Raw genomic sequence first — 144,179 nt, forward strand, 5'->3', positions numbered from 1 at the left:
CTTTAAATCAGCTTACTCTACATTTTATTTTTATGGCCTTCGTGTTAGTTCTGCTAGCCTTCCCCAGCCCTACAATATTTCAGGTCTTCCCCTTCATCCTTTTAAATGTCTGCTTTGTCCTGTTTTTGCCACTTCTGTCAGCTTCTCCCTTTCTATACACTGTAGATAATTTCAATTCAAATTCAGTTTTTTTTTTTAATGGGACTATATATTTTATCAGCTCTAAATAGCAACTTCCACATTTTTACCGCACTGACAAACGTTTGTTTCAGATCTAATCATCATTTTCAACGGACACTTATGTAATCTGCAAAGCCTGTGGAATGTAAGGCTCACAATAAGATTTTTGTAGTTTTAGTTATTTATTTTGTAATGCAAGGGATATTTTATTAGAAGCCCAATTTTAGATTGCATGCTTGCATATTCTTATGATAAAACTATAATTAAAAAGGGAAAAGAAAGGAAAAAAAATACAAGAAATCCAAAATCAGGGGGGAGGGGTAAAAAAGAAAAATTATATCTAACAACAAAACCCCCCTAGAAGTTCTTGTAATGTACTAGCAACCTTAAAGTAAACCTCTCTGCCACCTAACTATTTGGTCTATGTATGAAGTGTAGGACTATACACATTTGGTATTACATACATTGCGTTATTGATTTTGCATGTCATTATTATATATCTGCCTTGGTTGTCAATTTTTGTCTTAAGCATTTCAAATGAGAGAGATCTATGGAAAAAATAGATACACCCCTTGCTTTAGATGTATGAGCAGAATGATATTGTATTGGGTAATCCCCATGCGCAAATGTTGGGACTTTGAGTTTTACAAAATGTGTTTCTTGGGCGCATCTGACATCGGCTTTAATTTGTTTAGCTTCAACCATGAGCATATTGCATTTATGAGGGGTATTTAACCCTCTAACACCATGTGAGTAAAATGTAATAATATAGATGCATAATAAATGTACATTCCCCCGTCCCCCGATTTTTGCTATAATCCACCAAACATGTATTAAAGTAATCAAGATACCAATTGACAAGCTCAGATTTCCATGTATGAATCATCCCTATTACATTCATCTTTCTGTATTGAAGAGCTAATTTTGAGTTTTTCTTAAAAAATTATGACCATATGGTTATATAATTATACTTTCTAGGGGAGAAAGGAAGCATAGATATATTCACTCTATCCTGAGGAAGGTCCCTGTGTGGACCGAAACGTTGATTTTGATACATGGAATAAAACCAATTTTTCAAATTTGAATCTAAAGAACGTGAGTGCAGCCTCTAATTCTCTACTATTGTGTGTGTATATATATATATATATATATTTAATTCCATTCTGTTTCAGGTCATCCAACCCACCTTATTTAATTTAATTAGTCCATTCTTCTCCTTGGTGGACCCTTTTTTATTCACAGGCCTACCCATACATCGGTTTCTGCACACCACAACCTACTTATTACCACCACTAATTGATACATACTACTTTAAAGTTTTCCAACCACAAATATATATATATTAACATCAAAATAAAAATTATTAATATCATTACAATTATATTTATTAATATACATGTACAAGTATTGTTTTTACATAATTATGGGATTTTAATAATTATGTATCAGGTCACCTGCCTGAAAACCCAGTCAAAAACTCCAGAGACTTTAATTTACAAACCCTATATTTAACCCTGTAACATTCCAAAACCCCATACCTGTACATGGGGGGGGGGAGGGGGGAGGGGGGAGGCGGGAGGCGGGAGGAGGGAAGAGGGTCACTGTTATACTCGTAAGACAATGTTGAACACAAATATGTGTATTTTTTTGCAGTAAAAGTGAACAGTATTATGAGATTCACAGTTAAAATTGCAATGCCATACCAAATAACAAGTGTGGGGGCACCTTATATGAAAGAGGTGAATTATGGTTGAACAGACATATTGCTCAAATTTCAGTTTTTGTTTTAGTTCATAACTTGTATGTGACAAAACCCTGTATTTCCTTGTCCCAGTTATTTTCTCTGCATTCGGTAGATTGATCTACCGAACACTGATCACCGCTCTGACTCATTTAACTTTAAAGAAAACCACAAGATTAAGTGCTTTCCCTGGGCAGCCACCATTTGTATAACTGAACAACGGTGCTGGAAAAAAGTGGCCATATTATCTCCCAAAAACAGGCAGCGGAACTTGGTCGTCGAGTGTCTGGAACTATAAGTCGAACACTCGACCTTGCGAACAACGGTGATTTTGGACGAACATCTCCTTCTATTTTTGAAAAGACAGGAGAGCGTTATTCGGTGAAAAGTTAAACACGAACTAGAGGAACAATCGCTACCTATGAGCCAGGGGAAACGTTCAGTATTTTGTTCATTGTGGGACTCCCGAAATTGACCGACCGCTACTACTTTTCTCATGAACTATTTTGGACAGACTCCACATGTGCAGTCAGTCAAAACCTTACCCCGGTGTCGATTTGTCTGTATTCCTGGGATCTGAACGTTATTTGGACACGTTAGGCGCTCAGATTCAGGCTATCCAGGGATATAAGATTTATGGGGGTCCCTATTAATATTATGTTTGTTTTAGGGTGTTTAATGATTTAGATTTTGTACCTCTAGAGATAATTCGGTTAAGCAAAGTACACACAGTTATCTCCCAAACACAGAGACGCCTGGGTGTGCTTTACTATGTTTGTGCTGGAGCACCATGACCTGCTATGATTTTGGGAGAGTACAAACTAGCGTACTATGCGAACGGGCTATAATCACTCAAGCCTCTAGCACTTCAGGAGTGTGCGAACGAACTTATCGTACAAAATTAAAGGGGTTTGTTACAGTGTACAATTGCCTCCATCCTTATAGAGTTAAATAGTTTTTTCAAAATAATTTTTTTTTTAGTTCTATTTTTCCTTGTTGTACCTTGTTCCTTGTTGCACCTACATAATTAAAAAAAAATACTTTCCTGTCTTTTGCCCAGCATTTGTTGTTTTCATATCAGTGGTTATCACAGCTAGGCAGAGCTTCCAAAGCTAGCAACAGATTTAACAAAGTGAAGCGCTGTCCAGAACTGATAGCCACTGTCGTATAGCTCCAAATTTTTTGCATTTCTTGCATTGTGAACTGCTTTTAATCGTGGACACATAGCTTGAACACACACGGGAACTAGGCAAGTAGGGTGCTCAGTCACAGGTGAGTAATGAATTCTACTAGAAGATCACATGACAGAATGACGTTCAGGGTAGGGAATAGTGAATACAATACGGTAGGTGATTTTATATATGAAGGGATTTATTACTAAAAAAACAACAAAGACTCTGCACACACAGATGTATTATAAAAGATTGTTACAGTTAATCTCAATTTTCCTTATGCTCTGCAAAACCTATTTCTTCAGTTCTAGACTTGATGTTCATTGCTTAAAGGAATACATTGTGCACCATAACAACTGCAGTGCCAGGAGTGTTCAGTACTTAAACAATTTGCAAACTTACCTCTGGTTCACCGAGAGCCAGCCATCTCCTCCAGAAGAGCTTGTGTGGGGCATCGCTTATTGGTTAATAGTTTCAAGGTGTCTCTGAGCTGAACTGGAGCTTTCGTCTCTCCTTGAGGTTATGTCCTGTATCTGGTGCATGCCAGGTAAGCTGTAAAACCATTTGCAAATATTTTGACTACGTACTTTGGGAGGATGCCCGGGCACTCCTGTTACCAAAACTGCCAGCTGTAGTGCTTATGGTGCTTAGAGAGTTCCTCTAAAGAGATATCTAAAGCATGTGTGAACAGTGTGTCCTCTTTTTTCATTTTCAAAAAGTGCAGATTTCAAAAGAAATAGAAAATGGTCACACCCCTTTGGCTTTCAAACAGACAAGAGATCCTGTTACTTCCTGGTTTAGTGAAACTAAACTCAAAAGGCAGCCATTGCTCAGAGCACCCACCTTGCAAATACTTCTCATTGAGCTGCATTGGGAAGTATGTGATTGGATAGCCACAGAAAGTCTGGGCGGGGTTATAAGTGGAGGAATTACAAAGGCAGAACTGCAACTTTTGCAAGCTGTTTTTCGATATATCTCAATGAAAAAAATGCATAATTAAATGTATGCAGGTTTTCATTTGGGATATATCTATAAAACAGTTATTTTTTATTATTTTTTATTTGCGCAAAGAAGTATTTGTATCATTATCTCTTGCACCCTCTTTTTCAAGTGCTACTGATAAACAAGCATTACATGGGGAGAACTGTCTGATAGAAATGTATCAACTAGTAGCTTTGCTTATGGATAAACTGGTGATCATAGAGTTTGAATTACTTATTTTAGTTGACAAAGCACACCGTTTTATGTCAGTGTTGTATTTGCTTGATATATATATATATATATAAACAAGAAAATAAAAGTAAATTATGATGGTTATTGGTAAACCATTCAAAATTAGTTTCATTTTTGCATTTAAATTCTTTATTTTTAACCGACTCAGAAGCACGAATGGGTTAGCAGAACCAAGAACATTTCAGAAATTTTTACGAGTTCAGTAATCTCGGTGTGAGAATTTCCATGCTGTCTGTCATCAGTGAGCAGTGCTTGAGAGTAGGGGTTTTAATGTTAGCGTAATGGTCTATGTCAGGGGTAGTGATGTCCCGGACGGTTCGATGGCGAATAGTTCCTGGCGAACATAGCGTGTTCGCGTCCGCAGCGGCGGGCGAACATATGCAATGTTCGGTCCGCCCCCTATTCGTCATCATTTAGTAAACTTTGACCCTGTGCCTCACAGTCAGCAGACACATTCCAGCCAATCAGCAGCAGACCCTCCCTTCCAGACCCTCCCACCTCCTGGACAGCATCCATTTAAGATTCATTTGGAAGCTGCATTCATTTTTTTTTCCAATTTATTATTATTATTTTTTCAGTGCATATAAATGTTACAAGCAGATACTCCCCCCAGACACCCTGTGTTACTGCAGATACTCCCTCCAGACACTCTGTGTTACTGCAGATAGTCCCCCAGACACTCTGTGTTACTGCAGATACTCCCTCCAGACACTCTGTGTTACTGCAGATACTCCCCCAGACACTCTGTGTTACTGCAGATACTCCCTCCAGACACTCTGTGTTACTGCAGATACTCCCTCCAGACACTCTGTGTTACTGCAGATACTCCCCCCAGACACTCTGTGTTACTGCAGATACTCCCTCCAGACACTCTGTGTTACTGCAGATACTCCCCCCAGACACTCTGTGCTACTGCAGATACTCCCCCCAGACACTCTGTGTTACTGCAGATACTCCCCCCAGAGACTCTGTGTTACAGCAGATACTCCCTCCAGACACTCTTTGTTACTGCAGATACTCCCCCCAGACACTCTGTGTTACTGCAGATACTCCCCCCAGACACTCTGTGTTACTGCAGATACTCCCCCCAGACACTCTGTGTTACAGCAGATACTCACCCCAGACACTCTGTGTTACTGCAGATACTCCCTCCAGACACTCTGTGTTACTGCAGATACTCCCTCCAGATACTCTGTGTTACTGCAGATACTCCCTCCAGACACTCTTTGTTACTGCAGATACTCCCTCCAGACACTCTGTGTTACTGAAGATACTCCCTCCATACAGTCTGTGTTACTGCAGATACTCCCTCCAGACACTCTGTGTTACTGCAGATACTCCCTCCAGACACCCTGTGTTACTGCAGATACTCCCTCCAGACACTCTGTGTTGCTGCAGATACTCCCTCCAGACACTCGGTGTTACTGCAGATACTCCCTCCAGACACTCTGTGTTACTGCAGATACTCCCTCCAGACACTCTGTGTTACAGCAGATACTCCCTCCAGACACTCTTTGTTACTGCAGATACTCCCCCCAGACACTCTGTGTTACTGCAGATACTCCCTCCAGACACCCTGTGTTACTGCAGATACTCCCTCCAGACACCCTGTGTTACTGCAGATACTCCCTTCAGACACTCTGTATTACTTCAGATACTCCCCCCAGACACTGACACAGAGCAGAATAGGGACTGTTCCTCCTACATAGGGTCACTTGGCAGATATGGATTGACACCTGTCCTCAGGGACCCTGATACACACTGGTGGGGAGACCTACTGTCCTCCCTCCCGCCCCCAACCCTGCGCGGTGGGTGGGGGCCATAAAAATAATGAGGGGGGGGCCTACTTTCCCCCCCCTGGCCCCAACCCCTGCGCGGTGGGTGGGGGACATAAATCACAATGGGGGGACCTACTGTCCTAGCCCTGCCAGGGTGGGGGCCACAAAAAAATTGAGGGAGGAGGACCTACTGTCCTCCCCCCCAGCCCCCACCCCTGCGCGGTGGGTGGGGGCCATAAAAATAATGAGGGGGGGACCTACTGTCCTCCCCCCGGCCCCCACCCCTGCGCGGTGGGTGGGGGTCATAAATCACAATGCGGGGACCTACTGTCCAACCCCCACCCCTGCGCGGTGGCTGGGGGCCATAAAAATAATGAGGGGGACCTACTGTCCTCCCCCACGGCCCCCACCCCTACGCGGTGGGTGGAGGCCATAAATCACAATGGGGGGGGACCTACTGTCCTACCCCTGCCCCCACCCCTGCACGGTGGGTGGGGGCCATAAAAATAATGAGGGGGCGGACCTACTGTCCTCCCCCTCGGCCCCCACCCCTGCGCGGTGGGTGGTGGCCATAAATCACAATGGGGGGGGACCTACTGTCCTCCCCCTGCCCCCACCCCTGCGCGGTGGGTGGGGGCCATAAAAATAATGAGGGGGCGGACCTACTGTCCTCCCCCCCGGCCCCCACCCCTGCGCGGTGGGTGGTGGCCATAAAAATAATGAGGCGGGACCTACTGTCCTTCCCCCCCGGCCCCCACCCCTGCGCGGTTGGTGGGGGCCATAAAAATAATGAGGGGTGGGGACCTACTGTCCTCCCCCCTGGCCCCCATCCCTGCGTGGTGGGTGGGGGCCATAAAAATAATGAGGGGGGGACCTACTGTCCTCCCCTCCCCTTCTAAAGAACTTTCCCACGCTGTGTAAAATAACACAGAGCACTCTGATTGGTTAGATTCCAAGCCCACCAATCAGAGTGCTCTTTGTCATTTTACACAGCGTGGGAAAATTCCAAAGAACTTTCCCATGCTGTGTAAAATGACACAGAGCACTCTGATTGGTTAGATTCCAAGCCCACCAATCACAGTGCTCTGTGTCATTTTACACAGCGTGGGAAAGTTCTTTGGAATTTTCCCACGCTGTGTAAAATGACAAAGAGCACTCTGATTGGTGGGCTTGGAATCTAACCAATCAGAGTGCTCTTTGTCATTTTACACAGCGTGGGAAAATAGAAGTCCAATACTTTTTTTAAGGCAAAAACAATTGCAGAATAAGAACTTTAGACATTCCTGCAGTATTTATTTTGTCCAATCAGATATTTTTATGGATTACTAGATAGTATAGGGGTTTGTGAATTCTGAATTAATTATATTTGTAAAGGATTTTATTTCTACAGTTTTATATTTGTATACTGCATTGTAACATATATTATTTTTGTTCTACTTCATCATTAGTCCATAAATTATTTTTTTTCTTTAATAATCTATTTTTAAGAACACTCTTAATTTCCTACAGATCATTATGTAGGAGATTTTATTGAATTATGTTTCTTTAGACATTTTTAGGTTATCATATATTTATTTTCTTCTCTGTATATAGTTTTTACTATGTTAATTTTCATTTTAGTTTTCATGATCCCCATTAATGGTGATCATCATTAAGAGACCTTTTGCGTCTCCACTAAGTATATTCTATATTTATATAGCTTATATAGGATTAACCTGTATAGTCCTATAATAATTAACATGGAAGGATTGTTATACATGAGTTGTTTTTTTATAGTTCATATGGGAATTATAGTAATGAGTCTTTACAAATGATCTATTTTTGCACTTGTTCTTATGTACTTAAATGTGTATCGGGAGACTAATTTTTTAGGATACACAGGTAACTATATCTTAATTATAAAATAGACTTTGCTTGAATAGTTAACTGTAAGTTAACTATTTTTAACACTATGGATATAGTAATTAATATCGGGATATCTCTTTGTTTAAGCAGACATTTTGTTATATTGTGCAATACTTGGAAGGTATATATATTTTTAATTGGTTATTATGTGAATGATTTATGTAGATGCAGAGTTTCGTATATAGCTGATTTTATCACCAACAACTTATACATTATTTTAGAAATTGCATTGCAATTGGATTGATACTTTTTGACTGGGTATTGTAAAAACTATGAGTGTATATCTTTAAGCATACAGGTTAACCATTCCTTTAAATATAGGAAAAGGTTTGAGGCCTATTCAGCTTGATAAAGCTCAAGTAATCAGGCGAAATGTGTTAAAGTGAGCGGCGGTGTGGTGTAAGCTCTGGACAAAGGGACTCGCCTTATTCATAGCTCTGATCCCTGGACACAGAGACTGGTGGACAGTGCTGTGCAGAGGAGAGCGGTAGCAGGCACTGAGCACTTACCACCTAAATTGCTATTTTGTGAGCTTAACAATAAGTCTCAGATTTATTTTGTTTGATATTTAAGGTAATGTGTTTCTGCCATTCACTGAAGTGGATACTGATTGATATTTACTTGGATACTAGGTTATATTTAAATTTATACTGACCGACATTTTGTTGGATAGTGGAAGTGAAAATATTAAAAGGACTAGTAAGACAAACTTTAAACAGTATTTCTGTTTTTACCTTTTTATAATAGTTTTCACCTTTTTAAAAGTATTGAACTTATATTGATATTTATTAGCACTATTGTATTCCTAGCACTATAGTTTTTCTTTAATGCAGTGGACAGTGCAGGGCTGCCAACAGAAATTTTGGGGCCCCTGACACAGCTCAAGGTCTGGGCCCCCTGGCGCCTGCACCCGAGTCCCCCCCCCCCCCCCCGAGTCCGCCCACAGGGATGCAGTGTCTGCAGGGCCGGTGCAAGGATTTTTGCCGCCCTAGGCAAAAGTAAAGTTTGCCGCCCCCCCATGTGACATCACAGTGCCCCACCCATATGATCTGCCATGTTAACTAACACAGTGCTGCAGTGCCGCCGTGTTTACAATAAAAGGCCTGCAGGGACAGGCTATAGACACCAGAACCACTACATTAAGCTGCAGTGGTTCTGGGGACTATAGTGTCCCTTTAATGTGAGGTAAATTAAAGATTAGTGCCACGAATAATATACTAGATTGCCTACTTACAACCAGATGAGGATAATGATGGGCTTCAGCTGCCGTCTGGCTCCACTGGTCTGGTGTAGAACAGGCTTTCTGGAGGCGGTTTGTAACTGTGGTCACAAAAATCAATGGTCAGAAGAAGCCTGTGGAGGCGGGCGAAACGCGTCACACGGACGTCATTGGAGGGCGGACCCGGAAGCGATCACGTGACCGGACTGCAACCAGGAAGCGTTCTGGAATATAATTGTTTTATGCTTTTATGTGGGTGACTCTGCGAGTTGATACCCACCACATCCCAAGTAAGGGTTTTTAACTTTTTTGTACAATAAATCATATCGTGATATTATTCAATTGGAGGTCCTGCCCTTTTTCTCTTACACACAGTATAACGGAATCATCAGTCGATATATCCTCTGGAAGATCCTGCAGTGTGGGGATACCCCCTCTTCTAAAGAGCCTTACAAACCCAGAGCCAGGGGTGATAGGGCTCTGGGACAAGTGAGTTTCTCTCCTATAACTCCTATTTTTTCATATTTTTTCACATTACCATAACCAGATGGTCTGCACTATTATTTGTTTTTTTTATGTTTACAGATTTATTTAGCGCGTTTTTTTGGTAACAAAAATCAATGTTCTGGGAGAACGGGAAGCAGCTCCATTTTTTGAGGGCCCTTTACACAGCTCAAGGTCTGGGTCCCAGGGTCCACCTTCATGTTCCACGAATGAGTTTGTTCACGGGGGTGTGTGTGTGGGGGGGGGGGGATGTCCTGATGTATGTAAGGAATGCATTGTGTGAATCTGTGTTTGTATGTGTAAGGGCTGCAAGGTGAGTTTGTGTATGTATGGGATGCAGTGTGTGTGTCTGTAAGGGATGCACTGAGTGTGTGGAAGGGGTGCATTGTGTGTTGCTGTGTGTAAGGGATGCATTGCTTGTGTATGTGTGTCTGTGTGTAATGCATTGTGTGTTTTTCTGTGTGCAAGGGGTGCATTGTGTGTGTGTGTGATGGATGTCAATCTTTCCCCCTACCCCCGTCAATTTCCTTCTTCTCCCCCCTCCAATTTCCTTCTTCTCCCCCTCCCTCTCATTGCCTTCTCCCCCTCCAATTTCCTTCCTTCTCCCCCCTCCAATTTCCTTCCTTCTCCCCCCTCCAATTTCCTTCCTTCTCCCCCTTCCAATTTCCTTCCTCTCCCCCCTCCAATTTCCTTCCTCTCCCCCCTCCAATTTCCTTCCTCCCTCCCCCCTCAAATTTCCTTCCTCCCTCCCCCCTCAAATTTCCTTCCTCTCCCCCTCCCTCAAATTTCCTTCCTCTCCCCCTCCCTCAAATTTCCTTCCTCTCCCCCTCCCTCAAATTTCCTTCCTCTCCCCCCTCCCTCAAATTTCCTTCCTCTCCCCCTCCCTCAAATTTCCTTCCTCTCCCCCTCCCTCAAATTTCCTTCCTCTCCCCCTCCCTCAAATTTCCTTCCTCTCCCCCCTCCCTCAAATTTCCTTCCTCCCCCCCTCAAATTTCCTCCCTTCCTCTCCCCCCTCAAATTTCCTTCCTCCCCCCCCTCAAATTTCCTCCCTTCCTCTCCCCCCCTCAAATGTCCTCCATTCCTCTCCCCCCTCCCTCAAATTTCCTCCCTTCCTCTCCCCCCTCAAATTTCCTCCCTTCCTCTCCCCCCTCAAATTCCTACCTCTCCCTCCCCTCCCTCAAATTTCCTTCCTCTCCCCCCCAAATTTCCTACCTTCCTCTCCCCCCCAATTTCCTTCCTCTCCCCCCCTCAAATGTCCTCCCTTCCTCTCCCCCCCTCAAATGTCCTCCCTTCCTCTCCCCCTCCCTCAAATTTCCTCCCTTCCTCTCCCCCCTCCCTCAAATTTCCTCCCTTCCTCTCCCCCCTCAAATTCCTACCTCTCCCTCCCCCCCAAATTTCCTTCCTCTCCCCCCCCATCAAATTTCCTCCCTTCCTCTCCCCCCCACTCCCTCAAATTTCCTCCCTCTCCCCCCCACTCATTCAAATTCCCCCCCCTTCCCCACTCCCTCAAATTTCCTCCCTTCCCTCCCTCTCCCCCCCACTCATTCATATTTCCTCCCTCCCCCCTCCCTCAAATTTCCTCCCTTCCCTCTCCCCCCCACTCATTCAAATCCCCCCCCACTCCCTCAAATTTCCTCCCTTCCCTCTCCCCCCCACTCATTCAAATCCCCCCCACTCCCTCAAATTTCCTCCCTTCCCTCTCCCCCCCACTCATTCAAATCCCTCCCCCCCTCCCTCAAATTTCCTCCCTTCCCTCTCACCCCCACCCCCACTCACTCAAATTTCCTGACACCCGGCGGGAGCGCGAGGGAGCACTCTCCCTGGCTGAGTGCTTCCTCTTCAGCTCCCTCGCGCGCCACGTACTGATGCCGGAGCCGGAAGATGACATCATCTTCCGGCTCCGGCATCAGTACGGTGCGCGAGGGAGCTGAAGAGGAAGCACTCAGAGGAGAGTGCTCCCTCGCGCGCTCGCCGGGTTGTCAGCAGGGCCAGCCTCTGGGCCTGCCCTGAGGTGACCGGCTGCTGGGCCCCCCAGGAGAAGAGGCTGGCCCAGTGGGAACATACCGGGTCGCAGGGCCCCCTGCGACCCGGTATGTTCCCACTGAATGTGGGGCCCGGACAACCTGAGCAGTCCGGGCCCCCCAGGACCGCCGGGCCCATGACAACCGTTGCGGTTGTCATGCCCTGATGGCGGCCCTGGGACAGTGTATCTGCTTTGTAGGTCATACACCATTTACCACTCCTCTATTTCAATCCTTATTATCAAAGCAAAGAACTACCAGCTTCAATAACATCACAGCATATACTTGTAATATGTAAAGCAATATTTCATGTTCTTTTGTTAAAAATGCGATCTCAACTTTTAGTTCAGAGTCTTTGCAGTTTATATAGTGCTATTAGGTAGACAGTAGAGAGGAAGAATAGTAAATTGTTATGCAAACTATATAATTAGTGGGATCAACATATATAGATACATAAAGATAGAATATCCATGCCAAGTCTAAATTACAATTGGATTGTAAATAAATAAATAAAAAAAGTATTAATATGTTCAGGAATTGTTAAAAGACCAAACTATTGGCTGCCCATATATTTAAAAAAAAGATATATCTCAATTTAGTGCAAAAAGAACAAGGAAGAAAAAAAAGAACACAAACAATCCTTGGCATGTATATTACAAGAAGAAAAATGAAGCAAATTAAATAGCAAAAAAAGAATATTGATATGCTGGTAGTTTAGACATGTAGGAATGTGATTCAGCATGATTAAAAATCAATGTTGTAAACTTGTTTTTGTATCCTGATGCTTAGGTGAAATTCAATTAAAAGCACAAAACATTGTGGTGTTATATTAGCACATTAGATAGTCCCAGATGAGCCAGAAAGGATTTGTTCAGTGGAGAGAATTAATGAATTTCCGTCAGTTTTTGATGGCTGTTGTCCCAAAAAATATAATCTAAACTCATTTTTTTTTTTTTGCAGTGTAAGCATTTTGTTTTTGGTTGTAATTAATGTTTGCTTTGTTCAAGATGTAAAACAAAATTAAACGTATGGGCATTTTTAAATATTCATTCTAGCTTTTGCTGGCCTTCACTATATAACGGGAATAAGTAACCAATCTTTATTTTCTTTGCTACAATCTTCCTTGAGATAACGATACTTTCCTTGAATAGATATTTTCATAACAAATGTCACATTACCTGTTGCAACTACATCACCCATCACCAGTGACATTATTATCTTGGTATCCTTGATACAGCCTGTTTTGATTGCCCTTGGCTTGTTTAAAAGGACACTCCAGACACATAAAGCACTTCAGTTTTCTAAAAAGCTTTATGTGCGAAGGGTGTTTCCTCGTTTTTTTAATTTGCAAAAAAGTGCTTTTTTTAAATAGAAAATTGCACTTTTATAAATTAATTTGCTTACACCCCTTTGACTTTCAAGCAGACAACAGGTCCTGTTACTTCCTGGTTTGTTTAGCTCAGTGAAACTAAACTCAAGAGGCAGCAATTGCTCAGAGCACCTGCCTTGCAAAGACTTTTCATTGAGCTGCATTGGAAAATCTGTGATTGGACAGCCACAGAAAGTCTGGGCGGAGTTAGAAGGGGAGGGCTTGCAAAGGCAGAGCTGCCACTTTTGCAAGCTGTTTTAGATATACCGCAATAAAAAAAAATGCATAATTAAATGCATGCAGGGTTTCATTTAGAGTATATATACTAAACAGTGACACACCTACTCATGTTTACAATGTGTGGTGTTTGTTCAGACCTCTCCATCTTGTCCCAATGGTTGTGTGGCAATAAGTATACACTTGAGGCTGCTAGACTTATTTAGTTATTTTACATCGGAATGTACTATGGTTGATGGGGTAGTTTATCTAATTTAGTGTTACTTCAGTATGTAAGTAAATATTATGTATTTTGGTGTTTTAGTATGCTGTATTTCCAAATATATGTTTAGTATAGTGGACTCTCTTGTGTTATTAATATCTCAATTGGTTACAACTAACCCAAAGAAGATATATAAGTGCATATACATATTAAGGCATTAAGGCTGTTTGTCTTAGCTTTTCTATTTTACAATTTGTTTCAACTTTGGCCTACACCTTGCTAGTTTGATCCTTTGTTTTTTTTGTTAATAACTGTATAAATAATGGTATCTCTGTGATAATATATTATGTCATATATGAAGGAATAAGAAGGGAGCTTGTGTAGGCAGACTTGCTGTTTTTATATCTGTCGGGGTGCTGTGTCTAGACAGATGAGGTAGTCCTAATTGAAGATATAAATGCTTGGAAATAATAAACTAATAAAAATAATAAAATTTCAGGAAAATGGAACCAGCCACAGCGTAGGCATTGTTAAAAATTACACTCTACTCATTAGCATCGTTATTCAATACATTTAGAACAGTCAAGAAGTCAGAGTGAATTTCAAATTTAATGTAAAAATTGCCAAAGTAGAAGCATGGCTAACTAATTTTTGAGTTTGGCTATTTTAGCCTTAAATTTGAAATTCTGGTTGAATTCCTAATAATTCTCACTTTAGTGAATAACCCTGTAGGTTTATTCAGCATATGCAGGATTGTTCACTAAAATGAAAATTGCAGGGAAATCATAGTAAATTTCAAATTTAAGATCAAAATAGTTGAACCATAAAAAATCTCCCACTCAGCTTCACTTCCAGTGTGACTACTTTGGCCTTCAATTTGAAATTCTTTTTGAATTCCATGAAATTCTCACTTTAGTAAGTAGCCCTGTCAATCTTTCTGTAAAGACTGCAGGCAGGTGCAGCAGGCTACTTGCACAACAGCACTTTGAGATTTAAATTAATTCAGTATGCAGGGAGCTATGGATTTTGCAATGCTTTGCTAGACCACATATTACAAGTAGTACATTGCTCCCTAGGAACACACCTACAGTAGTAGTCACTCAGACCGCTGCAAGAGGTGCTTACTGGGTTAGTGCTGCACAATGTGATTCAATACATCTCTATGAGGAGATGCTGAGTGGCCAGGGTGTGGTTTGGCTCCGCCCCTGCCTCCGCCTCCTTGGCTAAAATAATCAGAATTGACAATCTCAGACAATCCATTGCTTTCCTTTGTGAAATCATTAGATTGGCTGAGATCATCAATTCTGATTACGTCAGCCAAAGAGGCTGATTGGGGCCAGCGATGGAATAAAGGTTAGTTTTATTACCTTTTAAGTTTGACATTCACTCAATAGTGTAATTGTCTTAAAGAAACTTTGCACCATTTTTTAATAAAATATAGATGATACAGTTAAAACAGTACCAGACTTTATCCACAGAACACTTTTGGTATTCAACAGACATTGTAATAATAATCTTGCAGGCTAACTAAAGATAGGTTTTTGTCTGTTCTATCTTCTATATATCCAACTGCTAACTAGATAACATTGTGCACTTGGTTAATTTATTCATAATGAATTCTGGATATGCAATACAAATATACTGCAAATAGATGTCAATTAATATGTTTCTACTATTCCGCAAAACATATTTATTCAATATTCTAAATGTAACCACTTCATGTATGCTTTGCCCTCTTAATATTAATCTGATTTATAACGTCAAGTTAAAAAAAAACAAAAAAAAAAAAACATTGATATTTTCAGATTGGAACATTAAGTAAGGCATTTTCACAAAAAAATCCGCTTCTGGTTTCATTACTAATTAACAGCAAGAAAATGCTATTTTGAGAACATTTGAAGAAAAACCGTAAAGATACAACTTAATTTACTGCAGTGGAGTATAGTAAAAAAAAAAATAATTAACCTTTTTGATTTCCGCAGAGACTGTGCGAAATTGATTTTTTTTCTCACTAAAGAAATAATCATGTGACGTTGAAATTGCAGATGATGTGATCAATAGTGACCAATTAGTTTTTATATATGTATGTATTCTGCAATTTTCAGTGGTTTGTGTTTTAGAAATATGCCCTTTGCCCTCGTTCATTGCACCATTTAAGCTAATGTGTTATTAACTTAATGCACACTTAAAAGCACTTCAGAATGTATTCATATGTTTCTCAATATAAAGAAAATCCAAGAGACCTCATACTGAAAACATCCACTCCATAATTGATATCCTCAGCAACTGAATCAGTTTTAAAAGTAAAAGGTCAGGGAAAAATAACTCACAGCACAGGATAAAAAAATACCGTTATAGAATAAAGAACATATTCCATTGCAATGTGTGCCTTGCATTATAGTCTTTATAATTGGAGAAAAACATATATAATCAAATCGAAATACTTAAATACCCATTTTTCTTAACAACACAGCAAATAAACCAGAAACAAAATAATCAAAGCTGCTGGAATTTATTTTCTGCAATATTGACTTATTGATACATTATAGACAACTAAATGTATCCTTGGAAATGTATTCTGGGTTTAGATTATTATATCTCTGTTCAACAATTCTACACAACATGAGCTGTATCCGGAAACACAATTCAATAGATTCAGACATTTAAAAAAAAAATACATTACATTTTAATGGACAAGCATACCATTCTAGAATTAAGATTTTAAAATCACAAGAAATAGTCGTGGAATTATCAAATATACTCATTATTAATATATGTTAGAATTCCCTTTCAATTTGGTTTTATTTTTATTACATTTGTGTTCCAACTAAAGCACATCTCTTAAAGTGGATCATTAAAGGGATACTATAGGCACCCAGACCACTTCATGTCATTGAAGTGGTCTGAATACAGTGTCCATATCCCCTTAACCTTGTAATGTAAGTCATTGCAGTTTAAGAGAAAATGCAATGTTTATATTGCAGGGGTAAGACTGCCTCTAGTGGCTGTCAGTAGAGGCGCTTCCTTCTGTTTCACGGAATTTAACTCCAGCATCTTCTAAATCACGAATTGCATGAGGACTTCCAGCATCTTCTAAATCCCGATAGGATAGCATTGATTCAATTTCCCATGGGGAAGGCCTAATGCACGTTCCCCCATTGGCTGACGTCAGAAGAGCCTGATGGGAGTGGAATTAGGTAAGTTTAAAAATGGCTATTTAACTCTATAATGGCGGATAAGGGGAGAACTGGGGGAGGGAGGGCTCAAAGGTAGAGGGAGGCTGTAGCATTAGCGATAGAGTTTTGTATTCCTAGCACTATAATGTTTCTTTACCCAAGATTTCAAAAAAAATTTTTTTCCTTTGGTGATATACCTGTAAAGGAACACTCATTTTATTCTCTGAGGTATATCTAAAAATAGCGTGCAAAATCTGCAAATCTAATGCATGAAGCCTTTGCAAGCCCTTCTCTCTTAACTCTGCATGTATTGTTGCTCTAAGCAATTGCCTGGTGCTCTAAGCAACTGCCTGCCTCTTGAGTTTAGCTCCACTGAGCTAAACTACCAGGAGGCAACAGGACTGGATGTTTGATAGACACCCTATTGAAATCAATCCTTTCTGTAAAATTGAGAAAAAGAGGACACCCCTCCCTAGACTGTCACCACCCCCACACTGTCACCCCCCCACACAGTCAGCCTCTTCATGCATACACACTCACATTACCACCACCTCGAAACTCACCTGCCCTCACTCTACCACACTCACCCTGTCAAATTGAGCCCTCTAATTCTGTCACACTCTCCTTCTCTCGCCCCGTCATACTCTCCCCCAACCATGCCACACCTATCCTGTCACATTAATGCCTCTAATCCTGTCAACTCTGCCACACTCACCCTGTCACATTAACCCTTTAATTCTGTCACACTCGTCCCTCCTACCATGCCACAATTGCCCTGACACATCTCCTCTCGCTCTGTCACACTCCCTCATCAAAATATGTCATACTCCCTCTTCGTCATTCTATCTCACAAGCCCCCCAGCCTGTCCCATTTACCCTCTTCACCCGGTCACGCTCCCCTTGCCACTGGTACCACTTTACTCACCTTGTCACAGTCACCAGCTGAAGATATTCATCATACACACACAGTCAGGAAACATAGCTTTGCCATAAACACAATGCACAAAGGCCACAGGCAGAACCCCATACCCACAACACACTTCAAGCAGCTACCCCATACACACGGTCCCAGACAAAAATGCAAATATGCTCACAGAGACATACATTCACACACACAAGGATACTCTCTGTCAGACACACTCTCAGGCACATACACAGGTAGACAGTGCATCAATGTGTATATGTGTGCATGTATTTCAACTCGATTTTGTTCACTTTGGTGTTAGTGGGGCCTCATGTTTGAGCTTCACCTAAGGCCTCACTTCAGCTAGCTATAGGGGACTGGAGTGTTGTATTAAACATTGTGAGTGAACCTTGCAAGGATATTTAACCCAATGGAAGGTTATCATGCAAAAATCAATCAAAAAATCATATTAATGTCAACTGACATAATTGAAATGGCAACATATATTATACAGTTGAGTTAGTAGAATTTGATTTAATACCTGCTTTCTTTTGCAGTTAAAAAAAGAAAATATGGCGAAATTAATGCAAAACAAAATATCAAAAACAGAAACTGTGTGACTTTTTTATAAGGTAGTTGAGTGCCAATTAACTTAAGACATACACATTCAACGAGTGGAATAGATTTTCTTGACCCTAAATAAATGTCAACCAATGAACTTTATTCACACTAACCAGTCATTATTATCCTGCATTAGTAACAGGATTCATTATATTGGATTGTTGAATATTGTTTCAATATTAGCGCAGACACGACTGACTGTACCGTTCCGATTTCTCTTCTTTCACCGGAGTCTATTATACTAAGGACCTTTGAAGGTTGTTGGGAGAGCCTTTTCTTACGCAGGTACCCCCAGCAGGTAGCAACCCTAGAGCTAATTTTACCTATTATTATTTGTTTTATATTTTTCACCCACTACCTACTATCCTTTATTACTTCTCAGAACTAAATGCAATTTGCTAGTTCTACATTGCCGGCGTGATTTGCATTGTTTAGGTGATTTTGACCATTTCACTGATATAGCTGGTTCTATATCAGTGTATACATTTTTGTATTATCCACATTGTTTTGTTGCCATTAAGTGGTTAATTTGTATACAAGTATACTATATTTTGGTTATCCAATAAGGCGTACACTGAGTCGGCTTTATATATGTGCTATTTTATATGTATATATTGTATGTGACAATTGTTTCATATATATATTTATATATTATATTATTTCATGTTCGTTCCACATATGAGAATCACCCTAATTACATGGTTTAACCCCTTAAGGACACATGACATGTGTGACACGTCATGATTCCCTTTTATTCCAGAAGTTTGGTCCTTAAGGGGTTAAAAAAAAAAAAATTCTATTAAAGCTTACTCTTCTTGTTTTTTACGTGTATGTTAGATATATTTCTTGGCGCACCCATATTCTATTTTTTTTTTTATAGATTTTCATGATCCTAAATAAATGTCAACCAATGCACTTTATTCACACTAACCAGTCAATACTATCTTGCATTAGTAACAGGATTTATTTAAGCTTGCTTTTCATACACAAGCAAATTGTTGCAACGTTTTACAATCCCAGGCACAAACAGCTGGAAAACAACAGATTTTCTGAAATGAACAAATCATTAAGCTACACTGAATTGCAGTCATATATTCATGATCAGATTTTTTTTTTTTGTTAATATTTATCCTCTGGGTAGATATAACACTGTGGAATATTTGAGAATTATTAATGATTAATCTGCGACCTGTTATCATTTTTCAATGAAATGTTTATAAAGTGCAAAGGTATGTGTATACTGTACTTTTCATATATTGCTTTAACGTATGAAACTCTGAGGTTTGTATAGCTTACCTTCATTATTTTTATTACTTTTCTTGACGCATCCTGCTTGTTCAAAGTGTGCAATAATACTGTGTGAAATGTTGCTCCATACCTTAATAGCTATTTTGGTACAATGTTATCAGTTAGCATATTGAAGCTCACTTTACTCTTGCAATCATCTTTTTCTTGATACAGATCTTTGACAGTCAAATACATTTAACGTTTTTTTTATTTATTCATGAAACAATAAAACAATGAGTTATATTTCTATGTTGTGTGATGTATTGTATGCTCTATTTCCATGGTTAAAATGTATGGACAAAACACTATCTAGACCCATTTGGTTGGCTTTCTGATCACTGGATTGTGACCTTAAAGTGAACCTGTTATGAAAAAAATAGCTTACAAATTGCCCTCAAATAAATTGAATACATCCTACATACAGGGCTGGATGAAATTATTGTGCTGCCTGGGTCCAACGATGAAATGACGCCCACACACTCACCAAAACCACACCCACATCCACTATGTTATGCAGTGTGTGTAGTGGATGCAGTGTCTGTGTGTGTGGCAATGTATTGTGTGTGTATATTGGATGCAGTGTCTGTGTGTATTGTATGCAGTGTGGGTGTGTGTGGGTGTGCGTGGCAACACATTGTGTGTGTATAGTGGATGCAGTGTCTTCAGTGGATGCAGTGTATGTAATATGTGTAGTGAATGCATTGGGTGTATGTATAGTGGATGCAGTGTGTGTGTACAGTATATGTAGTGTGTGTATAGAGCATGTAATGTGTGTGTAGTGCATGCAGTATGTGCAGTGCATGCAGTGTGTGCAGTGCAGTTTTGCAAGCAAACAAATAGATTTGTAGAGAAACCTATTTAAAAATAGTTTTTTCTCCTACCTGTCACTTAATTCCTCAGCAGACACTCAATGACAAGGAATTCATAGCCAGGGAGAGCAGAGTAAACCTCCCACAGGAAGTCCCTGTGCTCTCCAACCATCCACGGTGGTTGCTATGGTATCTCCCTAGCTGGTGCTGATAGTGCTGGCTAGGGATTACAGGAACGGTGTAACGTGACGTGACTCCATTCAGACACCGGCATGCTGGCAACGAAACCAGAGTGTTGGTGTCATGTAGGAGGTTTTCTCTGTTTGGGTAAGTGTCCTGAAGCAGGACAAATCGATAAAGAGCAGAGGAGGAGCGCAAACCAACCCGAGGTGGGTGTTACAGAAGTGAAATACCTACCTCTTTAATGAGTTTGTGGCGTGGAAGCAGAGGGTGATAATAATAATTTCCCACTGACCTCTCTAGCATGTCCAAGCCAAATGCTGGAGACCATTTTCTTGCAATTGCAGAGCAAGAGCTTGGAGGGGGGGGTCTTCTGGAATTCCTTATTTTCAGGAATTCTAGCAATATATGACAAATAGCAGATGTGATGCACATTTTGTAACAAGGATCAAAACACGAGCTTGCATTGGATTTAATTATTCCAGTTTCCATGGCTTCATAGTATGTTTGTATTTCCATATTTCTATATACTTTTGAACATCTCTCATATATATTTTATTAAAGAGAAGAGATTTTTTTTTTTAGATGTCTTTATTTCAATTGCTATGTAATATATAATGGTCATAGCTTTATTCACATTCTATTGTTCTTGTGAGCTTGTTGGATTTTTGTTCTTTGCAAAATAAAAAAAATAAAAATTCAAATGCATTTTTTTGTGTGGTTATGTTTCATATATACAGAAAAAGAGATCAGGTGAGGGTCCTGTGTGATCTGTACAGAGAAGATGTTATCATGTGTGCAACAGCTTGCAAAACTAAAAACCTTGAGATCAGACTTATCAAGGTAGAGATTAAGTCTTTGTACAATTCACTGATCTTCAAGCACGATTTTTTTTGGCCATAAGGGATGCATAGAGTGGAAAAATTGTCAAAATTAATTCTAAGCTGTACATAGAAATATATTTAATTCATGGTATGCTTAGAATTCAAATATTTTTTTTCCCGTAATAATCTATAAGTTACATTTATGCTGATCAATACATCCATTAAACAGCCAGAGACTTAGTAACGATATTATTCGTTATCACTATACATTATCACTCTATTTGATTTAATTCTAGGTATCTACAATATATACATATGTTTATATATAGATATAAATGTACTTGCATTCTTGAATGGATATGTGTGAGAATATTAAAATCATTGGAAGGCACCAAATGGTTTACCGAAAGGCAATGCTTTTCTTATTCTGCCCAACAACTTCTTATGAATTTCTGAGGCTTCAATCAGCAAGCCTCAGACTGGATTCTGCTGATAGGCTGAGAGCATCATTGAATCACTAGCTCCCCATTTATAAAACCAAGTGAAAAGGGTACATATCTTTTGGTTCTGAAGTTGTTATGGTATCCAGAGTGGTCTTTTAACTCAACAATACTTTTATTCTTTATCTCAATGCTTATGTAGTTTGCGAGCTCAGATTTATAAATACATTCCTGATAATCAATAAATTCTCATATATAGCATTTCTTTTTAGATTTCTAAGGAATGTTTGTGCTTTGTCTATGTCTTAAATGATTGCTCATATAGAATTTTAAAAACATGAGTCTATATTGCAACATTTTTATTATGTTCAGTCAAAGTATAGATTTTTTTTTTTTTTTTATTCACAGTGTCCCTTACACCAGAATGTTTTTTTGATTTTGATCCTATATTATTGAAAGATTAAGAAAAAAAATAGGGTTGGGACTTTAACATAATTGTTAATTTCTTTTGATGTAGACATTGGTAGTAATTCTGTTAGCATAATGTGCAAATCATTTTAAAAGCTCTTTACCGCTTTTCTCCTAAATAGCTTTCAATGACTGCTTAACTTTCAGATTTTAATATAAATGCATGCCTTGAAAGAACATGCCAAACATTGCTGCTTGAATCAGTATTAATCAGAAGGTTGATTCAATGGCAACAGTATTTATCTTAAGTCTCAAGTTGTGATATGTGCAATTCAAAGTTTTATATCATGTTAGTACCCCAAGAGTTTTTTTTTATAATGGAGCAAAATTGGCCAAAAAGATTAAAGCAAAGACTCATGATAACATGACTACTACAAATGGCATTTCGTGATAATTCATGGGTGAATAGCGGTGATGTAGTACAGACACATTTCACCCAAAGAACGTTATCAGATTGATAAATTAGATAATTTTTCATATATATATTATACACTAATATTTAGGAACACTACAACAGGGTTAGAAATTTCCAATTGCATTCTCACTAATAGCAAGTGAAAATTCAGTCCCAGCAAGTAGGAATCAAATCCTGTTAATTGTGTCATGGCCCCTACCAGGGCCGCAATGGCATTACATTTTTGGTGTAGGACCTGTAATTATGAGCCCTGCTCTGTATTATAGTGTTTCTTTCTTAACATTATAAGTTAATAACTTCAGATCTTCAATGGCACTTAGAAACAAGGAATGGTACACAGGGGACAAAACTACAAAACAAAACTACATGTCTCTAAATCACATTGACCCTACGGTTCCATGATGAGCACATATTTTACAACAGCATACAATTTTTTAGTTATTGTTTTTAATACACTGTGCATTTTATCTTCTCATTTGTTCATTTCAGTTTTAGAGATTTACAGGGCTATTAACTAAAGTGAGAATTCAAACAGAATTTCAAATTTAAGGTCAAACTGCCTAATATTGTGTAGGTCCCCCTCGTGCTGCCAAAACTGCTCAGATGTGTCAAGACATGGACTCCACAAGACCTCTGAATGTGTTCTGTGGTATCTGGCACCAAGTTATTAGCTGCAGATCCCTTACGTTCGGCAAGTGTTGGAGCCTCCATGGATCGGATATGTTGTTCCAGCACATCCTACAGATCAATCGTATTGATATCTGTGGAATTTGGTAACCAAGGCAACACCTTAAACTCTCTGACATGTTCTTCAAACCATTCCTGAAAAGTTTTTGCAGTGTGGTAGGGTGCATTATCATGGTGAAATAGGCCGCAGCCAACAGAGAACACCATTGCTATGAATGGGTGTAAGTGGTCTGCAACAATTTCTATTAATATAAATTTATAATTAGTGGGATTTTGTCTTTTTATTTTCTTTAATTAAACAGTACTTGTTTATTAATTTAGCTTTGGCTATTTTTTTGTTCAGTGGTATAGTAGTTTTTAGTGTTATACTTGAGTTCAGGTGTATTTTTAAACTGTGTTTGCATGAGTTGGAATATCTCTGCTGTAAAAGATTCGGCTGTAGGCTCCTAAAAGAGAAATATAGAAATTCCTTAAACAGATTTTACATGGAGTAAAAATACAAAAGCCAGTATATGAAAACATGAAAAGTTGAGGCTGTTACGCTTAATTATGTCTATGTTATTTAGGGAAATTGTGGGGAGGGGTATGGGGAAGGGTACCTTATTTAGGCTAAAAAAACTTTTGGAACAAGAATTAGGGAGATTGTACCTTTATGAAGTCTAAAGTATTTATACAATATACCATATATTATTATATAACACAGAGCGCTCTATGTAAAGTCTTGTTCAAAAGAGAGTTCATGCTGACTGATATGCATTGATATAAATAAATGCATTAATATAATATTATCTTTACAATTATTGGTAACTTACATTTAATAAACAAACAAAAAAAATACAAAAGACAAAATACAAAAACTACTTTACAACACTGATTCAAGGACAGATTTGACTTAGGCTGAACTGGTAAAATGCAATTAATACATCACTTTCAATGCTTATCTATAGTTGATAGATTGAATTATGTATGGCTTGCACAAGTACATTGATCTGATTTTTAAACATAATAATGAGCACACACAAAAAAAAAACAGTGTGGTTTTCTAGATTTCTATTTAGTGTACTCAAAAGCACTCAATAATTGATATCAAAAGAAAAACTCCAGAAGCCATTCTACACAATATGTCCCACTCAATCTATAATTAATCAAAAGAATGCATGTAATCTGTCAAGAGTCAAGTAGAACTGTGTGTGTCTACTTTATTATTTAAAGGTAGACTCATTTATCTCAAAGTGCACCAACAGACAATGAATTATTATATTTTTACATTAATACATCTCTAAATTTTCCCATTTAATCCCTTCATTATGGAGCATTTAAAAGAGTACATAGTAAATTATCTGTTGTAGATATAGGGCATTAAAGGGACCAGCAAAACAACTTCAACTTGAAGAATCAGTCTTTGTGTATAGATCATACCTCTGAAGTTTCACTGCTCAATTCACTGCCATTTACGAGTAAATCACATTTCTGTTTATGCAGCCCTAGCCACATCTCACATGGCTGTGACTGACACAGCCTACATGGAAACAAAATGGTTTCCTTTTCAATCAGATGAAATTTTAATCAGATGAAAGTAAAGTAGTTCTAAATCAAACATAATTTGCCATAAACGAAGTATAAACATTAGATGACTCTTTACAGGAAGTGTTGAGGAAGGCTATGTAAGTCACATGCAGAGAGGTGTAGCAAGGGCTACAAAAACAAAGTGATTTAACTCTAAAATACCAGATAATTAAGCAATGAGACTGCAAGGGCATGATCTATACACCACAACTGCTTCAATAAGCTAAAGTTGTTTTGGTGAGTATACTGTCCCTTTAATGGAAATATGGTATAACTTGTCAAAACTTCAGTAAAAATTCTGATTATTAGCACAGTATATGTCCTCGTGTGTAGCCGTAAAAGTTTGCAAGACATTCACACCTATGTTTGTTAAATCACCTCTCCAAATTAGAAGTGGTGTGTGAGAAATACAGCTGTATGTGGCAGTAATATCACATACAGTTTATGTAAGAACAAAAACAATATAACAGAAAGCCCAAAGTTTGGAAATAAATCAGCTACTGTCATTTGTGCCTTGAACTACTAAAAACCAAAACGTGACAAACAAAATAATTATAACAGTTGCATGATATATTGAAGCTGAGGAAGTGAAGGAGAGCGAATAAAAATGAGAAAAAAACCTCGTGCTTTATGAGAATTACTATTGCACAGTCATAGTGTAGGAAAATAAGACTAAACTATTTTAAGATGTCTGATTCTAAAATGAAATAAAAATTCCATTTATAAAAAGATTTCAAAATAAATATTAGATTGTAAAATATGTGTGATGGAATCTCCCACCAATGGTAAAAAAAAGTGCAATAGAGTGATATGATTCTAAATTCTGCTGCTAGATGTACATATGTAAAATAAAACACAACGAGTAAAGGCATTTTGAGACAGATTTTTTCACAGCAATATATATTCAGCTGGCTGACGTGCTTTATATGTACACAGTGTGTTCTCTTATTTTTCATTTTATAAAAGTCCTGATTTTAATAGAATAAACCTGGCTACACTTCCTATCTGTCAATCAGGCAAGGTCCTGTTACTTCCTGGTTTGTTAAGCTCTACAGAGCAAAACTCAAGAGGCAGACAATTACTCAAAGGACTTGCCTTGCAAAGCCCAACAGGCAGGGCTAGATTTACATGTCAGATGCCTGTAGGAACACAATTCTAAGATACCCCCTGCTACCTAACCCCAAAATAAGGAAGATAAAGTAAGTATAATGAATTTATTAACTAGACATTGCAGGCCTATAAACATCTAAAACATAATCATATTTAACAACAGCATTTGTGTAAATGTATGTATGTGCATATTTCTGCTCAGCTTGTAATGTATTCTGTTTGAATCTGTGAGTACTGACCAAGGCTCCTTTTACTTATCTCTCCCCACCTGCCTTTTTAAGCTCACAAATGCACATTACAAGTGCCAAACACAGGAGCCCCCTGGTGGTCAGATGCTTGTAGGCAGATGCCTACTCTGCCTAATGCAAAATCCATCCCTGCCAACTGGGTTATTTACCAAAGTAAGCATTGTCAAGAATTCAAACTGAATTTTATATTTAAGGCATAATAGTTGTTTCCACATCGACTATTTTTCCCTTAAATTTGAAATTCACTTATAGCTCCTGACAATTTTAACTTTTTTTCAATAACCCTGTTAGCAACATAACCTGTTGAGAAGTCTGTGATTAGAAAGCGACAGAAAGCCTCTGCTGGGGAAGAAGGGGACGGCTTTCAGCTTCTTCAGAAGTTAAAGAGCAGCCATTGTGTGGATACTATTAGATTTCACATATCATGAATGGAACTGCAGCTGTGGGTTCTAAACTATATATAACATATCCCGGCAGGACTGAGCCTCGGCGGAGTGGCTCCTGATTTGTAAAACATTTTCCTGATCAACAAGGAGTCTGCCTGCTACAGGCTTGTGCAAGTGTTACAATTGTTATTTTAAAAAAAAAAGTTTTTTTTCCATCCATATATATTTTGTAATGTGTTTTAAGCAAGTATATAATTACAGAATAATTAAAATATCTATATAATTTATTAAACGGGAAGGGTTATATCTGCATTTACTGCGCTTTTGAAATGTCATCACAGTTATGACATCATTAGTTTCATTCAAATATATTTATCAAACTCTACAATATTGTTTGTTTGATGCTCTCACAGTGAATAAACTGGACGCTTATAAAATATAACATTAAACCTCTTTCACGCAGCCAGAGACAAATGTTCTTTATCATTTCTCATTGTCAAGTGAAACGTTTAATTGGGGTAGTTCTGCAAAATAAATTTAAACAATGCAAAATACACTAAGATCTATTATGCCAAAAGAACAAGCAAAAGTTAAAGACAATAGGTACTCAAGCATCAAATTCTCAAATAGGCTTATGAAACATATGGTTCTTGAGAATGTAGATTTTCTTATGCGATATGTATGTTTACGTGCATAATGAAGAACAGCATTACAATACAGATGACACTGGTTATATATGATTAATAGCAACTGCAGCAAGCGGAAGCATGGCAGGATGAATAAAAGGAAGTAAGTTGTATACCACATGTAGTGCAGTTTTTTTTTTCAGTAGGAGTTAAGATGTTTAGAAAAGATTTGCTATGTTTCCAGCTGTTTTGCAGGACGATAAAGTTACAGTTTGTTCATTGAAAGAAAAAAAAAATATTAAAACGTATCCTGTATTGTTTGCAAGTCTATGTACATTGTTGGAACTTAAATTAACCATTACAGGCACCTAGGACACTCCATTGCCTTACTTAAAATGACTAAATACATTAAAAAAATAATAATTAAAATGACTAAATACATAAAAACAGCACTGTTTAGTACATATACCCTCACAGAAAACACAAATGTATTTAATTATGTATTTTTTAATTGGAGTATATATTAAACAACTTACAGAAGCTGCAGTTCTTTTGTCCGCTGCCTTTGCTAGTCCTCGCCCTCTTTCCCAGCCTAGACTTTTTGTGGCTGTCCAACCACATTCCCATAAAGAAGTCTTTGCAAGTCACGTGCTCTAAGCAATTGCTGCCTCTTGAGTTTAGCTCCATTGAGCTAAACAACCAAGAAGTAACAGGAATGGTTGTCTGACAGCCGGGGGTGAGGATGGGGGGGGGGGGGGGGGAGGGGGAGGGAAGGAGGAAACAAGGTTAATTTATAAAGGTTTACATTTCAAATAGAATCAGCAGTTTTTGTAAAATGTAAAAAAAAGAGGACACATTCTTCACACAAAGTATTTAATCAAGCTAAAGTGCTTTATTGTTCAAGCGTGTCCCTTTGAGGCCTGTGACGGGAGAGGAGCGCTTTATTGCTGGTATATCTACTAATGGATTCCGTAACTAACTTTGATAGTAGTAATTTACCTTTTGAAAAAACTTCAATTACTTTGCAGAATAGAAAAGCAGACAGCAACCCAAAAGACAAGACTAAGACAGAAACCTGACAGTAAGCCACGCTCCAGAGCTTAAAAACAAATTCATGACACCCTTAGCGAGACACACCTCCGACCCAATAGACGTGCTAAACAGAATAGGGACTTAGACGTCGGCACAACGCTGATCCTCTAGAAAAGCACATGACGATTACACGCCAACCTCCACAGCACCAAGCCAAAATGGTTCCCAACCAAACCTAACAACTATCCGCTATATCTGCTTGACCACCCAAGATGTGTCAATAATCCAGCTGCACAATGTACAACAATGCATATTCTGTACTCTGTAACAAACCGTATTCTGACAACATTAACCCCTCCCTCTATTTTTCTGTACCCTAACCAACTTGCAAAAATCCAATAAATTAAGAATGTAAAAAAACAAAACAAAAGCAGACAGCAAAAAGTTAAAAGTTTATAATTTACTTCCACGTCCTACAGAGTTTAATTAAATCAATTTCAAATGGTAATTTATGTTAAAACACAGACACAAACAGAAAATAAACCCCATACACAACAGCAACAATACGATCATATATAGGAGAATGTTTTGAGTGTTAAAGAACATAAAAAATAAATATATAGGGGACATTAATCAAGGTTGAAATCGGTGCTATTCTGAAGAAGGAGCAATCTCCATGGAAACCAGTAGTCTGTCTCATGTTGCACAGTCAATAGAAAATTAACAGGGTGAGAATTCAAAGTCAATTTCAAATTTACGCTAGAGTAGAGGAGCTAAAAGAATAGCTGACTTAAAAAGTTTTTCCAATTCAGCTATTTTCACCTTACATTTTTAATTTGTTTTGAGACAAAGTAAAACCCAAGATAATTTCGAAATACTTTCGGTGACAAACACACGTTCTAGGTTTGTAATATTTTTTCTGAGACCAATTTTTTGTTTAATAAACCTGTAGACAATGGGCAATAAGGCTAACATAACGAGTAGGCCAGGGAGAGGAAATAAAAAACCCACATAGCATTTCCCGTTAAGTATTGCAAATCACTCAGAATAACGTTGTGAGTAATGTCACCTTTTTTTGTTAATGCAAAGTGAGCTCTCCTCATATACAAGATAAAAAGAAAACTAATTCACACACAAACACTAGACAGATGTGAGTTAAAGAAATTACTTTTATAATATAAAAATGTCACAGATGTCTTATTTTTAAATTTTTATTTATAATACTCCCTGGCATTCTCTTTTCATTCATTTTAGATATATATGTGTGAAATAGATCCCTTGAAATCTCTTTGAAGTACTATTTCCCACCAAAACCCATTATTGTACTTACTTTAATCGCAAAGTATCAACCAGCTTTTTAGTTAGCAGTAATTCACAATTGTACTTTATGACATCAACGTTCTAACAGTTTACAGATTCAAATTCGTCTCTATCTGGTTTAATTTCTCTTAGGATCGCAAGTACCTAATTGTATTGGAATGTCAAATGTAGAACTCTAAATGGGTGAATTTTCTCCTAACCACCTAAACACATCTGGCTACGTTAAATTCACAGCTGTAATATTTACATGACCCCTGAAAAGCTTTTAAAAAAAAAAATATATATATATATATAAAAATGAAGTGTGAAAATATAACCTAGTAGTAAAACATTGATGACGTTTTATGGTATAAAAAACTTAAAATCTAGACTACTAAGTCAGATAAGTAATTAGTCAATGTATTGAGCACATATTTTGCTCATTCCTACTTCAGTCCTAGTCTACAGCCCTGTACATGTGAAAATGGCCTAGTTACGATAATATCTAGCCACTAAAAAAGTAACAAAGCCTACTGCTGTGGATTGTAAGAGTGTTAAAATGTGCAATTTAAAGGATGTTAAATGCAAAACTCCTATACACCATAAGGGTTTTTCACTAAATTCCGAACAGTAGCGAATGAAATGCGAATTACAAAATTGACTTGAATTTGTCAAACTGCGATGAGAGAGATTTATTTCCAGATCAACAATTTTAACCTCAATTTTACCACTGGGATTTATTGGGTTAGTTCACTAAACTCCGATTTGCAGCTTGTTTAAATCCAAATAGCAAAATTAAGGATATAATAATTGGTGTGCATAGCTTGTTTGGCAATAGTAATAGGCAGGTTTATTTAGCCTTAACCCCTTAAGGACTGAGCCAAATGTACACGTTGTGATCAAACCAAAACGTAAACAAAACCTGGAATTTGACTGTCTGTTCAACCGTAATTCACCTCTTTCATATTAAGTGCACCCACACTTATTATATATCATTTTATTTAGGGGAAACAGGGCTTTAATTTAACATAAAGTATTTAGCTATGAAACATAATTTAATATGAATAAAATATAAAAAAATGGGAGAAAATAATAAATTTTGTTATTTCTTGAATGTCATTATACTGTTTGCTTTAATTGCAATAAAATACACATATTTTTTATTCAGCGATGTCTCACTTGTAAAACAGTATCCCCTATGTACAAGAAGTTACAGGGTCAAATATAGCATGTGACATTTTTCAGTTTATACACATTGCCTTTGAGACCAAATGGTAGCCCAGGAATGAGAATTACCCCCATGGTGGCATACCATTTGCAAAAGTAGCCATCCCAAGGTATTACAAATGTCCAGTTATGTCCAGTCTTTTCTAGTAGCCACTTAGTTACAAACACTGGCCAAATGATGTATTTATAATGTCATTCTAAATGTATTTTGAATTTAATATATATATATATTCATATATATTTATTATCAAAATACAGTTAGAACAAAACTGGTATATAATTTATTTTAAATTTATTTTATTATTATTTTTTTTAATTTATTTATTGATTATTTTTATTTTATATATATATATATATATATTTAATTATATATATATATATATATATATATATATATATATAATTAACATCATTCTATGTGTATTTTAATATTAATATATATTATTATTAATGGTTTATATATGTGCATGTGCAATGTGCATATTAAAGTACTTAGATCATATATATATATATATATATATATGTATATATATATGATCAAGAAATATATATATATATATATATATATATATATATATATGATCCATGTACTTTTATTTACTTTATTAATCTTTTTATTAGCTTTTATTAACTTTCTAAACTTTTTTACAGGCTATAGGGGGACTGCCTGAGAGCTCAGGCAGGCCCCCTACAGGCACTGCATAAGCCGGCTATTCCGGCCATGTGATTGCAAGGACTTCACGATCACATGGCTGGAGGCTCCCAGGCAGACCCCAGGATCGCAACCGCGTTTAGGACCGTTTAGAACGCCCGCTGTCCATAAAGGGTTAAAGGACTACTAATAGGCACCCAGACCACTTTATCTCAATGAAGTGGCCTGGTTCTTGTTTCCCTGTAGTTCTAGCTGTGCAATGTAAAATATTGATGTTTTGTAGATATGACAATGTTAACATTGCAGGGCTGAAGACACCTCTAGTGGCACAGTGTACCTTATATTGTTATATCTACTGAATATTTAGTGTTTAGAGTTGTTAAACCTATTAGGTTGCTGCTATCTATACATATTAATAGCACAATCTAATCACTTGTTGTTTTATTTTTAAAACTCTAGTCTTACTGACAGCCACTAAAGAATGCCTAAACCACTACAGGGAGTGCAGAATTATTAGGCAAATTAGTATTTTGACCACATCATCCTCATTATGCATGTTGTCTTACTCCAAGCTGTATAGGCTCGAAAGCCTACTACCAATTAAGCATATTAGGTGATGTGCATCTCTGTAATGAGAAGGGGTGTGGTCTAATGACATCAACACCCTATATCAGGTGTGCATAATTATTAGGCAACGTCCTTTCCTTTGGCAAAATGGGTCAAAAGAAGGACTTGACAGGCTCAGAAAAGTCAAAAATAGTGAGATATCTTGCAGAGGGATGCAGCACTCTTAAAATTGCAAAGCTTCTGAAGCGTGATCATCGAACAATCAAGCGTTTCATTCAAAATAGTCAACAGGGTCGCAAGAAGCGTGTGGAAAAACCAAGGCGCAAAATAACTGCCCATGAACTGAGAAAAGTCAAGCGTGCAGCTGCCAAGATCCCACTTGCCACCAGTTTGGCCATATTTCAGAGCTGCAACATCACTGGAGTGCCCAAAAGCACAAGGTGTGCAATACTCAGAGACATGGCCAAGGTAAGAAAGGCTGAAAGACGACCACCACTGAACAAGACACACAAGCTGAAACGTCAAGACTGGGCCAAGAAATATCTCAAGACTGATTTTTCTAAGGTTTTATGGACTGATGAAATGAGAGTGAGTCTTGATGGGCCAGATGGATGGGCCCGTGGCTGGATTGGTAAAGGGAGAGCTCCAGTCCGACTCAGACGCCAGCAAGGTGTAGGTTGAGTACTGGTTTGGGCTGGTATCCTCAAAGATGAGCTTGTGGGGCCTTTTCGGGTTGAGGATGGAGTCAAGCTCAACTCCCAGTCCTACTGCCAGTTTCTGGAAGACACCTTCTTCAAGCAGTGGTACAGGAAGAAGTCTGCATCCTTCAAGAAAAACATGATTTTCATGCAGGACAATGCTCCATCACACGCGTCCAAGTACTCCACAGCGTGGCTTGCAAGAAAGGGTATAAAAGAAGAAAATCTAATGACATGGCCTCCTTGTTCACCTGATCTGAACCCCATTGAGAACCTGTGGTCCATCATCAAATGTGAGATTTACAAGGAGGGAAAACAGTACACCTCTCTGAACAGTGTCTGGGAGGCTGTGGTTGCTTCTGCTATCCATGGATAGCAGGCTTTTGAGTGTCCTTGCAAAGAAAGGTGGCTATATTGGTCACTGATTTGTTTTTGTTTTGTTTTTGAATGTCAGAAATGTATATTTGTGAATGTTGAGATGTTATATTGGTTTCACTGGTAAAAATAAATAATTGAAATGGGTATATATTTGTTTTTTGTTAAGTTGCCTAATAATTATGCACAGTAATAGTCACCTACACACACAGATATCCCCCTAAAATAGCTAAAACTAAAAACAAACTAAAAACTACTTCCAAAAATATTCAGCTTTGATATTAATGAGTTTTTTGGGTTCAGTGAGAACATGGTTGTTGTTCAATAATAAAATTAATCCTCAAAAATACAACTTGCCTAATAATTCTGCACTCCCTGTATAACCGAGTCTGACTCTGTTCTTCAATCAATGGTTCTTATAGTGATCATTTGATTGGAGGAGAGGAATGGATCATTTTGCCGTGAATCTACATCTCATTGGACAATAAGACGGAAGACATCAGCATTCATTTTGGCGTTGGAAACGAAGAATAGAAGAATATTATTTTTCTGGATTATAGACTATCCAGAAATTAATAGACTAATATATAGACTAATAGACTAATATTAATTATGCCATTTGAATTTAATTTCACTATACTTATATTTTAATACACACTTTTACAATAACAATTTAAAACAGTGCATGAATGTCAGAGAGCTAAAATGGATCATTGTGCAATTCCAAAATCAAGCTTTCAAAATCTGTATTGAGAGAAGTTTTGACTTTATTTAATTTATTTTTCTTTTACATGAGGGGCGAGAGGAGAGCAACACAGCAAGGTTACTGTAACCAAAAGCAAAAGTTTTTTTTAGTTGGAGTAACTTTTAATGAATCACATAGAAAAATAAACAAATATATATATATATATATATATATATATATATATATATATATATATATATATATATATATATATATATATATATATATATATATATATATATATATCAACAATAAATAAGAGTAAATAAAAAAATAAAAGTAGATACTACCATTTATAGCTCCTGCAACTTTCTGGCAGAACAATGGCTGTGAAGTATTTAGAACATGCCCTCACCAAAACTAAAAAGTCACCGATGCACACACAACTTTCTATAGTGCTGTAGAGCATTTTCCATAAGTGGTGGTTAAAGGGCACATCAAGGGTCTCTGATAGATTAACTGTCAGTGTTCCAATGCAGAAATATAACACCTGAACTGTGACATATAGAAACCACAGTCTCATGGTTTAGGTGCAAAAATTAAAACCATGCATGAGGGGTGGGCAGAAATAGTAAGTTTACACAGAAAAAGAACAAAGAAAAAAAAACCAAAACAAACAAACAACACAACAACCATAAAAACCCAGACACCATTCATAACGAACTGTAAAAATAATTACATGTCATACCAAACATGCATGGGGGGGGGGGAGGGGTGGGGGGGGGGCTCTTAAAGTTAAATATTTTAAATATTTTTGGATAAGCTTTTCAAATTATTTAATATTTTTGATAAATGTTTGAAATGATTTTATATAATGAAATATCTTTCAGTTTTGTAATAGTTTGATATATTTCTATTCTTTTTTTAAAGATGATCTAAATAAAATATTTTAATATTTTGAAAGAAAATATTTAAAAGCTAATCCAAAAAATATTAAATTATTTGAAAAGTTTATCCAAAAGTATTAATTTGAGGTCTTTATTAGAAAAGCTTAAGCCTTGCTTCATACATAATAGATATATTTCCTTGTGTTCTATAAATATGTGACCTGTATACCTTTACAGTGCAATGTGCTGACAAAAATACAGAATTCATTTTGTCATCTACAGAGTCATTTTTAATCAACAACAATGAGTTTGATACTATTTTTGTACTTCTATGTTATTGTAAGTCTATTTAAAAAAAAAAAAAGAAAAAAGTTATTCAGTAGTTCCAGTTTTGCATAAATCAAATAGCAGGATACACATTTTCACAATACTAATGATTGTGTAAATAAAAAAAAAAAAATTAAAAGGTTTTACAGTGGTACATTGTTCTCGGTCCAAAAATAGCCTTTATAACAATTCGGAATGTGATTTCCTGCTGACAAAATGACTATTCTGAACTCAAGGCTTTAGCACTGCATTTTCCTCTGGGATAATAGTTTCAGTATTACACTATGTGTTTTGAAAACCAGTGATAAGTTAATGTTTAATGGATGGCGTAGAGCACTTCATAAATACACTTTCTTGATAAACTATACTTGTAAAAAAAATGTGTAAATTGGCACCAACATTTCTAATGTGGATAGCAAAATAAAAACAAGGGTAAAGCATCTGAAAAAGTTTTCTTGCATCACAATCTGAATTCTAGATATTATAGAACAATACTTATCAACATGTGCAAAGAGCAAAACACACATACAGGGTATAGATTGTATGGCTATGTACCTGTATGTCTGCACCTGTATGTCTTTGTTTTTTTTGTTTGTTTGTGTGCCTTTTATGACAGTGTGTCGGTATATCTTTGTGACTGTGTGCCTGAATAACTATGTCTGTGTGTCTGTATGATTGTATGTGTTCTGTGTGTTTGTGTTTTTGTGCATATATGTATTTTTGCCAGTATATCTATGTCTATATGGGAGGCAGACACGGAGAGGGGCTGGGGGAAAGAAAGAGACAGAAAGGGGCTAGGGGAAAGAAAGAGACACAGAAAGGGGCTGGTGGGGAAGTACGAAATACACAAGAGGGGTTATAAGAGACACACTGAAGGGGGGTGTAACACAGAAATGGGCAAGACTTTCAAGAGAGGAAATATGAAAAACTAAAGGGATAAGTAATTCAAAAGGGGGGCTATGAAACACAGGTGAAGATGCATTTTTTTGTAGCCAAATATCCCTGCACTGTCCCTGAGAGTATTCATAACTGTGGCAATTGTTATGAATTCAAAACCAAAATTGCTGAACTGTAAAAATAAAAAGTCGGCTATTCTTTTACTTTGGTCTAAAATTAGAAATTCACTTTGAAATCCTAATAATTCTTACTTTAGTTAATAACCCTGTTAGAAACTAGAATGTGTAATGAAAACTTTTCACGTACAACATTTTACATTTCAGCCCGATGCTTTATTTTGAGTCGTTCCCACGATGTGTATTTAACAGCCCTACTTATAGAAGCAGCAATAAATGGCTTAATTCTTCTCAGTATATGATTATTTATAAGTATAGCATTCTGCATTGCACAAAGGTTAAGCAAAACATACCAGCAAGTTTGACACCGACAAACAAGAAGCTAAATGATATCCATTTGTTGCCACACTTCTGTTTACTTGCAGTATACTTACAATAGCTTTGTATGGCTCTAGTATAAATGTTTATATGAGAAAACTTGACAGTGGGGATTATTCATTAAACTGTGAATTGTAGCAACTTAAAATCTGAATTGCAAAATTTAGGCTAAAAAAGCCTACTTGTGACTATAGCCAATATCGAGAATGTTTACAGTCTTCCATCTTAGCTTAAATAATTGTCATTTTTATTTCAATTTGGAATTAAATAATTCCCTTCCAGTGAAATATGAGACTCAAACAACTTCCAAAAGATTCATCTCACAATTTACAAAATATACACAGGTATATGAAATCAACATTTAGTGGCTGTCTCCAGACATTAGTTACCTCCCCCCCCCCCCTTCCCTCCCTATCAACCATCTCTTTGTTTGGCACCACATGCATCACATGTGCTAAATGCACATTGAATGTCAAATCTAACAAACATTCCCATTCTTTGCGAGCCATTTGTTTCATGATTATTGCTTTGCAAAAATCAGCCAATTTGCCCAAATTCAGACGAATTGCAGTTTGTACCGGAACAATTCCAAATCTAATGGTTAAAACCACAGGTGTATCCTCACACAGGGAACTTTGTCAGCACATATTTTATCAAGCATATGTATATCATGTTAATAATTACCTGATAAACAGACGGGTTAAAGGGCCCTTTAATCGTTTTACACATTTATGGGGATTGTAAAAAAAAAAATGAAAATAAAATACTGGACTATTTTTGTTTACCTGGAGTAGATACATTCAGAAACTCTCCTCCAAACCATATTGGCCTCAGCCAGTACACATAAAATAGGACTAGATTCTCACTTACTAGAAATGGGTAGACCTGCATTACCCAAAACATCTAGAAGCATGATCGGACTAAAATGTTACCAAGTTGAATTGTATTGAATTAAAATCCAAAAGGAAAAAAATGAATATAAAAAAAAAGCTGATTTGTAAATAGTCTCCAAATGAGCTATTGTAGCCACTTGGAGGAGGGGAGACACACACACTAATATTGCAATACCTTTTTATTGGACTAACGTAATATTTCAAAGACAAGCTTTCAAGAGTTTTCGAGTTTTCCTCTCAGGTCAGAAGCAAATACTGATCAATCTGATAGAGTTGAACACTTAAAACAACAGATGTTAGAGATGGGGAGGTAGGGGGTGAGTGGGGTGTCATAAATAGCAGAGGATGTCCCTGAAAGTAAAATATTCAGGTTGGCTGTGAATAGCCAGGAAAAGTAAATAAACAGAGAAGAGTCAATAAGTTAGTTAACCCCTTAAGGACAGAGCTTCGGAAGCTTGTCTTTCACTTAATGACAACAGTATTTTTTGCTGTTTACGTTCAACTGCAATTTGCATTTTACTAATTTATTGCAACGACACACATTATATACCGTTTTTTAAAGGACAGAAAGGGCTTTAATTTGATGTAACACACACACACACACACACATATATATATATATATAAATAAATGCTTATTTATTACAAAACAATACAGAAAAATGCAAAAAAAAAGGAAAGTTTTTTTTACAGTTTTTGCAATAATTATGTGTGCACAATAAGTGCAGGTTAAGGAAAGTAATTAAAAATAAATTAATTAAGTTGTTCTGATTTACAGAATATATAATGTGTCTGGGATTTTAAGTTTGTTTTGGTAGTTACAGGTCACAAAGCACAAGGAGTAAAATAAACTTTTAATGTGGAGCGATTTTAGAATTTGGTATGTTTGTCTTGTAAGCTTAATAGCTATAAAAGAAAACAAAATTGCCACACAAAAGTATATATTTATATAAAGTAGACACCACAGGCTATTTACCTAAGGTTGTTTTGACACGTTCTACAAAGCCATTTCACTGCCAATCTCTGCTAAATATTAGAGAAAAAATGTGTTTTTGGGGGGTTTTGGCACACATACTTATAACAAAGAAATTCTCTTGTGTATTTTGTAAAGTTGGTGTGTGCTATTCCTGTACAAAGTTGTATTTTGTGTTCAGTTACATCTGCTGAGTTAAATGACACCCCCATTGTATGTCTTTGGCACTATTTTGTGAAGCTACAGTGACATATAGGAGACCTGTCCTTTTCAGTATTCACAGTAGAATTTTGAGAAACTGATTTAATGAGCCTATGCTTCCATTTGGGGTATTATAACAGTTTGACTGTTCAAAAAAGCCCACAAAGGCCTACCATTTGTAAAAGTAGACACTCCAGGGTATCTCATAAGATGCATATTGTGCCTTAACATGCCCCCATTTTTTCACCAATATATGCCAAAGTATGTGGTAAAAAATAATTTTCTGCGTTTTTTACACATGGATTGCATTTTTGCTGGGCATTTTGTATATTTCACATGTGCCCCTAAGTTCAAACCCCCAAATTATGCTCAGCTAAGTCATCTGAGTAAAATGACACCCCCATTGTATGTCTTTGGCACTATTTCTTGAAGCTACAGTGCCATATAGGAGACCTGTCCTTTTCAGTATTCACAGTAGAATTTTGAGAGACGGATTTAATAAGCCTATGCTTCCATTTGGGGTATTATAACAGTTTGACTGTTCAAAAAAAAAACAAAAAAACACAAAGGCCTACCATTTGTAAAAGTAGACACTCCAGGGTATCACATGAGGTGCATATTGTGCCTTAACATGCCCCCATTTTTTCACCAATATATGCCAAAATATATGGTAAAAAAGAATTTTGTGCGTTTTTTACATATGGATTGCATTTTTGCTGGGCATTTTGTATATTTCACATGTGCCACTAAGTTCAACCCCCCCCCCCCATATTATGCTCAGCTAAGTTTTCTGAGTAACAATACACCCCCAATGAATGTCTTTAGCACTATTTTGTGAAGCTACAGTGCCATATAGTAGACCAAGCCATATCAGTTTTTACCGAACTTTTAATTTTGACGCTGGGCCTATGTGCAATTTTCAAGCATCTTAGCAGGGTTTAAATTCAAACTACCCCACAAAAGCCTACCATTTCTTAAAGTAGACACCCCAAGATATTTAAAAAGGTATATTTTGAACCTTAGCGTGGGATAATTTTTCCGCTAGCTTGTACCAGGTGTAGTGGTAATAAGCGTTTTTTCTGCCTTTTTGACACACAAAGTGAGATTGCACAGTATATTTTGCAAACCTTATGTGTGCTACCACTGTATAATACTTCATATGTTGCTCAGCTATGTTGGCGTAGTGCAGCAATACCACCGTATGTACCTTTGCCAGGTATATGTGGACATTGGAGGGGCACATTTGGGACACAGCCATTCCAGTTTTTTTCAAACTTTACATTTTTACGCTGTGCCCATGTCCCATTTTAGAGTATTTTACCAGGCTATATAATCCAAATACCCCACAAAGCCATACCATTTCTTAAAGAAGACATCCCAGGGTATTTCAAAAGGCATATTTTGAACCTTAGCGTGGGATCATTTTTCCGCTAGCTTGTACCAAGTGTAGTGGTAATGAGCATTTTTAAATGTATTTTTTTGACCTAGTTTTTAAACTTTTGCTTTGCTTATTAATTTTTTTTAAACTTTCCTAAAACTTTCTTTTACAAATTTAACATTTTTCTATGCTTTTTTTTTTTTACTGTTAACCTCTAACTAGCAGCAAGCAGCACTAACAGTAAATTCCCACTTTTCCACTCCCACCCACCCCAGCTAGCAAAATATATAATTATACAATATTTAAATTAATTAAGTAAATAAATTGAACCCCTGAGGGTTAAAAAATAAATAAAAGTTAATCCTCAGGGGTTACATTTTTTTAGATCACAGTATAATACTGTGATCTGTATTTTGATCACTGTAGGCAGTGATCGACTGGCAGGGAAGGGGTTCATTTTTATTTGGACTGGGTAAAGGAGGGTGATTTTTATTTTTTACTTAAATGTTATTAAAAAAAAATTAGCTTAATTTTTTACTTTCTAACCCCTTAACCCCTTAAGGACTGAGCCAAATGTACAAGTTGTGAACAGAACAAAACGTAAACAAAACCTGGCATTTGCGCTATATGTCTGTCCAACCGTAATTCACCTCTTTCATATTAAATGCACCCCTCCCCCCTTATTATATATCATTTTATTCAGGGGAAACAGGGCCTTCATTTAATATCAAATATTTAGCTATGAAACATAATTTAATATGAAAAAAAGGGAGAAAATAAGAAATGTTGTTATTTTCTTAATTCTACATGACATTTTAACGGTCAATGGCATAATACTGTTTGCTTTTACTGCAATAAAATACACATTTGTATTCAGCAAAGTCTCATGTGTAAAACAGTACCCCCTATGCACAGGTTTTATGGTGTTTTAGGAAGTTACAGGGTCAAATATAGCGTGTTACATTTGAAATTGAAATTCGCCAGATTGGTTACGTTGCCTTTGAGACTGTATAGTAGCCCAGAAAATACATTTACACCCATAATGGCATACCATTTGCAATAGTAGACAACCCAAGGTATTGCAAATGGGGTATGTCCAGTCTTTTTAGTAGCCATTTGGTCACAAACACTGGCCAAAGTTAGCGTTAGTATTTGTTTGTGTGTGAAAAAATGCAAAAAACGCCAGTGTTCTTTTTGGCCAGTGTTTGTGACTAAGTGGCTACTAAAAAAGACTGGACATACCCCATTTGCAATACCTTGGGTTGTCTACTATTGCAAATGGTATGCCATCATAGGGGTAATTTTCATTCTTGGGCAACCATAGGGTCACAAAGGCAACGTAAGCAATGTGGCGAATTTTAATGTGAAAAAAAATGAAACACAAGCCTTATATTTGACACTGTAACTTTTGAAAACACCATAACACCTGTACATGAGGGGTACTGTTGTACTCGGGAGAGTGTGTTTCAAAACAGTAAAAAGTATTGCAGCAATAATATCGTCCGTGTAAGTGCTGTTTGTGCGTGAAAAATGCAAAACTCTTCACTTTTACTGGCGATATCATCGTTGTAATACATTTTACTGTTTTGAAACACTAATATTTGTGTTCAGCGAAGTCTCCCGAGTAAAACAGTACCCCCCATGTACAGGTTTTTTGGTGTCTTGGAAAGTTATAGGGTTAAATATAGTGCTCGCAAATTAAATTCCCTATACTTTCGGCATGGGTTGTCAGGCAGGTCCCGGTAATTGGATACCTAATTATGTAAAAATTGGATACTTGGATACCTAATTATGTAAAAATATTACATAAATATATGTGTAGAATTAATATATGTATATATATAATTTTTTTAAATGTTTTTATTTATATATAGGTATATATATAGTGATATATACATATATATTTATGTATATAGATATATATATTATTTCGTTCTACGTGTATTTTGATATAATATATATATATTAATATCACAATACAGTTAGAACGAAATAAAACACATCTATATATTTTTGAATAATTTATTTTTAATTTTATTTTTTTACGTATTTACATTTTTTTATATTATATATAAATATATATATATAACAATAATTATATATATATATTTAATCAGTATCAGTCTACGTGTAATTTGATATTAATATATATATATATAATGGTGACAGAGTGAGGGAGGGGGTGACTAGTGAGGGAGGGGGTGACTAGTGGCAGAGTGAGGGAGGGGGTGACTAGTGAGGGAGGGGGTGACTAGTGAGGGAGGGGGTGACTAGTGGCAGAGTGAGGGAGGGGGTGACTAGTGGCAGAGTGAGGGAGTGACTGGTGACAGAGTGAGGGAGGGGGTGACTAGTGAGGGAGGGGCTGACTAGTGGCAGAGTGAGGGAGGGGTGACTAGTGACAGAGGGAGGGAGGGGGTGACTAGTGGCAGAGTGAGGGAAGGGTGACTAGTGGCAGAGTGAGGGAGTGACTGGTGACAGAGTGAGGGGGGGGTGACTAGTGGCAGAGTGAGGGAGGGGTGACTAGTGGCAGACTAAGGGAGGGGTGACTAGTGACAGAGTGAGGGAGTGACTGGTGACAGAGTAAGGGGGGGTGACTAGTGAGGGAGGGGGTGACTGGTGGCAGAGTTAAGGAGGGGGTGACTAGTGGCAGAGTGAGGGAGGGGGTGACTAGTGAGGGAGGGGGTAAGTGGTGGCAGAGTGAGGGAGGGGGTGACTACAGGGGTCAAGTCCTGGGGAAAAAAGTGTGGGAACTGACCCCCCCAAAAAAAAACACTCGTATGCATATATAAACGTGTGCACACAGTGGTGTATTTTAATTTTGTTCTGTCCTAGGCATGACTATACCTGAGCACCCCCTAATCTAAATTTACCACCCCTCCCTGTCAAGGGCACACCGCTTCCTGATTACGAACCCACCCCTTTCTCTTTGGACTCCACCTTTTCCTGCTCCTTTTAAAGAAATACTATAGTGCCAGGAAAACAAAGCTGTTTTCCTGGCACTATAATTCCCTATAGTCCTCCCCTCCCCCACTCAACACTGAAGGGGTTAAAATCCTATGGGTATTTAGCAGATTCTGGATGTCCTCATGCACAGGGTGAGGACGTCCAGCATCAGTTAGGCGACTTTTGGTCACTTAACCACCCGAAAGTCCCTCTAGTGGCTTTCTGGTAGACAGCCACTAGAGGTGGAGTTACCCTTCAAGGTAATTATTGCAGTTTCTGAGAAACCGCAATAATTACACTTGCAGGTTTAAGGGTACTGGGACACTGTACCCAGACCACTTCAATGAGCTGAAGTTGTCTGGGTGCCTATAGTGTCCCTTTAAACACACTCTCTGACAGACACCCACACTGGCAGATACACACTGGCAGTAACACACACACTCAATGACAAACACACAGACGTCACGGATTTGACACACACACATTCACTGACACACACTCATTCATTGACAGAGAGACACACACAAACACACTGACAGACACACACTAATAGTCACACACACACTAAATGACAAACAGACTCTCACTGATTTGACAGACACTTACCAACATACACTAACAGAAGCACATACACGCAAACATGCACTAACAGAAGCACATAGACACACACACACGTGCATACACTAACAGAAGCACATACACTCATACACAAACACACGTGCATACACTAACAGAAGCACATACACGCAAACATACACATGCATACACTAACAGAAGCACATACACTCATACATGCATACACTAACAGAAGCACATACACTCATACACACACACGTACATACGCTAACAGACATAAATACACTCATACACACACACTGACACAAACACACACATACACTAACAGACATAAACTAACAGACATACACACACATACATAGACTGACATACACACACACACTAACAGACATACACACACACACTAACAGACATACACATACACTAACAGACATACACACAGACATACACTAACAGACATACACACAGACATACATATATACAAATTATTAATATTATTAAAATTAACATTGCCCGCCCGCCCACCCACCCAGCCTCCCTACCTTTTAGGAAAGCTGGCATGCATGGGGTCAAGTGGGGCTGCAGTGAGGCGGGCAGCGCTCTCCCTGTCACAGCGGCGAGGGAGCTGTGTCCTCTCTGCTCCCTTTCGCCGCGTTGGTTGTCTGCTGATTCAGGGAGCCGGAATATGAGGTCATATTCCGGCTCCCTGCATCAGAAAACGGCGCACGGCGAAAGGGAGCAGAGAGGACACAGCTCCCTCGCCACTGTGACAGCGAGAGAGCTGCCGACTGGGGGGAGGGGGGGGGAAAGGGCATTTGGGGCGGCATTTTTTGCCGCCCCCTGAGTGCCTGCAGGGGGAACGGCGTTCCTCCTGTGAAAAAAGTGCAGGAAGGCCGTTCCCACGCATTCCTGCAGGACTCGAACCCTGGGTGACTAGTGAGGGAGTGACTGGTGACAGAGTGAGGGAGGGTTGACTAGTGACAGAGTAAGGGAGTAACTAGTGACAGAGTGAGTTAGGGGGTGACTAGGGAGGGAGGGGGTGACTCCCCATCTTCCCCTTTTATTTCCAACCTCTCTTTGCTCTCTCTGGTCTCTCCCAGGCTGCTGCTCCTTCCCCTCGCTGGCTGTGAGAGGTCTGTGTGAGAGGAGAGTACAGGAAGTGATGTCACTTCCTAGCCCCGCCTCTCCCCGTCACACAGAGCGCCACGTGGGACAGGAAGAAGGAGTCCTGGCAGAGAGAGAGCAGGTGAAGCTGCCAGGTCTCATTTGAGGATGAGGGGTGGTGATGTGCAGAGTGTGCTGGGGCCCTGCGCTCCATCAAGGGCCCCACAACCTATTAAAGGAAACAATCTTTTTTTTTTTTTTGCCGTTCCAGTTGAAGAGATCTCTAATCTCTCCAGCTGGAGCATGGCTATGCGGCCGGGCCCCTGGCTGTCTCGGGCCCTCGGTGCATGCCCGAGTAGTCAGTCCACCCATGGTATTCACCTTTTGGGAGTGTAGGTAAGTTTATGGTCCCTTATTTCTTGTGTATTTGTAGATTATTTTTTATTATTAAAAAGTTCACCCATAGAAGGCCAACACATTGACTTTTTGTTGTTAATAAAGTAACAGTAACAACTTTTTGTTGCTAATAAAATAACAGAAAAAAAATCTCACCAGTGCTCTGGTACTCTTTTTTTTTTTTTTTTTTAAATAAAAAATGGATAACACAAAGTAAATTGTTGACTCTGTTAAGATGATTGATTACTTCCACCTATGGCAGGAGTGACCAAAAGGAAGTTACCCAGCTGATAAAGAACTACAATTCTTTAGAAGGCCAATTTCCAAATAAGCAGGAGGCTTGCAGTAAGGGAATTCATAAAAATAGTTTACTTCCCCTTTAATTGTGAAGCATACATGAAATTTGAAAAAACAAACAAACAAGGGAAAGTCAAATGAAATTCTTTTTAAAAGAAATAAAGCTAATTATAAAGTGAAATTTCATCCTACACTCTTTCATTGCCAGATTAGCCTAAAACGACCGACATTGTATAATCCCTGCAGCAATTTATGTTCCAATTCTCAGGATTCAGTTAAACATTGTTACATAGAAACAATTATAGTTACTGCTAATTTTAAACATGCATTTTTTTTTTTAAGCTGCGCTCCCACGCTCAAAAACTGATTGAGTCGTGATTGTATTTATGCGCATATCATGCTAAACGTCTAGAATAAATATATATTTTAAACATTTTACATGTGCAGAATATCAAAAGTGAAAAACATTTCTTTATAATTGAAAGCATACAGCTCTAGAACACGTGTTTTACATTAACTATACAATCTATGGCTGGCATTTCAATGTTGTTTACCGGAACGCATAAACTGTGTGTATAAAATTTACATAATAACTCTGTAATAAGTCAATCTAATAATAACATGAAAAGTTTGCATGCCTTGGATATCATTTTTAAATAAATAAAATCTAACGGCTATTTAGATGTATTAAGCTTTGACGATTAACATCAGTTTATTTTGTTTCATTGGAGGAAATTTAAATTTTTTTTAGATTTGTCTTCACTCTGTTAAACAGAGTTTAATCAATCTGCACCAATATTTATGTAATGATCTATTCTGTGCAGACTCATTTGTATTATGTGAATTTAGCTTCATGTTCAAAATTATAGGAAGCAAAATTGAGACTTCATCTTGCTTCCTTGGCACTAAACATTACTCACTATCAAAAGCATCATTGCTCATTTTTTTATGTTTGTCATATCAGTCTTAAAGAAATAATGGAATCTTGATGATAAATGTTGCAGCTCCACTTAACGTGTACATTAAAGAGAAATACAAAATATATATATATATTACTTGGTACTTGAAAAATCTATCCTCAAACAGATAAGTTGAATAAAATATCCAAATCAGATTTTTTTACAATCAAATATGTAGGGTCACAACTTGCTGTTTAGTGTACAGTCAACGTTTTTATGTTTACATTCATTTTGTTTTATTTTTAAAGTGATAGCAATGCTATTCACTAATATCCATTGCGGAAACTTTTGTTACTGGAATTGAAATATTTTTCATTGTTTCTAAAATCCTTAACCCCTTAAAGACACATGACGTGTGTGACACGTCATGATTCCCTTTTATTCCAGAAGTTTGGTCCTTAAGGGGTTACGGTTGGATAGTAAAAACATGCATCTATTTATCAGTCTATCAACAGGAAAAAAAAATGACTAAAATGCTCAGTATGTTTATATTCAAAAGTAAAAACTATATTATAAGGTTCCTCAGAATAGATTCACAACTACATACTAGGAAATGTTGGCTTTGGTTGACAGTGAAGGTTTTTACATTAGGTACAGAGTGTGATTAAGATTGCCCAGGACCCTAAGCAAGATGCCAGATTGGGCTTCCCACCCTCGGGCACTGTCCTTTTAGTGATATGAATGTTGCATGTGTGTAGGGGGACGACGAATAAGTGTTGTGTTGTAGGAGGCTGTGATAAATGTATCAGGATAAATTCTGACCCATACAGAGTGCACACTCACCTGCAGCTGTCTGTGTGCCTCACATGCCCTTGTTCTTGGCAGAGCTTAACCTTCACCTGCTTCAGAGACCCAGGAGGAAGTGAAATGTAATCACTTCCTCCCGGCACTGCATTTCGGTTGAGAGAGGTGGGGCGGCCACCTAAGTGCTGGAAACCCAGTACACTCATATAGAAAGCTGAAGTTTCAGGTTAGCGTTGGTTCTAGGCAACTGCCTATGCTGCCATATGTGTAATCTGGATCTGCTTATAGCCAGCCGCAGGTAGCTTAAAATAATGTTATTACACATGGTTTATTGAATACTTCCATTTAATGTGTATTTTTAAAACTATTTCATCATAGTTATGTTTCTAATATTTTTAAGATGATGGACAGGTTTGCAAAGCTTTGTAAATAGCTGGATGACCATCATTTTAAATCAAACACTAAAATAGGACTTTGATATGATCTCCAAGGTCAACATATCACAATGAAGGACGCTGCAATTGTATGGTAAGCCATGCATTTTGCGGTTAATAACATAGATGTCAATTAATGGTCTGCTCTTTACTCAAAATATTCTGCAATGTTAAGCATGAATGACACTAATGCAATAATGATAAATTCATGTAAGTTCACTGCAAATAAATATTCTCTAAATGACATTTCAATTTTCCACTAATGTAGCAAGTAATTTAAGAAAAATGTATTAAATCCATAGACAGCTAGTGTTACCTCAAGTGACATCATTGCTCACTCTTCAGACTACGGATGTCTCTTTTGGTGTTGCTTGTAAGCTTACTTTGCTTTTAGGGAAAGATAATAATGTTTGCAATGTGAACTATATGTGCTTGTAGATTTTCTTAGATGATTTGCCAACTTGTCACACCAACCGAGAACTGAAATGTTGCTTAATAAATGTAAAAGTATGTTAAACACAAAAGAACTCATGAAGTTGTAGGCTATTACTAAAAAAGCAATTCTTTACCATGTATGCCCATTGTCATTGTACATGCTGTGACAAGTCAGATACATAGTCACATAGATGTTTGCCAAAAATGCTATTTAAAATCCGGGCTAACTTTGTAAAATTGGAAAACAGAAATTGGCATGTGTGTAATTTGACCCTATTACTTCTCAAATATCTGTCAACAGTCAACATATGATATAATGCAGTGGTAAGCAACCTTCGGCACTCCAGGTGTTGTGAACTACATCCCCCAGAACGCTCTTACACCCATAATGCTGGCAAAGCATTATTATTATTATTATTATTATTATTATTATTATTATTATTATTGCCATTTATATAGTGCCAACAGATTCCGTAGCACTTTACAATATTATGAGAGGGGAGATTTATCTATAAATAGGACAATTACAAAAAACTTACAGGAACGATAGGTTGAAGAGGACCCTACTCAAACGAGCTTACACTCTATAGGAGGTGGGGAGTAAAACACAATAGGACAGGAATTTGCAATCAAATAAGGTGAGAGTGAGGCAGAGCTGGAGGAGAGAGTAGAGTGCTGCCCTAATCAAACAAGCTTACATTCTATAGGAGGTGGGGAGTAAAACACAATAGAACAGGAATTTGCAATCAAATAAGGTGGGAGTGAGGCAGAGCTGGAGGAGAGAGTAGAGTGCTGCCCTTTAGGAGAGAGCAAGAGACAGGTATGTAAGGTAGAGGTTACTCTGGGAGGCCATTCGCTTTCCTAAAGAGATGGGTTTTAAGGCACTTCTTAAATCATTAGGGGAGAGCCTGATGGCGGTAGGCAGGCTATTCCATAGGAAGGGAGCCACCCGCGAGAAGTCCTGCAAGCGTGAGTTGGCCATACGGGTGCAAACAACGGACAGGAGGTGGTCACGGGCAGAGCGGAGAGACCGAGAAGGGACATACCTATGGATCTGTAAGGAGATATAAGAGGGGCTAAAATTGTTCAGTGCTTTATAGGTGTGAATTAGTACCTTGAATTGACACCTAGAGGATACAGGAAGCCAATGTACGGATTGACAGAGGGGTGAGGTGTGAGAGGACCGACTAGAGAGGAAAATCAGTCTGGCGGTGTCAGGATCGGGACAGGGATCCAACACGCAGAGTACAAACAGTAGCCAGATACGTATACCGGACCTTAGAATGGCCGGACTAACGTAAGTAGTACAGTATAGAATGGTCAAAGACAAGCCGTGGTCGAGGGTAACAGAAGACAGGTAAGCGAGAGACAAGCCGAATCAAGGGTAACAGAGATAAGCAGAGTAAGGTAAACAAGCCGGGTCAAAACCAAAAGGGATAATAGAATACACAAGCACTGAGTGACTAGAACAAGCTAGAACCACGACAGGGCAATAAGCTAATGAAAGAAGCTCTGTTAAATACCCTGTTCAGAGCAGTAACCACGCCTCCGAGGCGTCCTGATTGGTCCTGCAGCAATTGAGTGACAGGTCGTTCCGGAGGAGTGTCCTGATGACAACTTCCTGCCTAGATGCTGTAAAAGGCAGTCACTCCCTCGCGGCCGGCCTTGCATGACCGGATAGACCTTGGGGAAGGGAGCCATCAGGCCGTCTGGATGGAGGAACAGCTAAGTCTCTACCTCTTTCGGAGGTAGAGACCACAGGTACCCTGACAGTACCCCCCCTCTCAGATACGCCCACCGGGCGGAATACACCAGGGCGAGAAGGGAATCGAGAGTGAAACGCCCTGCGGAGACGGGGAGCATGCACCTCCTCCTGAGGTACCCAACTTCTCTCCTCAGGACCATAACCCTTCCAATCGACCAGATATTGCAGTTTCCCCCGGGAGATTCGAGAATCAACGATGGAATTGACCTCATACTCCTCCTGACACTCCACCTGAACTGAGCGGGGAGGGGCAATCGTGGAGGAGAACCTGTTACATATTAATGGTTTAAGCAAGGAAACATGAAATGAATTAGGAATGCGTAAGGCATTAGGCAACGCTAAACGATACGCAACTGGGTTAATTTGAGACAGTACCCTGTAAGGTCCAATATATCGAGGAGCAAACTTCATGGACGGCACTTTTAACCGAATGTTTCTAGTACTTAACCATACTCTATCGCCTGGAACAAACACCGGTGCTGCCCTTCTAGGTTTGTCAGCGTGTTTTTAAACCAGCGTAGAATTGTGCAGAAGGATTTGTCGAGTTTGATCCCACAACTTTCTTAAATTGGCAACATGAACATCCACCGACGGTATCCCTTGAGAAGAAGACTCCGAAGGAAGGATGGAAGGATGAAAGCCATAATTCAAGAAAAAAGGGCTAGAATGCGTAGAATCACAAATGAGATTGTTATGTGCAAACTCCGCCCAAGGAATCAAACCGACCCAATCGTCCTGGTGTTCTGAAACGAAACAACGTAAATATTGTTCAACTTTTTGGTTAGTGCGTTCAGCAGCTCCATTGGACTGAGGATGATAGGCAGAGGAGAAATTCAATTTGATGCCTAGTTGGGAGCAAAATGATCTCCAAAAACGGGAAACAAATTGGGAGCCTCTGTCAGAGACAATTTGGGAAGGTATCCCATGCAAACGGAAAATCTCCCTGGCGAATATCTCCGCTAATTCGGGCGAAGATGGGAGTTTAGGTAAGGGAATGAAGTGAGCCATTTTAGTAAATCTGTCTACCACAGTGAGGATGACAGTCTGCTTTTTAGAGATAGGCAAATCAACAATGAAGTCCATTGCCAGGCAGGACCAAGGCTTCTCAGGAACCTCTAAAGGGTGCAGAAATCCGCATGGAAGCGAATGGGGTAGCTTGGTCTTGGTACAAACTTCACATGCCCCGATGAATTCTTTAATATCCTTGCGTAAGTCAGGCCACCAAAAATCTTTAGAGACCAGCGCATAAGTCTTGCGGATGCCAGGATGCCCAGCCACCTTGCTGTTATGGAGACAGCGTAGCACCTCCAGTTGGAGAGCGGCGGGAACAAAGTGTCGATCCCCAGGAGTCTGTTTGGGTGCCAAATGCTGAAACTTCATGATCTCAGAAAGCAATGGAGAGTGAATCCTGAGATTCGTGTTCGCGATGATATTCCCCTTAGGAACTATGGAGGACAGAAGTGGTTCAGTTATAGTGGATGGTTCATATTGACGAGACAAAGCATCGGCTTTAGAGTTCTTAGAACCAGGTCTATACGTAAGTACATAATTAAAGTGAGTGAGGAACAAGGCCCAGCGAGCCTGCCTGGCGGACAAGCGCTTAGCCTCCCCAATATAAGACAAGTTCTTATGATCCGTCAGAATAGTAACAGGGTGTAGTGTCCCTTCCAGTAAATGTCTCCACTCCTTTAAAGCCTTAATGACCGCTAACAGTTCCCTCTCCCCGATGTCATATCTGCTCTCAGGCCCAGAATTTTTTTTAGAGAAGAAACCACAAGGGTGTAACGGTTTATCCACCCCTAACCTTTGAGACAGAACAGCCCCAACACCTGTCTCAGAAGCATCGACCTCGAGCAAGAAAGGCAGAGTCGTATCAGGATGAACTAGAATGGGAGCTGAGGCAAAAAGTTCCTTGAGAGTCTTAAAAGCACCAAGAGCTTCCTCAGACCAGAACTTAGTATCAGCCCCTTGTTTGGTCATATTGGTAATAGGTGCAATGATAGAGGAGTAACCCTTAATGAAGCGCCTATAGTAGTTGGAAAAACCAATAAACCTTTGGATAGCCTTGAGTCCTTTGGGCAAAGGCCAGTCTAAAATAGATTGGAGTTTACCAGGATCCATTTTAAAACCTTCCCCAGAAATCACGTACCCAAGAAAGTCTACCTGAGACTGATCAAAACTGCACTTCTCCAATTTGCAGTATAGACCATGTTGCAGAAGTTTGTGTAACACCTTTCTGACCTGTCTATGGTGAGTCTCAATCTCCTTAGAGTGTATTAGTATGTCGTCCAGGTAAACAATAACACAATCATGCTGAAACTCCCTAAGTACCTCATTAATCAAATCTTGAAACACTGCAGGAGCATTGCATAGTCCAAATGGCATAACAGTGTATTCGTAATGGCCATACCGGGTATTGAATGCCGTCATCCACTCGTGACCTTGCTGGATTCTCACCAAATTGTAAGCCCCTCTGAGATCTAACTTGGTGAAGATTTTGGAGCCCTTAAGACGATCAAATAACTCGGTAATCAGTGGGATAGGATAGGCATTTCTGACAGTTATTTTATTCAAGCCTCGGTAATCGATACAAGGTCTCAGCATGCCATCCTTCTTTTTAATGAAAAAGAACCCCGCCCCGGCCGGAGAAGAAGACCTCCTGATGAATCCCTTTTCTAAGTTCTCCTGAATATACTCCTCTAGAACCGAGTTTTCCTGAACAGACAAAGGATATACATGGCCCCTCGGAGGCATAGTCCCGGGTAGAAGCTTAATTTTACAGTCAAATGACCTGTGTGGCGGCAAAGAATCGGCATTCTTCTTGTCAAACACTGCCCTTAAGTCTAGGTAAAGGTCTGGTATTTGTCTTTCTGTGGACTGAGTAGGATTCTCCTGTATGTTAATATTAGCTAATGGAGAAACCTTGCACAAACACCGATCCTGACAGCCCTGGCACCACGAGAGTATCTCCCCTAACTCCCAATCAATAATAGGGTTATGTTCTCTCAACCATGGGTACCCCAGAACTATGGGAACGGAAGGAGACGAAATGAGCAGAAGAGATAAATTCTCCACGTGTAGGATACCAACATTTAAATCAATGGGTATGGTCTCACGAAAGATAACAGGGTCTAGTAGTGGTCTACCATCTATGGCCTCAACGGCCAAGGGTGTCTCCCTTAGCTGGGATGGGAAATTGTTTTTACTAGCAAAGGCTTGGTCGATAAAATTCTCAGCAGCACCGGAATCTATCAAAGCCATAGCCCTTACTACTTCCCTCCCGCAAGTTAAGGAAACTGGTAGCAGAAGCCTGTGATCTTTATAATTAGGAGTAGAGGACAAAATAGAAACACCCAAGGCCTGTCCTCTAGAGAGACTTAGGTGCGAGCGTTTCCCGGGCGGTTAGAACAGTTAGAGAGTAAATGACCCTTAGCTCCACAATACATACACAAACCCTCCCTTCTCCTGTACTGTCTTTCCTCCTCAGAGAGGCGGGTATACCCTATCTGCATAGGTTCAGGAAGCAAAGATACCGTGGAGTCAGGACTTGGAAAAGCGGGGGCTAACCTAAAAGAAGGTCTCCGGTTCCTCTCTCGAGTGTTCTGTCTTTCTCTTAAACGTTCATCTATACGAGAGATGAACGAAATTAAATCCTCTAAATTCTCAGGGAGTTCTCTGGTAGCAACCTCATCAAGAATTACTTCAGATAAGCCATTCAAAAATACATCCATATACGCCTGCTCATTCCACTTGACCTCTGACGCCAGAGACCTGAACTCTAGTGCATAATCCACCAGTGTTCGGTTCTCCTGTTTCAGACGCAACAGTAATCTGGCTGCATTAACCTTTCTACCTGGAGGGTCAAATGTTCTTCTAAAAGCAGCTACAAAGGCGTTATAGTTATAAACTAATGGGTTATCGTTCTCCCATAATGGGTTGGCCCATCTCAGAGCTTTCTCAATAAGTAGGGTGATAATAAATCCTACCTTTGCCCTATCTGTAGGATAAGAGCGAGGTTGCAATTCAAAGTGGATACTAATTTGGTTTAAGAAACCACGACACTTCTCAGGAGCCCCACCATAGCGTACTGGGGGGGTAATGCGAGAAGAAGCACCCACTGTGGCTACCTCTAGACCTAAACTGACAGGAGAAACAGGGGTATTACGTATCTCCTCTGGTGGGTTATTGGCACGAGATAATAGAGCCTGTAGCGCAAGCGCCATCTGATCCATTCTGTGATCCATGGCTTCAAACCTAGGATCAGGAGAAGCCAGCTGACTGTTTGTACTTGCAGGATCCATTGGCCCTGTCGTAATGTCAGGATCGGGACAGGGATCCAACACGCAGAGTACAAACAGTAGCCAGATACGTATACCGGATCTTAGAATGGCCGGACTAACGTAAGTAGTACAGTATAGAATGGTCAAAGACAAGCCTTGGTCGAGGGTAACAGAAGACAGGTAAGCGAGAGACAAGCCGAATCAAGGGTAACAGAGATAAGCAGAGTAAGGTAAACAAGCCGGGTCAAAACCAAAAGGGATAATAGAATACACAAGCACTGAGTGACTAGAACAAGCTAGAACCACGACAGGGCAATGAGCTAATGAAAGAAGCTCTGTTAAATACCCTGTTCAGAGCAGTAACCACGCCTCCGAGGCGTCCTGATTGGTCCTGCAGCAATTGAGTGACAGGTCATTCCGGAGGAGTGTCCTGATGACAACTTCCTGCCTAGATGCTGTAAAAGGCAGTCACTCCCTCGCGGCCAGCCTTGCATGACCGGATAGACCTTGGGGAAGGGAGCCATCCGGCCGTCTGGATGGAGGAACAGCTAAGTCTCTACCTCTTTCGGAGGTAGAGACCACAGGTACCCTGACAGGCGGCAGCATTCATTACGGACCGTAACGATGCAGTACGGCTTTTAGGAAGACCAATCAGGAGAGGGTTACAATAATCCATGCAGAAAATTACTAGAGCATGGACAAGCTCCTCGGTAGCATCTTGTGTAAGAAAGGGGCGGATGCGGGCTATGTTTTTAAGATGGAATCTACAGGTTTTGGCAACATACTGGATGTGAGGCTCAAAGGTGAGGCCAGAATCAAGTATGACGCCAAGACAGCATGCTTGCAAGGATGGACTTATGTGGATACCACTAACTTGAAGGGAGAGCGAAAGAGGAGGATCAGTATTAGGAGGAGGAAAGACAATGAGCTCAGTTTTAGAGAGATTGAGTTTCAGAAAGCGAGAGGACATCCAGTCCATCCAGAGATGGAAGAAAGGCAAGCAGTGACACGTTGCTGGATGGCAGGAGAGAGGTCTGGGGAGGAGAGATATATCTGGGTGTCATCAGCATACAGGTGGTAGTGGTATCCAAAAGAGATAATAAGTTTGCCAAGAGAGGAAGTATAAAGAGAAAATAGAAGGGAACCAAGGACAGAGCCTTTGGGGACTCCAACCGAGACAGGACGAGGGGAGGAGGTGTCATTAGAAAAGGAGACACTTAATGAGCATTGGGAGAGATAAGAGGAAAACCATGAGAGGACAGAGTCACAGAGACCGAGTGATTGAAGAGTTTGAAGAAGGAGAGCATGATCAACAGTGTCAAAGGCAGCAGAGTGGTCAAGAAGAATTAGTATGGAGTAGTGGCCTTTGTATTTAGCTGCGATTAGGTCGTTAGTAACTTTGATAAGCGCAGTCTCAGTAGAGTGGAGAGGGTGGAAGCCAGATTGAAGAGGGTCAAGGAGAGGTTGAGAAAGAGAATGGCAAGGAGGGGAGAATTCTTTCCTTAGCTGTTCACTCTTGTCGGTAAAGTAACATGCAAAGCTATCGGCAGTAAGGTTAGTTTGGGGTGTGGCCACCTCAGGGCGAAGACGAGAATTAAAGGTGTCAAAGAGACGCCTGGGATTGCGGGAGTATGAACTAATGAGAGAGGAAAAGTAGGACTGTTTGGCGAGGGCAAGGCCTGTGCTGTATAAACACAATATGAACACAATTATGGGAGGTGTAGTCCAAAACATCTGGAGTGCAGAAGGTTGCCTGTGCCTGATAGTGCAATACAAATCTGAGGTTTTACAGTAGTGAGACACAGTCTGTGAAATTACCCCATGGTAATGTACTGGGGTGTCTACTTTCTTTTAGTAGATGCCTTTGTTTAGCAGTTTGATGATGTGTAATGTTTTTCAGCAGATGAAATTTTGTAAAAGTTTAACTTTTAAATGGTAATTTACTCCTTGCAATATAATTTTTACAACACCCTACCATTTTGTCAGAATATTAGGAATATTGTTATTTTTACATTTAGAACTAATAGTTTAATCTATTTTTGAGTTATTTTTATTTAGTTGCGCAAAACACACAGACATTCTAAGAAAAACATAAAATACATTAGCTATTATAAATATACAGACCTCACATTAGCAACATATTTTAGTGGTCATGGAAATATTTGTAAAGTTTATATATTGTGTTTGTGTTCATACCATGTTTCAGAGTTGGCTACTGATAAAAGTGAAGCAATTGAAATTAATTATCTACTTTAGACATGTTTGCTTTGGCGTACAGCAATTGCTCCAATTTCAATGAGCATTCGCTACTGATCGTGACATGTATATGTCGGTGATTGACTGAAACATGTAATCTCCTTAGAATGCAACGTCTCCTAATGACCCAATTAAAAAGCCTAGGGAGTTATTTGGCATGTCCATAACATTGCGAGTAAAGGAATGTGTGTGGAATCATAGGTTTCAAGTATGACAGGAGTGACCACACAACCTGATGCCACATGTACCCTAACAGCCTTATTGCTAGTCATTTGGTAGTAAAGAATCAAGAGAATAAAGTTATATTATTTTGTTAGTCTCAGAGATTATTTTTTTTTATTAGTGATATTGAGGTTCTGTACTAAAACCAAATGCCACACTACACATGCCAATGGTAAGATAGACTGTCTTACAGGTGTTGCTTCCAAAGTCAATTAGAATTATAAGAGGAGAGTTTGGAGAGGTCAGGCAGAAGCCCAGTTTTTTCTCCGGCAGCTAGTGTGCATCTTTTCCACCATCTCTAAGTCCATCTGTAGCTGCTATAGAATAAACTCATCCAATGGAGACAGCTGCGACATCAGTTGCACCTGTTACTGCTGGTACACGTAGCTCACCCACTGTCAATGTTGCCATTACCACCAGCACAACCAATACCACCACCATCAACATCACCTGTACCGGCACCATCAGCATTTACATTAGCATTATTCAACCAAGTACTAGTGTACAGGCTAGTGTTGTAACAGCTTCTACTCTTAGCAATTCAAATCAACCTGCATCTTAAGCTGACGAAAGGCATAGGGTCAAGGGTACTGTATCGCGCCAGCAAAGCAAAGTATGGTGTCACTTTGAGTGCCTTCAAGAATGCTGCCTTGGAAAGTGAAATTTGTGCAGCGAAGGAGTGAGTAGGGTGCGAATGAAGGGTCATCTTACTAGTGGTGGTATAAAGCAACATCTGCACAAGCATCACATCTGTAATACTGAGGGACGAAGCAGAACAAGAAAGCAGTTTCCTAGTTGTTACTGCCAGTACCAGTTTACTGTTCAAGTGAACCCTGCCTACCTTGTGGTTGGTATTTTTTCTAAGCTTTTCATTGAAGTGGTTTTCTTCCTTTCTGATTACTCATCTTAAACTTTGACTAACAGAACTTTGTATTTGTAAATTACAAGCATATTTTTATCATAATTCTACTTGCAGCATTATTATGACCAGTAACTTCCCCTAAAATGTATGGTGGTCATAGGATAGCCCTCCTTTACAGTTGTTACTCACTATATGTATATTATGTTGTTCTGAACTGTTAACATTCATCATTGCTCACTCACTAAACAACTAATGGGCAATATTTTCCATTTGTGAGAATATTACACCCTGAATAATGTTTTTACAGAATAGGATGGTAATTTCCTGATTACTCATAATATATTTATGGCTGATATTGAAACTACATGGACAGTTTTGGCTTATTAATTATCTTTTGATTATTAGGCTGTTATTCACCATGACCTGCAAGTCTTGATTTATATTTTCATTTAGCATTGCTTCTTGCTTATTCTTTTTGACAGTGCTTGCTATTTCACAATAATTATGTAAGAGGCTGAGTTACAGAAATTCCTCATGGAGTATAAATGTTTTAGAAATGCACCTGCCTAGGAGGCAGGGATTGGTGTGAGTAAGTAATGAATTATAGGTTGGTTATAAACACAATGCATTCATCATATTTGGATAAATTGCTTGTTGGCAACGAAAGCTGTAATAACTTGTTATACTGAATAATGATGTTGCTTGCCCTCTAGGACTCAGTCGATTATGTTTTTGTTTTGTTTTATAGCTACTATTTATATCTATTGTTGGTGGTAGCGGTGGGATTCTGTGTTTATGCTTATTTGTAGATCTTTCTGTAACGGGTGGCGGTACGGAGACCGGGACCATTGAGTGCCTGATGATGATGATGATGGGAGTCTCAGCATGGAAATGGACCATCAGGGCCTGGTGCAGGGTAACCGCACGCCCCCTGGTGTTGAGCACCAGTGTTTGTGCGGCCACATACCAGGGCCCTGATGCAGCTACTGCGGATCCCAAGAGCTAGGAGCTAAATGATATGCAGACCTCCCAGGAACTGGATAGGGAGGCTCTGCAGCAGATATGTATCCAGTACAGAAACAAGGTAAGACTAGAATAGACACCAAACAAGAAAACAAGACAAAACTAGAAGAACCCAGAACCAGAGCAGGACAGAAAGCAGAACCCAGAACATGTACACAAGACATGAGGGAAACATGAACAGGGCAGGACAGGACTATACATGAACTGGGAATTAGTGATGTCGCGAACATAAAATTTTCGGTTCGCGAACCGGGTGAACTGGGCAAACCGCCATAGACTTCAATAGGCAGGTGAATTTTAAAACCCACAGGGACTGTTTCTGGCCACAATAGTGATTGAAGGGGGGGAGACCTACTCTCCTTCCTCCCCCCCGGCCCCCACCCCTGGGCGGAGGGTGGGGGCCATAAAGATAATGAGGGGGGGACCTACTGTCCTCCCCCCCAGGCCCCCACTCTGTGCGGCGGGTGGGGGCCATAAAGATAATGAGGGGGGGACCTACTGTCCTCCCCCTCTCCGGCCCCCACCCCTGGGCGGCGGGTGAGGGGCCATAATGATAATGAGGGCGGGGACCTACTGTCCTCCCCTCGGCCCCCACCCCTGGGTGGCGGGTGGGGGTCATAAAGATAATGAGGGGGGACCTACTGTCCTCCCACTCTCCGGCCCCCATCACTGGGTGGCGGGTGGGGGCCATAATGATAATGATGAGGGGGACCTACTGTCCTCACTCCCCCAGCCCCCACCCCTGGGTGGCGGGTGGGGGCCATAAAGATAATGAGGGGGGGGACCTACTGTCCTCCCCCTCTCCGGCCCCCACCCCTGAGCGGTGGGTGGGGGCCCTTAAAAAAACAATAAGGGGGGACCTACTGTCCCCCCCCGGCCCCCACCCCTGAGCGGTGGGTGGGGGCCCTAAAAAAAACAATAAGGGGGGGACCTACTGTCCCCCCCTGGCCCTTCTTCTGAGCGGTGGGTGCCCTAAATACTAATAAAGGGGGGACCTAATGTCCTCCCCCCTGGCCCCCACCCCTGAGCGGTGGGTGGGGGCCCTAAATACAAATGGGGGGGACCCTAGTCACCTCCTCCCCCCCCAAAAAAAAATTATCCCCCTACCTACCCCCCTCACCCTAAAAATAATGGGGGGGGGCGTTAACTAAGAACCTGTCAAAAAAAACAAACTTACCATTCAATGTTTTCTTTCTTCTAAAATGTTCTTTTTTCAGACCCAAAAAAGGCCAAATAAAAAAACATAATAACCGACGCAATTAAAAAAATAAAATAAAAAAAAAACGAGCGCAAAAATAAAAAATAATCCATCTTCACCCATGGAGGGCTCTGCACAGACTGAGCTCTGCAGGGCGGGGGAAGGCTTATAAAGCCTTGCCGCGCCCTGCAATTTAGGCTAAGAACATCTGATTGGCCGGTTTTAGCACTCTGATTGGTGGGCTTGAAATCCATCCAATCACAGTGCTCTGTGTCATTTTACACAGCGTGGGAAAGTTCTTTGGAATTTTCCCACACTGTGTAAAATGACACAGATCACTGTGATTTGATGGATTTCAAGCCCACCAATCAGAGTGCTCTTTGTCATTTTACACAGCGTGGGAAAATTCCAAATAACTTTCCCACGCTGTGTAAAATGACAAAGACCACTGTGATTGGATGGATTTCAAGCCATTTCAAGGTTATTATGGTTTTTTATATGGCCTTTTTCAGGGCTGAAAAAAGAAGATTTTAGAAGAAAGAAAACATTGAATGGTAAGTTTTATATTTTTATTTTTTTGACAGGTTCTTAGTTAAAGGTCCCCCCTCGTTATTTTTAGGGTGAGAGGGGTAGGTAGGGGTATCATTTTTTTTGGGGGGGAGGGGGTGACTAGGGTCCCCCCCATTTGTATTTAGGGCCCCCACCCGCCGCTCAGGGGTGGGAGCCAGGGGGGAGGACATTAGGTCCCCCTCTTATTGTTTTTTTTAGGGCCCCCACCCACCGCTCAGGGGTGGGGGCTGGGGGGGACAGTAGGTCCCCCCTTATTGTTTTTTTAAGCCCCCCACCCACCGCTCAGGGGTGGGGGCTGGGGGGGGGACAGTAGGTCACCCCCTTATTGTTTTTTTAAGCCCCCCACCCATCGCTCAGGGGTGGGGGCCTGGGGGGACAGTAGGTCCCCCCACATTGTGATTTATGGCCCCCACCCACCACACAGGGGTGGGGGCCGGGGGGAGGACAGTAGGTCCCCCCCTTATTGTTTTTTTGATGATGAATAGGGGGCGCTTCGAACATCAGATGTGTTCGCCCGCGGTGGCGAACACGAACATGTTATGTTCGCCGGGAACTATTTGCCAGCGAATAGTTCGAGACATCACTACTGGGAATACAAGACAAAATAGAACAAGAGGAGACATAACTAGGTACTATATATGTAAAACATTGGAGATTTAGACATACATAAATGGCCAAGATGTATGCAGCCCACCACAGTGCCAAAGTACTCAAATTATGGTGGGTTCCTATCTGCCTAGAAATTCATGACTAAATTAACAATAATAAAACACACACAGCCCTTACCTGCAATAAAGGGGCAGAGGACTTGAAACAACTGCCTGCAGGAACCAACTGAAACAAAAGGATTAATGGGAAAGGAACGGGTGTGGCAACATAAAACTAACATTTAAAGGAATCCAAGAGACTGGGAATTCCAGGAACTGAATACAGGAATGAACCCAGAAAAAAACAGCATAAAGAAAACCAGACATAGAATAGAAAACCAGAAAAACCAAGACAACTAAACAAGAATTGTAAAAAGAGTACTGGATACCAGAAGCCAAGGCCAGACATCTCCGTAGAACAGGACAGGATTTGATCTAGAAGCAAAAGCACCATTACCACCTCAGCTTTAACTATTCTGCATTATGAATCAAAAGGGGGGCATCTATGGAATAAGTCAACATTTAAAACCAGTGCAACATTTCTGTTGTGGAATGCACTGATTAGTCCATGATTTAATTTATTTAATTGCTTTACCTTTACAAACATGGCTTTAGCCAATCTCCAGCAACATTATATATTAACTATGAGTGTATCTTTGCAGATACATGCATTTGTACACTTGTTGATCAGTCTATAAGTCTTAAAGGAACTCGCCCAGCACCATTAACACCACAGCCCACTGTAGTGGTTATGGTGTCTGGAATGATCCTTTCCAGGGTAAATAGTCAAACAGTTTGAGAATGGTTTGACAGCTTACTAGGGTCCACCAGGAACCTGGCCATGCCTCTCACACCATGTAAACATTCACAGTGCAGGTGGAAAAAGTATGTGAACCCTTGGATTTAATAACTGGTTGAACCTCCTTTGGCAGCAATAACTTTAACCAAACATTTCCTGTAGTTGCAGATCAGACGTGCACAACGGTCAGGAGTAATTCTTGACCATTCCTCTTTACAGAACTGTTTCAGTTCAGCAACATTCTAGGGATGTCTGGTGTGAATCGCTTTCTTGAGGTCATGCCACAGTTGAGGTCAGGACTCTGACTGGGCCACTTCAGAAGGCATATTTTCTACTATTTGAGCCATTCTGTTGTTGATTTACGTCTATGCTTTGGGTCATTGTCCTGTTGCAACACCCATCTTCTGTTGAGCTTCAGCTTGTTGACAGATGGCCTTAAGTTCTCCTGTAAAATGTCTTGATAAACTTGGGAATTAATTTTTCCTTCGATGATAGCAATCCTTCCAGGCCCTGATGCAGCAAAGCAGCCCCAAACCATGATGCCCCCACCACCATACTTCACAGTTGGGATGAGGTTTTGATGTTGGTGTGCTGTGCCTCTTTTTCGCCACACATAGTGTTGTGTGTTTCTTCCAAACAACTCAACTTTGGTTTCATCTGTCGACAGAATATTTTGCCATTACTGCTGTGGAACATCCAGGTGCTCTTGTGCAAACTGTTAACGTGCAGCAATGTTTTGTTTGGAAAGCAGTGGCTTCCTCTGTGGTATCCTCCCATGAAATCCATTCTTGTTTAGTGTTTTACGTATTGTAGATTCGCTAACAGGGATGTTAGCATTTGCCAGTGACTTTTGTAAGTCTTTAGCTGACACTCTAGGATTCTTCTTCACCTCATTGAGCAGTCTGCGCTGTGCTCTTGCATTCATCTTTACATGACGGCCACTCCTAGGAAGAGTAACAGCAGTGCTGAACTTTCTCCATTTATAGACAATTTGTCTTACCGTGGACTGATGAACAGCAAGGCTTTTGGAGATACTTTTATAACCCTTTCCAGCTCTATGCAAGTCAACAATTCTTAATCGTAGGTCTTCTGAGAGCTCTTTTGTGCGAGGCATCATTCACATCAGGCAATGCTTCTTGTGAAAAGCAAACCCAGAACTGGTGTGTGTGTCCTTTATAGGGCAGGGCAGCTGTAACCAACACCTACAATCTCATCTCATTGATTGGACTCCAGTTGGCTGCCATCTCACTCCAATTAGCTCTTGGAGATGTCATTAGTCTAGGGGTTCACATACTTTTTCCACCTGCACTGTGAATGTTTACATGGTGTGTTCAATAAAAACATGGCAACATTTCATTCTTTGTGTGTTATTAGTTTAAGCAGACTGTGATTGTCTATTGTTGTGACTTAGATGATGATCAGATCACATTTTATGACCAATTTGTGCAGAAATACATATCATTCCAAAGGGTTCACATACTTTTTCTTGCAACTGTATCTCTGTTTGTTGACAAAAACTGTGCCAAAAAGTCAGACACATCTGGACTCATATTTTTACAAAGTTAAACAAATAACAGAGAAAAGATCTCGGGTAATTACTATTGATTTAACTGGATTCCCTGTAATTTCTAGAGTGTACTTTCTATTTGAGCATTGAGGACAATGCCAAGCGACCCAGTTTTCAAATGTATATTTTAGGCCAATCTATAAGTTTATATCATGGCCTTTTACAATTAACTGTAGTACTTACAAACCTATTGCAATAAATTGCAAAACAAAGCATTACTGAGGCAAATTTCCTTGCAACGTGTTCTCGCTGGTAAACCCCCCACTCACACACGCTGTATGACGACAGCACAGATTGTGCTCAAAAATCTATTAAAGATGTTCTTGATTTGCGCAGGATCTGAAAAAGATAACCAGCTGCCTTTGCTTTCAAACATAGGAGATTATGTCTAAAAATTGCTATAATCATTTTCACATTTGCGTCAGTTTTTGCATGTGCGCCATTTTAATATTTATAAAACTGTTACTCCATTGGCATGTTTTGATAACTTTCACCCTTTTTATTTCATTGGGATTTCTCTTTTGTTATGCTTTCATATCATTGGAAGCAAAAAATTGGTGAACTACATAAAAAAATAACAGTTATTTGTAACATACCACAAATGAGGACCACATGTGCTGTTTAACCCCGTAAGGACTGAGCCAAATGTTTTGATCAACGTAAAACATAAACAAAACTTGGAATTTGCCTATTTATCTGTTCAACCGTAATTCACCTCTTTCATATTATGTGCACCCACACTTATTGTATATCATTTTATTTAGGAGAAATAGGGCTTTCATCTAACATCAAATCTTTAGCTATGAAATATAATTTAATATGAATAAAATATAAAAAGAATTTGAGAAATTAAGAAATGTTATTTTTTTAGTTCTGCATGACATTTTAACTGTGAATGTCATAGCAGTTTTTGCTTTTACTGCAATAAAATACACATATTTGTATTCAGCAATGTCTCATGTTTTAAAAAAAACAGTACCCCCTATGCACAGGTTTTATGGTGTTTTGGGAAGTTACAGGGTCACTTAGTCACAAACACTAGCCAAAGTTAGCGTTGATATTTTTTGGGGTGTGAAAAATGCAATAAATCTAATTTGAATGCCAATTTAGCCAGTTTTTGTGACTAAGTGGCTAGTGGGCGTGCTATGCCACCCGCCTTTTAGAGCCGGGTCCCCAAGGACGGCATAGCAAACCCGCCGTCCTTAAGGGATTAATAGTTTGTTTATGCAGGTGCTAATATATATATATAATTGTGATATAAACTTTAATCTAAAATGTATTTATAAACAGACTAACTTGTCATATGTATGATATTAAGCGTAGTACTCTTTATAGGGATTTCCTCCTATTTTAATTCACATTTATTCACTTTTTATTTTTTCATGTTATTTATTATTACATATTTTTTCACGATAGTGTATGTGTAGCAGTGGTGTCCAGTTATTACTAATAAAGGCTATTATCAAATTATCTCTAATCATATCACTATTGTATTGTTAAAATGAGCGTTTTTATACTAGTGGTAATCTCTGGAGATTTGACTCCATCTCTTTGGGAGTTGGATCTCTATTTGGTTTGTTTTGTTGAAGATTATTAGGGGTTATGCCCCTTAATAATTACCCATACAGTCCCCTTTTCTTGCAGTAGGATTGGGTATTTGTACCTAACACCTATAGTACTTTTTCACTAAAAAAAACAATTAACTAGGCAAATTAAGGAAGAGGTGCAGTAAAGAATATTTGGAGCAAATGAGGCACCAATAGGAAAATGCCAGAAGAGAACCTAAAAAGTGAATGTGACACAACATAACTACCAAGGAATGCCCATCTGTTTGTGTTTATAAATGTGTGTTTATTAGACTTTCGACAGAGTTGAAACAATGTCAAATTGACCACGAATTTTGATTTTCAATCAGTCAGAATGTAAATGCATCAATAACAGAATATCATTTGGATATCTAGCCATTTCAGTGAGCAGTCATTGGCGCACATTGCTAGCATTTGACAAAGCTCCGAAGGTGGAGAGAAACGCATTGTGCATATGAGACAAGACTGTGAGAGAGGAAGAGAACCTTCCAAGGATTTTAATATCGTGTTTGTTTAAAGGGACACTCCAGGCACCCAGACCATTTCTGCCCATTGGAGTGGTCTGGGTGACAACTCCCACTACTCCTAACCCTGCAACTGTAATTATTGCAGTTTTTTATAAACTGCAATAATTACATTGCAGGGTTAACTCCACCTCTAGTGGCTGTCTACTAGATTCCTCCAGGACTATTAAAGGGAGAATGGCACACATTCCACTCAACTCTAAGAGGACATGTTGATTGGCGCATCACTGCATTTTGCCACGCATGCCCTTTAGCACCCGAATGCTCTCCTATGGGAAAGCATTGGATTGGTTGTCATTATCAAGTGGAGCCAGGTAGGCTAGCCATGGCGAGACCCGTGTGGCATGGCGAAAAAAGGTGAGTAAAAATCACGTTTTTACTGCACATAGAGTGGACCGGTCACCTAAACAGACACGTCTGCACTATAGTTTAAGGAATACATGTTTGTATTCCTGACACTATAGTATTCATTTAAATAGTTGATAACAATACAATATTTTGCAATCTGCCTTAGATGATCCGTAATTAGTTTTTTATCAATCGGAATCATCCCAGTCTCCTGTGCAAGCAGAAAGTGTTACCGCAGTTCGGCTTGTTAAAACAGTTACTTTTCTGCTTAAAATATCCAGTTCTAACAGGCAAATTAGCATTATTCCCCAGCTCTGTAAAGACTTCCAAAAACACATTTCCTTTCAGAACATTAATGTTTCTCTCAGCTGTACGGATACGTGGAAAGAAAGGGTAAAAGTGCATTGTAGCATAATAAAAATCAGATTTCATCCTCTTAAAAAAAAAAAAAAAAAAATACTAGAACAGGTTTAAACAATTAAAATTCCTGCAGTGGCAACTGATCTGTAGAAATTGTTTCCATGTTCTGCATTGAAACATAATAAACAGGTTTAAATATTTGTTGTTCTTCTATTTCCCGGAAAAATAATTGGTTTATTGTTTGTGCCATTGTGTTTCTTATTATTATCACTAGATATAATTAAATATGTGTATCTTAATAGCCAATTGTGGATTCCACAATCAATTATCTATGAATATAATCACTGTTAATGTCCAATTCCCCCTCCCCCCCCAAAAAAATATATCACATTATAGGTCATGAATAGTGATGAGGGTCTTCATGTGTTCTTGCAATACTTTAACCATGTTAATTTTCTTGAAGGTTGCATACCTAATTGAACCCTGCCAATAATGCAAAATGTATATAGTCAACTTGAGGAGAGCACCTACTTACTTGGAGGGTACCTTAGTTCCATCAATCCTGTAATACAATATAGAGTGAAGAGTCATCCGCCACTTCATTAATGAACTACATCTTGGATGGTCCTTAGATGGCTTTTCTTGAACTTATAGAGTTATAATAACAATAGTTTGCATATGTGTATCCATATCTAGAAAATAGACAAAATAAGAAGGCATGCCTAATTCCCAAGTATAATCATAAATAAACACAACACTGCCAAAGTGACCATAAACAATCATGGTTTCAGTACATATTGAGTAATAATATATCTACAAAATATACAGATTCAATAAAATTGTTTTTATGAATAGACGCTGACATGCACAGCATACATGATTCATTGTGTCACTGTAGAAATATTGTCGATAAATGCTGTTTGTAATAATTACATGAAGTGGTTACCTAATATTGATGATATAACTGATTACAGCACTGGAAGGGTTTATTTGACTGTTCATGCAAGAGGAATGTGCCATTTGTCAGATCACAGGAAAAGGTTATCATTATCATTATTATTTATAAAACGCCAAAAAGTTCCGTAGCGCTATACAATGGGTGGACTAACAGACACGTATTTGTAACCAAACAAGTTGGACGCACAGGGACAGAGGGATCGAGGGCCCTGTTCAAATGAGCTTACATGCTAGAGGGAGTGGGGTATAGTGACACATAATGTAAGGGTAGGGTAGAAAAGTAGATTGCTAGGATAGTGTTCATTGAGGGCTTAGTGTTTTGTTTTGATGACAGTTTCAGGAGAAGAATCAGGGTGCGGGGAGGGAAAACTGTTAACAGTTTAATTGATATACTTTCCTAAAGAAGTAAGTTTTCAAAGATTTTTTGAAGGAGTGGAGATTGGGTGAAAGTTTAACAGAGAGGGGAAGGGAATTCCATAGGAACAGTGCAGTCCTGGAGAAGTCTTTAAGGTGAGCATCAGAGGTAGGAGTACAAACAGAGGTTAGACATAGGTCTCCGGCAGAGCGTAGTGGTTAGATGGGACTTTTTTGTGTATTAGTGAGGATAAGTAGGTCAGAGTAGCATTGTGTAGAGACATGTAAGCAAGTATCAGGATCTTAAATTGAGTCCTATGTCATACAGGAAGCCAATGTAGAGACTGACAAAGTGGGGAGGCGTGGGAGGTGCGTACGGACGGAAAGATGAGCCTCGCCGCTGCATTCATTATAGACTGTAACGGGGCAAGTTGGGAACACGTAAGACCACTGAGAAGCGGATTACAGTAGTCAAGGCGAGAGAAGACAGCAGTATGGACAAGCACCTTTGCCATATCAGGTGTTAAATAGGTTCAGATTTGCGCAATGTTTTTGAGAAGGAAGTGGCAGGATTTGGTGATTGAGTGGACAAGAGGGGTGAAGGAGAGGTCGAAGTCAAAGAGAACACTAGCAAGCCTTAGAGGTAGAGCGGATGGTAGCGCAATTGACTTGGAGGGACACAGACAAGGTAGTAGCAACACTTGAGGGAGGAAAGACCAGAAGTTCTGTTTTGGACATGTTCAGTTTAAGGAAATGAGCAGCTATCCAGTTGGAAATAGCAGAGAGGCAGTCAGAGACACAAGTCAAGACGGTTGGTGAGAAATCAGGAGAGGTCAGATATATTTGCGTGTCATCCGCATAGAAATGATACTGGGAGCCGAAGGAGCTGATGAGTTCACCAAGGGAGGCAGTGTAGATTGAGAACAATAGGGGGAGAAGGATAGACCAAGGACAGTGATAAAATAAGGTTCCTCTGGCCCAGTGTGGTGTTTTTCAGAGACTTGCTGGCTACATGCATTTTGGTTGGTTGGGCCTTCTGATATGCAAATAGATTATCAGAAGTCAACAATAATAATTCATTTTATGTATATATATATATATATATATATATATATACACACACACAGTATCTCACAAAAGTATCTCACATTTTTGTAAATATTTTATGTCTTTTCATGTGACAACACTGAAGAAATTACACTCTACAATGTAAAGTAGTAAGTGTACAATCTGTATAACAGTGTAAATTTGCTGTCCCCTCAAAATAGCTCAATACACAGCCATTAATGTTTAAACTGCTGGCAAGAAAAGTGAGTATACCCCTAAGTGGAAATGTCAAAATTGGGCCCAATTTGAGCCATTCCCTTGCCGGTGTCATGCGACTAGTTAGTGTTACAAGGTCTCAGGTGTGAATGGGGAGCAGGTGTGTTAAATTTGGTGTTATCGCTCTCACACTCTCTTATACTGGTCAGTGGAAGTTCAACATGGCACCTCATGGCAAATAACTCTCTGAGGATCTGAAAAGAAGAATTGTTGCTCTACATAAAGATGGCCTAGGCTATAAGAAGATTGCCATGACCCTGAAACTGAGCTGCAGCACGGTGGGCAAAACCATACTGCAGTTTCACAGGACAGTATCCACTCAGAACAGGCCTCACCATGGTTGACCAAAGAAGTTGAGTGCATGTGCTCAGCGTCATATCCAAAGGTTGTCTTTGGGAAATAGACTTAGTACTGCCAGCATTGCTGCAGAGGTTGAAGGGGTGGGGCGTCAGCCTGTCAGTGCTCAGACCATACGCCGCACACTGCATCAAATTGGTCTTCATGGCTGTCATCCCAGAAGGAAGCCTCTTCTAAAGATGATGCACAAGAAACTGAAAACAGTTTGCTGAAGACAAGCAGACTAAGGCCATGGATTACTGGAACCATGTCCTGTGGTCCGATGAGACCAAGATAAACTTATTTGGTTCAGATGCTGTCAAGTGTGAGTGGCGGCAACCAGGTGATGAGTACAAAGACAAGTGTGTCTTGCCTACAGTCAAGCATGGTGGTGGGAGTGTCATGGTCTGGGCCTGCATGAGTGCTGCTGGTACTGGGGAGCTACAGTTCATTGGGGAAACCATGAATGCCAACATGGACTGTGACATAAATAATTTGTAAAATACAGGAGAGCGCACCTTTTAAAAAGTTTTACAAATAGTAAATAATAAAAATTGTTGTAGTGTAAAAAATTAGCAGCTAGACATAAAGCAAAACTCCTTAATGATCATGCCCTAGTATATGAAAATAAAAAATGTCAGCGCTATATATGGTAGCCTATACAGTGAGGCAACCTATAAAAAATGTGCAAAAAAATCATCAAACAAAACTCTGTGAGTTTAGTAGTAAATAGATAGAAACACTTAAATCCCACAGTAGTTTAGATTTATGCACAAAAAATATATAAAAACTTGCTTAAGAGTCCATATAGTCTTATAAGGGAGTCTTGAAGGGGTTAATCCTGTGTTGAGATGGGAGATACACTGTAGCTTTTACCTTTAAAAGATACAAAAGAAAACTTTCATAGTGTAAAACCGTTTTATTAAATCACAAGATACCCTTCCCCCCAAATAGGAACCCTTACTTGAGCAAGTTGTGATATTTGTTTCCAATATATCACGAAATACACATTTGTAAAATCAGAGGCTGTGTAGCCGTTTACCGTCCGCTGCTCTCAGCAGTTTCAAAATTCCCGCCCGATCTCAGCGCTGATACGGTGGGTTCTCTCCTGCAGCATGGGAGCATCAGTGTGTGGACGATTGTAAGCCGGCTATGAGCATCAGACCTCTGCACCCGATATCACATCAACGCGTTTCGCCCTCTACGCCGGGCTTTTTCAAGATAGTGTATCGGATAAGAACAGCATCTTTAAATACATTTTCTTTTGATCAGCTAATAATCAACTGCTGATCCACTAATAGTCTAAAACATATTCAAGGTGGAGGATAAACAGGATCCTGTCATTGCTTAACAATTTAGAAATGTATATAACATACACGTACTTCATATTAATTAAAAATATTAAACCACATCTAAAATCATTGTGGAGGAAACATTATAGTGCAAAGGATTGTACTAATGTCAAAAACAATAAAGTATATTGTAAAACATGAGGTAGATGATATAAGTCTTTTAGACATTTATACACTTATAGTAATTATTGGGCTTCCTTCTTACATATCCATTAATGGAGAAAAAAAAAAAAAAAAAAAAAAAAAAAAGGGGCGCATACACAAATAAAATAAAGGGAAGAAAACAACAACCTAATAAAGTATCAATTCCGGAAATACTGTTAATAAAGGTGTATTGAATCTAATAAAATGAAATAGTGACATCTAATGTCTATATTACTATTCTGGAGGTGTACATCTAATGAAACAGTATATCTGTACCCTAAAAAACAATAATGATCAGGAAAAAATTATATCTATTATAATAATCCCTATATGCAAATGAAGGGAACACAACATTCCGTATAGTGATAAATCGCTACTGATTCTATCCAAAAAATGAAGGGGTCTTGAAAATGAGAAAATGGGAACCAGAAATAATTTCTCAGAATACAGTGGATCCCCCTTATGGACAATTATTCAAATATGACTCGCCTTAAGTTAAAAGATTCCAAGTCTATGTGCCTTATATAGAAGTTGGTTACAAAATATTTACAAGTTCTAGGTCCACATTTAAGCCTAGAGGGGCCAGAGATTTTAGATTAAAAATCCACAGCATTTCTTGATATATCAATCTCTTGGCCAGTTCTCCCCCTCTCCATGGAACATTAACCTTTTGTATTCCACAGAAAGTAAGACCGCCTGGGTCACTCCCATGGTGTTCCATGAAGTGTCTAGACACAGAATGTTTATCGAATTTCCTTTTTATATTGTATATATGCTCATTGATTCTCGTCTTTAACATTCTTTTAGTTTGTCCTACGTATTGTAGTCCGCACGGGCAACTTAAAAGGTATATCACTTGTTTGGAATGACACGTAATACACTCTTTAATGCTATACGATTTCTTAGTAACTGAAGACTCAAAAGCAGAAATTCCTCTATATGGGGGACCTGTGGTTTTGCATACATTGCAGATCCCACACTTAAAAAAACCTTTCTCCGTATTCAAAAAATGTGCTGTAGGTTTTGTCTGTCTATTCCTCTGTGACATACTGAAGCAGAGCATGATCCCCTCCCTCCGGAGACTGGGCTGCAGGGCAGTATTCCAACATGTTAATGGCCTGTCTAATCAGCATCTTGATATGCCACACCTGTGAGGTGGATGGATTATCTCGGCAAAGGAGAAGTGTTCACTAACACAGATTTAGACAGATTTGTGAACAATATTTGAGAGAAATATGCCTTTTGTTTACATAGAAAGTCTTAGATCTTTGAGTTAAACTCATTAAAAGTGGGGGCAAAAACTAAAATGTTGCGTTTATAATTTTGTTCAGTGTAGCTAAATACTCCCCAATAAATCAATTTATAAATGTAGAATAATGTTAAGCAAGCTACAATGTCAAATACATGACCACATAATCAATGCTCGTACTATTGCTATTTGGGACACCCAGTAGATTAACATGATATGTTCAATGTGATGATCACTCTGGTTAAGCCACGTTTACGGCTGAGAAAAAAAAAAAAGACATATATTAGTGTTTCATAAAAAGAGACATTGTAATCCCTGTTCATTCCTTATGGTTCTACATAATTCAGTTTCATAATACAAAATAGCTTTTTGTTCACTAATTCAAGTCTTTCATCCAGTCTCCTCAGGAAAAATGGATGAAACTTTAGAACCTCAGCTGTACCAGACTGTGTCTGGCATTCCAGAAATTTATAGAGACAAGCAAATAATAAAGAGACACTTCGCCTCCATAAAAATAAAAATCAATGTTTTGTAGCTATACACCCAATAACAATATGCATTCATTTAATTATGCATGATTTCAGTAAGGTATATCTAAAAACAGTTTGCAAAAGCTGCAGATCTCTTCTCTGCTGCCTTTGCAAGCCCTCCCATTCTAACCCCGCCAATAATTTCTGTGGCTGTCCAATCACAGACTTCCCAATGCAGCTCAATGTGAAGTCTTTACCCAAAACATATGCTTTGCAATTGCCTGCCTCTTGAGGTTCGCTCCACTTAGCTAACCAACCAGGAAGTAAAAGGGCCTGTTGTCTGATTTGCCTGGGTTTGTAAGAGGGCTAATTTATAAATATTCTGCACTTTCTGTAAAATACAGCACTTCAGTAAACGTAAGTGGTTTAGGGGTCTGGAGTGTCCCTTTAAAAATGCAAATGCTCCCACTGAGCAGTGTTTTTTTTAGAGCTGTTTGTCGGTATAGAGGTATAAGTATCTGTGCTATATATATTAGCTATATATATTAATCTATATGAATACATTTTTACTTTGTATTCAATTTTGAATATGCAGTGCCCCTAATGAATTCAGGCTGTGGATCCACTCCTGTGTTCTACCACAATGTAAAATACTCTATAATAGTATAAATGATTAGATGTGAAAAATACACTTGCCCGACCAGGAACCTTATTAGAAATTACTTAATGTGGCCTATGACCTGATTTTCTGAAAATAGAATTTTGAATATAGACAAGTCGCATATTGATTTCCCTTCCAATATAACACATTTTCCAAGATATTTAATTCAAATAATTTCACAATCTGAGGTTATGCTTGTCAGATTTTAAATTGTTTGTATATATTTATGCAAAACAGTTTAGTTAATGAGGCTGTGAGACACGTGTTGCCAGAATGTGACTTTACTAATGATCAAACTCAAAACATTTTTTTTTTTTTTTTAAGTTTTGCAATGGAAACATAATGTAGGTTGTGGTGACCAATTCTATAAAAAATAAAATGCACACATTTTTTTTTTTTTTAGATATATATTTTGAAATACGCAAAATATCTTATTCAATTGACTGGGAAACATGGTGAACTGACAAGGCAATAAATGATCAACTTTAGGAGGATATAACTAAATTAGTATAAAATTACTCCAGCTATGCCAAATCTCTATCACATCTCTTTCAATTATTAGTCAATTCTCCAAAATGTCTGTTTTTTGAAAATTCTTGAGATGATTTTTTTTTTCTGAATTCTGAATTAGACAATAATCCTGGTGCTTTATAACTACTGAAATATGGATGATATTATTTATTATTTATTTTATATTGCACCAAATATACATTTATATGCACCAAAAATATTGCAGCTTTGATACAGTGAGAAAAGTGTTCGACAGAACCAAGCCAACAAAGTGGGTTTTGAGAATTCTGCCTGCAAGCTTACAATCTAAGCCGTTGCACACTATAGCATCTTCATTCATTATAAATTGATATGCTTGATTCATTTTCTGTTAGCCAGGCAGCCCTTAAGCACAATAAATTTCTGCTTACGTTTACAAAGAGAACATCTGGCTCTGTCAAAAAGGAAGAACCAAAGTCATGTGTGTTTGTAAAGTGAAAGAAAGTGTGGTTCTGTGTCCACACAACATGTATATTTTGGTGATAACGTAAACAGACTAAACCTTTTAGATATTTTTATTTTTTATTTTGAGAAGAGATTTGATTAATACGTGCATTTTTTTAAGCTGGCAAACAATATTGAGTTTACATAGGCCACAACTATTCTAAAATGTAAAATATATTTTCTGCATAGAGAGTAATCATTAACTTTTAAATCACTCATTGCGTTTAGAAGAAATCACAAAAGTTGTAGAATGTACACTATGGAAAAAACAAAACAAAAGGATCATAATTTTCAACTGTCAAATCGATCAGCTCAGTGTATAAAGCTAATCTCTGAGGACTCTGTAGGCTAACTGTGGTATGCAGAGATAATCTCAACATGATTATGTAGAAAAAAATTAAAAGGCCACTTTAATTACACAGTGTTGGGTTACTGTGACTTTTCTTTTAAGCAAATTGTTCCGAACAATAATTTATGTATTGATGAAGTTGTATAAACATTTTTACTGTACATTGTTCGTCTCCTTGAAGACTTGTTTAAAGTTAACACAAGTTCCTATTTATGGGCATTTTTGGGTACAAAAAAAAAGTTGTTTTAGTAATTTATCCAGTGTACACAACACCTTTTCTTTCAAGCCATTTTGCTTCAAGTTTCAAAATGTTTCTTCAAACTGAACAAAATCCTATGCCTACCCTACTCCAATTCTAATATGCTTTACAAACCAACCCCCCCCCCCCCCCAAACTTCACTCTCTTCTGTATCTTATATCCAGGTTCTCAGGAGGCAACCTAATTTGAATCCGATCTCCATTGGTTCCTCCCTGTCCGGTGGAGTTTCACGGCTTACTTGGGTACAGTCAGGGTGACAAGGCCAGTCGCTGAAGGTGCGCTTGTACTGTAACAGGATGGAGTTATCTATTTCTCTAGGTACCCGAGATCTGCGGGAACCTGGAGCAGACTTGGGAGTAGCTTTCATGGAGGTAAGGCACTTAGAGTCCATCGCGGTTAGAAATGACTCCCAGTCATCCAATACAGCACTTTTCTCCTGCAGCTTTTGGTATGCCCACGCCTTCAGCCGTCCGAAAAGCAGATTAACAACGAAGCGGACTTTGACAAAGTCGGTGGCATAAGTCCTTGGTTTTAAAGCAAACAGGAGCTCGCAATCCATCTTGAATGTTGTGAATGAGGAACAGGAGCCATCGAACCTGTCAGGCATTATTACAAAGGGCTCTGGATGTGCAGGATTCAGGGTTGGGTGTACCATTCCTTCAAAGGCCAATACATCTTTCTGCACCTCCTGAACAGTCTGGAACTGGTTGGTCACTTGCTGAGCAAGGGAGGTGAGCAGCTTGTATATCTCTGCGGACTCCATGGTCAGTTCATTATGTCAGGATCTTACCTGATGTGGAGTCCGACTTGCAGAGGTAAACACTTCTCATTGAAAATAAACACAGACCAAGGTGACCAGGTAAAAAGCCACCTGGGCCATGAGCCTGTGCACGGGGGCTGTGCAGGAATATAGCTCCAAGTCGCAGTACAGGCAAGGGCAAGCAGAGGTCAGAGTAAACTAAGAAATAAGCCAAAGTCGGAAGCTGTCTGGAGTTCACTTGATTAAGATACACAATAACAGGAACCAGAGTCAATGAACTGATCTTGCCCTCAGGGAAAGGCAGAGTTTTATACCTGGCTGATTGACGATCCGTTTCAGGTGGGCTTGGATAGACAGGAGCAGCCACAGGAAAAGTCCAGCCACCAGTGCTGAAGAGAAGGCAGGGATAAACATCAGGCTGAAACAAGGACTGAATTGTTGCTTAGAGGCAAGACAGCAGTCCCAGGACACAGAACTGGGAAACATGAGCATATCCCTGAATCCCTGAATCCCTGAGCAGAACCAGGTCAGCCTTCGCCCTCTGACACCCCTGATTTTTTGAGTTTTAGGTGCCTCACAGCCCACCCTGGCAGTGGGGCTGATCGGGAAAAACTGCACCCTGCACCCTGCCCATTACTCAGCACTCATTCACCTACAGTCACTCTACTAATACCCAGCTCTCACTCACAGTCACCCTCCCGATTCCCCATCTCTCACTTACAGTCACCATGCATATCCAACATCCCTCACTCACAATCGCCCTGCACATCCTCAAGCTATCACTCACAGTAATCCTGCTCATCGCCCAGCTCTCACTCACAGTCACTCTGCCCATCGCTCCGGTTCTCACTCACCTACAGTCACATAGAATGTCACCATGCCCATCCCCCAGCACTCACTCACCTACAGTTACCCTGCACATCTCCTCCATACCTCACAGACACCTACACCCCCTGCACACCCTATTCATACCTCCAGTCACATACAGCCACCTTGTACATTCCCCCAGCTGTCAATCACCTACAGCCACTTTCCACATCCACCAAGCTGTCAATCACCTACAGCCACCTCAGGCAGGTGTTGAACTCAAGCGACATGGAGCCCATCTTGGGACACGCTTTTGATAAAGACATTGCAGCAGTCAGGCTCATCAGTGTTCGTGTGTGCCTGTTAAAAACAGGGAGGTGGAAATGTGTGGATGTTTTGCACAGAATCCCTTTACATATACACCACAAGACAAACTACCCTCCACACTGCAATTGCTATACACATACAATGCCTCTTGTACAAACATCATACTGTACACCCTGTACACAAACACAAGAGCATCTGTACACACAGTACAGCCCCTATAAACACTACAGCTCCTAATACATACATATAATGCAACTGCTATACACATATGGACACACTGCAGACCCAAATATAAACACCCTCTACAGCCCATTTATACACACACACATGCATGCTACAGCCCCTATCAACACACATAAATATATTCTGCAGCCTCTAGCCAAACAATCTCTACAACCCTCCAACATGCAAACACACTCTACATGCTTCTAGGTGCACTTGCTTGAAAAAAAAAGAATCTGCATTGCATGACATCCTGACACATCTTTTTAAGGACTGTATATCTTTGCTTTAATGTGGTAATATATTTGGCAATTATTGTTTAAGATCACTCTCCTAACTTGGTACTCTGATGTGTGATTGGCCTACTTAGGATACCAATTTAAGGCCCTCTTTGCTACCCTAATATGGCACCCTGATTTAGGGTTCCCCTATGTAGGATACCATATTAGGGCACTGTGTAGTAGATGGCTCTTCTAATTTGGTACCCTTACAATGGGTTGCCTATATAAGGATAAGGAGTGAAAAGTGAGCTTTAAAACCATTGTAGTTATGGATATTCATTTTCATCCCTGCACAACAGTTTTTTAATGGATATTATTCTCCCTTCTCTTTAAAAAGTGTAGAACACAGTAACATGGAGACATAAACATGCATATACCTGTATATAGAAGCAAAGACAAGCCCATGCCTTTATATCGAGGCATTGTAAGACTATGCCTTTATACAGAGTTATGGTTGTTTTGAGGTTAATAAGATTGGGAGGTTTGAAATGTTGGAAAATATTGGATAATGGGTTGTGACCAGGGAGGGGCACTGTCAAGATTTTTCGCACGGGGCTCCTAAAATCCCGGCCCTGCTTAAAACTGTATATGGGGCAAAATCTGTCAAGAGAAAATAACACAATTATTTCTCAGCAAAATTTGGGCAATCAAGCTTAACAAACATAATGTCCTAGATTCTATATTTAGTTATAAAATTGTTATATTCAGCAGAGTAGGTGAAGAGCACATTAAAAACCATAAAATGTTACCTGAAGCATTTTACATAAAATGTTATGTATTAGTAGCTATTATTCTTCTTCACAAAATCAGTTGCATAATTGTGCTTGTCTGTTACCTACTTGTTTATGGTTTCTGAGTGCTTTTGAAAGTGATATTTAAAATACAGGTTTAGCATCTTTTATGGATTCAATGCCTTTTATTGCTTTATATTTTATTGTAAGTATTGTTAATCTTGTTTTTCTATGAATTATAAATTCTATTCCTCTTCACAATATTATTTTTGAGTGTTGAAGAAAGATGACAAATTGATTTATTTAAAATCAGAAATGCTAAAACGAGTTTTTCTGTTTTGACATTATTCAAGCACAGATGTAAATTAAAGATTTTTTTATATTAAATATTAGAACTGTGTTTTGTATCTTGTTTTTGTTAGATAGATGTCAGTGCAAACAAAAGCAAAGAAACACATTTTCCCTGTCACCCAAATGTACATATTTAACTGCTGCCACCACCAGGATAACTGGAAGCAAAGGTGACTTAGAGACTTTTTCCGCTTCAGCTATTTTAAACTTAAATTTGAAATGCATATAGAATTCTCACTTTAGTGAATATCCCTGCGTAACAAAGGTCAATAAATACAATACAAGGGAACTGTTTACATAAGATGCTTGAAACTACAAAGATAAATATGTCCAAAAAAAAAGAGCATAATGCTTTTTCTGTCCTTAAAAATTCTTAGCGCTGGTTCAGGCTCCGCCTCCACTCATCCACCGTCAAAGTCAGCTGGCTAAAACATGTGTAGTGGAGACTAAAACATAATAAATAAATAATAAATAAACAAAAGTATATACAGGTGGTACTTATGTTAATATGCCAACCAGAGAAATAGGCCAGGTAGGGATATAATACAGAATTGTTATAGGGTTGTATACACCAAAACCTAAATTACAGCTTTATTGAAAAATGCTAGATAGGGGTGGATCAATCCCAATTGCAGTTCCCTAGTTCAGGGCTATCTCCGGGTAGATTCTTACTATTCCTGTGCCTTGTCTAAAGAATAAAAATCCCCCTCTATCTACAGCAGAGTATAGTTTGGGTTTAAGCACAGTCCCAACCAATCAATAATTAATCATCATAAAAGAAGTTGAGTTGCAGACAGGAAAAGTATTGTCCATAGTAGAACACAGAGAGAGATGAATTTCAGTATGTAATTAGAAGGTCAGTTTCTAAAAGACTGACAGTGTTAAGTTAAAAAGCCTCTCTCCCTGGTAATCTAACTAGACTGGCATAGAAGCAGAAAATAGATAAGTGAAAATCAAAGAAATCCCATAAATCAACTGCGGATCATGGTGCTAAATCCACCAGTGCCAGTGCTCATATGATATGAGAAAAAACGCCCGACGCGCGTTTCGGTGCCTTGTAAGATGCACCTTTGTCAGGGACCAACATAAGAATGATAAGATCTCTCTTAAATACCTATAGCGCCAAAAAAACATGAATACCTGTGTCTAATGGGGTCTAGGGGGAGTATCCCACATATATGTCTGATGTCGGTAGGTAAATCTGTGCAGCGTATAGGGTCCCGGTCCACGTGGTATACGTGGGGAGGGGCCAAAAGACGCAATGCAAAGTCCGACGTGTAGTCTCTATTGGGAGGTGGGTGGGTGGGTCTCCCCGGCTGCTCCGTGCCAGTAAACTTAAAGTAGGCGGAGCCCGGGAAATTTGAGAGTGACAACTAGTGGGCAGATTCTACATTTATCCCAACCAATAGGTGTAACCAAAAAGGTGGAAAAATTGGCCAGTGTACCACAAAATATATATATATATATATATATATATATATAATATAAATATTATATATATATTCTGCGGCACACAGAAAAAGTAACCAATAGAGGGAAAACAGGAGGGGCAATAAAAATGTTTATATATTCAATATTTATTAAATACGCAATACATTTTTGTTTTATTTTTATTTTTTTTACTCCTCTTTCCTCTTCTATGGATCCCTTTGCATTCAATTTGATCTGTAAATAAAAGCAACATTCTCATACCTCTCTCTCTCTCTCTCTTTTTGCTCCACATGCGGAAATCAAAATCATAAATCAAGACAAATATGCATGTTTTGGTTGATTCATGATTTAGCTACATTTTGGCTCAGAGTTTGGGAATTCGACTGATCACCCGAATTGCCCATGACTTTCAGTTCAGCTCAAGATACATCTTCAAGTCTATTCTTAATGAATGATGAATATGAAGTCACAATTTATAAAAAAAAAAAAAATTGAAATTGTATTAGCAAAGAGACTTACACATAGAAAATGAGTGGAAGAAATTAACAGAACACCTGTTACTCACTTTACCAGCAAAGTAATGTTTTTTTGATCACCAGAGCAACTGGCACAGGTCAAATAGAGTAATCATGCAAATCAGTTGTGTCTCTCAATTGGGACTGAAAACTTTCAAAGTTAATTGAGTTCTAATTTGCCTTGTCAGTCCAAATTGAATTCCCAGGTCAAGGCCCCTGTGATAAGAACACACTTCCATTTTTCTTAATGGCTGTAAGCTTCCCTTTACACAGGATATAATGTATAATAATGTTTTTGTTTCCAATAATGTCTAGCAGTTGTATCTTTTTATGCTCCTGTAGATTTCCAAATTACTTTAGGGTGAAAGCTCCCTAGATACTAGGAGTATAAAGTTATCACTGAAATGAATGTGTTTCAGTAGAGCATTCTAGCTATGAGTATGCATGTTGAAGTATTTAGTAAATACAATGTATGCCTAGAAGAAGTTTGCTTTATTTTAATCAACGAAAACAAGTTTTGTGCAGAAGAAATAAGTGCATCAAAATATTTGTGAACTTGTATTGTAGGGTAGGGTATTGTTTTTCAGTTAACCTTTTACTTGACAAACTGTATAGAATTCTATATATATTGCATAAAGCTATGGATGGTCCAAAGGCATGACACTGGTTTGATACGCAGCTATGTATATTGAAAATAGTAATATAAATCAGCACATCCTATTTTATAATTTCTACTTTTTTCATATTGTATTGTAAGTCAGTTAAGAAACTGGTAAAATAAAAATATCAATTATTTTTGCATATAATCAAAATTTTCGAATAAAAAAAATATAATCTATCATTTATGCTTAGCTTGGTTACAGAGACAATAATTCCATTACTAGAGAATGGTTATGAAAGCTATGAAAATAAGCATATCATTTACAAAGTAATTTCAAAGCACCCTGATCAAAAATCTAAATTAGCGCTGAGCAGAATGTTAGGAAATAAAGAATGCATGTGATATAAATATTGTATTAGTGTCAGTCTCAATTAAGTCCCAGTATTCTATACAAAGAAGAATGTATATATTTTTTCCTTTCTTTCAAGTTATAGTCACTCTTTTTTATTCATTTATTTTTTTTAGTTCTTTATTTTATTTGAGAGGTCAAGATAGCATATAAAACACAATATGATACGTTCCTTTTTTTTTTATTAGAAAAGGCATGATGTTAGAAACCATGAGTAACTGTATGGATAACCATCATTAAAAAAACAGGTGGACCATATATAGACTTTACAGGTAAGGCTCAGACTGTCTCTGAAGAATATTCACAGGTCGAGGAATACAAATGTGGGGTGGGGGAGTTGAATGGAGAAAGAAAATATATAATGCAGTGTGTGGCAGAGTGTGGCATCCACAGGCAGTGTGGGATACTGCAAGCTTTAACAGATCTGCTCCACATGTGGCAGCACCACATGTAGGCTCAGCCTAAGTCAGACACAGATCGGGGGACAGATGGAGCAAAAGTGTCAATGTCCCAAGAAGGTAGAAAGGCAGTGTCATTGAAGTATATGGGGGCATAGGCCCAAGGTCTTAAGAAATGTAGAATAAACCATGACAGATGTTATATCCTTCTCAGCAATAAGAGACCTTGGCAGGCCCCACATGTATTCAATAGCAGAGTTTTGGGGGAGTTAATATAAACACGTGATTAATTCCATTGTAGCTTAAAGGGACACTCCAGGCACCCATACCACTTCTGCCCATTGGAGTGGTCTGGGTGCCAACTCCCACTACTCTTAACCCTACTTTTTTATAAACTGCAATAACCCTTGCAGGGTTAACTCCACCTCTAGTGGCTGTCTACTAGACAGCCACTAAAGGGAACTTCCTGACTCATAGCACAGATTATCTGTGCTAGAGCGTTTCTGGACGTACTCACGCTGTGTGGGGACCTCCAGCGTCGCTCAATTCCCCATAGGAAAGCATTGAAATTCTTTTTCAATGCTTTCCTATGGGGAGCGCTAAAGCGCATGCGCGGCATTGCCGCGCATGCGCATTAGATCTCCCCGGCCGGTGGGCGGGATAAGTCTCGCCCACCGGCCGACGGAGTCAGTAGGAGGAGTGGCGCGGAGGAGGAGGCAGCGATGAGGGACATCGTCGCTGCCTCAGGTAAGTGACTGAAGGGGTTTTTACCATTTAAGCAACTGGGGATTGGGGGGTGGGAGGGAGAGGAAACCTGCAGTGCCAGGAAAACGGATTGTTTTCCTGGCACTGGAGTTTTCCTTTAAATTGACTTTGGTCTTGAAAGAAAAAGAGCTGTTACTCTTGAAAGGTAAGCAATGATTTCCTTCAACAGCAGACATTCAATGCAGTTTGACACAGTGTTGGAAAATGAATCATGGTGTCCCATGGAGCAGAAGTTGGTGTCGTAGGAAACTTGGGGATTCTGTAGGCTAAACCCTTGGTGTGCCAGGCAGGCAAACTTAGGGCACATTTCTATCTGATAAAATGGGGCATTTCTCCCTTATACTGATTCTGTCATCCAGGGAGTTAACTCACAGATTCAGGGCTGCATCAGACTCTTGAAGTTTATCTTACATAAAAGTTTTAAATAGATCTGGGAGGTCTTCCTCAAGAGTCTGAACTCTGCTGATGATACTTGATTACTTGATGACTGCTATGTCCACATGAGATAACTTGCGGAAGTCAGTAAGTCTAGGATATCACCCTTCATTGCTGTGGCATCTCTGTGTACCTTAGAAGAAGAATTATGCTGCTGCTCTTCCATCATTGCTGATTCCTTCATCTTGTAGTCAGAGTCCAGAGAGGAGAAAGGTAGGCTTGGTTATAGTGTTATCTAAAGCATCTTGGGTGATTGCACATGGAAATCTCCGATGGTATGAGGTCCCTCACCATAACCAGTTTTAGTATTTCAAGGCATTTCCCCATGGCCTTTGAGGGAAAGCAGGTAAGGATTTTTTCATGCTGCAGCCACTTCTCCCTCAAACATACATTCTAACAAACCCAATGCTTCTCACAGAGAAGCTAAACATCTACAGGAACGGCATGGCAGCTAACTAGATGTTTCTCATAGCAAAGCACGGAATTGAATGCTCTCTATTCTATCTTACAAGCATTGCAATGCCAAATGTGAAGACGTTGCATACTTGTCGCTATAGGCTCTCCTTAAGACAAATATAAATATTGCAATTTCTCACAAATGGCATTGTTTACATTTGTCAGGCTGCATGGACAAGGTATTCAAACCAAAACCCCTACAAAGAGATGTAGTCATTTGAATGTAGCCACTCACTGTAGATCTGGACATACAAGTTCCAACAGCACACACATAAAGAGGGATTGGTACATTGCCATTTACCTTTGTAAGGCATCTGCAATTTACAGTGTTTATACAATAGCTATACAAAAGGGACCTGCCAAATATTGGTCAAAGTGGACCCACCATAATATAGTATTTGAACCCTTTTCAAAGTATTACATAACGTTGAGACATAGCATGACTAGAAAGCCCAGATGGTTGGTTATTAAAGGGAATCTCCAGTGTCAGGAAAGCAATCCGTTTTCCTGGCACTGCAGGATTCCTCTCCCTCCCACCCCCCAATCCCCAGTTGCTGAAGGGGTGAAAACCCCTTCAGTGACTTACCTGAGGCAGCAACATGTCCCACGTCCCTGCCTGCTCCTCCCCCGCCGCTCCACCTTCTGCCTACGTCGGCCGGTGGGCGAGACTGATCCCGCCCACCGGCCGAGGAGACCTAATGCGCATGTGCGGCAATGCCGCGCATGCGCATTAGCGCACCCCATAGGAAAGCATTGAAAACGATTTTCAATGCTTTCCTATGGGGAATTGAGCGACGCTGGAGGTCCTCACACAGCGTGAGGACGTCCAGCAATGCTCTAGCACAGTGCTATAGAGCAGGAAGTTCCCTCTAGTGGCTGTCTAGGAGACAGCCACTAGGGGAGGACTTAACCCTGCAAGGTAATTATTGCAGTTTATAAAAAACTGCAATAATTACACTTGCAGGGTTAAGGGTAGTGGGAGTTGGCACCCAGACCACTCCAATGGGCAGAAGTGGTCTGGGTGCCTACGGTGTCCCTTTAAGTCAAAAAATAGAATGTGCCCAGACCTAACTAGTACGAACCTGCAAAGGGGTTTAAGAATAGCATTATATAGAATGAAATAGTTCTCTTGTTAAGTGTTTTTAAAATCATGTACCTAAGCATAGCAGAAAAGTTTGATTTCACTCAATAATTTTTCTTAAAATTTACAGTTTTCTTCAGGTTTTCCAACACTCACGCTATGTGATGCTCCACTTGGCAGAATATCAGCCAGGGCAAAATAGTCAGAAAAAAACAAAAAGTGTGTGAAAATGGGTCGCTAGGTGCATTGCCGAGCCATTTGAATCACAGATTAAGTGCAATAGAAATGGCCTACTGGTAAACATAACTCCTGCAACTGACTTCAATTACTTACTGTGGTCCATTTAAGAATTTTGTTTTTTCTTTTGCTCTTCCCCTTTCAATTAAAAGGTGATTTAGAGTGACAGCTAAAATTTCTATTTAAATCTGCAATTTTAGAAAATATCACAAATATGACAAATTCCAGACAGATAAAGCACCGTAGCATGCTAAAATGCTTTATTTGTGGAGTGGTCATTTAATGGGATGTACCAACAAGATTGATGGCATTGAATATCATTCCCATCCCTTCATCAAATTAATTTGATTGAACATACAATATACTTCTACACTTCAATTGGTTCCTGCACATCACCTGTTTAATTTCATACCGTAGATTTTATCCATTATGCTATGTTTTGTTTTTTTGAAGGCATAATTTGTACTGTTGAAGTCAACTTTTTTGTTTTAATCAACTTTGAATGATAGAAGAAATAGTTGGATAAACTCATTTTTTTTTTCCTCCTTAGACGAATAGGAAGACCTTTCAAAAGGATGCTTAGAAACCAAAATGTTATTTATATAAGACCTCATCAATGTAATATCTTATTCCAAAACAATTAATTTCATTAACGATAATGTTTGCTGAGAGTAATGTGTGTTATCAAAAGAAATGGAGTGCAAGCTATAATTATGCTATTGGCGTGCCTTCTCTGCTACTTTCATTGCGACGTTTAATAAGTAAGCTCCAACTGTTTAAGAAGTCTGCTTGTAAAGCATAGAATTAATTATTCCTACATGAGCTGGAGATAAAACCAACTCATTAGAAATTCTGTTACAGCTGTTGATGAATTAAACCTGAAGGAGTATTCCTGATGATATAATCTATATGAGATAAAAATATTTTGTATAAAAAATTTAAGAACTACTAAAAAAAGTTAAAAAAGGGAAAATAGCGTATTTCAGTAAATTATTAATTACAGTAAGTTCACTGTATTGTAATGATTCAAATTCTATCTACGTGGCAATGCAGTGTTAAACATTACATAACCAGCGATAAAGTTTGCAACAGAAATATAACCTGAGAAGAATCCCTTTTAATTAGGTATCTATTCACAAAGTAGTGAATTGTGAAGTGTTTAACAAGCAACAATCAAAATAAGAGTGTACCTTTTGTGGTACAGGACACATAACCATGAAAACCAACTAAGAAATGTATCTTTATATTCTGCGTAAATATACAGAAGTCATGAAAAAAAAGACAAAAAAGTAAGGTCCTTCTCCCACTGTAGTCCTCTATGATTACAACTGAATTACTGTTTTTTTGTTTTGTTTTTTTATCACAGCAACTACAGTATTTATACTGTAGTTGCCATGATTATTTGGTTTGTGAAAAGAACTTAAATGTTATCTCACTTTGTAGATTATTTTGGGGTGACTAACAAAACCAAGAATTGTGGGGTGTCAACAACCAACCTGTAATATTTAGACCAAAATAGTAGAGATGATCACATTTTGAGATTTTTGTTGTGATAAATTTGCCTTTTTATCCTGTATTCTGTAAGAATTATACTTTTTTTTTTAAGGTTGAGCAGCACCACAACAATCCTTTTAGAGAAGAGACTTCTATATCTGTTAATGTTTCAATATCTCCATTGCCGTTGTGTCACAACAAATGCATTAGCATTTTTTCCCTAAGCTTTTGGATCTTATAAACAATTTATTTTGTTATATGTTATTTCACAAAAACAACACAGTTTATATAGAGCTCTTCAGAACAGATGTAAGAATTAAGAAATACTTCCTTAGAAGTTACACATGATTGTGGAGGGGGGAAGGAAAAAAAAAACAAAAAACAAAAACAAATTGATACCATGTTTTCTTACAATAAGTCAGGAGTTATAATAAGCTTGTGATTTTTAATGAGTTTTTGTGTGTGGGTGTTTTTTTTTTGTTGGTTTTGTTTTTAAAAAGCAAAAATGACAGATTGTTGTTGAGCCGATGTGGACATCTGTGTACTCCCTTCAACTATTTGCCAATTTTTGCATATTCAGATATAAACAGTTAGTATATCATTTGAAACCTCAATCTCGACTAAATTTAAAGACCAGACATAAAATGGTTAGTTTTCAGAAGTGCATGAAAGTTAAAGCAAATATTGCTTAGTGATTCATATGAGCAAGAATTTGCCATGAAGGCAGAGTTTTTTTTTTTTTTTTTATGTCTGTATCAAAGGAAATGAAATGTTTGCAATATTTTTCGCTTGATAAATTTATGAAAGCATTTGTAGTTTGAACACTGCTGACATAAACAGACTGTGACCTGAAGATGATTATATTCTTCTCTGCAAGGAACAGAAAGAGGGAAAAATATATTCCGCAGTCAGAAACACTGCCACAGGGCCAAACTAATCCTTAATTAACTGAATACATTAACAGAGTACTATAAAAGGAAGGAAAGGAATTTTGTTTCTCTATCACGCCCTTTAAAAATAAGTCATTGCAATGCAATTTACAAGCCACAATAAGCTGTAATAGCCATTGGGCATTTCGTACAATAAAAAGAGATTGTTTCAGAACCGTGAGGTTAAGGCATTATCTTCAGTTTCGTATGTATTATTTATTGATTTTCCTATTTTGTGAAACTGCCAGTGTACACAGTACTTTATTACAAAGAGCAAGCCATTCAAATAGGAAAATATAGATACTAATCATCCGTTTGCTCTAGATCCACCACTTACACCCTCTTAATAGGTTTTATTATACACCGGGCTAAGAGGTCATTCGCGAAAGAACAGCAGTTTTAAATATAATGGGATTAAGTTGCAAAGTCAATAGATGTTACATTGCTGTAGTCCCTGATTCTTGTTACAGTTTACGCACTTCTGGGAATACAATTCGATCCAAGGTTTTGTTTTTTTTTAAATAATTTATACAATAAATATGTGTTTGCTACTTGTACTAAAAAGGTTGAAAGTGGTAAATAAAGACTGTTGTATAATAATGATGTATTTTATTAAATCAGGGTATCTATTGCACATCGTGTTTTCTCGTGAGTTTTATATCACTGTATCATCTGGAACATGTTCTTTAAGATAGGTGGATCAGACACAAAGACGTTCGGCACATCGAAACAAGAGGTGGTTGGGACACTACTGAAATAGAGTTGTAGCCTAATGGGAATAGGGTAAAATTAAACAAAACGGTAGCTTCTGAAGCTACAGTTTATTAACATTAAAATGTAATCATTAACAGGGTTATTTACTAAAGAGAGAATTCAAAGTAAAATTCAAATTGAATTTTGAATTTAAGGCCACAGTAGACAAAATGAAAGCATAGGTAACTTAGAGAATTTTGTGTCATACAATTTGTAATTCACTTTAAATTCTCATGTTAATAAATAAACTGTTCGAGTCACTGTAAGCACAATGATAGTTTAACTTGATTTTAAAGTTTATGGTTCAGAAAGAATACTGCACCCTTTCTCCAAGCGGTGTGTTTTATAAGTTCAACGACTTGTAAGACAAATTGCTTCAGCTATAAGTCAGATTCCCTGGCTCTAACACAGCAAAGCAGGATTTTATTTCACTTTTTTTAGATAAGTGAAACAAAAACAGAGAACATGAGAACTCTGAGCAGGACAAAAGCTTAGAGGAACCAAGTAGCTTGCCCTTCGGTAAATCCACAAAGGGATCTCAAATAAATTTTGCTCACTTGTGCCATTACAGAGAGAACCAGTTCCATGGCACAGCAGACTAATCTCACCCATAAGGGCAATCCAAAACCAAAATGCCGGCAAGTTATCTCTGTACAAGAGATACAGCAACCCCGGATGATCGTTTCGGTCTTCTCTGGGCCTCATCAGCGAGTTGTAGCGGATACCCCTCTAAGCACAGTGAGCATTGGGTCAATGTCTGAATTACCCTTTTTAACTCAGGGAGAGCCAAGTTAATGCACTGCAACAAAAATATATGAGAACTCTGAGAATTTACAAAAGTTTAGACAAACTCTAAGCATTTTTCCATTCTCAGAGTTCTCATATTCTCTGTTTTTTTATAACCGTAGTGTGAGCTGTACTTACTCCGCAGATTGCTTCAACTTCCCCAAAGAGCAAAGCAAGAAGTATGTGCATGCAGAGCGAGCAGTTCAGATGATCACGTAAACTGATGGTTTGTATGTTCTAGCCATCCTACATTGTAGGAATGCACAAGCTTTTCAGAGAGTGGGTTAGATGATGGACTGAATTTTTACCAGGGACCACTGAGATATATGATGTCAGTGAGATGGTTGTGCTTGAATCTTGGAAGTCCTCTTTCTGATGTCCGGTTGCTGGCTGCTGGATAAAATCTGCAGAATTCCTTGAAAATTCATCTCTCGTCCTCCCCTCCCATGTGTGTCTCCACAGGCCTCCATTTTACAGTGGATGTCCTTCCCCAAGCAGTTTACCTGGAGGTTGTCTACGGTCTGTGCCAAGCTGATGCTTACCTCCCCACCATACATGCAGGGGATGTAAGATAGTCTCCAGTCTTTGCCTACATTGCTGCACAGACAACACTGAGCTGTAGAGTTGAGGAAGAGACCTATTGCTAGATTTCATAATACGGGAGGCCTATTGTTGACGCAATTCCGTTGGCTGTCCAATGTGATGCCATTTCCTTTTATGGCAAACATGCATGCTCAGTTGTCTCTACTCACAATTCTGCAGGCTAAGGGCTGTGAACCAGTGGTCATGCATTTGTTGTCCCGAGGTTGTGCACATGATGAATGGAACTGTGGGTGGGGATACACTACTTACGTCATGAACTCCTATTGGTCCTAAACCAGATCAAAAGTGGAAAATTGGTGGAGTGTTTTTTTTTTTTTGATCAGGGAGGACCTATGAAGCCTCTGACACTCTGACACTTGATGTGCATGGGTAGAATCTTAGAGATAAGGTTTTATTTTGAATAATTTTACACTAAAAATTGTATTGAATATTCTTTAATGCATTATCAACGTAACACGTTACAAAAGTGGGGATCAGTTCCTGCTTATTTTGTCTCTTAAAAGCTGTCACAGGTGAGATTCTCTCAGAACACAATAGTTAAATAAAATATGTTATTTAAAACTGAATCACATGTAGTTTTTAAATTAAACAAATTATTTGCTTAAAACTTGAAATATTGCATATATCCATTTTATTTCTGTTGAGCTATAAGGCTGACCATTGCTAAGCTATTTTAATTTTGAAAATAAAATCCAGTCAATATATCTTTTATTACCTCAAAACCAACCCTCTGCAACCCTTTTGTAAACATTTGATACGAAGGTCTTTTCATTAAACAGTAGCGTTGGTAATGTTTTCCTCATTTTACATGTATTTTGCAAGTTGCTTCCAAAGTCATCACAACTTACTCTAGTCTATAGTGTAATAACGTGTGTGTGTGTATTTCCAGATTTCTAGACATTGTGTGATGTTAGTAATGATTAATGAATAGATGTCGTGAGTGTTGTGCGTTTGGATGCAATAACCGTTAATGAAAATTGCTTCTAAAATGTTCCATAAAAGAGACAATGGTCATGGCAGTGAAATGGCAGGAAACAAAATGAATACAAAGAGAACCAGTCTACTTTAAGCAAGTTCATTTTATTTTGGCTTTAGTTATGCAATATTCTGAAATGTATTCTATTTTTAGATATTATACATGCATGTATGTTGTGGCATTTGTTTTGGGGGAAGGTGGGTATTATTCTTTTTTTCTTTAAAGAACTAATAATGAATTATTTAAATAACACACATTGCACACTGGAAAATAATCTGGGCTCCTTGATATAGTCTTATTTATGAGACTTTTTAAGAAGTATTTTTTTTTAACAAACATTTTTTCATCAGCAATAATTGACAGCTGGAATAATCTATGTGTACAACTTTATTAAGACTAAATAGATCAAAATGCAATTATTTAGTTTTCTGTAAAACCAAAACAGTGCTTTTTAGGATTTACAGTAACAGTTGCTATAATGGTAAAACAATTTGAAGAGACTGTCTGCTTTTAAGTTTTTAAGTACAAAGTCCTTGTGTTTTCATGCTGAGCAATGCTATTCTGTGATCTTAATGTTAATTAAGGTCAGTCTGTGTTCTAGATAAAAAATACACAAAACATAATGCTGCGGGTATAGTAATGCTGTGTAACTGAAGATAATGGCTGGAAGGACTGGTAGAAAAGAAAAATAGTTCAGCACAATTCTAAATATTTATTTATGTGATGCCAATAAGTTAAAAGCACTGGATGCTCTTAAAAAAAATATTATAGCACAAAAGTTTAACAAAGATTTTCAAAATGGCTGTTTGTTGCAAAGTAACACACTACAAACAAATGTAAATGGACTGTTTTTGTTTTTTTCTCAACAGTTGGGTAGGGCTAGAAAAATAGCTGCCTTTCTACGAGTTATAGCAAATTAGCCTTTTATCAAGCACACACTTGTAGCTGACTTGGAAACAATGGGCAACATTTCTCAAATTGTTACATTCTAAAAAGTATTGCAAAAATGGAAAAGAGGAGGGTCCACTAATTAAGTGCGCCTGTTTGTTTCACTGGTTTCCATGGTGATTGCTCTACTTCTAGAACAGAATACTTTGATAAATCTAGTCCATTGTTATTGCTTGGTATTTAAGGTTGGTGGTTTACTGTGCTACCAGTAGCAAACCACTAAAAGCCAGTAATTCCATCATGACTGGGGACCTTTTTGTTCTTTATTTAGTTTTTTTCATTTATTTAACTTGTAAGATAGATTATAGTTAAATATCATGCATATTTTTTAAAATTCATTTATTAATCTTCTTCAATCATTTTTTGAACAGTGTCCCTTACTTTCTGACTTCCTCTCGCATCTTGCAGTATTGTTTTCATTTTTACTCAGCTAATCTACAGATGACTTTCTAGAGGTTGTATTTCAACTGTTGCCTTAATGGTGGCAGTGGTAAAACCAACTCATTTCCACACACCTCTTGGGTTTTAACAGTAGCTACACACCTTCCCCAGAATTCTTATAATGATTAGTTTATCAGTAGAGAGCTCATTGCTCCTGTCATGTCTACAGAGGAATACTCACAGGTGGATGTCACATATTATTCTATTCTTCAAATGAGGTTTAGCTGGTCACCCACCAACTCTTCCTTCCCTGACTAAAGGCAGGATTATTCCCTGCTGCCTTCACTGACTCCTCAGGCCTACTACAGGAACTATGGTAGTACTCCCATTATGTCTCAGATGAAATGATAGGCAATGATGATGAAGCCAAGAATAAAACCCTTTATGGCACTATGCCTCGAGGACATGTGTTCTAATTGAATTTTTATTCACACTTTATTCACACTTCAAATGCATATGTAGACTCTCAACAGTCTGTGGACTGATCCATGAAGATGACCCAGATAATTCACTTATCTGCCTTGGCTTTATATCGATTGATCTCATTACCCCTTGGAATCACTTGGTGATTGGATAAAATGGGATTGCTTCATATTATGGAACTGTGTATCCAATATGGGCTAGGACAGGTGTAGATCAAATTTGACAGTCCATATGTGTCAGGGTACCTGAAGTCTCTACCTCTGAGAGAGGTAGAGACTTAGAAGTTTATCCGTCCGGACGGCATGTCTCCTCGGCCTCCCGCGGTTCACTCGGTCTTGCTAACGCCGGCCGCGAGGGAGTCACTTCCTTTTATAACAGGAGGACCGGAGGTAGACGTCATGACGCCAACCCGGAACGTCCTGTCACTCAAATCTCGGGAGACGAATCAGGACTCGCCGGAGGCGTGTCTTCTCTCCCTAGCCAGGATACTTAACAGTGGCTCTCTCATTCACTCATTGCCCTGTCGTGGTTCTAGTCCGCCTAGTCACACAGTGCTTTGTTATTCACTTGTCTTTTGGTTCTGACCCGGCTTTGTTGTTTACTCTCCTGCCTTTCTGTTATCCTTGACCCGGCTTGTCTCTCGCTTACCTGTCCTCTCGTTCCCTCGACCTCGGCTTGTCTCTGACCATTCTACTGTAGTTATACGTTAAGTCCGGCCATTCTAAGGACCGGTATACGTATCTGCTACTCTTTGTACTCTGCGTGTTGGATCCCTGACCCGATCCTGACATTACGACAGGGCCATGGATCCTGCAGGTACAAATTGTCAGCTTGGTTCTCCTGATCCTAGGTTTGACGCCATGGATCATAGGATGGATCAGATGGCTCTAGCACTACAGGCGCTGCTGTCTCGCCCTATTAATCCACCTGAGGAGATGCGTAATACGTCTGCTTCTTCTGTGGGTTCGGGGTTAGAGGTAGCTACTGTAGGTGCTTCTTCCCGAGTTACCCCACCTGTACGTTATGCTGGTTCTCCTGAGAGGTGTCGTGGCTTTTTGAACCAGATCAGTATTCATTTCGAGCTACAGCCCCGTTCATACCCTACTGATAGGGCAAAAGTGGGATTTATTATTACCTTACTCATTGAGAAAGCTCTGAGATGGGCTAATCCGTTGTGGGAGAATGATAATCCATTAGTCTATAACTATAATTCCTTTGTAGCTGCTTTTAAAAGAACTTTTGACCCTCCTGGCAGGAGGGCTAATGCAGCCAGATTACTGTTGCGCCTTAGACAAGACAACCAAACACTTGTGGATTATGCACTAGAGTTCAGGTCTTTGGCGGCAGAGGTAAAATGGAATGAACAGGCCTATATAGACGTATTCTTAAATGGATTATCTGATGTAATACTTGATGAGGTAGCGACAAGAGAGCTTCCCGAGAACCTGGAGGACTTAATTTCCTTTATCTCTCGTATTGACGAACGTCTAAGGGAGAGACAGAATACTCGAGATAGAACCGCTAAATCTTCCTCTAGACTAGCACCATCATTTCAAATTTCTGAAACCAAAAATCCACAGGTTTCAGAACCTATGCAGTTAGGCCTTACTCGTCTCTCAGAGGAGGAGAGACAGTACAGGAGAAGAGAGGGACTGTGTATGTATTGTGGGGCCAGAGGTCATGTACGTTTGAGCTGTCCCAGCCGTCCGGGAAACGCTCGCACCTAAGTTTCTCTAGAGGACAGACCTTGGGTGTTTCGATTTTGTCCTCTACTCATAACTACAAAGAACATAGACTCCTATTACCGGTCTCTTTAACTTGGGAGAAGGGAACTTTAGAGACTATGGCATTAATAGACTCCGGCGCTGCTGAGAGTTTTATCGACCAAAAGTTTCTCACCAAACACACTATCCCATCCCAGTTAAGGAAGACACCCTTGGCTGTTGAAGCCATTGATGGTAGACCTTTAGTTGAGCCTGTGATTTTCCGGGAGACCACACCTCTTTACTTAACTACTGGTATTCTACACAAGGAGGAAATATCCCTACTACTCATTTCATCCCCTTCTGTTCCCATAGTCCTGGGATACTCCTGGCTTAAGAGACATAACCCCGTTATAGATTGGAGATCAGGGGAAATAGTTTCGTGGGGTCAGAATTGTCAAGAGAATTGTTTAAAGAAAGTGTCACCTCTTTGTAGTGTCAACTCACTTAATAACGCTACCGACTCTACCAAAGTACAGATACCGTCCTTGTATCAAGATTTAAAGGCAGTATTTGACAAAAGAAAGGCTGATACCTTACCACCACATAGGCCTTTTGATTGCAAAATTAATTTACTTTCTGGTACCATGCCCCCCAGGGGTCATGTATACCCTTTGTCTACGAATGAAAACTTAGTTCTAGAAGAGTATATTCGTGAAAACCTAGACAAGGGGTTCATTAGAAGATCCTCCTCTCCTGCTGGGGCTGGATTCTTTTTTGTTAAAAAGAAGGATGGTTCTTTAAGACCTTGCATTGACTACCGAGGCCTTAACAAGATAACCATCAGAAATGTATATCCGATTCCCTTGATCACCGAGCTTTTTGATCGATTAAAAAGTTCTAAAATTTTCACTAAGTTAGACCTTAGAGGTGCTTATAATTTGGTGAGAATCCACGACGGTGACGAGTGGAAAACTGCATTCAATACTCGATATGGGCACTATGAGTATACTGTAATGCCTTTTGGTCTCTGCAATGCCCCGGCGGTATTTCAGGACCTTATTAATGAGGTTCTTAGGGAGTTTCAAGATGACTGTGTGATTGTATACCTTGATGATATACTTATACATTCCAGGGATATTGAGACTCACCACGGACAAGTCAGAAGGGTTTTGCACAAACTTCTTCAGCATGGCTTATACTGCAAACTAGAGAAATGCAGCTTTGACCAATCCCAAACTACCTTTCTTGGTTATGTGATTTCTGGGGAAGGGTTTGAAATGGACCCGGAGAAGCTCCAATCCATATTAGAGTGGCCTTTACCTAAGGGTCTCAAGGCTATCCAGAGATTCATTGGTTTCTCTAATTACTACAGACGTTTCATTAAGGAATACTCCGCTATCATTGCTCCCATCACCAATATGACCAAACAAGGGGCTGAGACTAAGAATTGGTCTACTGAAGCACTTCTGGCTTTTAAGACACTCAAGGAGCTGTCTGCTTCCGCACCAATTTTAGTTCACCCTGATACTACTCTACCTTTCCTACTCGAAGTTGACGCTTCTGAGACAGGTATAGGTGCTGTTCCGTCCCAAAGGTTGGGTGTAGATAAACCATTACATCCTTGTGGATACTTTTCCAAAAAATTGTCAGGTACTGAAAGCAGATATGACATTGGTGACAGGGAACTACTAGCGGTTATAATGGCCTTGAAGGAGTGGAGACATTTATTGGAGGGTACTTTGCATCCTGTTACTATTTTGACAGATCATAAAAACTTATCCTATATTGGAGAGGCTAAACGACTATCATCTAGACAGGTTCGTTGGTCCATATTTCTCACTCACTTCAACTACGTACTCACATATAGGCCAGGTTCTAAGAATTCTAAAGCCGACGCCTTATCCCGCCAATATGAACCTGCTGCCGTATCTGAGCCGGTTTTGTCCTCTATAGTACCCAAGTGTAACATTATCGCTAACACTACTCTCAAAGTTCATTCTCCGCTACTTGATCAGATAAGGAACTTGCAGCATCTGGCACCTAGACTGACTCCGGCTTCCAGACTTTTCGTCCCTCCTGAACTCCAATTGGAGCTCTTACAGTGTCTTCACGGGAGTAAGGTGGCTGGTCATCCGGGTGTTCGCAAGACGTATTCTTTGATCTCCAAGGATTTCTGGTGGCCGTCGTTACGGAAGGATATTAAGGATTTTATCGGGGTTTGTGTGGTCTGTACTAAAACTAAACTACCGCATTCGCTTCCTTGTGGCCTTCTGCAACCTCTGGAAATTCCTGACAAACCTTGGTCCTGTGTGGCAATGGACTTTATTGTGGATCTGCCTGTTTCTAAAAAGCACACTGTTATCCTCACCGTAGTCGATAGGTTTACCAAGATGGCACATTTCGTACCTTTGCCTAAACTCCCGACTTCCCCTGAATTGGCGGAGGTCTTTGCTAAAGAGATTTTTCGCTTGCATGGGATTCCTTCGGAGATCACTTCTGATAGAGGCTCCCAATTTGTTTCACGTTTTTGGAGGTCGTTCTGTTCTCAATTAGGCATCAAATTGAATTTTTCGTCCGCCTATCATCCTCAGTCTAACGGAGCTGCTGAACGAACCAACCAGAAGATTGAGCAATACTTACGTTGTTTTGTTTCCGAACACCAGGACGATTGGGTCGGTTTGATTCCTTGGGCGGAGTTTGCGCACAACAATCTCGTTTGTGACTCTACGCATTCAAGCCCCTTCTTCATGAACTATGGCTTTCATCCATCTATTCTTCCCCCGGTTTCTCCTTCCCAAGGAGTGCCGTCGGTTGATGTCCATGTGGCCAATTTGAGGAAGTTGTGGGATCAGACTCGACAGATTCTTCTACACAATTCTGTACTGGTTAAGAAACATGCTGACAAACGTAGAAGGGCGGCTCAGAATTTTGTTCCAGGCGATAGAGTGTGGTTGAGTACTAGGAATATTCGTCTTAAAGTTCCTTCCATGAAATTCGCTCCTCGTTATATTGGTCCCTACAGGATCTTGACTCGAATTAACCCAGTGGCATATCGTCTAGCTCTCCCAGCTACTTTACGCATCCCGAATTCCTTTCACGTGTCATTGCTGAAACCTCTAATCTGTAACAGATTCTCCTCCACAATCGCCCCTCCGCGCCCTGTTCAGGTGGAGGGTCAGGAGGAATATGAGGTTAACTCCATTATTGATTCTCGTGTCTCCCGGGGGCGAGTACAATATTTAGTTGACTGGAAGGGATATGGTCCTGAGGAGAGGAGTTGGGTACCACAAGAGGATGTTCATGCTCCTCGTCTTCGCAGGGCATTTCACTCCCGCTTTCCATCTCGCCCCGGCTCCTTCCGCCCGGTGGGCGTATCTGAGAGGGGGGGTACTGTCAGGGTACCTGAAGTCTCTACCTCTGAGAGAGGTAGAGACTTAGAAGTTTATCCGTCCGGACGGCATGTCTCCTCGGCCTCCCGCGGTTCACTCGGTCTTGCTAACGCCGGCCGCGAGGGAGTCACTTCCTTTTATAACAGGAGGACCGGAGGTAGACGTCATGACGCCAACCCGGAACGTCCTGTCACTCAAATCTCGGGAGACGAATCAGGACTCGCCGGAGGCGTGTCTTCTCTCCCTAGCCAGGATACTTAACAGTGGCTCTCTCATTCACTCATTGCCCTGTCGTGGTTCTAGTCCGCCTAGTCACACAGTGCTTTGTTATTCACTTGTCTTTTGGTTCTGACCCGGCTTTGTTGTTTACTCTCCTGCCTTTCTGTTATCCTTGACCCGGCTTGTCTCTCGCTTACCTGTCCTCTCGTTCCCTCGACCTCGGCTTGTCTCTGACCATTCTACTGTAGTTATACGTTAAGTCCGGCCATTCTAAGGACCGGTATACGTATCTGCTACTCTTTGTACTCTGCGTGTTGGATCCCTGACCCGATCCTGACAATATGTCGTGGACATCATCTCCCCTGATACTTTGTAAGCATTATGGGAGATGTAGTCCACAATATCTGGAGTTCTGGCTACCCCTGGCATAGAACATGCATGCTGACAGAGGAACATCTGACACTTATTCTGTGCAGTGCTGGTTTCAAGATAGAATGACTCTGTATGATCTACACACTCTGTACATGACCTCAATAACCCAAGAGTATTTTAATATGCATGTTACTACAAGCAGAATTACAAATATTTTTATGATAGTCTCCGTGTGTTGTGCAAGAAAAACATCTTTATGTTTCACGATATCTGTTTTTGCATAGCAAAGAAGCTCTTTCTACTCTGCAGATTAAAGGCTGATACTTCTGTTTATTGCAAAATCATTTGGTATTTGTTTTGCTTTCATTATATTCTTTGTTTGTTACATGACTACGCTGCACAGTAAAATATAAAAATAACAAAGCAAATCAGGATGGGGATCATAGTGTGTGAAATTAAACATTTATATTAATACTAAAATATTAAAAGCATACTTAAAATATATGTATAAAAAAGATTCACATCTTTCTATTTACATATTATTATTTATATTTTTTTAGATACAACATATCAATTCAGCATTGTAGTACAAATTAAAATGTATACATAGAAATAAAAATAGTATTTTTATAAATATGGTGTAGAGGGGGATTTGAGATTGGAGAGTAAGGTATAGGGATGCTCTTTTATATGCTCTTCCATTAGGAGTGCAAGACAAATACAAATCATGACTCCCTTTTTAGAAGTTTGACTGAATTCCATGAAGTGATGTTCCAGATGCCAAGACAGTAGATATGTGAATTGTGTCTCTGAGACAGTATGGCTTCAGTTATTATGCTGGCCTATGGCTCCTGTTGCTGAATAATGAAATTATTCTATTTGCTCTACTAACTTTTGCTATTTGGAACATGTGGTAGGAGTGGTTGTTTCCAGTGTAGTGTGTTTACAGGTATAATTAAGTTTTTAACATTCTAATTTTGAGTGCTGTTTAATAATTCAATGTGGAAAGACATTTATTATTACGTAGCAGAGCAGCAGATGATGGGGGGGATCTCTGTCAATCTTCATAAGGTGAAGTATACTCTGTTCTTGATCAAGACCTTGGTTTTTAATATGATTTTTAAAATGATGTTTTTGGATACAAGTATTTTTTTTTTCAAATTATTATATATTTTGATATGTTGATATATATATATATGTATTAAGGCCGTTTGGCCTGTATTTGTGGGAGGGGCTTAAATTAATTCACTCCCCTATATAAGGGACACCCCTTACCTGACTCATATCACTTGAGGTCAGCATCAGAATGATTTCCACTTCCGGGTCATCCAGACGCCATTTTACCTGATTACTCCATGAGGTTTTCTAAGCAGAGCTGTGTCAGGAATCCAGCCACAGGCTTTTCCGGCCTACCACCATCTTTCTTCAATCCATCACCGTGGATGGTGTCCAAGTGACTCACAAACCGTAAGTCGACCTACCCGTTACGCCAGGCATCAGTCCCACGGCACCATGCACGGGTCAGGTCCTCACTTTACGGCTGCATTTTGTCTGTTCTAAAACCATTGCAAGTTCATGCATATCATTTGTTTAAACCCCCTACCGGCCATTCAGTGTACTACAGGCTTTTCAGACATTATTGCATTTCATGTACAAACCATCGAACCACTGCATTTTCGCCTACACACTGACCCCTACCGGTCATTCAGTGTACTACAGGCTTCTCAGACATTATTGCATTTCATGTAAAAACCAACCAACCACCGCATTTTTCACCTACACACTGACACCTATCGGTCATTTGGTGTACTACAGGCATCTTAGATGTTTTTTGCATTTTCATGTACAAACCAATAAACCACTGCATTTTCACCTACACACTGACCCCTACCGTTTTTTGGTATACTACAGGCTTCTTAGACATTATCGCATTTCATGTACAAATCAACGAACCACTGCATTTGCGCCAACATACTGACCCCTACTGATCATTTGGTGTACTACATGCTTCTCAGACATTATTGCATTTCATGTACAAATCAACGAACTGCATTTTCGCCTACACACTGACCCCTACTGGTCTTTTGGTGTACTACAGGCTTCTTAGATATTATCGCATTTCATGTACAAATAAACTAACCACTGCATTTGCGCCTACACACTGACCCCTACCGGTTATTCGGTGTACTACAGGCTTCTCAGACATTATTGCATTTCATGTACAAACTAACAAACCACTGCATTTTTCACCTACACACTGACCACTATCAGTCATTCGGTGTACTACAGGCTTCTAGGACGTTTTTGCTTTTCATGTACAAAACAATAAACCACTGCATTTTCACCTACACACTGACCCCTACCAGTCATTCAGTGTACTACAGGCTTCTCAGACATTATTGCATTTCATGTACAAACTAACAAACCACTGCATTTTTCACCTACACACTGACCCCTATCAGTCATTCGGTGTACTACAGGCTTCTAGGACGGTTTTGCTTTTCATGTACAAAACAATAAACCACTGCATTTTCACCTACACACTGACCCCTACCAGTCATTCAGTATACTACAGGCTTCTCAGACATTATTGCATTTCATGTACAAACCAACTAAACACGGCATTTTCGCCTACATGCTGACCCCTACCGGTCAATCGGTATACTACAGGCTTCTCAGACTTTATTTCACTTCAAAAGCAAACAAACTAACTACAGCATTTTCGCCTTTATACTGACTCCTATCTGTCAAACGGTAGGATTAACCCCTTAAGGACATGACATGTGTGACATGTAATGATCCCCTTTTATTCCAGAAGTTTGGTCCTTAAGGGGTTAAAGGGTATTTTAACATACAATCAGCATTTCTGACCCCTACTGGTCAACAGCAAAACTGTCTTCACACGTCATATACAATTTACCAGCCAATATAAATTACACATAAGATTGTTTTAAACATAACCATAAATTAAACTCCAGCACGGGCTCAACTTCAGGTTTAATTCACAATAATTTACATTTCACATAAAGACCAACAGTGGTTCTATCAACACTGCCACCTACAGGTCTGTCAAGTACGTTGACAATTTTCATGGGGTTTTACAAACACCAAAACACTGACACCTATAGGTCAACAGACAAACAACATTTCACATACCAATCAGTATCCAACTACACTGCACCTATAGGGCACTCGGCAGATCTCCAGTGCACTTGCATTTTGCAACACCATGTTCACTGACCCCTACCATTCAATAAGACATACAACAATTCACATAGCAAGCACTATATCAACATCTGGTATAAATACATATATTATTACACAGTAGCAGACGCATCTGTATATACGTCACTGGTAATATAGTTCACATACATTTTTCACAGCACGCTGCTCACACAACAGACTTTCCCCTAGCAAGGGGACATACAACTTACAAGGTGGGGACAGACCACATTTTCACTTGTACATACGGCACTTAATGGGTTAAGATTTAACCAGTATGGCTACGATGTTTAATATTTACACATCACGGCACTTTACTTTTCACATATACTGTACGTATTAAGATAAGCTTGGTCTATGCCACATTTCCTTATGCCATACGGTTTTATCCATTCAGGTTACAGTTACTACTAAAAACGTATATGGATTGTCAGGTTCAATACCATACTACAGGGTGCATACACCTGCTCACGTAGTTATTCATCTCTTACCTTCCCTGGAATAGTAATTGTGTACTGGCAATTAGGGTTCTAGGGCCCAATAGGTATTACCCCCTTTTTTCTCTGCATTATGCTTCGGTTAGTGGTCCCGCGAGGCCAACATCCCGCCTCACACTCGGAGGCATACACCCCTCGGGCCACTCATGAGCTAGCCGCCTCGCATTGTATCATAGAGAGGGCCTCACCTGTCACTCCCCTTCCTATTTTCTGGTTACTGTCACCGAGAGGCCAACATCCTGCCACAACATTCAGTGGCCACAAAAAATCCCCTCGCGCCAAGCATAGATAGAGCCTCTCAAGCCACTTGGCAACTAGCAGGGCCTCACCAGTCACCAAAAAACACCAAGCCTAATCATTTTGCCTTACGGCTTAGCTAGAAAGCCAGTACAAGAACCCTGGGTACAAATAATAATTGCAATCTTTATTGTTATTTAAGTATTTCTCCAAAAGATGGTGAAGAATCACCTCTTCCTAGCACCCCGGCTAGAATTGATACACCTTCAAGCAGAGGAGATGTTGCTAGTCCAGCAGCAATCAGATCCTGGACGATCCCACACATTACCACCGACCTAAGGAGGTGACAAATCCCCTACCCTGCTACAGCAAGGAAAGCAGAGTTATTCAAACTCCTCCATACATCAACGGACAACACGGAGGCAGGGGAAGGCCCAGCTACATCAACTCAGGTGACACCCAGGCTATGCTAGCCTCACTCATAAACTCATGAGCCAAAAAAATAAAAATAAAACATTTATGATAGACTGGCAATCTCGAGTTGGTCACCACAGCCCTCACAAGGCTGGGCCTCACGCTACTCTACAACCAGCACCAACCGAAACTCGGTTACCTGGTACAATCAATTCTTATGACACACAAGTCGTTAACCCTGCACGTATGATCCCAGCACATTGGGGAAGCAAGGCATATATATGTATCGGTGATGGTCAGATCCAGGGATTCCAGGTAAATCGGGAACTGACCATCCCTTGGTTGGGTTGGCATTTGGAATATGTAGAGATGTTTATTTGTGCAGGTACCCATACAGAAGGGAGTTTGTCCCAAACAAATGGACGAGCACTCTCAGGCTCCAGGTACCAGCACCTCTGAACTACCAGAGACCATTGATATGAGTAGTTGCATTGCATATAGACTGTTGCATATATGTTCAAATGGTTCAGGGCACATGACAAACCATGTGTCCCAATACAACTTACAAATAACGTACTCACCATCTGTACACACTAATGCATTTTCAACACTACTGACTCATCACCCTTCCAGACTTGTAGTAGATTTACTAAAGCTCTGGAGCTTCAAAGGGCTCCCATACAGGTATCATAAACACACCTTCAAGGAATATAGCATGCCCTCACTTACAGTCAGCACAACAAAACCATTGGCTGTAAACTCACTCATAGCCAAGATTTGCAGAGGGGTCTTCCAATCTCCACCATTTACAGCATGGCACCAAACACAAACACATTGGTATTGTCACAAGGAATCTTCCCTTAAACAAAGACTAACCATAGACTTATTGGCACCACACACCTCCGCTACCCCAAGTCTCAACTCGCTCATACCCTCCGAGGAGTTTTCTTACTATACAACACCATTGATCTACCTTTACAGCTATCACTCAAGCATGGGTTGAAGCTTGGTTAAGTAAGACCAATATCATCAACGCAGTAAACGGCTACCATCTACCCTACACACTGGCACTTACATGGCATAAATTGGGCAATCCTTTCCCTGCTCATCTTTCGAGCTAGGAGATTAGCCTACTATCGATATTCGCAGATACTCTGTGCTGGTTATGATAACATATCCAGATGCCTTAGTCATACACTATCTAGAAGATATTTTTCACTAGAAGCCTCACGGCAGCTTAGTCTGGTTGACCACTTGGGCGTCCCAGTACCCCATAAGAAACAGAAGGCTCAGACACTATCATCACATTACTGGGCATATGACTTGAGTCGGCATCCATACACGCAAGTTACCACAAGACAAATAGGGAACATTCTCAACTACATCATTCACTACCTCCTGCTTAGTACTTACAAATGCAAGGAACTACAATCCCTACCCGGTTCCTTAATTTTGCCATGCCAATCATACCACAAGACCACGCTTTCACATCCAGAGTACTTTCCCCTTTTTTCCACACTTCCAACATGACGATCAGAGGATGTCTCTAGACACCTCAGCAACAGCAGACCTGCACATGGGGGGAATTTCTTAACCACTTGGCATGGTAAAAGCATGTTCCTTCCAGGATTGTCTGACACTTCTCCAACCAGATGGTCAGATGCGGCATCTACCACGGGTTTGGCAGCGATCTACCGGGAACAATTGCTTTGGAGCTGTTGGCCATGGCATCCAGGTTTGGAATTTTTTCCACCACCTCAGCCCCTTTGGGAGATCTACCCCATTGTAGCAGCTGCTGTGGCATGGGGTAAATCATGGTCAGGGTCATCAATCCGTTGTTACTCAGACAACTAGGCACATGTCATATCATCAACAAACACCACTACTCATCCATAAGGTCATGATATTTCTGGGGAACTCGCTTGGTTGGCCACTTATCACATTTCACTTTCATGTACCAGACGGGGGTATACATCCCTGCCGACAATTGTCTCATTTATATTCCAGGCATGTTCATCATACGCTTCCTACAGCCGCCCATACAGTCACGGCCACTCTTTTGTTCCAGAGACAAAATCATGGATTAGACATACTCATGCAGCATAGCATGCACTATCCCATCTAGCACTTTCATCCCATACTTGTAGAACACATAACACAACGTTTTACCTGGCTTAAAGAATCTAATTGGAACACAACATAGCTCAACCTGTGTCATAACATTTCTCCTAGGTTTTGCTTCTTTTTGCCACCTTAAACTATCTCACACACCATTAATTATATATTTTACAGGCATTCAACAACACAGGATAACCTATGGCCAAAACTACCATAACTTCATGCTATCATACCAGACAAGAATATACTCAGAGGTTTTCAGGAATCCATTCCCCCACGATACTCTCAGAGATTACCAATAGCCATTCAACTTTTCATCCTTATCGGACCTATTAGATCTACAACCATTCAATTATACTACCAAGTTGGGCATTACCAGCCATGCACATTGCCTTTTATGCCTTTCTTGGGCCAGAGAATCCACTACCATCACCACCACTCAGACAGATCGTCTTCAACGATCTCACGTACGTAAACACATATATCATTACCTATTGGCTCTACCACATTCCGAAACGAGTCAACACGGACCAACAGTAGAGATAACATACTATCCTACCGACAACAAATGGTGTCCACTTTCGGTCCTAGATTCCTACCTTCAAAATTCTTCCAGGAATTAAATACTGTAATGCATTTAAGGAAATGTCTGGTTAATTTGTATATATTTGTTGACTGTATTAAATCTTTGATTATTCATTTTGCCCTCTTTATTTACAGGCCTACCGTATCGTCGGTCTCGGCACACCACAACCGACTTGCTCCCTTTATATTATCCTACGCTTATGCTGGATCCTTTCTCCATATACGGCTATTTGCCCCTTACACAAGTATTAAGGCCGTTTGGCCTGTATTTGTGGGAGGGGCTTAAATTAATTCACTCCCCTATATAAGGGACACCCCTTACCTGACTCATATCACTTGAGGTCAGCATCAGAATGACCCTCCCACCCACTCCTCATTTCAACACTTTCTCTTTTCTTTCCATTTACTTTTACTTTCTTACTCCTTGGTGGGCCCTCTTTATTTACAGGCCTACCGTATCGTCGGTCTCGGCACACCACAACCGACTTGCTCCCTTTATATTATCCTACGCTTATGCTGGATCCTTTCTCCATATACGGCTATTTGCCCCTTACACAAATATATATATATATATATATATATATATATATAAATATATATTTTATTTTATTTATTTTTGTGTGCAGCAAGGTTTAATCGGCTAACAGAGCCTCAACATTTATATCAAACAGTGAGTACATACTATGTATACTAACGTCCCGGCTCTTGGAATACATGTACACATTTTTGATTTTAGGAGGTCCTAGGTAACCAACGCAGGTGCAGCACTATTCTGAGTTTCATGAGCAGTATGGAAATGCAATAGCGATAACCGTTAACATATTAAACTTAGGTACATATATAGGGGACAGATCTGCCTGCCAGCTGGGGGCTAGTGATGACAGGTCATGAGTGTTGGGCTTCAGGTGACAGTTAGGGGCTGAGGCTAGAATTACACCTCCTTCTCACTGTTGTTGCCAGTCTATGGGGTCCATGGGATTAGAGGCGGGGGGAAGTTGCCAAGGCTTGGCTTATGGCCAAGAAAGGCCAGTGTGTGTCTCAGCTGTGGTTTGGGCCTGTGGGCCACTAGACAGGAGAATCCAAAAAAAAAAAACTTAAAGTCCAAAAGAGGAAAGAAAAGGGAGCAACTGTGTGTGGTCTAACTAACTTTGAGCTGCATGTAAGTCCTGTGCGTACAGGGAGAAGAGTCCTCATCGCCTGCTGTCCACCTCAGGTTATCGCCGCGGTAGTTACTGTGGGCACATGTTCCTTTGAGTAGAAAGGTGTTATAGCGTTCAGGTTCCAACGATGAGTTGCAGACTTCATATTGTGAGTGCTAGGCAGTTGAAGTGCATCCCCTGGCAGGCCCAACTTGGTGAGGAGTGCGATTGCTTTGGATATATCCATGATGGAGTGTATCTCGTCTCCCTGTTTCACTTGTAGGGCTCTTGGTGATCTCCAGCAATATTCCTTGTTGTGGCTGCGAAGCAATGCTGTGAGGGGTTGTAGCGTTTTGCGCCAGTGAAGTGTCTCGCCGGTAAGGTCCACGAAAAAAGAGAGGGCCATGTTTTCAAAATTGAGTGAGGTAGACCCCTTTACTGCTGTTTGCACCAGTGCCTTATCTGTTCCACTACGAAACCGCACTATCAGGTCTCTGTGAGCCGACTCTGGTGCTCTGTTTCGGAACCCAGAAGAATCCGTCCAGGGATATATTTTTGGATTGCTTGGGCTCCAGGAGTTGAGCCATAAGTCTCCGGAGGAGATGTAGAAGCTCTGCCGTAGATATGCTTTACGGGATTCCTCGGATCTTCAGATTATTGCGGCGTCTCGAGTCCTCCATAGAGGCGAACCAGAGATCATAGGCTGCCTGACGTTTGGTAAGTGCTTGGATGAAGCTGGGCTATAGTTTGGGTTTGGTGCTCTGAGGTGGCCTCCACTGCTCCTAAGCGGTCTATCAGGCCTGTGATGTCTGTGCGGAGCAGGGCCACATCCGCCAGTATGTTCTCTGGAGGTCCCCCAACATATTCTCCAGCATGTCTGCTGTCACCGGTCTGCAGTTGATAGTCTTGGGCTTTCGCTGAGGTTGTGGCGGCAATGGCAGCCCGTCTCCCTCATCATCCGGGGACAGCTCCTCAGAGTCGAAGTATTCACCCAGGTCGGCGGCCATTTTGGGGCCATGTGCCCCGCGTGCTTGGTGGAACAGATTGCTAATATTCATGCCTGGCTTCAGTTTTTCAGGTTTCAGCTTTTTAATCCTCCTGCCCATGGTCGTCAGGGGCAATATGGCTGCTGAGTTGAGACTCAGAAATCGGCTTTGTTATGATGGGTGTTAGCTGTATTAACCCCGTAGCTCGTCGTTTTCGATATATATTTTTATATATCAATTTTTTAAGAATTTTAATATTTTAAAAGTTGAGCCAAAAATATTAAAATATTTGAAAAACGTATGCAAAAGTATTCAATTGAGACCTTAATTAAATCTGATTGTTTAATCACTCTGAATAACCATAGCACCAGACGCTGTTTTAAAGGCTTATCAGATTATTTAATAATTAAATTATCGGTTCAAATATTAAAACCCTTACATATACTTTTCATTGAAAATATGGGTTGAGGTGATATCATTTCATTTATCAGGCACATACTGGACGATAAATTGCTGACACTTTGACACTTAAAAGTTGTTTTTTTCCTACATCACTGATGTGGACAAATCATTAAATAAAAAAACTGTCATTGGACAATTCTTTTAGTGTGTGTGTGTTATTCAGACTTTACTATTTGACCACTGGATGCTAGTGTGATCGTTAAAAAACAGAAATGCCTTAGTGGCTCAAAGAGTTAATCATGTGATGACTGGCCAGTGCTTTCCATCTGGCTGCCCTTTAAAACATAAAAGAAAAAAATCGGCAAAAGTACACGCTCACACTTTTTAGAGCTGGCTCAGCTCTACTATAGGTATGATATTTTCCTCCATCAATACCAATTGTTTGTATAAACTATACCATTGGATTTCCTATTTTGTCTTTTTTCACATATACCTACTCCATCCTGAAAACAAGCTCCAAAGACCTTCCATTTATAATCCATAGACGGGAATTATTCCATCCAGGCCTTCATAATAGAGCTGAGACAGCTCTAAAAAGTGTGAGTGTGCACTTTTCCCCAATTTTACTCCCTTCACAAACATCTGTACTGCACCATAATATTTTTCTTGCTTTGCAATTATAGATTCATATACTAAGAATATCATCTGTATCGTATGTATATATAATCTTAAGCGCTGATCACCTCCTGTCTGTTATCTTTACTATCCACTTCACAAGGGTGGAGAGAACCCCTTGTTGCTGCTAATTATATATATTGAGCACTTATACTTGCCAGTATTTCCACAATAAGCTGACAAAACCGTACTTTGATGCAGACACTCCTCATTTACTCCTCTTTCATTCATACCAACATTCATAGACCAACATGCACACACACCCTCTATGTATGCACACTGACACTCCACTCTATTACACAACAACAAACACAGTAATATTCACATAAATGTATCCATAAAATCATGATACAGTATGGACATTTTATTGCTGTGTTCTGTAGACAATCAATATTTGAGGCCAATTTGTGACAATGGCGAAGTTGGAGATTCAGATCAGCTATTTTTATGCCTATTTTCCCATTCAGATTTAATATGCAATAAATTTAGAGTTTAGTAAATAAGCCTGATATTTGTAACTGTGTTTTATCCTAAACTGCTATTTATCTGTATAATTAATGCTTCTACCACAAATTGCATTTTATAAAATATTTTTCATTACTATTATTTTTTTTTTGTGTACTATGGTACTTTTATACCACAATATAGATAAACACATATTACACAAAACACAGCATTTATAAAGACTTATTCAATTGAAAAATTATGCTTCAACGACAGCTAGCATCATGCAGTTTTTCCATTATACCCACAAAAAAATAAAATTGTGAAGCTCATACAAATGTGCTTATAAAAATATTGAACTTGCCACAATGAAGAAAAAAACAAAAAACCTTCTCAATCTATAGAGAAAAAGAGACGAATGAAAAATGTAGATCTAAAGACTGGGAATGATAAATGCAAATAAATTTGTCAGAGATGAAAAGATTTCGAGAACACAATGCAGATGTGAGCCAGGTCAGTGAATCTTTGTTTTTGCAGCTGTTATGCAAAGTACATTTTCAATGTATGATCAACGCAGATAGCTAAATGTAACTGCAATCTTTTGCAAGGCCCTGAAGATACAAATAACGGGGGCAATAAAGAATTCTTTGCTGCATTATGTTGAAATGTTATCAAACATGAAATTGCTGTACCTTGTTAACTCAAATGAATTCTGTCGAAAGCAATCAAGAATTAGTCTCCAAATGAGCATAAAATTCTTGTTTGAACCTGGAAACGAATTTGGTAAACAAATTCACATTAATGAAAGGACAATATGGTTATTTTATTTTGCAAAGACGTTCTTAAATGAAATAAATGTTAGTAGAGATTCAAAGCAAAATGTACTGGTTACATTGTAAATTATTCTGTTCCTATGACATTCAGCTTTATGGTGCTATAAATACAATCTTATAAACATGATGGAATAATGAACTTTACACGAATTACATTTCTGAACATTTATTTAATACTTTTAGCCTGCATATAAATTCATAATTACATCTGCTTAATTATTTTATTGAACATTTTAATATACTATAATACTAGCATAAAATTATAATTTAATTTAGCAGAGGCATTGAACCTTGTATTAACAATATAAAAAGCGTTATATATACAGGGAGTGCAGAATTATTAGGCAAGTTGTATTTTTGAGGATTAATTTTATTATTGAACAACAACCATGTTCTCAATGAATCCAAAAAACTCATTAATATCAAAGCTGAATATTTTTGGAAGTAGTTTTTAGTTTGTTTTTAGTTTTAGCTATTTTAGGGGGATATCTGTGTGTGCAGGTGACTATTACTGTGCATAATTATTAGGCAACTTAACAAAAAACAAATATATACCCATTTCAATTATTTATTTTTACCAGTGAAACCAATATAACATCTCAACATTCACAAATATAAATTTCTGACATTCAAAAACAAAACAAAAACAAATCAGTGACCAATAGAGCCACCTTTCTTTGCAAGGACACTCAAAAGCCTGCCATCCATGGATTCTGTCAGTGTTTTGATCTGTTCACCATCAACATTGCATGCAGAAGCAACCACAGCCTCCCAGACACTGTTCAGAGAGGTGTACTGTTTTCCCTCCTTGTAAATCTCACATTTGATGATGGACCACAGGTTCTCAATGGGGTTCAGATCAGGTGAACAAGGAGGCCATGTCATTAGATTTTCTTCTTTTATACCCTTTCTTGCCAGCCACGCTGTGGAGTACTTGGACGCGTGTGATGGAGCATTGTCCTGCATGAAAATCATGTTTTTCTTGAAGGATGCAGACTTCTTCCTGTACCACTGCTTGAAGAAGGTGTCTTCCAGAAACTGGCAGTAGGACTGGGAGTTGAGCTTGACTCCATCCTCAACCCGAAAAGGCCCCACAAGCTCATCTTTGATGATACCAGCCCAAACCAGTACTCCACCTCCACCTTGCTGGCGTCTGAGTCGGACTGGAGCTCTCTGCCCTTTACCAATCCAGCCACGGGCCCATCCATCTGGCCCATCAAGACTCACTCTCATTTCATCAGTCCATAAAACCTTAGAAAAATCAGTCTTGAGATATTTCTTGGCCCAGTCTTGACGTTTCAGCTTGTGTGTCTTGTTCAGTGGTGGTCGTCTTTCAGCCTTTCTTACCTTGGCCATGTCTCTGAGTATTGCACACCTTGTGCTTTTGGGCACTCCAGTGATGTTGCAGCTCTGAAATATGGCCAAACTGGTGGCAAGTGGCATCTTGGCAGCTTCACGCTTAACTTTTCTCAGTTCATGGGCAGTTATTTTGCGCCTTGGTTTTTCCACACGCTTCTTGCGACCCTGTTGACTATTTTGAATGAAACGCTTGATTGTTCGATGATCACGCTTCAGAAGCTTTGCAATTTTAAGAGTGCTGCATCCCTCTGCAAGATATCTCACTATTTTTGACTTTTCTGAGCCTGTCAAGTCCTTCTTTTGACCCATTTTGCCAAAGGAAAGGAAGTTGCTTAATAATTATGCACACCTGATATAGGGTGTTGATGTCATTAGACCACACCCCTTCTCATTACAGAGATGCACATCACCTAATATGCTTAATTGGTAGTAGGCTTTCGAGCCTATACAGCTTGGAGTAAGACAACATGCATAAAGAGGATGATGTGGTCAAAATACTAATTTGCCTAATAATTCTGCACTCCCTGTGTATATATATATTCATATATATATGTTGAAACAGATCTTGAAAAAGACCCTGAGGGGTCGAAACGTTGATCGGGACAATCCAAGAATAACATTTGATTAAATTACACGTTTGAACATGACCTGTAAGTGCACCTCTGTGCTTCAGCTTGGTGGCACCAAGGCTTCAATAACTTGAGGGGTGTGTGCCGAGGACATATGAAATATATATATATATATATATATATATATATATATATATATAGCGCAATCCTTATATTTTAAATAGGCCAGTAGCCAGTTAATAAGAGACACTTGCCTGTCGATAATACGGATATTGATAAACATATCAAGTCCCTTTCATCCACAGAATATCCTGAACTCTTCGTGACATGGATTAAACATGGTGATGGAAACATTAGAGATTTTGTCCCATGCTGACGTTATAGAATCCCACAGTTATTGCAGATTTACACTACTCTCAGGGTTAATGACTAAAGTGAGATTTTAAAGTGAATTTGAAATTTAAGGCCAAAGTCGACATGAGCTATAAGACTTCATGTGTTATCCTGCTGGAAATCGTAATTTGACAATGAGTAGAATATGGCCATAAAGGGATGTCAGCCATTAGCATTTACAAATTGCTTATTTTATATTAAGTGGCCAAATGCGTGGTTTATTAGGCTGAATTATTAACACAAAGCAGGATTGATGTAGGATGGATCCATGGATTTTTTTTTGTTGATGTCAAATTATATATATATCTCACACTTACTTACAATAATGTGATAGATTTGAAAAACACCTGACTTGTGTAAATAATGAACATTTAGTTACAGTACAAGCAACAACACATTTCTAGAAGGTGCTATATCAATCTGATGTCTGCTCTTTTGAGATTTAACCGCATTTCCTTCTGTATATTTATATATATATATATATATATATATATATATATAGATATATATATATATAGATATATATATAAAATACATTTAAACATATATATATTATCTTGAAAAAAAGTCCAGTGAGGACTGAATTGTAAATCTTTATTTTACACTTGCGCATAGTCTGCTTCAATAAAAGTGTTATGGGCAAAAGCAAATATTACAAGTTTTAGAATGAAATGTTGTATTTCTTAAACTGTGTACTTTGTCTTTAAGAGATATTGCAAACTGACAAGGTGTTAGAAATGGAACATATTGTTTTTCATAACTGTTTCTTTAAGCAATAACCTCAGTGCATAATATGTTTGCGCCATTTTGTCCCAGACGACTTACAATAACAATAATGCATAAACAAGCTTCAAGGCTATGCTACGACTCTTTCAGTACACAATATACTGTGGTAACCCCAAGTTAATGGAACTTCCCCAAATCCGGGAATCTCCCACGACTGTGCACTTACGTCTTAGTATAAACAACAGATAAGCTATTCAGACTTTAAGATGCCATCTTGAACTAAGTCAGGAAAATTTCCATGACGTATGCACCTTTTAGTTATGGCCTTGTATGTTTGCCAAATTAAGGGAGGTCCTAAAATAAATAAAGTAAAAGAAGTGTTACTTTTTCATATATGAACTACGGTAACCCTAAAATGATGACACCAAAGGTATAAATAGGTGTACTTTTAAATGTTGAGAGACTTGGAGACAGACGCTGCTCTATCTTAAAATGACAGAGAGGCTGACATGATGACATATTCAGAAGGGTATGTTAACCTATTAATGATATTTTCAAGCATTTAATTTCATCTTATAAACTCTGCTATAATGGATTTTATATGTTTTTCTTTATATTTTTATATAATAAATATCTAAAAGACAAAACTATTGCTTCCAAGACAATCCTTATTTTATATTGTATTCTCAATTATTTATATATGTTAAATAGAGGATCTCTTACTAACCATATAAAATTATGGCTAAGATATCTGTATCGTTAGCCCTGCTAAGTTCTATGCTTTAAGACATTATAGTGGTAAATAAGGGAACCACCTGCGGTTACAATTGGCGACAACGAAGGGACTTGTACTCGGAAGCTTTAAATATAAAATAATAAATACCTAGGTAACCTCTTATACGTAAGAGAAGACACAATACTTTGCCATGGCACAAGTCTTGAAATATCAAGAATCTAATGAGCTATTTGTAGCCCAGACTCAGAGAGAGATCATCATTAGAGATGCTTTTAATGTGAACTTGTACAAGGCACTTTAAGTTCAGGTGCCAGGTACATTGTTATTAGCATACAATGCTGAAATTGTGGATCTTAATTAATATCATAGGAGAACAGATATACATATTTGGTAAACTCCCTAATATGCCTAATACACCAGCACAGCATTGCCCATTAGTTCCAGGACAGTGGATTGCAGACAGGGGGATGTGTTCTCTTTGTAGCTGCTTAGTATGCATGCGCAGGAAAAAGATTAATGCAAGATGTTGTCAAAAGAAAAGTGATAAGACAGAGCGATGAAATTTGAAGTCTAATTCCAAGAATGCAAAAGAAAATTGCATTATGGCTTAATGAAAACATTAATGACACAGAAGCGACAGACAGACAGTCCACTATATAAGAAAAGTTTTATAAAACAGTGATAATTTCCATATTGTCAGTTACACTAGCTGTTGATTGAAAATCAGGAATTATAACAGCATAACTGTTTTTGGAGTCTGGAATTTCCAGCCAAGGTTGCGGAGATAGGGGACATGTAAACATTCCAAGGAATTGAGAAGTCGTTGTTTTATATTTCAGATTATGAACAACATTATTACATACAGCCATAAAGAGAAAGACATGGCTTTTAAATACATTCAGTGCAGTACAATGCAGTATACTGCAGCATATATTTTATATAATATATGATAACTAGCTCATATTTTTTCCTAAATAGGAGTTGAAATTATACTACCCTCCTAGAAAAAAGAGCAACAGGTGGTTATACATCCTCTGCTTCTTTAAATGCCCTGCAGAAATAAATATATATTATTTTTAATTATTTTATAAATATGTAAGATAAATCAGGGCAAAATAAAATTGTAACTATACAGGATCTCTGATAACTTTTAAACTGAAATTATTAAAGGCTCATTTATATGAAATGTTAGCTTTAAATGTAACCAAAAGATACTAAATGATGTGTTAAGCAGCCAGCCCAATTCACTAGAATAGCATAAGTATGTGCACAATTCCTGCACATAATGACTTTGCTTACTCAGGTACAGTCTTTAGTCTATTCCAATGGCAGGATTAAAATCCACCAAATTTAAAAGGGAAAGCTACTTAAATAAGTGGTACTATCCCACTGTACCTGTAGTGCTATCAGTAAGGAAATTAGAACAATGGTATTGTGCTACTGACTGCAATCAGATCAGACACATGTAATCTCAGTGAATTTTATAACCTAGGTTTTCATAAAATAAAACATAAAATAAGATTAAATATCAATGTTGTTTATAAATAAATGTATATAGACCAGGCAATAAGAGCATTCAGCAGCCTGCTCTCTCAGAGCTAGAAACGGATTTATATATATATATATATATATATATATATATATATATATATATATATATATATATATATATATTTAAATAAATAGGTTTTAGAAAGTCCACAGTCAACCACACATGATGTGTGAAATAATTGCTTCTTTAAAAGGTATATGCTGCCGCAATTATGTATATAAATACAGATTAGGGCACAGAGTAGAAATAAAAATACAGTTTCAAATCTCATATATGGGGATTCAGTTCCACCACATATTCTACAATTCTGAAAGAGGCTAATTTTAATAATATGTTGTAAGAGCATTGTGAATATATATACTGCAAAATTAATTTGATATTGCAAAGCCTACAATATTCTAAACAGACATTAACAATTAAGAAAAAAAAAGAAAAATAATAATGCATAAAAAAATGCAGTGTCAATTAAAGTGATAATGCTCTGATATAGTAAATCCCATTGCATATCACATATCTGCTATATGAAAAGTATAATTAAGGTAACTTTACTGTCCAAAACCCCCTCACATCTATTTTATAGAATCTATACTTTTCTGTGGTCACCTCCAAAGAAGCCTCTGAAACTGGGGTGCTCATCCTAAAAGGAATCAGATTTCACACTTAAAAATAAAATAAAATAAAAAATTATGATAATAGAAGAGGTATTGTGGGAACATCCAGAACATGCATTTTTGTATATAACCTTAATTTGCAGATATTTATGCCTTAAAGACATATAAAGGATATTTAATTAAATATGCAGGTATCTTTAAAAATTAAGCAATGTTAAAAAAATTAAATAAATAATAATAATAAAATATATATATATATTTTTACCACAATATAAACAGCTTTGTTAAACAGATTTAAGTACAAGTACTTATGTCAAGAAATATACAGAATACGTTTACAACAGGCAGGTTTATCATAAATGCAAAGTTGTTTTTTGGAGATTTATTATTGCCCAAGAAATATTCAGAATTTTTGAGAGTGCTAGACCACTGGCTTTTATTGAACAGTTGGCACAACACTTATTAATAGTTTGTTATAATGCACATTATAGCTGTGACATGATATACAGGGTAAAAATGCTATTTCACTGTTTAATAGACTTACCCAGTATTTAAGGACGACATGTTTGAGGGAGGTTCTAACTACGTTTAATTTAAAAAAAAAAAAAAGAGAAAGAAAAAAGGTTTGTTTTTCCCCTGCAAGTGAATTTTCAGCGCAAGGTCATTTTGTGTTCACAGACTATTCGTTTTTAAAAAAAAGCTGTTCTTTATCTCACATTATGAACGGCCTTGTAATTCCTATCCTCACTAAAAGTTGGCTTTTAAATGTTATTGTTTTAACTTTAATATTTCATAGTTAATACAGAGGATAAAGTAATTTTAAGAAAGTATATTGAAAGTATATTAGTTGATAAGATTTCATTTATCTATTTTGGTCCACTGATCTCGAATCTCAGTCTGGTGTTCAAACAGTTTTTCTTACGATACGTTGTGAGTTTATATCCACAACTGCATTTTACTTTGTGGTAACAAATTGAAAGCCCGGCATTGTAATATGTGTATGGATATGCTTGTAACAATGCATGGTCCCTCTCCTCATGTAGTTGGTCATTAACAGGCACTTTGATGCAATGTGTCTACCAACGCTTTTCTGTGGTCACTGGATCACAAAAGCATACCCAATCTCTCAGTCATGATGCAGAGGATTGCAAGGGTATCCAGACCTTATCCACCTGGTATCCGCATAAATACTCCTATCGTTTAGAGGGGTAATTACATAATAACCATTGAACGTAATAAATTGGTTGTTCTTCCTGTAAAGGAAAGATAGACTTGCCCTAAAAGCTTTTTCATGGCTAGGACAAGCTCTTATAGAGAGAGGTAATGTACTTCTGACTCCTGAAAAGGAATATTGGTGGTACAATATGGGAAATGCTGTAATTCATGTGTTTAGTAATCATAAGCATCTGCTTATTGCAACATTACTAATGTACTGTTTATTGAAATATTAAATATCTAATGCACTTTTTGGATTACTATATATTGAAAGTTTGCCAACATCTTATGGTTATGAATATGTTTTTGTATGTGTTGATGCATGTACCAGGTTTACTTGGAAATATCCTGTGCGAAGTGCAACCTCTGATACCACGTTTTCCAGTCTCACTTCCTTAGTATGCATTTGATAATCCCAGGACCATCCATTTGGATGCTGGTCCTGCAGTTACTGCAAAGGAAACCTAAAACTGGGCAACCACATTTGGGTTACTTTGGGATTTCAGTGCGCCAAACACCCCCAAAGTAGTGGGGTTGTGGTCTGGGAAAATGCGGAGGTTAAATGATTATTAACCAAGTTACTAGTTGCTTGCCCCACACAGTGGTATCTACCGTATATACTCGAGTATAAGCCGATCCGAATATAAGTCGAGGCCCCTAATTTTACCCCAAAAAACTGGGAAAACGTATTGACTCGAGTATAAGACTAGGGTTGGAAATGCAGCAGCTACTGGTAAATTTCTAAATAAAATTAGATCCTAAAAAAATTATATTAATTGAATATTTATTTCCAGTGTGTGTATATAATGAATGCAGTGTGTGTGTATGAATGCAGCGTGTGTGTATGAGTGCAGCGTGTGTATGAATGCAGTGTGTGTGTTTGAGTGCAGTGTGTGTGTATGAGTGCAGCGTGTGTGTATGAGTGCAGCGTGTGTATGAATGCAGTGTGTATATGAGTGCTGTGTGTATATGAATGCAGTGTGTGTATGAATGCAGTGTGTGTGTGTGTATGAGTGCAGTGTGTGTGAGTGCAGTGTGTGTGTGTGTGTGAGTGCAGTGTGTATGAGTGCAGTGTGTATGAATGCAGTGTGTGTATATGAGTGCAGCGTGTGTATGAGTGCAGCGTGTGTGTATGAGTGCAGCGTGTGTATATGAGTGCAGTGTGTATGAATGCAGTGTGTGTGTATGAGTGCAGTGTGTGTGTGTATGAGTGCAGTGTGTGTGTGTGTGTGTATGTGTGTGTTGCAGAGCCTTGGGGGGGTGGGCAATTTTATTATTTTTTTTTACATTATTTTAATATTTTTTTTCATTATTTTCATATTATTTTCATATTATTTATTATTTGTAATGTTATATATTTTTTTTAATTATTATTTTATTATTAATTTATTTTTGTTTCGTCCCCCCTCCCTGCTTGCTAGCTGGCCAGGGAGGGGGGCTCCTTCCCTGGTGGTCCAGTGGGGTTGGTAGTTCAGTGGGGGGGCTGTGGGGGCTGCAGAGATGTTACTTACCTCTCCTGCAGCTCCTGTCAGCTCTCTCCTCCTCCGCGCCGTCCGGTCAGCTCCCTCTGTCAGCTCACACTGCAAGTCTCGCGAGAGCCGCAGCTCTCGCAAGATTTACACTGGGAGCTGACCGAGGTGCTGAACGGACGGCGCGGAGGAGGAGAGAGCTGACAGGAGATGCAGGAGAGGTAAGTAACATCTCTGCAGCCCCCAGTCTGTATTATGGCAATGAAAATTGCCATAATACAGACTATTGACTCGAGTATAAGCCGAGTCGGGGTTTTTCAGCACAAAAAATGTGCTGAAAAACTCGGCTTATACTCGAGTATATACGGTATTTATTCCTATGGTACAGATGAGCATTCACAACATACCTGATGATACAAATGGTGAGACACCATATGAAATGTTACATGTTTTTCACTGACAAACATATTTCTGCACCAGGGAGAGCTTAGAACCATTGGTTCTATTAGAGAAATTCTGGGATTTTTTTTTTAAGCCCACCTCACCATGCACCACCAACTTTTTCCTACTGTTGGCCAGCTTGTCCTGGAGAGGGTGACTCTGAGAACTTTTACTACAGAGAACAATCAGAGCCAACAGAGAACAGTATGTTTTGATATTTTACAACCTGCTAAATACTTCCAGGACGTTCACAGAACCACTGACTGATACAATGGATGCTGTTAAAGATGACAAGATAAAACAAATAGAGGACGACAGAAATGCCACCAGAACACAGCCACTAGAATCATAGCCACATAACAGACTGAATCATGATACATTCACAGTTAACATGGAAATACTCTGGAGAATACAGACTGAACCTGAATTATCTTATACAATAAGAAAGAAATGCAAAGATGGAAGCAAAAGGATGCTAGAAAATTGGTTATGGTGTCTCCTTCTTACAATCTGCAGCATTATCATAACATCAACCTTAGCTGTCGTTTTAAAACAGCATTGGAATTATGTTAACAAGCAGGAAGCACCCAAACTGAATTGGACTGCACACTATACAAGTTCTTTGATCGTGAGGACTACCTTCAAGAACTATCTCAAAAGGAGAGACATAGCTCACAGTGAAATGATTGCTAATGTGACCTACACTGGTATTTCACTAGGAACCTATTGAGATCATTCCAAAAACCGATTATACATGAGAAAGATGTGATTGGACTATTTCAAATCCTATTAATGGACTCAACGATGACGGCAAAGCATGCTGAAAACAGAAAAAGATGGGACAGATGCTTATGAAAGACTTTGGATGCACCTATGAAGGTGATGCAAGAAAAGACTTTGCCATATAGTTTATCATTGAGTGACTACTGCAAACAGCCTTCTTATGCCGAAAAGAAGTGCTATGCTAATTCTGGATATTGCTATTATGTTTCCAGACAGAAGATGACCAGAAAAAGAAATAAAGGCTGATAACTGTCAACACCCAGCTATTTCTCAAGATGGAACATGGTACTGAGAAAACCTGATTGACTATCAAAGCACCTCACAGTACAAGAAACAGATTGTTACCTACAACTCAGAAAAAGTGGTTAATAGGAAGGAGCAGAAGAAGAGGAATATAGATTTCTACTGGAGTGAAAAACCATCCTGGAACAATATTCTGTAACAATGAACTTTACAATGACGTTTGGTGGCATATGAATTTGAATTCGGCAGAAACATATCAATTAACGAAAGAAAGCTTGATGTAATTAATAAATAATAACAAGACCGGCCTACTAAGAGCAGATGCCCTGCCAAGAGAATGGAATATAAAAGGCCAGCAAAATCTTTCAGAAACCTGACATCATGGGACACTTGTACTAAAGCACGATTTGCAGCTTTTCTTAAACTCTACATATTATGTACATACCTGCTGTGGCGGAACCTACCTCGCCACTGGGCATTGGAGGGGCCTGGCTGCCTGCCTCTTACCTGCTGACTATGGCCCCTGGAAAATTGGTACAGTTAAAGATTTATATTTGGGCATATTGTACTGTATATTGCTGCTACTGGCCCTTTTAACAGCATCTATGGACACATTGGGACTTTTGGGACTACTGTCCCTTTAAGACTGTGAAGCATGTTCTAGTGTGCTGCCTGTAATATTGTATATGTATTCATGTGTTAAGTTTAACCTGGGTGATATGTATGCAGCATTCACCTGATTGTTCAGTAGAATCACTCCATTCATTATATTGAGTGAAACTACCGAACAACCAGACCACCCAGGAATAAGTGTGCCTCCAATTACAGTTTGCAACAATGTTGCAAATGGGTAATTGGCAATCATTGTAATATATTCTTTGTCCTCTGGGTGGCCGCCATTCGGGAAACAAACACGTGGCGGCGGCCATCTTAAACTACCGAACAGCGGTGTTTTGCCGTCGAGTGTCTGGAACTAAAATCGGACACTTGACTAGGCAAACACCGCTGAGACCTCCATACTTCCAGGAATTCGTATAGAAACTACCGAATGACCCGTCGTTCGGTAGAAAGAACCCCACAAACAAGGGAATTCATTCAAACCCTCTCTAGGCTCTATAACACAGGCAATTCGTCTGTTTTCATTCCCTTGTTTGTGACCGACCGCAGGGCCAAAATGCAGGGAACTGTTTTCGGATACTTTACCCATGCGGTCGGTCAAATCTTTGGAAACCCATATCTGCCGAACTGTTCATCCGAATGACTTGAATTTTGGATATCTTTCCCCCCTGAATAAGGGCTATCCAGCGATGCTGGATTTAAAGGTGTACCCCCTGTTTTTGGGGTACATCCAGAACTTGGCTGGAAAAGTGTACCGGATAATTGGGTTTAATGTTATCTGAGGGGAGGGGATGTGTGGGCTGAACCATGTATGTGATTGGTTATTTTATGCCTCCCCCTGGGTGTGGCCTGTATGTGGATTATTGTAATAAAAGCCAGGCTGGATGAGCCAGTCCAGAGTTCCTGTTTTACCCTCAAAGTGATGTGTCGTCTCATTATTGGGGGAAGGATTGATTGCATGCTGTTCCAGTTGACTGCTAGGAGTACAAGCCTATTCGTATGGTTCCTATTCAATGGTCTACAGCATTCATATGCTTGGGAGAATTTAAAAGGTTTCTCGGATTCGGTGATTGTGGTGTCTGCCAGAGTGCTTGGAGTCCTCAGGAAGCACTAGGAGCATCCATTAACGGAGGTACCAAGTCGGGGTGCCAGGCGATCCGTTACACCTGCAAAGCAAGGAACTCCTGTATACATAAAGACAGAGACATTGATACAACAAGGAATCTGTAATGGTTCTGTTGCAAATGTGATCTACCGATGTACTCCTTGCTCTTTTGGTATAACTATACCCGTCAAAATATTAAATGGCTCCCTAGGACCATAAGCTAAGGATTCTTGCTATATTCTGGACTTCCATGAATGTGGTGCATGGACAAAGAAATTATAATTACTAAAGCAATCATGCTATTTTTTTCCCTGTATCAGAAATGTGTCAGTGACAATGTGTAATATAATAGAGATACTATAATTAATGGTATAAAATAAACACATAATGTGTTAATTACAAAGGTGGATAGTCTTTGTGAATAGCTGAAACGCAATTGAAGATTATTGCTAAAATGCCATATGCAGCTGTGGTCTGGCCTACAAACAAATATATTAGACATAAGGTATAAGAGCATAACAGCTGATTACCCAGATGAATAATTGAATCTTGATAGTTAAAGATCATATGATTACAATAACAACTGCAATAATGAATAATGTTTTAAACTTTAGAAGAAAATGTGAACTGTTTTTATTAAATCAGAAACTACTCGTCATTCGTTTAAGTTTGCAGAGTGGTATAATTAATATAATCTAATTAATATAAGAGAAATACTTCAACAGTTAAAATTTAACTGAAAGACAGGCATCACAAAGTTTATTTATAATGATAAACATATTCAGTCTGCCAGAGCTAAGGCCAGTCAATGGAAAGTAAAAGAGTATTATGGATTAACCCGTCCAGGTTATATACATGATGATTTTGGAAATTGATAATTTAGGTCACCTACTGCAAACAGGTGAAAAGATGTCAAGGATATAAATTAAACATCCATACCACTCTATGTATATATATTAAAATACACGTACAAATATTTTATTTATCGGTTTTTCAAATACCAAGGAAATGTTATTTGGTTTGTGTTGGTTAAAGGTACATAAAACCACCTATACAAAAGGTAGAGTTGAAATATAAATACCTTCAATATTGTATCTGAGTGCTTTCTTAACTCACTTTTAGAAATAATAATAAAATCCAAATCATCTTAAGCTACACCCAACAGCCGTTGGTAAATATACTTAAACAATTAAGATTCACATTGCCAAGCATCCAATCTCACGAACGTAACTTTCCACAATGGCTGTCAGATCTTAGTAAAAAAAAAATTAAAAAAATGTAAAGACTATTTCTGGGTGTTTCTGGTATTTTAAGCCACTAATAACTGTAGTTATTATATTTACTAATTGTAACTTAGGGAATAAGTTGTCTTCTCCCTAACAGGTCAAAGAAAGATAATTAATGTCATATTTCCAATTAGCAACTATTCTAAATATATTGAGAGATTTTGAATAAAGGAGTATTTTTAACATTTAAAGAGAATGTAATTTTACATATCATTGTGAACAAAGGTGGTAAATACTCTGCTGCTTCAAATTATCCTTTTATATCTAAATCATATACAAGGGCGTTTCTCTCTAAAACAAAACACTAGAAAGATTAACTATGTTACTATTTCATCTATCATTATTATACAAAGTATAACAAATGTAAATATTTTTCCACAGATTTTACCTGTTAACATTTTTAGCACAACAGCACCTGATGTCATTGAGATGTCTATCACTGAGATGTTACAAAGATTCCAATACAGCAAAAAGAGGCGTTCTTGAGAATCCACTTCGATTGCTGTATCAACATAACATTTACTATAATGGGATCCATGTCACTTAAGACAATGTCTTGGAAATGCTGTAAATTAATTTATTCGTAAAAGAATATCGGAGAGTATCCAATCTATACACATCATAAACGGTGTACAAATGTTTAATGGAAAAAAACTAAATAAAAAAAGCAAAGAAAAATACCAACACCGTCACCACGGTGATAACAGATGATGCTGATTCAATATCTACAACCAATACTCTACAACAAATACCCAGGTATTTTACAAACACAACCTCCAGCAATGTATCTAAGGAATGTAAACTTCTACAGGCCTTTAAAGACTTTGGATTACAAATACAATTACTACTTTTAACTTTGGATTACAATTCGTATCCGGATCTATCCGAGAATATCTTACTCTGGAACCTGGTGTTCTTTTCAATTCTTTTCCAGACAAAAGCTTTGCTCATTTTAATCAACCACCTTTACATGCAAAGATCACACTACAGATATTTTACTGTTACAACAATAATCGAAGATGCTGGGAGCACAAAAACCCTAAAAACTGTTGGAGAACTTTGGTTTACTAACTTAAGGAAGAAATGCGCTACAATGCCCACAGTTTAATGGAGAGGGTGTTATGGGCAAATGCAAATATTACAAGTTTTAGAATGAAATTTTGTATTTCTTAAACTGTGTACTTTGTCTTTAAGAGATATTGCAAACTGACAAGGTGTTAGAAATGGAACATATTGTTTTTCATAACTGTTTCTTTAAGCAATAACCTCAGTGCATAATATGTTTGCGCCATTTTGTCCCAGACGACTTACAATAACAATAATGCATAAACAAGCTTCAAGGCTATGCTACGACTCTTTCAGTACACAATATACTGTGGTAACCCCAAGTTAATGGAACTTCCCCAAATCCGGGAATCTCCCACGACTGTGCACTTACGTCTTAGTATAAACAACAGATAAGCTATTCAGACTTTAAGATGCCATCTTGAACTAAGTCAGGAAAATTTCCATGACGTATGCACCTTTTAGTTATGGCCTTGTATGTTTGCCAAATTAAGGGAGGTCCTAAAATGAATAAAGTAAAAGAAGTGTTACTTTTTCATATATGAACTACGGTAACCCTAAAATGACGACACCAAAGGTATAAATAAGTGTACTTTTAAATGTTAAGAGACAGAGAGGCTGACATGATGACATGTTCAGAAGGGTATGTTAACCTATTAATGATATTTGCAAGCATTTAATTTCATCTTATAAACTCTGCTATAATGGATTTTATATATGTCTATATTTATATTTTTATATAATAAATATCTAAAAGACAAAACTATTGCTTCCAAGACAATCCTTATTTTATATTGTATTCTCAATTATTTATATATGTTAAATAGAGGATCTCTTACTAACTATATAAAATTATGGCTAAGATATCTGTATGGTTAGCCCTACTAAGTTCTATGCTTTAAGACATTATAGTGGTAAATAAGGGAACCGCCTGCGGTTACAAAAGCAGTAGTATTTTTATGAAGAAGTCATGTGAGTCATCTCCTTCTTTTTTGCTTTGTAATTTTTGACTGGAGTTTAGCACAAAGGGAAGGAATTATATTGCAGAGCCATCGAGTGCCTTACTCATGTTTTGTGTGTGTAAATATAAAAATGTAAATATAATATATTTATAATCATTTTTTGTACATTGGACTAGCTTCATGTTTTATCTTGCAAGGTTGTGTAATTCTTTTACGAACCTGGATTCCTTTTATGTATTTTATTTGTTAAATTCTTCAAAAATAAAATTACTTTTATTGAGTCTTTACATATGCAAATGAATACTTGGAGTGGCAACATGTCAAAGATACAGGTATAGCATCCATTAATATGGATTTTTTATGTGGTTTCAAGTACTGTTTGATGTTATTAATTTCTATAAATGTAACACAAAATGAATGGTGCTTAATGCACTTTTGTTTATTGTAGGAATATTATAGGAACTACAGGAAATCAATCTCTCTAATTACAAGATTAGTAATAGCACATTCCAAGCACACTAATACTTGTCTGTTGGCTGTTCGAGAAGAATTATGGTAACTGTAGTCCAACAATGTCTGAAGGGTCAAGGTTGTCACTTATGCTCTAGAGCAGTGTTTCTCAATTGGTGTTCTGCGGAACCCTAGGGTTCCGTGAGAAAAAAATTGGTGTTCCGTGGCCTATTTGCCCAATGGGTGGTCCAAGCATTTAGGGCCATCTGATGGGTATTGCTAAACAGGGGTCCGGTCAGGCGCCGCGGCCGTCTAAGACCGCGACCAGACTCTTCCTCCCAGACAGAGCTTGCCGGCTGGAGGGAGAGAGGGAGCAGCAGGTATGGAGCACCTGGCACACCAGCCTCAACCAGCAGCACTGAAGGAAGAAAAAAGGTAAGTTAACAGCAAATATAAACATATGTGTATGTGTATATGTGTATGTGTGTACCTGTGTCAGTGTGTGTATCTGCCAATGTGTATCTGTGTCTCTGTGTGTCAAGGTGTGTGTATGTGTCACTGTGTGTGTGTATATATCTGTGTCAGTGTGTGTATCTGTGTCTGTGTGTGTGTATATATCTGTGTCAGTGTGTGTATCTGTGTCTGTGTATCTGTGTCCATGTGTGTCAGTGTCTGTATCTGTGTATGTGTGTGTCAGTGTGTGTATGTGCTTGTGTGTATTTGTCAGTGTGTGTATCTGGCACATACAAACACAGATACACACTCCTTCACACACATACACACACCAGCACATACAAACACATATACACATAGATACACACTGACACACAGATACAAACAAAGATACACTCCTCACACACAGACACCCACCGACACATACAAACACAGATACACAGACTTTGACACACATATACACACATATTGACCCACAGATACATATATACACACAGATACACACTGTGTGTCAAGGTGTATCTATCTGTGTGTCAGTTTGTGTATCTGTGTGCCACTATGTGCCAGTGTGCACTGACACACAGATACACACACTGGCACATACAAACACAGATACACCCACTTTGACACACAGACACACATCGGCACATACAAACACAGATACACACACTTTGACACACAGATACACACACACAAATACACAATGTGTGTCAAGATGTGTGTATCTGTGTGTCAGTGTGTGTATCTGTGTGTCACAGATACAGACCTTGACACACACCAGCACATACAATAAAACTTTTATGAGGGGGCGTGGCCTGGAAGCTCATGGACACGGACGTGTGAGCTGTTAGCTCTGGCGAGGGTGCAAAGAAAACAGCAAAGAAAACATTATGAAAGCAATAACTGCCCAAACCAACTTACATCAGGACTGCTCAGAGAGCCCACAAGACCATGTCCCAGAGAGCACAAAAAAAACCGAAGGTACGCCCGGCAACACTTCAAATACCCTCTTTAACCCCGCCACGCAGCCGCGATCAAGATGGCGCTGGAGGCCCTGACTCGCCCGCGGCACGCTCTGATGGGAGCGACAGCACATCTATTTCACATAGTAATGCAGCCCCCGCATCAGAAACTGCTCTCCAACGCATGCTTCACAAGCTACAACAAAATCTTCAAGCGGAATTTGCCAAACTGGCCAAACTGAAGATGTCTACGCAGACATTAAAAAGAGATAAGTGAATGCACTACCATGCTAGAAGACAAAACAGAAGAAATCCTAGACATCCATAACAATTTAGCAGCAAATTGTGAAACTCTTGAAAATCGCCTAACCTTCCTGGAGGCTAAAGTGGCGGACCACGAAGACCGCGACAGGCACAATAATATACGCCTACGTGGCATATCACAGGAGATCAAACCATCTGAATTGCGTGATTACGCGATAGGCCTATTCAAGGCCCTGTGCCCAGGGCTTAATGATGGCGACCTTCGGCTAGACCGTATTCACCGCCTGCCACGGCCTAAATTTTTAGCGGCTACTACCCCAAGATATGTAATCACACGCATCCACTACTTCACCTCCAAAGAAGCTGTGCTGAGAGCGGCAAGAAATCCTGACAACATACCAGCTGAATTTCAAGGAGTAAAGCTGTTTGTGGACCTCTCTGCGGCAACCTTGGCGAAACGTAAAGCACTGACTTCGATAACTAAAACGCTTCGAGAGGCAGACATCCTATACAAATGGGGATACCCTACTCGCATCATCATAAAACGAAATGGTGTGGAACACCAGGTACAATCAGTAGAAGATGGAGCCCGACTACTAGGTGAATGGAACCTACACGTCGCTCTCCGAGACAAGACAGATTCAACTCAAAGTCTTAGCAAATCGCCCACGAAACTCTCTAAGGACTGGTCCACTGGGACAAAACATAAATAGCAAAAGACTATCAATAACCCACCGGGTTAGGTAACCCGCTCTACTACACCATCTTGCCGTCTAGATACGTGAGCATGTTCTGTTTGTATTTACCTTGAAAGTTTTCGTAATGTATATGTTTGATAAATGGTTGTTAGAATACCTAGCATAACAGACAGGCAGCCAAGGGACCTAATCAAGGTTGGAGGTGATAGATGGACCTGGACAAACTCACACAGTAATGGCCTAAATGGTGCCTGGAGTTCAAACTGCCGTTTATTTGGGCAGTTAAACACCTGCAAAGATCACCCTCCCCACATTCTGGCTCTATAGGGCCGTTGAAGACCTCACTATGGTCAGACAAGACATATCTGACCGAAACTTTGTATATAGTTACCTACTGGGTAGTTACCCCTTTCCACCCCCTGAATCTTTCCCACATACCACACATTACTGAACAAGATAAAGTGCGGGACTACGATCCCCACAAATACAATTCAAATGTCATAGGTACAGTTATCCTACACAGAGGTCCACGCCATGTCATTTTAGGCAAGACACGGCTGCAAGAAATGAGTCTTACCACAACCACGATACACTGCAAGAAGAGGAACACTCAAATACACCCTTATGGCTTTAACAGTTATTTCACTAAACGTTAAAGGCCTAAACACACCACACAAAAGGAGACTGGCCCTTGAGGAAGCAATAAAAATGAAAGCCACAGTGACTTTCTTGCAAGAAACCCACTTTCTGAACTCCAATATGCCCAAATTCACGTCAAAACATTACCCGATAGGATATCATACCGGCTACGCTAAGAAGAAAAGAGGAGTCTCCAACTTATTCAGTAAAGATGTAGCCTTTGCCTTACATAAGAAAATTAGAGACAAAGAGGGACGCTTTCTTCTTATCCAATGCCTCATAAATAATGACCCCTATACCTTTATAAATGTCTATGGCCCACATGAGAATCAGAAGACATATATGGACAAGATCTTAACGCTAGCAGACACATACAAATTTGGGACCCTGATCATAGGAGGTTACACGAACTTCACTTTAGACGAGCAGATGGACACATCCTCTAACTTAAGTGTCACACAAAAAACGAAAAATAAACGCATCAATTCCTCAAAAACCACCGCACACAACTGCCTAACTCAGGCTATGTGGACATATGGAGGATCTTACAACCTTCAGAAAAAGACTTCACCTTCCATTCACAAGCCCATAACTCCTACTCGAGGATTGATAGATTTCTCGTACACAACTCAATGATCCCCGTAGTGCAATCCACCCATATTGGAATCATAACGTGGTCGGACCACGCACAAATTTCCCTCACACTAACAACCCAATTTTCCCTCTAAGGGACGGGGCTCATGGCGTCTAAATGATACATTATTACGCAACCCACAAATCACTACACAAATTAAAACAGAATTGGAAGCTTATTTCCACATGAACACCAACAAAGACACTTCCATAGACACATTGTGGCAAGCACATAAAGCGGTGCTTAGAGGCCTGTTCATTAAACACGCCAGCAATGCCAAGAAACAAAGACTACAAGTATACAATACCCTAATTCAACAAATAATGACCCTTACACACACCAACAAAACAAACCCATCACCGGACCAGTATGATACCCTAAGAACCCTACAAGCCCAACTAAATGAACTTGAAATGGACAAAACCAATTACATTCTTCAGAAATATAAACATAAATTCTTTGCACACGGGAACAAAGCAGGTAAACTTCTATCGTCAATAAAATAAAAATCAAAAGAAACTGAATTGGAGTACACAATAACTCTGTGCAAAAAAGAAAAATAATAAAAGGGGCTGCGTCACATACAGAGGAGCGACTGAACAACTAAATAGAATATTAACCAACAAGGGTATGTGAGCGCTCCAAATAAAATATGACCACTAGAAATTATACTCCCAAGCAGCAGCAGTTGAGTAAATAAAAATATGAATATACACAAAGTATTTATTAAACATATATATAAACAATGAAATCAATCAAGCGTGGATACAATGATAAAAAATGTATCACCACAAAAATATGTCCAGATCAGAGTTCAAAGATACACAGTGTGGGGCCCCCAACACTTATACAGATTGTGTATCAACAGAAAACCAAAAAAACTGTGCACATCAAGATTAAAAATACAAAACATAAAAAAAAAATATGAATATCAGAACCCAGATACATATGTCATCCCTGGGGGAGGGAGCTCTTAAACCTGCCAGACAACCAGGTATAGGTTGAGGGTGCCGCTGTGAATAATCTCCCAAAGTTAAAAACCTTGGGAGTAAGCCAGAGTAACTTACCCTATTCACCCGACCTTCGAGGTAGAGGAGCACGCCAACTCCCTACCACGAGATAGGATGTGTGGGTCCGAACACAACAGCTGCCGAAAATCACTCCTGGACTGTAGATGAAACCGGGTTGAAAATACAGAGGAGACGGAAAACAGATTGTCTACGCGTTTCGTCCCCTTTGGAGGACTTTCTCAAGACAAAGATCTGCTGTCCACAGACTGGGTATATGTACCCTACATATAAAGGAGTGGTCATAAAATTAAATTAAAAGTAAATTTATAAAAGGCGGATCGCCTAAGGAGTGCATTTAAAATACAAACATAGAGTGCAATAATACTAAATGGAAACACCAAAATAATATTATTAAGTATAAATCATAAAAGATCTTATAATGCAAAGTATGGTATTAATCACAATCATCTAATCAGTGATATAACTCTCTCTATTTAATGATAATATTGAGAGGTAAAACATGTAGAATCAGGGCTGCATGCAACAAATAATTTTTTTACATATATTTCTTATCTTTTTTGTTTTTTATGTTAATAATACTCATATGATATAGTTCTTTATATCTCTATATATATACATATATATATATATATATATATATCCCTTCACATAAACCTAACAATAATCAAAACACGGAGGATTTTTGTAGATGGGTAAGAAACCACTACTTATACTTTATTGACTTGGGCCTCTCAAAACTTCTAAAACTATATACGTTTTTTTTTTTAATTAATAAAAATAAAAATAATAATAATGAATAAAATAAAAGTTACATCAATTAAGCTGTGGGGCATAAGGTAGCACATACGTCTTGTAGATAATCAAAATATTACATATATATCTTGTAAGAGATCTTCATATGTTACATTCAAACTTCTAGCGGCCAAACTAAAAACCCGCACGGCCAATTCTAGAGTGGCATACATAATGTTGCAAGGTAATAAAAAACTCATGAACCTACAAGACATTGTGGAAGAATTTGCGCAGTATTACAGCTCATTATATAATCTCAAAGATGACCCCAAAACACCCACGCCGACCAAAACACAAGTGCAGGAGTTTTTAGACACAGTACAGCTACCTACACTAACCCAGGGGGAAATAGATACAATAACTATGCCAATCGCGACAGAAGAATTGAAGAAAACAATTAAGAATCTCCCTCCTCATAAATCCCCCGGACCAGGTGGTTTTACCAACCTATACTATCAAACCTTTTCAGACACTTTAACCCCACATCTCTCCAAACTCCTAAACCACTGCTACACCACAGGTGAGATGCCCTCAGATATGCTACAAGCACATATATCAACATTCCCGAAACCAGGCAAACCGGTGACAGTATGCCAGAATTTTAGACCCATCTCCTTACTCAATAGTTATACAAAAATCTCTGCAAAATTTTTAGCTGACCGCCTTAAAACTATACTAACCCGCATAGTGCATAATGATCAATCAGGCTTCATCAAAAACAGACAAGGGTCAGATAACACGAGGAAGATCCTACATATCCTAGCCCACATGGAGACACACAAAATAGAGGGCCTTCTACTAGCACTGGAAGTGGAGAAGGCCTTCGATAGGTTAAATTGGGAATACATGGAACAAGTACTTCACAAGTTTGGTTTCCCTGGAGCATACATAAAAGGCATAATGGCACTGTATTCAAAACCTTCTGCCAAAGTCACAAATGCAGGATTCATATCGAATCCTTTCCATATTACGAACGGCACACGCCAAGGCTGTCCACTCTCACCCCTATTATTTGTATTATCGCTTGAACCTCTAGCCTACAAGATTAGAACCCATACAGACATCAAGGGAATCCGCCTAAAACGTATGGACTACAAATTATCCATGTTCGCGGATGATGTCCTTATCTCCATAACAAAACCGGAGCGCTCCTTACCGCACCTTATGAACACCTTAGAAGAGTACAGCAAAATCTCTTATTACAAATTAAATCAGGCCAAAACCCAAGCTCTTCCCATACATCTCACCACAACAATTGTACAGACACTCAAGAATAGGTACTCGTTTGACTGGAGACAGGCACACTTAACATATCTAGGGGTGAAAATAGCCGCCACATACAGAGGACTTAACATCTACAACCTCTCTACACTCCCACAACTGTGTAAACAAACCCTACACAAATGGAAGGACGTCATGTTATCCTGGCTAGGTAGAATCAATGCTGTGAAAATGATATTACTCCCAAAACTGCTCTATGTATTCCGAATACTCCCAATACCCCTCTCCCCCACTCTAAGCAAACAAATCCAAATGATAATAACAACCTAGATATGGGAAAAAAAAACAGAATACCACTACGCCTTCTACAAACGCCCACCAAAGAAGGCGGACTGGGATTCCCTAGCATAGCGACCTACCACAGAGCAGCAGTTCTAGAATATGCGATAAAACTACACGCCCCTGTACACACACTACAATGGGTAGATCTCGAAAATGAGTACGACCCCAGAGGATCAGTAGTAAATCACATGTGGACGCCTAAACAACTACGAGACAAGCACAAGGTATTATTACCTCTTACCAAATATGTGATACAAACCTGGGACCATCTACACCGTACCTATATGAGAGAGAGTAAATTCTCCCCCTGGGCACCCATCACAGCACTAACTTCTGTATCACCATGGTTATCCCTGGATAAATGGAAGGAACTAGGGGTTACCCGTATTATTGATATATGTTATTACCCTTTCCAGAACTCCCAAAAATTTACAACCTGCCAACTTCCTATATCTTCCCATACCTACAAATAAAAAGTCTAATTGCAAATAAGGTGGCACTTTCAATATCCCCCATAAATATCCCAGATCAAGACTTACTAGTAATATATGATAGATGTCACAAATCGCCGATCAGACCTAAGATGCTCTCACTAAGCTACACGGCATTAAGAAACCAGGCACCAAACCCAGAGTTCAAATATCGATTAGAATGGGAGAAAGAATGCACACTGACCCTTACGGACAAGCAGTGGATAGACTCGCTCCAAGCCCTGAAAGGCATCACTACTTGCTACTCGCAAACCGAAGCACATAAAAAACTAATCTACAGGTGGTACTACACACCTGACAAACTTCACCAAATATTCCCTCATACCTCAGCTGACTGCTGGAGATGTGGAGGAGACCGAGGCACAATGACCCACATATGGTGGGAATGTCCGACTATCACACCCCTATGGATGGAGACCCACGAGACATGGCAAAAACTGGGGATTAAAAAATTGGCACTAACGCCCCAACTGGTTCTCTTTCTCCTGTTTCCTAGTCCCATACCTTACGCTGACAAACACTTAACAGTGCTAATGATCCTGGCAACGCGCAACCTCATAGCGTGCCATTGGAAAAAAACAGAATGCCCCACCACAACAATTCTACAACACAAAATAAGACAACACCTCCGATATTACATGCTCACAGCTACTACCCCTAAACAAGTTAACACCACTCTACTTAACTGGCAAAGGTGGACGGACTGGGTAACCCTCAAGGGGCATACAGACAAGACCTCGGACTAGTGCAATTAAGGTTAATGTTTTCTTGTTCTCTTGTTTTTTCCGTTTGTTTGATACATTATTATAAATGTTACTTGCGCTTTCTCCTTAATCCCTATGTATATTTAGACAAATGGAGGTCATTTAGTTGCTCCAATGGCCATTGGAGGGATGCCCGCCTGCCAACGTCAAGGCAGACCCCCCTAAGCGGGTCCTAACACTGACCCTTCAGCCTGCTTCCTTGAGCTTCTGGCAAAGATATCTCTAATGAGACAGAAAGGGGTATTTTTTTTATATACACCCCTTTACTTATTAACCCTTAATAGGGAACACATGGGATGGGTAGCAGCATTGTAACCAGGCTGTGTGATACAAAGTGAATACAAATACAAAAAGAGAAGTCCTGCGCTTAAGCAGCAAGGACTACAACACACATCAGCCCCAATATATAGTAAAAACCAAAGAAAAGAAAATGTTACTTGCGCTTTCTCCTTAATCCCTATGTATATTTAGACAAATGGAGGTCATTTAGTTGCTCCAATGGCCATTGGAGGGATGCCCGCCTGCCAACGTCAAGGCAGACCCCCCTAAGCGGGTCCTAACACTGACCCTTCAGCCTGCTTCCTTGAGCTTCTGGCAAAGATATCTCTAATGAGACAGAAAGGGGTATTTTTTTATATACACCCCTTTACTTATTAACCCTTAATAGGGAACACATGGGATGGGTAGCAGCATTGTAACCAGGCTGTGTGATACAAAGTGAATACAAATACAAAAAGAGAAGTCCTGCGCTTAAGCAGCAAGGACTACAACACACATCAGCCCCAATATATAGTAAAAACCAAAGAAAAGAAAATGTTACTTGCGCTTTCTCCTTATATCACACAGCCTTATATAACATTTTCTTTTCTTTGGTTTTTACTATATATTGGGGCTGATGTGTGTTGTAGTCCTTGCTGCTTAAGCGCAGGACTTCTCTTTTTGTATTTACATTATTATAAATGACATCATGAACCCAAAATATACATAACAGTCAATATAACTGTCACAAATATCATAATTGTCACAAATATCACAAATGTATAATAATGCAGTTGTATATAAGAGAATGATTATCCATGTGGTAAAATGGTATTGACACCAACGATTAAATACTAATGATAGTTAGGAAACTATGGGATCTTCAATAGGCCTATAACGGAACATAACAAAGCATAGCAGACTATAGCAAAATACAATAGAACGTCACAGAATATAACAGGTATCAACAGACTGTACTGCATAACAATGTACCATAACAATGCACCTTAATATAACAATGTACCGTACTATGACTGGTTATCCCATGAATCTCTGTACCTATGCACATGTATGAAACCGTGTATATATGCAACCACAATTGTACTTAACTGCAACCCCCCCCCCTTCTTCCTTTCTGTACCCCAACCCGAAATTCTTTTAGTAAAAGACAAGTTGGAAAAAAACGGTGCAAAATAGGTTGTTTTTTAATGCGAGTTATACAAGGTTACTCTCAAGTCACCAGAACTTGCTGTTTAGTGAATAAACTCAAAGGTATTATGTTCTAAAAAATAAAAGAATATTTCAGGCCTGGAACTGTTACACACGTTCCAATGAGTGCTTCCTGTAAAGGATATTGCTGAGACATGCAACAGAAAGCGAAGAGCCCAAAATAGCATGTGCAATATAAAGTTTCCTCAGTTCTGTCAGGAGTGTGGAAAAAATGTACATAATTTTGAAGATTAATAAAATTTGACTTAACATGTACAAGAGAAACAAACCTCGCACCCTCATTGAAATTCATATTTATAGAAGGAACTGTTTGCTTATTAGTACACACCCTAACTATGAAGGGCATTTTTTACAGAATGTTAAATGCGTAGCTTGTTCTTAGTTAATAGTAGTTATCCTAAAATAGCCAAAATCCTGTCAATTTCATTCCAAAATAATGTACGAGAATCAAAATGGAGATTTCTGGGTGCCGCAATTGCTATATTACATATGTGTTTCAATATAGAAACATACAAGAATAATAATGGAAAATATGTTAATTATTCCAATGCAATTTGAAGCTGTAATATTTATTCCTAATTTTGTATGTTCTACTGATTCTCTTAAAGTGCCTTTATGATGTCAAAATAATCTGATGCACATGACAGGCGATAACATTTCCTCGATATATTTTGCTAGTGAAATTGCAAATGTTATTTCTAGATTTATCTTTGGCCCTCACCTGCCTTACCAATATGTTTAAAAATTATATATACACACACATATATATATATATATATATATATATATATACAGTTGCAAGAAAAAGTATATGAACCCTTTGGAATCATATGGATTTCTGCACAAATTAGTCATAAAATGTGATCTGATCATCATCTAAGTCACAACAATAGACAATCACAGTCTGCTTAAACTAATAACTAGAGATGTCGCAAACATAAAATTTTCCGTTCGCAAACGGCGAACGCGAATTTCCGCAAATGTTCGCGAACGGGTGAACCGGGCGAACCGCCATAGACTTCAATAGGCAGGCGAATTTTAAAACCCACAGGGACTCTTTCTGGCCACAATAGTGATGGAAAAGTTGTTTCAAGGGGACTAACACCTGGACTGTGGCATGCCGGATGGGGATCCATGGCAAAACTCCCATGGAAAATTACATAGTTGATGCAGAGTCTGGTTTTAATCCATAAAGGGCATAAATCACCTAACATTCCTAAATTGTTTGGAATAACGTGCTTTAAAACATCAGGTATGATGTTGTATTGATCAGGTAGTGTACGGGTTATGCCCGCTTCACAGTGACAGACCAAACTCCCCGGTTAACGCACCGCAAGCTGTTGTCAGAGGCAGACACACCCAAAAAATGCCACACTACTGAACTCTGCAATGACGGCATTCTGGTGGTGGCAACAGCATGCGTTGATTGGCGTGCTGTCTGGCTGACCCCGGGTGCCGATGCATGCTGTCTGACTGTGTCACTAGCTCCTTGCAACGACCTCCCCCTGCTTCCAACTCGTCTCCTCCTCCTCTCTGTCTCCCCATCTGAACTTTCGCCCTGTTCTTCTTCTCTTCTAGCGGGCACCCACGTGACATCCACGGACGCATCGTCATCATCAACCGCTTCACTTGTATCTGACAACTCAGCAAAGGAAGCAGCAGCAGGTACAACATCATCATCATCACACCATACGTCCATGTGTGTAATGCTGCCTGACTGAGACATATCCCTGTTATCTACATCCTCTGTCAATAATGGTTGCGCATCACTCATTTCTTCCAACTGATGTGTAATAACTCCTCTGACAGATAAAGTGAAGCGGCTGTGGTGCTAGTGTTGGTGGTGGCGGCAGACGGGCGAGTGGTAACTTGAGAGGTGCCCGAAGCTAAGCTGGAGGAGAATGGTGCGTCATGGTTCCGAACGGAAGCTGTAGAAGATTGGGTGTCCTGTGTTAGCCAGTCAACTATGTCCTCAGAACTTTTCGAGTTCAGGGTACGTGGCCTCTGAACACTGGGCATTATTCTAGGGCCAATGGGAATCACAGCACCACGACCACCACGACCACGACGGCCCCTGCGGGGTGGCCTTCCTCTGCCTGTCATTTTTTTTCGATTAGTGGTACTATGCGTGCAAGCTACTGTGACAACAGATATGAGTGGCACTGTGCACTGGCAGAAGTTAGCAGGGTAGAAGCTGTAGGCCTGACACACACGCTTGCAGAAAACTTACTGCTATTCAATCTATTACAGTCAAAATTGTATTTTTTTTTTAAATGTACACTACTGTTACACCAGATATGAGTTGCACTGGTGTGACACTGTGCCCTGGCAGGCCCTGAAACGCACACGTGTGAAGGAAAATGACTGCTATTATATTAGTCAAAAAAAGTTTTTTTTTTTTTTTTAATGCAAGCTATTGTGACACCAGATATGAGTGGTGGCACTGGGCAAGTGGGCACGGTATACGCTGTGAGCCTGACACACACTGGCAGGCAGGCAACTGCAATTAGATTACACAGGAAAAAAAAACAGACTGATGTTCTAGCCCTAAAAAGGGCATTTTGAGTTGCTGTCCTTACAGCAGAGATCAGATGAGTCCTTCAGGACTGTAGTGGACACTGAATACACTAGCCTAGCTATCGATTTCCCTATTAATTCAGCAGCAGCTACACTGTCCCTCCTCTCACTAAGAATGCAGCTTCCGGGGGGCGGGGCCTAGCTGTCATGGAGGAAAGACGCGCTTTGTGTGAGCTCCCTCAATATCTCACTTTAAGCAGCTATCAACAAGCAAATTTCACCCCAGAAGGGGATGACCCAGCAATGCTGCTCCTACCTGACCGACCCAACATGCTTAATAGTGGTCAGCAACTCGACAGAGTCTTACTTACCTCCGCGTGGCAAGTGTGGACTGGTGCTCACCGTGCGGGAGAGGCGGCTGATCTCCCGATCCTGGGATGCCCAGGAGCAGCTACTTCCCAGCAGGAGCTCCGTTACCCCCCCCTCGGACCGGTGGGGGTTATCCCGGTCCACCCCTGAGAGGCTGTCTGGAGCTAATGGACGCACAGAGCACAGTCGCCCAGGCTGACATACTTATCTGCGATTCTCCCAATATGGTGGCAGCCGCGTGTCCTCCTGGTACCAGCAAAGCATGGCAGGATATTAAGCTGGACTAAGCTGGACAGACTCTTTAATCAATTTTGGAAGCAAATAACAAGCAGGAAGCCCCAACAAGCTCCACCACAGCCCCAACAAGCTCCACCACAGCTAAGCGAAGCAGTCCCCATTAAAATCCACCAATGCAAAAGGCGTCGAAGACAGGACCAGAGGCACAAACAGAAATGCAGAGCCTGCCCCACGTCAAGCACTCGCCTCCACCTTAAGTCACCACAATCCTGCACCGGACGTGAAGCACCACCGGGACAGATCCGACCACCCGACAAAACAAGCTTCCACCACCTCAAGCCGCGAACCCGGCACTCAGCCAGAGACTTGCCTTTGTTGTTCCAGGTATCAGGGACTCCCAGGGTCTGCACCTGGCGCCCAGAAGGGATCGGATGAGCACAAGCAGTAAACAGCAGCCTGCCAAGCATGTCCCACTATAGCCGATCCTCCACACCATGCCTTTGATCACATGAACTGCTCTCTGCACATCGTAAAGTAGCAAGCGTTTAAACATGTCATTATTTCACCTCCTAAAGAGTTTATTGTCGTAGTTCCTTACATGCCTTTACCTTAACCGTTCATGTATTATGTTATTCACTAGTCTCATCTCATGGGGCGACTCACACTTGATTTATAACTAGTAGTGGAGCTGCTGATATAAATATACAGTTGATAACGTGCAAGCTACACCCTAAACATGACAGCCATCTTTCACAACAATGTACTGCTATATACTCATACCCTCAGTGCAACTAGCCATGATATACGCACGTTCAGCCTAGCATGCTCAAATATAACACACTTCTGTCTAAAAAAAAATACAAAAAAATACAAAAAAATAGAAATACAAAAAAAAGAATGCAGCTTCCGAATGAATCTAAAATGGATGCTGTCCAGGAGGTGTGAGGGTCTGGGAGGGAGGGTCTGCTGCTGATTGGCTGAAATGTGTCTGCTGACTGTGAGGTACAGGGTCAAAGTTTACTCAAAGATGACGAATAGGGGGCGGACCGAACATATCCGTGGCGAACGCGAACAAGCTATGTTCGCCAGGAACTATTCGCCAGCGAACTATTCGGGACATCTCAACTAATAACACACAAAGAATGAAATGTTGCCATGTTTTTTTTATTGAACACACCATGTAAACATTCACAGTGTAGGTGGAAAAAGCATGTGAACCCTTGGATTTAATAACTGGTTGAACCTCCTTTGGCAGCAATAACTTCAACCAAACGTTTCCTGTAGTTGCAGATCAGACGTGCACAACGGTCAGGAGTAATGCTTGACCATTCCTCTTTACAGAACTGTTTTAGTTCAGCAATATTCTTGGGATGTCTGGTGTGAATTGCTTTCTTGAGGTCATGCCACAGGATCTCAATCGTGTTGAGGTCAGGACTCTGACTGGGCTACTTCAGAAGGCGTATTTTCTTCTGTTTAAGCCATTCTGTTGTTGATTTACTTCTATGCTTTGGGTCATTGTCCTGTTGCAACACCCATATTCTGTTGAGCTTCAGCTGGTAGACAGATGGCCTTAAGTTCTCCTGCAAAATGTCTTGATAAACTTGGGAATTCATTTTTCCTTTGAGGATAGCAGTCCGTCCAGGCCCTGATGCAGCAAAGCAGCCCCAAACCATGATGCCCCCACCACTATACGTCACAGTTGGGATGAGGTTTTGATGTTGGTGTGCTGTGCCTCTTTTTCGCCACACATAGTGTGTGTTTCTTCCAAACAACTCAACTTTGGTTTCATCTGTCCACAGAATATTTTGCCAGTACTGCTGTGGAACATCCAGGTGCTCTTGTGCAAACTGTAAATGTGTAGCAATGTTTTGTTTGGACAGCAGTGGCTTCCTCTGTGGTATCCTCCCATGAAATCCATTCTTGTTTAGTGTTTTACATATTGTAGATTCGCTAACAGGGATGTTAGCATTTGCCAGTGACTTTTGTAAGTCTTTAGCTGACACTCTAGGATTCTTCTTCACCTCATTGAGCAGTCTGCGCTGTGCTCTTGGAGTCATCTTTTCAGGTTGGCCACTCCTAGGGAGAGTAGCAGCAGTGCTGAACCTTCTCCATTTATATTAAAGTTGTCTTACCATGGACTGATGAACAGCAAGGCTTTTGGCGATACTTTTATAACCCTTTCCAGCTTTATGCAAGTCAACAACTCTTAGTCGTAGGTCTTCTGAGAGCTCTTTTGTGCGAGGCATCATTCACATCAGGCAATGCTTCTTGTGAAAAGCAAACCCAGAACTGGTGTGTGTTTTTTATAGGGCAGGGCAGCTGTAACCAACACCTCCAATCTCATCTCATTGATTGGACTCTAGTTGGCTGCCATCTCACTCCAATTAGCTCTTGGAGATGTCATTAGTCTAGGGGTTCACATACTTTTTCCACCTGCACTGTGAATGTTTACATGGTGTATTCAATAAAAACATGGCGACATTTCATTCTTTGTGTGTTATTAGTTTAAGCAGACTGTGATTGTCTATTTTTGTTACTTAGATGATGATCAGATCACATTTTATGACCAATTTGTGCAGAAATCCATATCATTCCAAAGGGTTCACATACTTTTTCTTGCAACTGTATATATATATATATATATATATATATATATATACACACATACATATATAGAAAAAATATGAATTGGGCACTCACCCTTAAATGACTATAGAAAATTCCTGCCTTTGGTGCTACCGGCGTCCAAGGTATATATTCAAAGAAAAAATCAGAGCACTCCAAAAGGACTTCTTATTCAGTGTTTACTGTGACAAAAGGTTACATCAAATCATCAAATCGACGTTTCGACCCCTTAGGGTCTTTTTCAAGATCAAATAATGTGTGTGAAAACAAAGTTTAAATAGCAAAACATTAATGAGCAACTCACCAATCTCGTGTGTGCGGCTACTCGAACCCGGAAGTGTTACACCCCTTCACGTGACTCATACGACGTCCGTGCGTGCGTGCGTCATGGTTGCTAAGCGATGGAGTATCAACTCCGTGAAAATGACCGTGTGGTTGCTAAGCGATGGAATGTAAACTCCGTGGGTGAACCGTGAGTATACCTGAAAGCCCGTGTATCGAGACATATAGTGCAAGACAAATTACGAGATCCCACAAGGAGATCATGAAGTGTTATATAAAAACAAATGAATATGAGCACATATTCAAACGGAGGATTTCTGGTATGTTAAAAGATGTCATGTCCGGCCAGATGCCGAAAAAACTATCAAACTGTGCCAAGGTGATCTAAATGTGTGTGTGAGAGAACGTGAACATGAAAAAACCAAAAAAATACGGCAAAGAGCCTCAATAACTTACCACTAAGGCTGATCGTAATCGATGACAAAAAGATGAACATTAGGATATTAAGGAAATAGAAAGATGTATATTATACAATATTATCAACTCAGGTCAAAGATAATAAGTAACTGAGAAACCGAGGTTAAATATCAAAATCTGAAGGACAAATTATGGCTATCAAATTGCACTCATAAAAACATAGTGAATGAGATGTATTCATTTAGTCCCTTTGGGGTGACAGTGTCTAAACGGTGTATCCAGTAAGTTTCTCGTTGTAGTAATAATTTCGATCTGTCTCCTCCTCTGGGACTGGGTGGTACATGGTCAATAGCCATAAATTTGAGGGTAGGAAGTCTATGATTCAGTAGAAGGAAATGTTTGGCGACGGGTTTGTCGGATTTTTGATCCCTGAAGGCAGTGGTAATGGTGGATCTATGGCCTCGGATCCTTTCACGGAGGGTCAGATCCGTTTTTCCAACGTAGGACAGACCACACGGACAGGTGATGAGATATATTACATGATCAGTCATGCATGAGATATAGTGGGTGATGGAGATACGAGTGCCACTATGTGGGTGAACGAATGAGCTGCCCGTATTCATGTGGCTGCAGGTAACACATCCACTGCAGCGATAACAGCCTTTCTTGGTGGGTCCTGTAGCTTTCTGGTAACATCTGATGGGATCGCTTTTAACTAATAAATCTCTCAAGTTCTTATTTCTCCTTAAGCTAATGTTAGGTTTTTGAGAGAAAATTGGTGGTAAATTTTTGTCAGAGCCCAAGATGCCCCAATATTTGTGAATAGCTTTTTGGATTTGTGGGGTACCAGTGTGCAGAGTGAGTGGTAAGTACATCTTGGTTGCAGTAGGTATATTTCTAGCCGTCTCCATGTGTTCCCTTGTCATGTGTCTTTTGGCTTTATCCAATGCTCTATCGAGGACTGTACGACTGTAACCTCTAGCCAGAAATCTCGCGGTCATCTCTTGCAGTTGGTGTGCTTGGTTCGTAAGATCGCTATTGTATCTCAATACCCGCATGTATTGGGATATTGGAAGTGACTCTTTCAACTTTGATGGATGGTAACTATTGAAATGGAGTAACGTGTTCCTCGCGGTCTCCTTACGATAGAGAGTATATCCCAATTTACCAGTCTCAATGTCTTTGTATACAGAGACGTCCAAAAATTGGATAATCTGGGTATGCACAGTGAGTGTCAGTTTCACTGGAAGTTCTGAAGCATTAATTTCATTGATCATCTGTTCCAAATTGTCAATGGTTCCTGTCCAAATTAAAAAAATATCATCTACAAATCGATGGTATACAAGTATCTGTTGATGGAATTTCTCCAGAATGTGTTGAGTTTCGAAGAGGAACATGTAGGCATTGGCATATGATGGTGCCATTGCTGCTCCCATTGAGGTACCCATCAGTTGTAAATAGAAATGGTCTTCGAACTTAAAGTAATTGCAAGTGAGAGCTATATATAAAAGCTCCATAAGAAATTCAATGGGGGGACCATTGTATTTGGAAGAGTTGGAGAGGATCTGTCGTAATGCTTGAACGCCTTCACTGTGAGGTATTATAGTATAAAGATTTTTGACATCTAATGTAACCAATAGGTGTTGTGCTTCCACTGCGGTTACCTTGTTGATATTATTCAAGAAATCACTGGTGTCTCGTAGACAAGTTGGGAGGTCTGTGACTGAGGTTTTGATGTAATGGTCTATATATTTAGCGATAGGTTCAAGTAGGCTATCTCGAGCCGAAACTATCGGTCTCCCTGGTGGATTAAGTGGGTCTTTATGAATTTTGGGTAAGGTGTATAGAACAGGATGTTTGGGGTATTCAACGTATAGAAATTTGGCCAAATTTAAATTGATAAAACCCATCTGTATTCCAGTGTTGATGGTGGTTTGTATTCTGTTCTGAAAATTCTTCACCGGATTGTATGTTAATTTCTGGTACGTAGTTATATCCGAAAGTTGATTAAGTATCTCATCTCTGTATTTGGCATACAACATCACTACAATAGCTCCCCCTTTGTCCGCGGGGCGGATGATAATATCAGGGTCTGATGTGAGATCTTGAAGGGCTTTCTTTTCAGAACTGGTTGGGTTCTGTCGGTTATCCGTGGGATTTTTAAATGCTTGTTCGGATTCTTTCTTCACTGATTGCATGAAGGTCTTGATAGATGTATTAGCGGTTTTGATATCCCCCTTGTATTTCACTTTAAAGGGTTGTTGGGTGGTAGTAGTGGTTGTGGTGGTTTCTGATATCGAAGGACTATCTTTCCATCTTTCATAGTTAGACAAAGTGCGTTGAATTTTGTAAAGTTCGATATCAACTTGTAGCGAAGCTGGTTTAGAAACAGGTACAAAAGTCAGTCCTTTTGAAAGGACTGCTAAATGGTGTTCTGTTAAATTCTTCGATGATAAATTAAATACAAGCTTCATCTCTTCCTCAGCGGTGGTTTTCCCTTTAGTCCAGTACTTCGAGTGTCCCTTCTGTCCCCTCCTGGTGATTGGGTTGTTTTTCTTCCTTGGTACGCAATATTTGATGTTCCTGGGGATTCGTGCGGTCGAATGCCAGTCTCTAAAAAAGGACGTTTCTCCTGTGTGGTACTTTCCTCTTGATTATCAGCATCTGATGCCGATTCTCCAGAGCTGATGTCAATGGTTTGAAAGGTGGGTTTCTTAATGCGATATCGGTATCTGGGGAAAGGTTCTCTATTAGGTGTTTGGTTGCCACTAAGCCATCCATATACACGGTGGCTCGTGTAGTCGTAATTGACTTTGTCTAATTTCTGTCTCTTGAAGCGGATGAGTTCATTTTTGTACTTATTTATATCATCCTGTAGTTTGAGCATATGTTCTGTTGCAACCGAAGAGTGTAAAAGCTCCACATTAGTATTTTCAACCTCTTGAATGGTTTGTTTCACACCTATGAGTTCCTTCCCCACTTCCTCTACCACTATCACCATCCAATCTAACGAGCATTTGTTGGCAATGTTCATCCATTTGCGGCAAAAGTCGGGGTTTTGTCTCCCAATGGTTGGGGAGTTCCTCACCCTGAATCCTCGAGGGATCCGCTTTGCTCTATGGTAATCAGATATGAAAATGCCGTGTAAATCAAGGTCGACTTCCCTCCTTCTCAATTTAATACATACATATATATATACATATATATATATATATATATATATATATATATATATATATTTATATATATAAAACAATGGAAAATCCTTGCACACAGGCTATAAATTTAACAGGTACTTGCCGGGTGCTCACCCTGGACTTTCAATATCCAACAAGAAATAGTAATGGTAGCACTCACGGTCTTCATGTTTTATATTTATATATATATATATATATATATATATATATATATATATATATATATATATAAAAATAAATATACACATATATATATATATATATATATATATATACACACACAGTAAATGAGAAACATGAGATGAAATACAAAAGCTTAACTGGGAGAAAAGTTAGCATATACACAAGTGTCAATTCTAGATCTTTAACACGGCTTACATTATCCAGTTTCTCTCTTACCATTCCATTCTTCTTTTTCTGGAGATTGGACACTGAAGACAATGTCAGATCAGAGTTTCTGCATTTCTGTTCTTGTGGCATTTCCTTGAAGATGTTTTGAGCCTGATTCAGCGTCCTGTGCCACCTTGACATCATCTGGCAC

The sequence above is a fragment of the Pelobates fuscus genome, chromosome 10 (genome assembly GCF_036172605.1).
Source record: "Pelobates fuscus isolate aPelFus1 chromosome 10, aPelFus1.pri, whole genome shotgun sequence".
Classification (NCBI taxonomy): Eukaryota; Metazoa; Chordata; class Amphibia; order Anura; family Pelobatidae; genus Pelobates; species Pelobates fuscus.